Source organism: Momordica charantia (assembly GCF_013281855.1).
Source record: "Momordica charantia cultivar OHB3-1 chromosome 10 unlocalized genomic scaffold, Mcharantia_2.0 BLBB01000010.1, whole genome shotgun sequence".
Lineage (NCBI taxonomy): Eukaryota > Viridiplantae > Streptophyta > Magnoliopsida > Cucurbitales > Cucurbitaceae > Momordica > Momordica charantia.
Window position 1 is genome coordinate 7,270,226 of NW_028275158.1, and position 123,107 is coordinate 7,393,332.

Below are 123,107 nucleotides of genomic sequence, written 5' to 3' on the forward strand. Positions count from 1 at the left end.
TGATGGTTGATAACACAATTGAAAAATGATGAAACTTTTTTGAGGGAGATTTCCACTACACCATTCCTTAAGGAAAGCAATCATTCCAATTCCATGTACTTGTGAAGCAAACACAAAGGTCAAATCTCTTCCAAAACACACACAAAACTTATATTCTCATTATTCACTTAATATTCCTTTTCAAGCTTTTTGTTTTGTGTTAAGAGATCACAATGTAACCAAACATATATGATTTGAAAGCTTTATGTGAAAGTTAGCCTCCAAGCTCAATGCAAATTCCCTTTACTCAAAACCCCATTTCCCTATCCATTGCCCAAAAGGATCACCAATTTTTATAATCCCCAAATCCTTGAAATAATTGTGGCCAAGAATATAATAATGTAGACTTCCCCTCAAAAGCCTTCATTGTATTTGTCCCATGATTCTTGAATCCTTAGCACCATACCTTACCCTTTGGTGGTGCTTGTCCTTTGCACCAACAAGAAAGAAAAAGATAAAAAGAAAAGTAAGATCTCAGTGAGATTGCATATCTATCCCCATGTACTTGAATTCAATGTTCATTGAGGACTTTTCACAAACAGGTTGTGTTGTGGGTGTACAAGCACTTTTGAGCTTCGAGAGCCCTTCAAGCTGAGGCCAAATGAGAGTATTTTTTTTATGGGACATAGCCTCGTACGGCACCAATGTTCTTGCACCTTAAGGATGAGTGCTTTACATCATCAATTGCCTTTCCTACAAAGTACAAAGTTGTTGCACTATGGTAGGGAGGATGATTTTTGTGTTGAATCTTCTGCTTACGTGGAAAGTTATTGAGTAATATCTTAACTAATTGAATTATGTTTGGTTTGACCTTTATAACATCAATGGTTTATACTAATGTAAAAGTTGTATTTGACAATTTTTTTAAAGTGCAAAAATTTATGATAATTTCGTCTAGTTTGAACATAGTTCAGTGAATGAGGCATCAATTACCTTTCAATGAGTATTCGAGAGATCTCCCGAAAAAGATTTGATTGGTGTTGACTCACTATAGCTCAATAGCGAGAAAAAAGGGAAAAAAAAACATAACATCAAGGCCAACTAGTGAGAAAACTAAAACTAGGGAAAAGATTGCACAAACATTATATAGTTGGCCACCTTCCCATCCCAAATTTTATTCTATCCAGTGAGAACCCCATTTCCCCCAATTCTCCATAACACAATGCCTCTCACAATTCCAAGTGTTTTAGTGGCCAAAACAACACTTCTTCCAATGTGACATGTTGAAAAAATCTTGCTATCCTCATACTCCATTGAACCCAAAACCTAGGGTTTAAACTTATGGACCCTCCAAACCACCAACCCAACTTGGGGATCTATGTGGGGAGACATCTTTTCAATCTCGATCAAATAATGTTTCATTTTTGCGATATAGTATACATTTAAACCAACATGGATATATATATATATATATATTTGGGAGTGTCTAAGCCAGCTGCAACTCGACTAAAAAACAATAGGACTATTCACTCAATAGGTAAGTATATCTTTTTAATAAAAAAATATATTATTGTTCGAGACCGTAATGTAAGGAATTTAGGGTTAGTTGATTAATTAGATTTCACATAAATTTAAATTAAATAAAAATAATTAGTGACAATTTTTGTTTGTTATGATATTCTTAAATGTCTTTCCATATGATATTAATTGTTTCTCACTTTAATGTAATTCTACTAGACAATAGACATTAATTTGATTTGCTCATATAATAAATTTTCTTATACAATTTGCATGGAAAGAATATTCTTCCAATCCCATAATTAAAACTCCAATGGAAAAATAATGAAATAACTTTAGCAAAGTTGACTTTAAAAGCATGCAATTCTGCCCAATATAAAGATTAGACAACTTTTGGAGTCAAATCACCCTCAAGCAGTGGTTCAAAATATCTTATGCATTGTCTTAAATTTTTAAGGGCTTTGATTTTTTTTTTTTCAAATAATAAAGAAGCTATAATAATTGAAGTTATAAAGCTATAATAATTGAGGTTATGCGACCGATTCACTTATATATATTTAGTTTAAATAAAAAGATCGAGATTTTAACTTCCAACTTTAAAAAGGAGGTTATTAATTAGTATTTTATTGACTAGTTGAGAGTTATCATCAAACAATAATCAGTAACTTTTATATTTAATAAAGAAAATGTAGAAAATAGATATACATGCTTATTAAAAGTTTTATTGTTTTCCTATATAGGCTTAAATCATTGTTTCAAATAACATTTTGTCTTTTGTTTCACATTTATAAATAATTAAGCTTGAAAAATGTTTTTTTTATAATCATAGCCAGATTTTAAAAACTAAAAGAAGTTTTCAAAAATTTACTCATTGGTTTTTTTTTTTTTTTGAAAGGTAAAAAACAAAGCAAGGAATTGGATATAGTAAGCTTTAACTTCTGAAATTACAAAAAACATTAACATCATCAAATAATGGCTGGTTTAGTGGTTTTAGTAAAGTTGGGTGGAATTTTAATAATCTTAATTAGCATATAACACATAATAAAAGTTAGAAAAAAAAAAGAAAAACAAAACCAACCTTATTTTTCAAAAACAGAGAGTGAGAAAGAAAATAGTATATTTAGATGAGTTCATACATTTAAATTACATGAAATGGAATATTTTATTTCTTATTTTCATAATTGGAGTTGTATCAGCTTTGAGATTTATTATACAGACTATTAGTATATATAAAGGTACAAATAAATTGGAGGTAACTTAAAATCTCCAATCAATATTTTAACCAACTAAAATTTGTTAAGTTGCATTATTATTATTATTTTAGTTTATTTAGTCGGATTATTATTATTATTATTTTTGCATTCAATAGTATTTATCGGGTGACAGACCGAACCATTCAAACCTCTTGAATGATAATATTATCTATTAAGTTATGCTTGAATTGACAAATTGTCATTTTTATTCGATCCATCTAAGATATTTGTAAGAGAACGACAGATGAAAACTTGCCACAACCACTTGCACCTTTATATTTGAGTTGAAATTATGGATGAAAATTGATGACTCTTGGAAGATTCCACTATTTTTTTTCTTTCTTTTCAAAATAAATCATAATGCTTTTCCACTATTAAAAAAATGATGATTTATATTCAAATTTAGTTCACGTGGTAATTTTGTTATTTTTTTTAAACAGAATTTAATTCTAATTATTTGGCTGATTTGATATGTTCTTACATCATTTTACACATCAAATTAATGTATTCGTATGTGGTTATTATTGAACAATTGAGTTGTTTTGACTAAACATAGGTTGTTCTTGCATCACCCTTTTTTATTATTATTTTGTTTGTCGTTTTCCACATGATGGAACAATATGAACACTTTATTCAAAAAAAAAAAAAAAAAAAAAAGAAAACCAAAAAACAATATGAACACAACTTTAAAAAACAAAATATGTTTGGAGATTATTGGTCATTTGAGACTTAAAATACAAGTGGTCATATTTCACGGTTGTAAATGTATTTTTTTTAACATGTGTAACTTACGATTTAATCTAGTGTTTGATTGTTCAAAATAGTACTCGAGTGCAAAATAGTGGGCGTTAGCTCTTATTAGACCAAATAGTAGTTCTGGTCCTAATTAATATTTCAAAAATATTTTTTTGTTTGATTAAAAGTGTTTTTTAATGATTAATATTTACTTAAAATTATTGAGTTGAGAAATTAAGTTAAAAACACAATTTTGGTTCTAGTTAAAAATTTCTATTTCAATCCCTCGAATTTTAATAGAATAAGTATGAAATTTAGAGACCAAAGACAAAGATTTAGAAAAAATGTCATAGATATGTCTAATTGAAAATGAAGTTTGTATATATATAATATGAATACATCCCAATATTATTTTAGAGTGGTATTATATTAGTAACTATAATGATGAACTAAAAGAATGACGAAAAATACTAAAACATGGAGATTTTACATGAAAATAATCTTTTGGAAAAAGGAAAAAAAAACCTATGGAAAAAAAACTAAATTTGGTAAGAAAAGCTTTCCCCGATGAAACATCCCAAGAAAAAGTAATTACATCTGGAAAAGGGAAAAAAGAGCCCTAAACCACTAATTAAGTCACTAATTACGAACATTGTTTATGAAAGAAATGTCCTAACTTCACTAAGTGAGGCTAAAGAAGAGACTAAGTTAAATCACTCGGGTCAAGTCGACTAGGCCAAATCATCCAACCGGACCAAATTTAACCCAATCCATAATTCATTTGGGCCATCTCGAGAAGACTTCTCTATAATTAAATTAGAGGGAAAGATTTTGGACTTGAGGCATGTTTTACCGACAATTTTTTTTTTTTTGAGATAATATCTTGGGAGAGCTATTTTAAAATCTTAATTACATGAATGTCTTTAAGTTTCAAAATTTACACTTTTAGATATTTACCGTTAGGATTTTATTTTAATACCGTTTCTACCATTATTTATTGTTTTTTATTTTATTATAATTTTTGAATTTTAAAGATTTGAATCCTTAATTTGTAATTATATTCATTTAATTCTTGTGGGCCCCATTCAAAATTTCAAAATTCCTCAAATCTCCCTTTCAAAAAAGATTTTTTTTCCCATTAATTAACAACTTCCAATTTTGTTAAATGAATTAAATGCTGCCGATTCTCTTTCCTCGATTTTCTCCAGCCACCGTGCAAAGCTGATTTTCTTCACCGCTGTATTCATTTCCAAGGTGCAAAGACGTCGGCTGCCAGACCTTCATTTTCCATCTTCAGGGGTTTTATGAACAAGGTATTTATTTCTTTTGCACATTTCCAACGCCGTTCATTCCCGTTCATTCCCGTCGCCGTTCATTCCCGTCGACATCTTTGCAGGTTTCCAATGCCGTTCATTGTACACCAAATCAACGAGGTATTGATTTCTTCTCCCCCCAGACACGTCCAAACCTTCAATTCTCGTCGCTGAATAAACTTTCTGTCGATGTCTTTGGACGTTTCCGACGTCGTGCAGCGTGTTCCTCGTCTCCTGTCCCCTTCTGTGTATACCATGGGTAATTAATAGTCTTCCGTTAAGATTGGTATATATGAGGATATATTTTATGTATGTGTACAGAAAATGGAAGTTCTAAACGTCTCACAGTGTTAGTATTCCTGATTATATTCGTATATATAGGTATATATTGTATATGTGAATACATCTTATATGTGTATACATATATCTTATAGTTATGTAGAAATGATCCTCCATACCATATGTAATTATTAGTCTTCCGTTAAGATTGGTATATATGGGGATATATTTTGTTTATGTGTATGGAAAATTGAAGTTCTAAATGTTTCATATTCTTAGTATTCCCGATTATATTCGTATATATAGGTATATATTGTATATGTGTATATATCTTATAGTTGTATACAAGATATAAACGCATATATCCTATAGTAATGTAGAAAGGGTGCTCCAAAACTGAAGTTTTAAACGTTTGATGGATGAAGCGAAAAAAGTTCTTAGATTTCGAATTTGGGAGATTTTTGGACGGGATTTGGAGATATTTTGGGAGGTTATGATTTCAATTTTGGGGAATTTAGGGTTTTGTTTTTAATTTTTTGGTGTTTTAATTTGTTTTGGGAAGTATCGTTAACCTAAAATTATGGGATCTAAATTATAACCTTCCAATTAATCAATTTTGTATATTAAAATGAATTTAAAATGAATTTGTAAATACAAAGAGGCTATTTAAGTAATTTATATGATGGGTACCCTCTTAAATATAGGTTGATACATGACAAATGTGTAAATTCTATACATTCCCTCCTTTTATGTAATTAGGATATTTAAATAGTCCATCAATGTACTAATCCCATTTTTTTTTCTTTTTACTATCAACAAAATTTTAATTTTTTGTCTAACTCAAACATCAGAGCGTGCTCCGGTATGTATAAATATTTGTTGGAATATTTTACACTGGAATTTAGATCTAAATTTCGCATTAACAAACATGATAATTTTTGTCACTTTGAATCTTGCAGTAGATTTCTCTTACTCGATCCAAAGATCATATTTTATATAATCTATTATATATATAATTTGAAATAAAATTTGTTATATCTCCCAAATATCAATTATACTTATATATATCTACCCTTAAAAAGAAACTTTATTAATAGATGCTAATTTTGTAATAAAATAGAAGAAAATAAATGAAGGAATACTCAATATGACTAAGTATAAAATTTTTGGGGTGGTTGAATTATATATTTTATTATAGTTTTCAATTTAATCCTTCTCACTAATTATCCAGTCAAATACTAACAAGAAAAATTGAATTCGCATGGATGAATGTAAAAAGAAAAAAAAATTGACGTTGCTACAAACAAAATTATTATTATTATTATTTTTTTTGAGAAAGACAAACAAAATTATTTTTAATCAAAGTATCTGAACTTTATAATATCATTCAGTCTTTCTACTATTTTTTAGCAATTTAGCTTTTATATATACTTCAAAATTTTAAATTCTCATAGGTCAAAAATTACGTTGGTAATAAAAACATACAAATAAATAAATACTCGAAGCACCTTTTGAACGATAAGATGTTCATATTTTGTTTTTACGAGCCAAAATATATTTAATCCAGTATAACTTCGCTTGTCTTTATAATAGTCGAGTGGTCACTAACAGACATCAATTTGTCCCTTTCCAAAATATTGGATGAGAAGTTGGGAAGTATCAAATCCAAACTATATACTAAAAATTAAAATGTGCATTTTCTAAATAAAAACATATGAGAGAGAGAGAGAGGAAGAAGAAGAAGAGAACAAACATTTCACATCCTTTATATTAATTAAAAATACAATATTTACTTTCTTAAAAATTCAATAATTCACAAAATGAGTGAAAGAATAAGCAGAAACCAGCTGAGCTTCCATTCCTAATAACTAAACCTAATAAAGCTTCAAGCTTAGTTTCTCAAAACCCCTCACCTTTTTTTTACTTACATAATCACCCCAACAAAGTTCTTAATTATACTTTATACCCCAACTTTTACCAGCTGTAAAAACAAAAGAACAGAGAGCAAAGGAGATTCCGGGGACGTAAAAACCCTGCCATCCCACAGGTAAAAATCTCCTTTCTTTTAACTTTTATTATTATTTACCTCTTCTTTTTACCAGGTCTGCTTCTGCAAACCTTTGGAGCCTATGAAAGTGCCATGGAAGCCATAAGGAACTCGAGACGGAAGCTTTACAGAAGCTTCGAGCTTCAAAGTTATGGCGTTCACGATTTGGAGCTCCGATTTCCATTCCTTCTCGTCGTGAACGAAGGCCAAGATGTGGCCGTCGTCTTCCGCCTCCGCCCCTTCTCTCGGAAGAAACAGAGGTTCGCCGCCGTACCTCTGTTCGCCGTAGATGTACTTTCTGATTTCTCCGGTGGACAGATCCACCTTCGCGAATCCAGAAACCTTCGGCCATGGCTCCGCCAGAGCAAGATACGCGAACTGGGTTTTTCTCCCCAGTCGATTTCGGTTCACCATTCCGGCTTCTAAATTCACTTGCTCTGTTTCCGGGATGATCGGCCGACGCGTCGATTTTCCGGTGGTGAGGTTCAGGCGGATTTCCGACAAGACGGATTTCAGATTCTCCTCACATTCGTTGAAAATGGAGTCCGGCGGCGTCATGCAGGACCCGATCACGACGACTTCGTTGGTTTCCGGTTCTTCCCAGGCATTCCAGAGGTGGAAGCAGAAGCAATCGGGAGCTTCAATCCATTTAATGTCGCCGGCGCCGGTGGCATTTTTCGGCAAAATTCCGAATCGGGAGATTTTGTTTTTGTCGTAGATCACCGGAGATCCTCCGCGGATCATCTCCGGCAGCTTGAAGACCACCTGCTGGTCGGGAATTACGACGAATTTCTCTGTGATTGCGAAGTCGTGCATCATCGTCGGCTGAGGCAGGGGAATCTCGACGTCCGGCGATTTCTCCCCCTCCGGCGAGAATTTGAAGTATTTCAAATAGGGCTTTTGGATTACGTCGTAGCTTAGAGCGAACATCTCGCCGGAAACAGGGTCGAGTTTTGGGTGGGCAATCATTGTGGATTTCAGCTGGCCGTCAAAATCGAACCGGCCGATCGTTTTCAAATCCCCGGCCGGAGTCACCCTGATTTGGTAAGGCAAATCGTCCTCCGACATGGCGAGCAGCCGGCCGTTGAAGTAAACAAGCCCGGCGTTGGCAACACCGATGCCGTGGCTATGATCGACGAGCCCAAAGAGCCCCCGGGCGTAGAAGAGCAGCAGCCGCGCTATACCGGAGTGGCCGTGGAGTTCTCCGATGGCCTTGGGGAAAACCGGCCGCCCATGAGCCCGCTCCTGAACCAGCCGCTGCGTCTCAGTGAACCGGCAGGCGTAGCTGACGCCGCCGCCGTCGGAGAATTCCACAGCGTGGACCATCCCATCGCCGTCGAACAAGTGGTGGCCGGCGGCCGGTTCGTGGAGCGGGTTGGCGCCGTTCCGAACATAAACCCCCCGAATGCACTCCGGGATCCTCCCGGTCACCGGCAAAGCCTTCCGGACGGGCTGCTCCGGCACCGGAGCAAAATTGCCAGCAATTTGAACTTCTGGGTCGGCCGTCTTGGGCAGGGGACGCTTCCGCTCGGCCGAAAGCAGAGCATTCTCCACAGCGTCGATCGCCATGGACGCCGCCCGCTGCAAGAAATTCCAGTCCTCCGGCGCCGACGTGGACGGAGAAACGGGTTTCTCTACTGGGGTTTTGAGTGGCGGGGGGCGAAATGTCTGAGAATGCTTGGGAATTTGAACAATGGAGGGGGTGTGGAGAGAACAGGAAACCCTGTTCTTGACGTAATTTGAATTTACAGAGAGGAGTTCCGGCATTGAAGGGGAGAACCCAGATTTGAGCCATGGAGAAGAAGGAGCAGAAGCCATGATCGATGAATTGAAGGAAGAAAAACGGAGAATTTTAGAGAGAGAGTGGAGAATTTGAAAGTGTAGAGAGAGAGAGAGAGAGATGGGAATTTGCAGAGGAAAGTGAGAGTATGAGGGAGAAGGGAGAAGACAGGGGAATTATATATATATAAAGGGTAAGGGCAAAATGGTCAAAGTGAAAAATTGTTGGGGAAAACCACGTGTAGGATCAGAAAACAAAGTGAGACTGTTAAAATTGAAATACCTAACGTCACTCCAAAAAAGGTGGGACATTATGCCCTTTCTTATTCTCTCTCTCTAAAACTCCAAAATTCTATTTGCTCGTGAATTATTATGTTTTATGTTCAATTTTTTTCTTTTTCTTTTTTTCCTATTACAAAGAAGCTTCCTCTCGAGAGAGATGGTAAGTTTTGTAAATTTGACCAACACTCGTGTTTGATAGATTTATGTTCGATTTGAAGGTTTCTAATGGATTTTTGAGCTTTTTATCTTTTACTGTCTAATAGAGGTTCATGTTGTTATGTTAACTTTTTTGATTTAACATTGATGTATTGTATTATATTGCTGGTATTATTTAAGTGCTACATAGTGAGTTGGTTTAGAGTAGGTTCAAGATCTCAACGACCTGTTAGAAATCACTACCAGGAAAAGGATTTTTCTCCACGTTTTTGTTTCCAACGTAGAAAAAAACATCGGGAACAATCACTGCTCTCGATGCATATAAAAAGGTAGGGAAAAGTCAACTTATCCCGATATTTTATGAAATCCGTTGGGAAAACTCAACTTATCCAAACATTTTATGAAAATGGTCGAAAAAAGTTTCTCCGTCCTCGATAAAAACGTCGGAGAAGATTAAACTTTGGAAAACTATTGTTAGAATCTATGTAAATGAGTTAAATTTACTTTGGGTTGAGTGGTTGTTTATTCATCATTAACATGATAGATTATTTTTCGTTGAGAGGACTCATTCACAACGTTTTTTTTAGCGTCAAGAAAAGTCCTTTTTTCTTTTAGTGAACTTTTTGAATATTATCTCTCTCGCGGCTCTGATGAAAAACACTCTCTAAGTGCTTCCCACCAAGATTAGTTTTTTGACATTTTTTTTCCCTCGAAGTATTCGTTGATTCTTTCAAAACCTAATAAATTTGAAGGGGAAGTACCAAAAGCACTACCACACACATTGAATTCCAATATTTCAAAATTGATAAAGTTTGATTTCTAAATTGGTGTAAGAGTGGGTAATTGAAAGATAATTTCAGCACTTTTGGAAACATAACGGTAATAGAAAATGTGGAAGAATGACTATTTAGTTCATTGTTCACATTGCTGACAAGTGGCATGATGTAAGCCGCCATAGAAAATAAAATGTAGTAATAATAAACTAACAAAGATGATAAAAAGATGTTAATCCAATGTCCCTATTTTCAATATTGTTTTCTTTGTCATAATTCTCATTATACATATTTAATCATAATATTTTAACATTTCGTCAAAACTACTTATTAGTTTTAATTTTTATGGGCTTTGGATTAATTAAATTTATACCTCTATTTTGAGTCTCTGCTAATTTGATAATTTTAAATTACATATAATAGCTTAGACTTTTCAAACATGTTAACCAAAACTTCCTTAAGATCAAAATCAAGTAAAAATAATTAAGAAAAAAAGAAAATAGTGGTTCCAAAAGTAATATTAACAATTTTTTTAGTTGAAGAACTATAATGGTGAGAATTTTATAAATTCGTTTATCCATGTTAAAAAGTTTAAAGATAGGAAACTTAGACGTGGACGATTGATGTTATTAAACGAGAAGGTAATAATATTTACATGTATCCACTAAAATTTTTTGACTTCGACTTGGTATTAAATAAATCACATTTAAATTTTCTATACATTCTAAACGTTAAAAATAAAAAATAAAAATAGAAAAAACTTAAGATGATTGGATATATTTACCTCCTGAAAACTGGGATCAATTTATCCATTGCAAAATGATATTCTTAATTAATTAGCTCCCATATTCCAACCATGCACAATCAAGCATCCCTCCAAACAAGCAGCTCTCTAATCATTTATGAGTAATTTAGTGAGTCAAGTATAAAAACAAACCAATCTACATCTCTCTATTATTGTCTCATATTTTTTTTTTATTAATTTCACTCACATGATCTACTCTATTTCTCAATCCCAAATTCATAACTTTTTTTTACCAAAAGAATATAGGGTGGAATTAAAGCATGTCCTGACCCATCTCGCTTAGCTCGAACCTCATATCAGACAAGTCGAGTACGAGACGGGTCAAGCTAAGTCATCTTAGACTGACTCTGCAAAATCCCAACTAGAAACCAGCCTGGAAACACAGATGCCACTAGTGTAAAATTCGTTGAACACCAAGTACCGAAACACTCCAATAGTTGGGGCAACGTTTTTCAATGTCTAGAATCTCTGCATCACCAAACATACGGGAAAAAGAAATACTTCTCAAATCTTCTATTCCATCTTAAATAGAATTTTAACATAAATATAATATAATATAAGACAGATATAAATAAACAAGGTATATAAGGATAACATGAAATCTTCTTTTAATTTTTTTATAATTGTGATAATTGATTAAAATAAAACAAAACAAAACCCAATTTTTGACTCGGTCTAAATACCAAGAGAAAAAACAAAACAAAAAAAAGAAAAAAAAAGAGGAGAGAGAGAGAGAGAATGAACCTTAAAAAGAAGAGAGAGAGAGGAACGTGGTTTGTTGGTATTGGTCCGTTATAATGCGGTTGGTTACGACGCGGAAGAGGTTATTGGTCGCCGTTGTGCACGTTTACGTCTCTCTATAATCTATTTATTTATTAGAAACAAAATAAAACAATTTAAAGAAAAGAAAAAAAAAAACCCGCGTTATGGCCTCTATTAGAGTGTGAGAAACCGCACGCGTGGCAGTTGGTGGTTGGCGGTGACTGTTCCACTAAAAAGGTGAGAAATGTGTCACCGTCATACCAAAAAGGGTACCGGAGAACTCTCTAAAATATCCCACGCGCTTCCCTGCCGTCAGTCAATCCTTCTCCATTTGGTTCTTCATCTTTTAAATTTCTCCATTTTATCTCTATTAAAAATTTTCTACTGTTTCGTGGTTTAAATGCTACTTGACGAATGAAATAAAGTTGTCCATCATCGGAATCCCAAAATAATATTTTTTAATATATTAACATTTAAATTGATAGCACTAAAAAAAATGTTTTAATTTCCATCAATACACATAATCCACGATGATTTAATAATTCCACAAAAAAAACACACACACATATATTTCAACAAATAAAAGCAAGCTCTAATATTGTATTTCTCTAGATTGTATCAATTTTGTATCAAATAAATGTTTTATAATTCTTTAAATGCATATGAGAATTTTTCTTTCAATGATTTTTATGTATGAAAATCTATCCAAAAGGTAAAAATTGTAACACTCTTTAAGTTTAAGGTAAAGATTACAATACTTTTTCAAGTTCAAGGTGAAAGTTTAGGGTAAAGATCAAGTTCAAAATTGGGTTTTTCTATAAACATAATTTAAGTCAGTTTTTACTCCATCATCCCTAAAATAGTCAACTAAATATAAACAACGAAATAAAAAAATATCACTTTATTGTCTTGTAAATAATAATAAGAAAGGATGTCAATTTTTTAATATGGTAACGGTAAAGATGAACTAGTTTCGAAGATTATGTCTATTTAATATTTACATTTTATTACATTTTACCACATTTTACCATAATTTTAATAAGTTTCTAAACTTAAAAAAGTGATATATAGTTTTAAAAATTCCAAATAAATTATGGGTTCTCAATCTTGTATATGTAGATTGAAAGTAATAGGTTAATGTGGTTAACTCATTTCAAGAGCAACAAATAAATCTTTGAGACTTACCTTTTGTTAAATTATGACAAGATGAGTGTAAATATTAATATTATTGTGTATATTGAAATTATTATTAACAAGTTCATAATTTATATAAAAAACAATATATATCCAAACATCGGTTTAGTTGAAATTTTATTCAGGGAAAAAAAATATTTTGAAAACATTTTTCAACAAGCCTTAGTTTTTCAAAAATATTTTAATAAAAGATTTTTAAAAAATAGCAAACAAACTCAAGTTGGTTTCACTTAAGATTTTATTTGATGTCCAATAGATTTCTTCAAATAATACAGTTGGGTACAAAAAATTATTATGTTAAATTACATGAGAATGCTTTCAAATTTTCATGAAAGAAAATGAGATTTGTGCTTCGAAATTAATTTAAAGATTTTTATATAACTATTTTTTCTTTTTAAGATTATCTAACTATTATACATTATCTCTTCAAAGGAAATTATAATGCATTAATTAACGAACTAATCAAAATTAATGTCAAGAAGTAGATATATATTAATTGATTATAAGTGGTAATGAATAGTTAATTATAATGGTAGAAAAAAATGAATCTTCATATACGAAACTAATTTGAGTAATTAAAATTAATTAAACATATTAAATATATGATTAATTAAGTATTAATAATTAACTTTTTTTAGGAGGATTAATTTTTAACTTAATTAAATATAATTGATTAATTTAAAACAATTTACTTTATTGTTAACAAGAGGCTTTTATTATTTTTTTTAAGGAAATAATTTGTGTCATGTTATTTTTAATTTAGGCCTAGTTTACTTACCTAATCAAGAAATCGCCATGAAAACTTTTATTTCCTTGATGGTGTTTGGAATCAAATGTGGGACTCATTTCAAACTTTGTATCGCACGGTGTAATCTCATTACACTCCTACAATTCCATCAATTTCATTCTCTTTTCTTATTCGGTGGGCCCCACATATATATTATAATCAATTTACAACTTTCATAATTTTTCTCTCATCTATTAATTAGACCCATACAATTTTTAATTAATTTTTTATACTTTTATAATTTATTCTCCATTTATACTTCAATGTGATTTTATTATATAATATTATAAAGTTATATTAATTAATATCAATAAAATTTATAAAATAGAAATTATTATTTTTAAATATTTAGAATAATAAAATTTAATAATATGTTATATTAAATTATGGTTGTTCAAATAAATTTTTTTTATTTGATGTAATTTTATTTTCATTATTCACTATTTATTTGATGTAATTTTATTTTAATTATTTATGAATATTAAATAAATTGTTATAATAAAAAATATTTATTCTCAATAATATAGTAATAAATTAAATTAAAATTTATTATTATTGTAATTAAAAATGATTAGCAAAATAATGTATTTGTAATTAACTAAAAAAAGAAGAAAGGAGTCTCCAAGGGATTGGACACAACTTCCATAAAAAATGACTCATTCGCATTACGATTGTTGGTAAATAAACGGGATTTTATATGACTCGAAAGTGCGGAGGAAAAGTAGGTTCACTTTTATATCATATATATATTACCAAACTCTCTTTGTTGCAAAATTTTGGTTCTAAACTCGAAGAAACTCAAATCAACCAAAGAGGCTCCACTTTTTGATTCATACATTGCGCCAAATTCTCTTGAACCAAGCCAAATAAGGTTTACTTCTATTCATATACATCGAGCCAAACTCTCTTTGATGGTAAATTTTGATTCGAAACTCAAAAATACTCTAACCAAGCCAAATAAGGTCCACTTCTATTCAAATACATCACGTCAAACTCTCTTTATTGTAAACATTTGGTTCTAAACTAAAAGAAACTTGAACCAAAGGACGGTCCACTTTTGGTTCATACATCGCGCCAAAGTCTCTTTGATGTTTTTTCTTTCACACAAAAAAAAAACTCATTTTTTAATTTTAAAGATATCTCAAGCATACGATTTGTTATTTTCAGCTAGCACGAATTCAAACATATACTTTCGATCAAAATATTAAAAATCTGAATACTTCTTCTCACATGTTATTGAACTATATTCGATATTTCTGTAACTTCAGTTTTTAATCACAAAATTTATCAGGTCTCAACTTAAAGGTATATTTAAAACAACAATTAATTCAATAATGATTGTATTTTTTCCTCAATCAAAGGCTCACCTACCAAATCTTTTAATCCATGTTCCCACCATGTTAAATTAACATTGCTATCAGTGTTAGATTATTAGACTCCCCAATTGTCAAGGACCTAACCTTCTCAAAAGGTGGGATATTATATTTGTTAATTCAATTTAAAATAATGGAATGAAAATTAGGTTTTGATCATTTTAAAGATAAATTTAATCTTTTCAATACTACACTTGAGATTTGAGCTTGAATATTCAGATGATACAAAGTTTAGTGTATATATAACTTATTATACGATGTTGCAGAGATTTAAATTAAAAAATTCTTACTTTGATATTCCACACCGTCATGTAGATATCAAATTCAAAAATTGAAATAATTCGGTCATATTCTTCTCATGCAATCAAATTTGAACTTTTTCTTTTAACGAGGATTAGGATTAAAATTAATCATAATATTTTATTAAGTATATTTGATGGTAGATAACAAGTGATATACGAAAATGCATTTGTTTAAGATACTTTCAAATTAGTCATCCATCAAATCTACAAGAGTATCTTCACTATATCTTGAGTTCAAACAAATAAGTTAGATATCAACATAACTTTATGCATATAAAAAAATGACATGCATATGACTAAGTGGGATTGGTCAATTGACTCGATTCCCAATTTAATAATCAATGGATTAATTCTAAATTTTAACCCTTAATATATTTGGTTGTTAATATTAGTAAAAATAGAGTTAGGATTTAAAATCCAAATTAAAGAATGAGTAAATGTCTTACTTTCCTATGGATTTGGATCGTGGATATTGTGGGATGAATATGAATATTAAATATCGCAAAGTTAAATATCTGAAATAATAAATATTTCTGTTTGATTATAGAGGACAATTTAAATTTTGATCAATTGGTTCTATGGTGTAGTGGTTAGCACTCTCGACATTGAATCCAGTGACCTGGGTTCAACTCCTGGTAGGATCTGTTTTTAAAATAATTAATATCTAATTTTTTTTAGTTCAACAACATGTGGGAGTTTTTCTCGAGAAAAACCATTTAAATTGCTAAATTTAATTAAATATTTATGTTTGATAGTTAATTAACTAATAAATAGTAACTCAAAATTTCTCAAAAAAAAAAAAAAAAACTTATGAAGCAAACGGGGCCTTAGAACTCTAGGTTATTTTGGTTAATTATTTGAATCTTATTTTTCATTGCAGAATTTATTTTAGGTCTTATTTGGTAATGATCTATGTATTTTTTAGCGATTTTTAAAACTTCTAATGATTTACCGATAATTTTTGTTTGTTTTGTAATATATAGTTTTTGAAATTTGGCTAAAATTTTAATAGGGTTTTTAATAGACTTGTAAACTTTTTTTTAAATGTTTTTTATTCACTACCCAATTCCTTGCTTTGTGTGAGTTTTTTTTTAACATACTTTTGAAATCTTTGACAAGTTTTAGAGGGAGAGAGAGAAGATTTTTTAAAACTTTATATATTTTTTAGTTGTAATAATAATTTGGTTACGATTATTAAAACCTTTTTTAAGAATTGATTAGAAGACAAAGAAGTGAGTAGCAAACAAGATTAATTTTTTTAAATGGAAAATAAGAGAAAAATATATTAAATGAGGCATAAATAAATAAAATTGTTATCAATCAATTTTTAAAGACATAAAACTGAAAAAAGAATCCTCATCAAGTGACACCTCTTCAACAAACTAATAATTTATCGCTAAAACTCAACTTAAGCAACCAATTTATTTTTATTTTTTTTATGGCAAAAGATCTGCCAGCTAAATAGTCCTATATTTTTCTTTCGAAAATACTTAAATGTTTACCGATTAAAGCTCCTCTTTTGGACCGGCATTAAAATTTTCACAAATAAAAGAGAGAAACGTTAAAAGATAGATATTTTTTCTACTTTTCAAAAAACTAAAAAACGGTTAAATTTTTATTAGTAGTCGCCACGAAGATAAGTGCTCATTAGTAAATACTTAAGTTTTTTTTTCTGAGGCTTAAGTAAACATTCCAATAATAAAGAATTAGGGTTTCACACCCTCTCAAAGCACCCAAATTTAAGATTTTATCAAATTTTATGCTAGAAAAAAAAGGTATAGCCCTCAATGTCCATCAACTCATTGATATTCTTAATAAAGGGAAGAAACTGAAAACGATACAAAGAATTAATTAATATCAATATTTGAACTTAAACAAATATAATGATAATATTAAATTTAAAAAGAATGTCAACAAAATATCACCAACATGAGCATCGAACATGGCTTATTAATAGTAAAAAAAAATTTAACTCTAAAAATATGTGAAATATTATTTTTTATTACTTTATCGATTTTACAAATTTGGAACATGACACATCTATTGACATTGATGTTTGTCATTTGATGTTTAAGTTTCAAATAATAATTAAGAAGTCTTTGATAAACCTAAAATAATTATATTCTCTTAGATCCTTATATTAAATGTTGTTTGAGTTTCATTTGATCTCCCCATATGATTGTGGAAACAACCCAAGTGGATGTTCATCATGGAGGAAACAATTATTGTTGCAATTATATATATTCATCAACATAAAATCATACTCTAAACAATCTTATGCACGTGATGATGATAAATTAATTATGTCAATAATCTAATTAGGATATTTCAATATCCATTTCACACACCAAAAGAAAAAAAAAAGCATAGATATTTGAAATTTATTCAATTTGGATGATATAATTCAAAGTTTTTATATCATCAATTTTTGTTTGGCAGCATAAATTATGGGGCCAAAATGTGAAACCCCAAGTGGGGTTAGCCTTAATACAAGGGAAAACATGAGACCTCACATGATATTAGGACATGTTCCTCTCATCCCAAAAAAAACCTAAATTTACACAAAAAAAGAAAAAAAGAAAAATCAAATCATAGTCTTGTGGGTAGCATTTGAAAATTTAATAAATTAAGAGGAATTCTATGATGAGCGTTGAAATCCATCATTTTTTTAATAAGTTGGTTTTATATTTTAAAGATTAAATTATTGGACTAAAACTTATCTACTTTCTTAATAATTGAGACCTTGTTGAACAACTATTTTACTTAAAGAAATGTTACATTTTAAGTTAAATTTTCATTTTTAAAACTTTTGAAATCTTAATCAATTTCAAAAAATAAACATTTTTTTTAAAAGGACTCATTTTTAAGTTTTCAATGTTACTAAAATTTCAAATACACTTTTAAAAGTATATTACAATAATATTGAAAAATACGGTCAAATATTAATAATTTTTTAGAATACAAAATAAAAATTTTGTTTTTTTATTTCTCCAGAATTGATATCGTATGACTTACGCTATGGATTTCTATGAATGAGACTCATTGTTTAGGCTAAATGACATTGTAACTGATGTAGAGTTCGAACTCGAAACTTCAAGGTAGGTAGTACCACAAAGGTCGTTCCCAAACTCTTGCTACTACACCATCTTTGGAGGACTTAATAGAAAATAAAAATTATTATCAAACGTGTTTGTAATAATCTAATTAGTTGAAGTTTAAAATTTAGATAGACATGATATGTAGCTTGTCCATTTTTTTCGATTATTTGAACTATCAATATCTTCCACGTGTGCACATGCTTGCACATGCTTTATAAGTTATTTTCCCATCCCAAGATTGATCCTCAATTATTCGTGCAAGGAAAAAAATAAAGGAAAGAGAAAAATAACATAAAAACAAGTAAATATTGATTAGTGATGGAAGTAGTTCAACCACACATGATGATATATATCTATATAAAATGTACAAATTATTAATTCCAAGGTCAAAACATAATTTTAGTATTTTTTATATATATTTTATTTTTCAAAATTTTGAAATGATATTAATGAAATTCTTACTGATTTTCATTATATTTAGACTCATTATACATGTTTAGATTTTTGGATCACAAATAACTTAGATGTTTCATTTGCTTGACTCAATAACATTTTTAGGGTGTGTTTCTTAATGAGATTTTTAATGCTATTAATTTAATCATTACATTTATGAAAGTACAGACATTGTATTAGATAGGTGTATATTCAAATACAATACAAGGTCGAATTTATACTTTATTCAATATTTTGATATTCCAAAATTTTAAATTTTTTCTTTTTTCTCTTTTCTTTTTGAAAATCAAAATATTTTCTTTTAAAATTTATATATAATTTCCCCCTTTGAAAATGATGCATGTGAGAGATATGATGAATGAGTCCTTAATTTCTTCGTAGCATGCATATTTTAATGTCAACTCTTGAAGGATTATAATAATAATTCTATATTAGAAAATAGAAAAATAATCGTTTCCCAAAATAAAAAGAGATAGAATGGCACAAAATAAATGAATCTAAGTATTATGTAAATTTTTTTTGGTTACAATTTTTTTTATAGATAAACTATAGTGGTGGGGTCAATTCGAAAAAGAAATTTAAAAATAAAAATAAATGTCACTTATACGACGTTTCTGAAAAATAAATGATTAAATCTACATCAAAACCAACTTCTTGAGAAATTGAGCTGACTACCAATTATTTTTGTTTTGTACTCTAAATTAATTATGATCGAGTTTTTTTTTTTTTTTGTCATTTTCATGGATAAAACATCTATTACCATCTCGAATATCAATAATTAGATCCCACCCTACAATTGTTTATCTTAAAAAAAGGACTATTTTGACAAATATATATATTTTCCTGAGTGACCTACAATCTTTACCTAATTGAAATTATGGGAGTGACATGATCGAGCCACAAGTCAAATTACTCAAGTCAAACTACCTAATTAAACCATACTTAAGTCGATCGAATTTGGTCGAATCGGTTCACCCAAACCAACCTAAAACTCCCTCTGTAAAACAAGAGGAGCGAGTTGGAGGGCAAGATGTAGCCTCTCATAGCTTTACTCTTAGCTACTCTCAACAAAATTCTTGCTAACTTAAGCATGATCGGAGTGTGTTAGCACCACACGAGTAGGTGTAAGTAGTGTTCGTTGGAGCTTTCATCATCGGAGCATAGATCTAAATTTCTTCATCAACGATGCTAAAAAAAAAAGGCTATTTTGAAAGGGAAAGAGTAGCACTAAGGAGACATATAAATATATATATAAATAAATAAAGATAGCCAATAATGTAGATTATTGATATATAATATATTTTGTTCCCATCCCAAATAAAATAAAAATAAATCAAAACATAGCCAAAAGTGAGAGGACCAAATATTTGGTGCAGCCAGCGGTGAGAGAAAGATATTTCTCAAAGTATATCAAATAATTGAGGGATTCCGACAAACTAACTTTTACCAGAAAAACTGTCAACGGTTTGGCAACTAACTCACCACTCACAAAACTAATTAATTCAATTCAATAAATTAGATCAAGGCCTTAATTAATTAATTAACTAACTAATTAATTAACTAACTAATTAATTACTTCTCTGATCCCGTAATTTGGAAGGCTACGATTTTCAAGATTAAGCATTGGAAAACGCCTTTACATTACTTTACATTACATTATTAGATGATTCAATTAATTACTTTGGTACATTGCATTTTAACCTAAATTAAACCCAACAATATAACAAGAGAGACAGAGAAAAGCTTTGTCAAAAGAGAAAAAAAAAAAACAAGAGAGAGAATCTGTAATTTGGGACGAAAATGATTTTTTTTAGTACCAAAAAAATGATAAAAACGATAAACATGATGCTAACCTTGCATTAGACCTTACTTTTTTGTCGGATGAAGAGAGAGAGAGATTTTGGGAAAATGATAAAAACGATAAGAATGGTAATTTTTCAATTTTGGACTATATATAATTATATTATATTAAAAAAAAGTATTGGACCCTACTTTGAAGAAGTTTATTGCTTTTTTTTAATTTAAATCTTATTTAGTATCTAACATCAATATTTATTTTCTTTTAATCTCTAAATTTCCAAAAATTACATTTTAATTCATTAATTTTTAAATGTTTTTTTAGGTTTAATAAATGTAGAGGGGAGAATTAAAAACTTTTTTAGAATGGTAATAGGTGTCTTATCCCCTAAGTTAATGTTCTCATTCGATTGACTAAAATATTTTTCTGTTAGTGTCATTGTTAATTGATTCATTATTCCACAAAAATTCAAATTAAATATGTTTCAAAACATGACATATTTGACGAGTGAACATATACCTTTTCATCAAATAAATGAATAAAAAATATGTCTAATTAGTTAATGAGTGGTTTCTATCCAAAGTTCACGTAATAATGTATGATTTTATTTGGTGGGTCTTACACATTACACAACTTTAAACCCTAACGAGTTGAAAATTAGGGACAATGTATGGTAAAGAATGGAAAAGAATTTCATGCTTTTAGAAAAAAATAAAAACAAAACTTTTGGAAAGTTTGATCAAATTACACTCCTAAGAAAAGAGAGGGAAAAATACAATGCTTTTGCAAAGTCTCTCTCTTGAAATAGAAAAAAAATGTGAAACATGTTCATAATGAAAAGCCATGTATATCCATAAAGTAGGAGATATTGTAAATCGTACTCGATCCAATGGCCTTCTTTTGCAAGATCTAAGGCTTATTTTGTCTCCATTACAAGACATCGAAAAGTTCCAAAATTTCAACTTAGCTAGCTAGATTAAATGAACATATATGAAGCTTTCAAAAGATTTTCTAGTATATTTTTTCAAAATATATATCATATGTTCTGTGCTTTATATTTGCATTTCCGCACCGTCCAGACAACTTTTCCGTGTTCACATCTTATGACAAATATCATGTATTGATGTTAGGGTTAAATTCTTACAAAAAAAAATTGTTTTTTCTTTTAGTTAATGAAGTAATGATGTTATTATCAAATTTGATAGGGCCAGATTTACCACGATTTCAAACAATGGTATAGAAAGATAGATTTACTATCATTTAAGATCTATTTTCTATAATTCAAACCTTATAACTTCATTTATAGAAGAGAAAAAATATATGTTCTATTAGCAATGTAATTAAAATATTTTCTCTTTTAAAAAAACCTCTTTTCCAATATTGTCTTTCAACGATGTAAACTAATCCATTGATTTGTAGGAGGGGCTAGATTTATGAAATAATTCAAAGGGTAAACGTTATAATAAACTCAATAAAGTATGAGAAGGATCATTAGAAAATATAGGGAAAATTTTATTGTTTATTTTCGCATTTGCTTTGATTAACTACTTTTTAACCTTAAACTTTCAATTTCCATCGCATTAAACACTAAACTTGGACGTGTTAGTAAAATTAATACTCTTAGTTAAGTATTTATTTTTGTCTTTTTGAGAGCCCTATTATGGGTGGACAAGACTATTTTTGTAAGTATTTTTGTTGGATATACTTCTTAGCTAGCTAGGTTTAGTAATTTGATCGTCAAGAGCCTTTTTTACCTGTTCGGTTTTACGGTTATGTTTGGCTATTTTCATGGTTGGGTTTTAGAAATTTATAGGTTAATCAATAGATAATTGTTTAATTTAATTTTGAGAATAAATATAACAAATTTTACCACTTATTTAAGTTTAAAGGTTGAATTTGATAAAAATAAATAGTTTATGGTCAAATGAAATTCATTATTGAAAATTTCTTTAGAAGCCTTCTTCAATAATGTCTTTTAATCGCCTCATTGGGATGGTGCAGTGGAAAGCGTTTGGAGCCTTTGAGGTACCACTTACCTTGACGTCGTCTCAAATTCGAACCTTGTATTAGTCATAGTGTTGCTCGGCTCAGGCAGCGAGCCACGATTATAGTTATCCACTAGTATAAGTCATACGAAATTGATTTCGAAAAAAAAAAAGTCTTTTGCGGTTGGGATTAATTTATGTACTACTTTGATAATATGGTTTTTCTAATGATCCCTTAATTATAAGTCCATAGATATTGTATACGAAAATAAAACTCTTAATCATGTCAGGTGGCTTCCCAAGATTTATATTAACCAGAAAACCAATAGAAGCAACATAGAAAGGGCTAAATTTGTGAAAGAAATCCGAAGTTATTTTTATTAAAAAAAAAAAAACTCAAATTGTGATAAGACAGAGGGAGAGAGAACAAATTCAAAGATTTAGAAAAAACACTCAATTTGTGATTAATGGTCACCCTAAAATCTCCTTAGAAGTGCATTAGATCATCAAAACAATCTAAAAAGTAACTCAATTTGTGTTCTTGCAATAATAAACAAATTCAAAGTTTTTCTTTTGTTAAAACTCAAATTGTGATTAAGGGTCATCCTAAAATCTTCTTAGAACTTCATCACATTATCAAAACAAGCTAAAAAGTTTGATGTGCCATTGTTCCCATCACAAATAATCTCTCTCTCCTCTCTCTCTCTCTTACTCATCATTACTGTGAAAGAGAACCAAAAAGACCAAGACCAAGTCATTTGCATGAGCTGGAACATCAACAACTTACACTCAAAATTGAAAGAGAGAGAGAGAAAGATCAGAAACAGGACACCTCTTGCACCAAAACAACTCTCACTGAATCCCTCCAATAGGAAACTCTGTTGTAATCTTTAGGCCAAAACTCTCTTTTTTTTTTCTTTTTCTTAGCTCTATCTGAAAAGAAACCGACCCTTTCAATAAAGCAACAAAGAGAAGAATTTGGTTTCTGTTTTTATTCTTTGGCCGAAATAAACAAATTAAATTAAATTAAAATAATTAAAGCCGAATGAAATCCAAACAAGTCAGCACCGACATTGACACTTATGGTCGGGTAAAGACATTTCACAATCATCGTACCCTTTGATTCTTCTTTGAATTATTATTTATTTGTCTCTCCAATCCTTTGCCACTTGGCCCTCTCCTTTGCTTCCTCTATTTCTTACCTCTTTCCTTTGCTTTTCAACCCTAATTGGCCACCTCCCCAACCCTATAAATTTATTCTACAATTGTTACCAAAAAAAAAAAAAAAGACGACACTATTTGTGTATGGCTTTTAGTTATTTTAAAAATCGGTAAGATGATGTAAATGAAAATTTTGAAAGCTACTTTTAGTTGGCTAATACCACGTTCTCCATATTCTAAATTAGAATCGTACTCAAAACTCACTTTTTAGAGGTAAAACAACTTTAAAATTTTAATAAAAGCATGTCAATTATAAAAGATCAAGTCACTTATTTTAAGGTTGAGAAAGAATCTACCATATATTTTTTAAATGTTGTAGATTAGATAACTTTTGAAAAAGATCTTATTTTTTCAACTAACATGGATTTAGATACTTGTGCATATAGAAATCTAATCACTAGATAACTAAAATCGAAAACCCAAGATTTATGTTGGATTTTAATTGGACGAGGTTAAAAAAATAATAAAAAGAGTCAAAAAGATTTAAAATAGAATACGTGCATATGAAAAATTTTAGAGATTGAAATATGGTTTAGGCCTTTAAATTTTATGTTTGAAATTTTAAAGAATATCTTTTTCAAAAGTTATATAATCTATTATTTTGTACCGTTGAACTTAATATTTGAAAAAGTAAACGAACCACGACCAGAGACATCAATAGAATAAATCGAAAGGGACAAATAGACAAAAGAACGAGTGCAGAAGGTGAGTTGAACAAGTCACGAGTTGGGGGCTCCAAAAGAGACGAGTTAAAGAACGAGTCAAACAAGTGAGAGAGGAAGCAAAGTTTGAGACTTTGAAATAGTGACATGAGCTTGAGAGATGATAAAAGTTGTTCCCATATAATTGGGGGTTGAGGATAAGCCATTACAAAGATGGAAAGGATTTATGGGCCAAGTGGGCTTCAAATGAAATGGTGGGCCCATGATTATTTTTCCCACAAGGGCCCACCATACTTTATTTATTTATTTATTTTTCTCTTTGGTGGCATTATTCATGGTGAGAGGATAAAATTGTCTGAATGTGAAAGAAGATATAGGAATAATATGTTTAATTAAGGGAAGAAAGGGCAAATATGATAGTGTTATATAATGTGTGTTTGTTGGCCTTTGTTTGGGCATGGTCAAATCAATAGGCTTCTCTTTGGGGCATCACCCAACCCTAAATTTGCTTCCAAAAAATCCACTTTTCCATTTCTATCCCTTCAAACTTATCCAAACATCTCATCTCTCTCTTCCATGTACAACAAGAAATTTTAGGATCACGTGGGTTGAGGTGAACAATATTTATCTCTATCTCTGAAAAGAATGAAGAACGGAATATTTTAGTACTACATAACCTTATTTCTCTCCAATAATCATTTCAACCCCTTTACCTAACCCTTGAACTTATCCAATGAGTTATCTCTCTCAATTAAGACTCGAGGTATAAGTAGAGGACTTAGGGTAATGTATCTTCGAATGAATAATTATTTCAATATATCATCTACCTTTTCCTCATATTGTGTGTAGGGAGACATTTTTATAGATAAGACGTTTTAAATTCAGCACTATATGGTCAGTGGTTAGCAATTGTATGCATTTCTCTCCATATCTCTCAATGTGTTAAAGTATGTGTTGAAGTATATATATATTAGCTCTAGGTATGTATCTAATATGCATTCTCTTTTTCTCATTCTCTCAATACATTAACTAGAAATTTAGAATAACTTGTCTAATTTTAGTGCTACGTATTATGATTGGTAGCAATGTATTTCTCTCTCAGTGAGTAAGGAGTAAGGAGACGCGGGAGACACGTTATTTAAGATAATGTGTATCTTGCTCTTGAGATAAACAAATATTTATTTCAATATTATGTATTTAATAGGTAGTAGACGTACTTATCATTTTTTTTTTAAACAATGAGCTACTCAATTTTGGTTTTGAGTAGGATTAATAAAAATATGTTGACTAGATATCGAACCATCATAAATCTAATAGATCTGTTAGGTACATTTTTTAACCTTATTTTACCATGATTAAATTTAAATTAGTTTCGGTATTAAAATACTATCGTGACATTATTAGATACTTATCCCAATAATATATTTTCCTTATAACTAATAAGATAGAAAAAAATTAGTTCGTGATAAGCATTAACATTCAAAACATTACTTAGTTAGCCCACGTGAGTATAACATATTGTTCAAAAAATACGACACAACGGCTGTTTAGAATACAAATTCCTTCTCAGACAACAAGAATATATTAGGCTCTGAAAGATAGAAGCAAGTTTGAGAGCTACAGCATCTGAAAGTTTTCACACATGCAAAAATTGAATTTGAGATTTAAGTCTTAATTAATAATTAACTACTGACTAAAGTTAAATTATGTGCAAATAGCCGAGTCCAAGAGTTGACTAGTCAAAGGTTTCATGCCATCATGTCCAGACACGTGTCAAAAATAAGAGAGAGAAAGAAGAGAGAGAATAATTTGACCTAAAATCATGGATTGTTTGACCTCAAATTTGTTGGTGTGTGTTAGACCAAAAAATCTTTTTCACATGGATTGTTTGGCAAAACTTTTTATACAATGTTTGGAGCACCAATTTCTTGTCCACTTTATATCCCAAAAAAAAAATTAATAATAATGAGAAATATCCATCCTCACTATTATTTATTTTGTATTTTTTTAATTTTTGTTTCTAAATTTTACTTTAAAAAACCTATTTTAGTCATCGTTCTTAATTTTTTTTAATAATAATTATACGATAGAAATTGGATGTAGGATTTTTAATAATAATTATACTATAGAAATTTGAGGTAGGAACATGTTTTATTTATATATCTTGATCGATAAGTGTCTAAATTGTTAAGAAATAAATTTGAATTTATATGAAATAGGTAGTAAAAATTAAATGATGATAATTAAGATCTCTTCTATGCAAAATTTATGAACCAAAGCAAAATAAAGTATATAAAAGATTATAGAAAAAACAGATCATCTAAACCTAACTTTAAGAAAGTGGAAGATATTTTCAAATTTGTTGTTCGACTATAGAGTAATAATTATGAATCATACAAAAATATAATAATTATTATTATAATACATCGCACGTGTGGTTTGTTTATATTGTGAACCATGCCTTTATATTTTAAACATATGATTATGGTAGGAAGATTTTAAGAATTTCATCCCTTAAAATTTTAATTTGTGGTCAATCCAATATAGCTCAAAAGTTGATAATATATACTAATTGTTGCGATCTCAACGGGTCAATGATTCGATTTCTATTCCAACAATTATTAAATAAAAATAACAAACTTTACTTTATAGCTTATCAATTACGGTTAATTTATAATAGAGCATCATGTGTGTAAATTCAAAAACATGTTTGAAAACATTTTTAAAATACTTTTAGCCATGAACAAATATTATCCTTACATCACTTTTTTTTTTTAAATCATAAATTCTTTTACTTTAGAAAAGTAAACTTCTTTTTACCTTAAAAGTATATTTATATTTTTCTATTAATACTCGTGTCCAATTGTAAGTATTTGTATGCGAGTTGAGAGTTGAAGGGGGTAACTTTATGAAACCTACTCCTAATTTTTGTAAAAAAAAAAAAAAATTCATACAATCAGTTTTAGGATATTAATAAATGTTTTATCTCCTGAGTTATGTTTGGTTTAATAAATTTACATAAAAATTAACTCCAAAGTAAAATGTTTAATTTTAAATCTTTACGCAACAACTTACTTGAAATTATAAATAAAAGCTTATAAAAAATATCGTTTTTAAATGTTTTTTTTAATGCGTTTTCCTTTAGTATATATGGTTTTCATAACATTGTTTATTTCCAAAATATATTTGTTTTTTTTTATTTTAGAGAAAACTAACCCCAAAAGCAACCAAGACTCTTCAATCAAATAATAATAATAATAATAGAGTGATGAATAATTTAATTGAATTCCCATTTCAAATTTCAAATTCACTTTTCTCCATTTAAAAAATCCCCTCACAATTTCCACACCCATCATTCAAAATTAATAATTTAATACTTTAATTTCAAAGCTTTTACACACATTTTGGTGTGTATAAATTTCGCACTAATTTTTTGGCACCCTTTTCACAAGGCCCCTTTCGTAATCCATGATGAAATTTAATTGGTAAAATTTTCAAGTTTTGGATTAACAAGCAAACATGCTATCTTCCTTCTTTTTACCTAACTACAATAATTTCTTTATTTTAAGACATGTTTGAATTCAAACATTTTCTCTCTTTGATGGGTTTGGTCGTTTTAAAATTGATAAAATATAAGAAAATAGATAATTACTTAAAAAAAGACCTCGAGACAAGCACGATCAAGACAATTGCCAACCATATTATATTTAGTTGTTCAAGAAATTAAAGGCCTAAAATTTGAGTTTGAACTCATTTGTAACTAAAATAGAAATAATATAAAAAAGACTCAAATCCACTGTTACAGAACGAGATTTATTGCACGACTAAACTCTAATACATAATCATATATAATTTGAGCAAATACGAATGTTACTTTATAAATAAGGGGAAGAAATAAAATTTGCAACTAGGAAGTACACATGCTAACTTCCTCAAATAATAATAGAGATCATATAATTTTGGCAATTTATTTTTTTTCACTCAATTATATATTCTTTACCATTTATTTGAATCAAAATTGAAGAGACAACAAGCGTATAATTTTGTTTCATTTAATAATAAATTAATTTAAGATTGACCATTAAAGTTTCCATGGTAAACATATGGTGAATAATCTAATAATATCTACAAGGTTTTCACATTATTGCTTATCCATATTTAACCCCAAAAAAAAGTATCAAATCTTATAAATAAAATAACCCTAAATTTGATTCTAAAGTTATTGACTATACCTAAAAGAAATCTCTTTCAACTTATTAAATTTTGTAGGGGGAGAAGAAAGGATTGGAGAATTATATGCCAACCAAATAAATTATTGGTGAGAATGAGTAGGAAAAATTATCATCCTTCCCTATATTTTATTTTCTTTTTCTAGCATGCTTTCTAGGCTACCAAACATGCAAAGGTATCATGCCATAAAATATAAGTTTTTTAATATATAATAAAAGAAAGTAGAGAGATTAATAGATAGTTAATTTTTTTTACTACCAATCCAAAAGAATATAAGAGTTTGTTTTGAAAATAATTTCTAATTTTGTTTTCCAAAAATTATAATTGAATGATTGTTAATGATATTTACTAAAATCATTATTTTAAAATCTCTTATTTTTTTAAATAAAATCTTCGTTTTTGTTTTTGTTTTTATTTTTTTTTAATTCGAGGGGGGAGGGGTCTCCGAAATGGAAGAAAAAAGAACACAAGGAAGGTCAAGAGGCCACGCCTTGGCTAACATGAGTACTTTGCCTTCCAAAAAAGGCGACGACTAATTAATTGATACTAATGTTAATGAAAAAAGGACTTCGGAGACCGCAATCGAATTTCGGCATAATTACTTCATAATTAAATTATAAATTTTAATGCAAAAACTTTTAATTAGGTGTCTAATAAATTTTTGAACTTTAAAAAGTATCAATAGGACGTCTAAGCTAAACTTTCAATTTTGTATCTAATACATCCTAATTTATTCAATATTATTAAAAATTAATGGATCGATCTATTTAACATAAAATTGAATTTTGTATTTAATAAAACCTAACTTTCAGTATTATTCTAATAACTATGTGGATTTCAAAAAAATGTTGAATATATCAAGAACTATCAGATACTAAAACGAACATAGCTAAGTGGTAATTGACATATATCTAAAAAAAACTATTAGAAACAAAATTGAAAGTTTATAAATATATAATACACCAAATAAAAATTCAATATCTATTAGACACTTTTTAAGATGCGTAGATTTACTCAATATTAATTTAATAAGTTTAGTACCTGAACTTTAATTTCGTCTAACTTTATTTACTCAAACTCTTAAAGTCAAGTCCTATGGACCCGACTCTAAATGAGGTGGGAAATCCTAGTTAAAGTCGAGTCATAGTCGGACGAAAAGAGAAAATTTTGGTTTGATTTTTTATAGATGGGAAATGCATCTCCAACCTATCTACTCACTTCGTTGTCATCTTTAAATATCGTTATTGTAAATTTTTACATTAAAAACAAATGAAAAAAATGGGAAAAAGACAATAGAGAGAGAGAGATTGCTTTTTCTCTCTCTAACCATTTTACGTTAACAGCCCAACGGCAAAAACTGCCGCCACGACCAAACACCGTTAAAATCACGTGTCCCCTTAAGATTTTCGACACCTGATGACGTGTCCATTTAAAATATTCTCGCTCCCGCAATCGCTCTCCGACACGTGTCCCCAACGCCGCGTTTCAAAAATTGGAGATTGAAGACGACAGTAAAAGTGAAAACTATATATATATATATTTTCTTTCTTTCTTTTTCCCCAGCAAGAAATTCTAATTATTGACTTTAGGGTTTGCTTTGCTTTGAGATTACGTCTAAAAGGAGTTTAGTTCATTTAATGATGACATTTGTCGGTGTTTCAATTGTGATTCCTTTGTTAAGTATGATGATCTTTGTCGATATCTCAATTGGACTGAGTGCTAGTTTATTTATTATTATTATGATATCAGACGTCTTGTGTTTGAATCGTCCATGCATTATCATTTCCTCCCTATTTATATTTGTTTTTACTGGTGGGATATTTTACAAATTTTTTAACCCACGAGTGAAAGAGAGTGTCAAGACGTCCAATAAGTGAATTAAATTTACTTAACTCATCAATTTAAGCTTTTGAGTTTGATAGTTTATTCCTCTTTAACTTATCAAAATCGCAGGTCCTGTGTTCGAATCCTTTTCTTAAGATCCTTATCAATAAGTAGGGTGACTTGCAAGAAAAAAATAACTTGACTAAAAAATTCAACTAATATTATGCTGTCACTTTTAGAATTTTGGGAAGCGACCAAGGTGGACCTTACTCGTGTGTTAAGCATAAGAAAAGAAAAGAACAATGTGAAGAATTTTTGAAAAATTAGGATCTCATTTGGTAAATTTTCTGTTTCTTATTTCTCGTTCCAATTTCATTAAGAAATTTAAGCATTTAAGAACTATTTATATTTTTAGTTTCTCATTTTTTAGAAATATTCTTAAAATTGTATAGAAATTTTGTTAAAGAACAAAAACTTGTTTTTTATTCCTTGTTTTCGTTCCCATTTACTCCACATAAATAAAAATTTTGCTTTATCATTCTTGAATCCATGGGTATTAGAGGTCATGCAATTCTATTTTTCATTATTTAAAATGAGGAAACAGAAATTAAAAATGGGAACGTTACTAAATAAGCCCTTAATAAACAAAATCGTGTAAAAAAAAATTAGACCTTGATCATTTCTTTGCCTTTTGTTTTTTGTTTTTTTTATAATTTTTTTTTTGAGCTCAATAATTGTGAGGTAGGAAATAATCTGATAATAATAAGTAACTTATCCACTAAATGTAATTTTTTTTATTCATTTAGCTATAACAATAGAAATTCATAAATTGTAATGGCTTATGTTCTTTAATTTTACAATTTTTAATTTCAGCTCTCGTTATATATATGAAAATACTCTCTCTCTCTCTCTCTCTCTCTCTCTCTCTCTCTTCAGATAGAGAAGCCTTCATCATGCTAATGTAAGCCCATTTGAGGTTTATATGTATATGGTAAAGCCCATTTGAGGCCCATCAATATATGATTTTTATGGTATATGTGAATGTCCTCTTCCCATAGGTAAATTTTAATATTCACCCCCAAATATAAATATTTTCAAAAGTCAAAACGGCCTTTTTCATTTGTGATGATTGTAGCTATGTAAAAAACAAATGGTGGTGAATTGAGCTTTTAGAAAATTAAAAATCAATTGTAATCATGTGAAGTAAATTAGTGGTGGGGGGGGGGGGGGGGGGGGGGGGGGTAAATTTCAATTTTAAACTTGAAAAAATAAGTTACAATGTTTAATAAATATGTTAGTACTAAGTTACTTTGAATTGGCTATAACGAACAAAGTAGGCATAATATTTCAACTACATTTACTGCTATGATTTGAATTAGCTATAATATTTAAAATTCTACAAGATTTTTTTATTTTATATGATTTGAATTATAAACTATATTATGTTTACTTGATAAAATATTAGGAAATAATATTATAAAGAATTGTGTACAAAATGTTACTTTAATTTAAATAAAAAAGAAGGTAAGAAAAATACAATTTATTGAATTAAATAAGATGAGAGAACCAACAAATTAAATTTAAGTTTAAAAAAACTACCTAAACGAGTTAATAATGAATTAGCGGAATGAAAAAATGGAAATTTTAAGAAAATTGTTTGTAGATACACCGGATATTTTGAGGAACTATTGCTAATCAATATAATTATTAGGAAAAAAAAAGTAATTTTATTTAAAGTAATATACAATCAATTTTATCAAACACTCAAATGATTAAAAATTAAAATTTTCCCAAAATCACTTTAAAAGCATTCAAAATCAATGCCAAAGGAGATGTAGCATCCCTAATTTTACAATAATTTCTATGTCATCTGAACATATCTCATGGTTAATTAAAAAAGTTTTTAAGATTTAAAATCCCACTTGCACTAAAAACATATTACAAATAATTTTTTCTTTTATATATTTATTTTGGGACTTTTTTCTCTTCTAATTTGGCATTGTTAGATTCATTTGAGGCCCATTTGGACCATGGGTTATGGGTTATGGCCGAAAACAAATTGGCCCATACCCTTGAATTCTAATTAATATATATATATATATATATAATTGTTTTCATATCTAATTAAATAACAAATTGTCTGTATTCAGGCTGGTTGTCTAGGCTGAACAACACTATGATTAGCGAAGGATTCAAACTTAAAACGTTAATTAGGTTTTAAGTGCTTGTCACTGTGTCATTCCTAAGTAATAATAAAGGGTCTATATCCTCATGTTTTTGTTCTCCTTAAAACTGATATTGATTAAATATTTTTTTTAAAGGTAACATATTACAAATAAGAGAGAAAAAATTTAAAATCCAGAAATGGTATAGATGCCTAACAATTTAACCTATGTTTAAGTTAGAATTTTTTTAAAATAGTTATTCAATTAAATAATCTAAATTTTTAAAAATACACTAGTTCAAGTTTTAGGACCAAAATAAAACATCAGAATTTAAGTTATAATACTATATTAAGTTGGCCAATTCACTCGTTTTCAAACAATTGAGATCTTACCAAAATTTCAATTTGCTTTAGAACCTAAAGATATTTATTCTCTGTAATTTAGGTAGACACTAATTTGGGAGGACTATTTTCTAGGCTTTTCATTTCCGGGACCATATATATAAATTTTTCATTCAAATAATAATAGTGTAGTATGGGTTGATCTTTTTCATATATTAAAATTTGATATTCATAGTTGAATATAATATGTACTTTTTTAAGATATCGACAATAAGAATATAAATGCTAATCATAATGATATTTGACCTTTTTTCGTGAGTTCAACCAATGTGAGGACGAAAAATTGATATATATTTTTTATATAATAAGAAGAGATTGAATCTTTGATTTAAAGGAAGATAATTATCTATTTACTAGGTTGGAATTGAGGTAATAACTTTTATATGATTGAGAAGTGTAATTTTTTTCTTTCATTAATGCAAATAAACTTTTTACTAGTTTCTACAATTTTTTGACTTTTTTTTTTCAAGTATATTCATGGACATTCATATTTTATTGATATTTTCAATATCAACTCGAGCTCGACATTTTATGCGGAAATTGTTATCTTTGTTATAATATCATCTTAGATAAAATATTTAATAACTCTAGTTTTAAATCATAGGATAAGATTCTGATTTTAAAGTAAATTTGATGGGAAAATTACGTGGGGTGGCATTTTCTTTTTCTTTTTTCTTTTTAATATTTTGTAGGTGGGATTAGAATAAACACTTTTATTGACATGCCCAAGTACAAAGAATAAAAAAAAAAATAAAAAGGAAAAACAAATATATCATGTTTTTAAATTCTAATTATATAATAAATAGTGTTAAATAATTTTTCATATATAATGTGATTTTTAGTAATTTGGTGATTCTAAAATCACTTTTAAAGCCACACACTAATAATTCAAAATCTCACCTATAAAGTGTGTAACCAAACCTTAAAATAATTTCATGAAAATTATTTTTACAAAATCAACTGTAACTAAATTTTTAGAAAGAAAAATCATTTATTTTAAAATCACTCCTCAGCGTGTCCCTAACTAGAGGAATAATTAGGCTACATAGGGAGAAAAATTTCCATTTCGTTCCTCAAATTCCTGACACTTTTTTTTTTCTTCCTCTCGATAACATTTTCTCTGTAGACTTACTAAATATTATGTCATATAAATTATCAATTATCACACTGATAAACGTAAAAAGGTATAATGAAAAAATGTTAAAATATAAGATATTAAATTAAAACTTTTTAACAACAACTATAATTAAAAAATAAAACTCAAACATTAGAGCAAACAATTAAAATTCAAACCCAGCCTAAAATAAATGTATATAACTAGCCACTAATGTTATCATAAAAAAATAACTCAACTATTAGAATTTATAAATTTCACAAACTCACCAAATTTGGGATTCAATTTTTACTTAGGTACGTGAGTCGTCTCTATTTTTAAAAACTACTCTTTTTTTAAGTGCAACCGCTAGGTTCGTTTTAGCAAAACTACATTTTTTTAATTTACTTAAATTTAAAAATTTTAAATAAAAAAAATTGAATTTGTTATCAATTTTAAAAATTAAAAACAGAAAATAAAATGATTATCAATGGTCCCTTTTCTCAAAAAAAGAAAAAAAAAAACAAATGGTCCCTTCATTTTTCTTTATAAATATAGAAAAATATAATACTTTGAAATAATAAACATTTTTCCCTTTTATAAGAATTATAATTTCGTGGTTATGTGATTATTTTTTTAAAATAATTTACTAAAAAATGAAAAATATTTTTGTTCACTTCTGTTTATATTTTATATCAAGAAAAAAGAATTAATGTAGAGAAAAATTAAAACAAAAGTTAAATACTTTATAAATATAATAATTTAAAGAAAATATGGTTTACCATGTAATTTACAATTTACATTTACAAATATATAAATTAGTGAATTTTTAACTTGGCCTGAGAGGTAAAGATCAGATGGGCACATGCCACCAAGCAAGAGGCATGACTTAAACAAATGATTTTACTAATGATAAGGAAATTCTCAAAGTTGAGGGTCTTCGAGCCTTATCAACTCTATTTATAATGTTATGTTTACCAATATAGAAAAAAATATATGAAATTTTACAAATAAATAAAGCAAAATACACTTTTGATTTGGGCCGGGATTTATGTCTATTTAGTTTTTTTGTCTTTTAAAAGAGACATCTTAACGTACCTAAAATTTAAAAAATAGTTCTAAATGGTTATCGGATTCATTTGATCACTAATTGACCAGCTAACAGAAAAATGATGTGACAGTGAAGTTGCTAATTGTATTTTGCAATATTAATTTGATAATACTTTTTCTGGTGTATTGACTCCTCTTTTCTTCTCCTTCATGAACTAACGGTCAACTTCGCTCATTTGATAGATGAAGGAGAGTAGTGTATGTCGATTGGGGCAGTGGGGAGTGACGACGACTGGGGCAGTGGAGAGTGACGGTGGTTGACGAGAGAATTTTATTCACCTTTGGACACGAACACTATTCCATTCTCAACGAAAATCCGTCTCAAAGACGATTGGAGGAGGAGAGATGGAGGAAGAGAAAAAGTCCGATCATCATAAAAGGAATTATTAAATTAATATTTTAGCAAATTAAGTATCTAAGTAACTTGCTGCCACATCATTTTTCATTTTTTTTTTTTTGCTTTTCTTAGTACAATCATTTTTCATTTTTGTGTAAGCCAATTAATGGTTAAACAAATGCAAAGACTATTTAAAATTGTTTCTCAAATTCATGATTAAACTAAGGATTAAATAGATAGTGAATGAATGAAGATAAATATTAAAGTATATTTTGCCCAAAGAAATATTAAAAAAGTAATTGGAAAATCCCAACAAATTAAATGCATGTAATTTACAGCCATCCATATGCAGTTCCTATTTAACCCCTTTCTCTAGTCGGTGAATTACAAATATTTTGTTTTCCTTTTTTCCCATTTTTCTTTTTAAGTATAACTATTTCTTGTATGTCGAAAATATATTTTAATAAAATAAATTGTATTTTGGTGTTTACAATGTTTCCAAAAATTTAGGTTTTTTTTTTTCTTCTTGACAGTTAAAACTCTATACGATTATCTTGTAAATATTTTAAATTAATAGATATTCTAATTTAGGGTTCATTGTATATATACTTTTTTAAAATTATGTTTTTTTATTACCATTTTATTTTGTATTCTAATATATTATTTAGCTCATTTTTAAATCACGACCAAAACTTTAAAATCAGAAAAAAGTGGTTTCTCTTTTACTTTCTTTCTATAAAATTTGGGTAAATTTAAAAGTATTTTCAAATTTTGAAAAGTTAAACAAAGACAACATACAAATATGTAATACAAAAACACATGTAATTTTCATTTGTTTAATTTTCAAGAGAAAAGAAAGGGAGCAAAATTGTTGTGAAACAACTTTCAAAATTTCAATTTCATACAAAAAAAATTAATTTAATCACGTCAAAAGTTTTATCAAACCATTTAATAAAAATTGACTTGACACATAAAAATATTTTATATCGTATTTCTTATTATTTTTGCTGGCAAATCTTATTCTGAGTATTATTTAAAAATTTCGTAACTTTTTAAAAATTTTCAATCAAGTCAATAAAATCATAGACCTTTTCAAATTAATTTGACAAATTGATAAGGTGATGCTCTATATTTCAATTCTATGATTTAAATCCCACTATCATCTTTGAAATTATTCTATTTCAATTCTTTATTTCTTTTTTAACACATGCATTTTAAGAAAGTAATAATTATAGTCATTGTTATTACTTCATCACCTAATATTTATCACGCTATCTACTCGCCTCAACTAGTCTATATAGTTTCAATGCTCATGTTATCAGGCTAATACACATATATTCGAAACTACATTTGTGCCAGTTGAATAATAATAAGAATCGATGCAATTATTATTTAAAAAAGTATAAAAGACTAAAATAAATATTTTGAAATTTCCAACTAAAATAGAATAAACAAAATTAAAAATAAATATTTTAAAAAATTGAAACATTAAAATTATTTTTTTAATATAATAAGATGTAGGATGTAGATTTGAACTCGCTATCTTTATATTGAAAATAGCTCAACTGATTAATGTGTTTATATTGGATGAAAAACGTTGGAATGAAATGACAAAAGAAAAAGGGAAACAAAAGAATTGGAACAAAATTATATATTTAACCAAAGCTAGGAAGATAAGAAGTCAAATCAAACTCCAAAAAGGTGAAAAATTTTTATTTTTATTTTCTCTAGAAACGGACGAAGAAGAGCCTAATGTCATCATTTTACGTTTGTTTTTATTTTGTCCATCTTGTATTGTGTAAACGAAAACGCCCCCACACTCTTCACTCACTTTAAGGCGAATTCCCTCTCTCTCTCCTCTGTTTCTCTCTCCTCTCTCTCGGAGGAATAAACCCCATGAGAGTTTGGTATTTGTAGGCCAAGGCCAAACCCAAACCTAGACCCAAATTCCCTCCTTTCTCTCTCTCTTTTGATCATTCTCTCAAGAACCCTAAATCACACTTCTCTGTTTTTTTTTTTTTTTAAGAAGAAATTCCTCTCCTTTCTCTTCACCATCTTTCCATTTCTGGCCTCTCTCAAATGGGTTCTATTTATTGTACCTTCTTTTAATGCTCCCCTGTGGAATCCCAATTGGAGTTTATCCGAGTGGTGGGAATTCCCAGATGGACTGAGAGACTCTGTGTCCAACAACTTCAATTTTGTTTTGCTAATTTGACTTTATATTTTTGTATATTATATAATACTATACATATATATTTATTTTTTACCTTTCCAATTCTGTTTTTTGGCACCTGGGTTCTGATTCTATGGCCGCGGTTGCTGAGGATATCGGTGAGGCAGCGGCTGCCAAGAATTTTGATCCGAACATGAAACCCAAATCAGAATTTGATGCTCATAAGCTTGCTGAAATGTTCAGCAATTTGAACCCTTTGGCCAAGGAGTTTTTTCCTTCCTCTTACTCTCATCATGATCGCCAAGAATTTCAGTTTTATTATCAAAACAATAATCGATCGTCGACGAAAAACTTCCAGGTCGCCGATCAACTGTTGCACAGTGATAACAATCGAAGGGTATTCTTTTTTTCCCTTTCAATTCTTCAATCTGATCTGCTTTGGCTGTTCTTGTTTTGATTTTCGGATGATAAAATTCAATCCATAATTCAAGTGCTGGAATTGGATTGAATTGTACTTTATTGGACTGAATTGTACTTTCTGTTTGATTTGGCCATTTGGGATTGTTTATTCTTATTATAATGATTTCAAGTTGATGTGAATTTGTTAATGTGATGTAATTTACTCTTGGGCGTGTCGATCAGTGGTACTTGTCGTGGGAATTTTTCCCACAGTGAGTTCCTGGGATTGTTCAGTATGTTATTGGTATTATTTACTGTACTTGACACTGGAAATTATTTTAGCAGTCTCTGTGTATTGGTTACTTCCCATATCAAGTGAATCTTCTGCAACCTTGAGCAATCGTATCATGTCATTGAATGCTATAATTGTCCATCAAAATCGAGCTCAATTTGAAAATCCAAGCGAGAATTTTATGAGGGTCTGAGTTTTTTATTATGTTGGCTGTTTTTGTTGTCATTTGTTCAACTCTCCTCTAAAATTTCCCATTTCCCATGCTATTTGGGAGAACTTCTGTTGCTTAAACTGAAAGGCTTTTGTTCACGTTCCCATTCGTTTTTAGATCACCTGAGATCTGTTAGCTTCAATGATAATTCTTCATTATCTGTTTAGGTTGCTGCAAGTCTTTTATTATTGCTGATATGTAGATTCTTACTTCTTTTCCCTTAAATTTTTATTGATCATGAGTGCATTTTCTCAAAGTATGAATTATCTTTTGAAGAATTTATCATCAAGAGATCCATGTACTTATATGCTACTTTCAGCTTTTCACTGATACACTCTGTTTTGCTCTTAAAATGAAGAGCATTTCCTTGCAAATTTTCTAGAACAATAATATTTTCTTAATACATGGAATTGAATAAATTGATGCAAAATAATCGATGAAAATATGTTTTTATTTATTACTTTAGATTTGCACTTCCACTGTCATGAGCTTGCTTGTGTAAATATCTTTTTTATTTCCAGCTCAATATAAAAAGCCTCGATTTCCTAAGAAATAATCAACATAGATGGTTAATATTGCCTTAAGTTCTTACCTATGCGTCAGATGTTTACCTTGTTTCAGTTTTATTGTGTCTGGTATTGGGATCTTAAGTAGTATAATTATCACTTGAGGCTTGGTGTTGAACACTTGATCTAGGATTAGCCTATCTTATGTTTTATATGTTAGATTAGTTTGATGATCCAGTCTCTACTATACAACTGTTACCATTATTCGAAGAATAAAGCAGAATTGCCAATCTTAGTATCCCGACATAATTTTGTTTCTTTGAATTATTGATAGTAAGTCTAAGTACCAAATAGTATAAAATTGCTTCTCTAGATTGTGGCTCGTTGTTAAATAGAACTAAATAAAATGAATCAATCACCATGATTGCAAAATGGGTGATATTGAAATTTGTTCTGTGTCTTATGTTTACACTCCCCTCTCTCTCCCCTCTCTTTCAGAGAAGGCAAGACTTTAATAACCAGGGGAGAAGAAGATTGAATAGTAGGTCTGTCAGAGCTCAACAAGAGGAAAGTATAAGGAGGACTGTTTATGTTTCTGATATTGATAAGGATGTGAGTATCATATCTTTACAAGCTTAAATTCTTATTATAATGCATTGAGATCATTTTGGAATGAGAAGCTTGTTTCTAATCTAGGTCTCTGAAGAGGAGCTTGCCAAGGTATTCAGGGAGTTTTGTGGATATGTAAGTATACTCAATTACAATCTGTCTTCTAAGAAGATATTTTATGTTTGCAGTAAAAAAACGTATTTTCTGTGTACTTTGATGAGTATGTACTTGGGTCCACTGAAAAATTTCCTCCAACTTTCCCCTTCCCCCTGCCCCACAAACAACAAGAATACACACACTAAAAGGAGGGACAAGGTTTTTATTCTAAAATGATAGGAGTCGATTATAATTCATCAAAAACATTACAATAAAAGAAGAGGGAAGCAAGAAATCAACCAACACCCAAGACCAAAGGGAGACGAGATGATGAATAAAGAGCAGCCTGGTGACCAAGCTTTTTAAAGAACAAGTAATGGTTGACTTTTTCCTCTTTGCCATCCCTTGTTGTCATGTACGTCATATCGAATAAGTTAATACTGTGCTGCCCCATCAACATTGAAGCGAATTAATTCAGTGAACTTTTTGTTTTTATATTGGCTAAATGTATTGATCAAGATGAGGTCCACCTACGTGTGTCTTATCCCCAGCAGATTTATTATTTGTGAGATGTAAGGAGAGAGTACCAGTCACCTCTTATCTGTTGCCCTTTTTGCAAGGAGGGTCATGGATAATCTCTGGAGCATTTTCAGTTCTCCTGGGTCCTCCCTCTTTCAGTTGAAGATCTTTCGCATTATTATGCCATTCTCATTCTTGCAAACCAAACATAACCTAAGGTCCAATGGAGAAATGGGTGCTGTCATTTTGTGGGGAGGGTGGAAGTCTAGAGTGGATGTATTTGATGTTATTAAAGGGAGATTTCAAGGTGGGTTGTTACAGGACTGGGTTCTGGCTTTCAACTCTAACATATTCTGTAATTATCCTCTTATTGTTATTCTTATTATGAAAAGACATGGTTTGGTTTGTTTTAAACTGGCAATTGAATAATAGTTCAACTTGCATGATAGCAATTTTTTCAAGTAGGTGTGTGTCTTCACATGATATAATGATTAGTCCTTCCTTTTATTGGAATAGTGAACATTTAAGGTTCCAGGATGTTAATAAGAAAATTATCTTGATAGTTGTGGTACAATTATCAAAATGTTTGGTAATATCTCACAACATTAGGGTAGTTCAAGCTGACTGATGGATGCTTTTAATGCTAGATTTTTTTTGTGGATCTTGGTGCTGAAAGGAAGAAATGTTGGTGAACGTGAAAAGTAATGCCTTTTACATGATAGAAATATATTGAAAAGATAAATATTAAACTTAAACTCAATGTCATATCATGCAGGTGAAATTTGTGATCATTTGTATAGTTAATATCTAAGAAATCTACGTTGTTTATGAATAAAAGGCATGCTTCTCTTTTCAACCACTGGAACCAATCTTTTTTTAAGTTTATTTAAATTCCACCGAAATAAAAACAAGTTATATGCCTTTATGTCACTAGTTAATTAAGTTTTTAGATTTAAGAAGCGAGATTTTTTACTATGGACATTTCTTGTTATTAGGCCATGCCAGCATTTCCATTATGAAGAGAATGGATAATAACTAACGGCACACAATGAAATTGTAAATACAAAATTATCTGGAAAGCTATATTTCCTTTCCATACAGTATTGGGTTTACATACCTAAATATTATGGTTGAATGAAGAGATTATTTTGTTCGGATAGCTGAACATTCTTCAAATTGTCTTTCTGCTTCAAAAGTTTATAGAAGACCTTGATTATGGGTAAATTTTATATTTTTGAAGGTTAATGATTGCCGAATTTGTGGTGATCCCCATTCAGTTCTTCGTTTTGCTTTTGTGGAGTTCGCTAATGAGCGTAAGTTAATCTTCACACCCTGAATTTCTTTTCAAACATTTTTGTGAAAAGAAATATATTATTTGATCTTACATGCCATCTGGAATGTTTTGGAAACAGATAGTGCTAGAGCAGCCTTAAACCTTGGTGGCACAATGGTAGGGTCTTATCCAATTAAGGTATTGCCTTCAAAAACTGCCATCCTTCCTGTGAATCCTACCTTTCTCCCCAAGGTATGTTGTCGCCTTATTCCCTATATGGGTACACTTATATATTTCACACAAGTGTTCTCTTATAACCTGATTTAGTCTTCTGTTCTTTTATGATTTTATTACAGTCAAATGATGAATGGGATATGTGTACCAGGACTATCTACTGCACAAATATTGATAAGAAGGTATCATTACTTTCTTTAATTGAATCATACGAAAATTATTAGTGTGAATCTTGACGTATTTGAAATGGAAGAGAACAATGTGACATGCAGAAAGGAAGTAATAGTTTGTTCCTTTCAGTTTTATCCTTTGAATTTCCCATTATTCTTTATTTGGAATATCAGGATGCTCTAGATCACCAGATCTTGGAATTTGAGGCTCCCCTATTTTACTGTTGGGATATTTCTAGAAATATTGTAACAAATTAAATCAAAGAAATCATCAAATCTCTATGAGAATTGTTGGAAGTTCTTCTGTTGGACTCCTTCCTTACCTTCCAAAAACCAACCACGGCAGCATTTTCCCACAGGATCTTTCCCTTGAAAAAACATGGCCACAGAGAATTTTCTAAATAAATTCTAGAATAGTCCATGGCTCACTTTAACTAAGACCAAACTTCTGAAAGAGTCTTTCTCATATTTTTAACATAACTACAGCGATTGAAGAGGTTGGCTCAGCTTTCCTCACTATCCTTACCCAAAATGTACCAACTAGGAAGGACAGAATTTTGAAATTTCTTCTCCAAAACATCAAGGGAGTTAAGTTTCCTCAAGTCCAGAAAAACACTTTTACTTTTATTGAGATTGTTCTCCCTCAAATACCATTCATTAACTGTTTGGGAAGAAGATGCATTGAATTTTAATTGACAGACCTGTTAACTTTACCTAGACCACCTTAAGTCATACTCTTTTGGCTCGTTACCCTCGAAAATATCTAAACACCACCCCTTCTTCTCCTGCTTCTTTATCTATCTATCCATCTATGTTGTTAATTGTGACTAGTTTTCTGAACTAGATACTGTAAATGTTTGACTTGATTCTATTCATAACATTTCAGGCACATTCTTCATCTGCTTGTACTTCTTAAAAATATTCTATTATTTATTCACATTTGCCCTAACTAAGAAGAAAAGTCAGCGTAATAAGTGAAAAATAAAGGACCAGAACTTGCATGGATTCCAATGAATCCAACATGTTTGTTTCTTATTCAATTCCATCCTGCTATGATTTGTCCCAATTGGGGTCCATTTTTATAACTTAATTGACATGTACTAGCCTTGTGCATATCATCATTTATTCAGTGAAATTTTGTTTGTTATATATATATATATATATATAAATTCAACTCTGTTGATTTTTCTTCATATCTTCTGCTCTGGTTCTGGACATTTGCTCCGAGATTTATCTAATTTTAAAAAATCAATATCAGAAAGAGAAATGTAATGGGTGGAAAGACACAACATAGTTTCTGAGGAGTATTGTTCTACTCTTGTGTTGTTTTGTTGTTTTGCCCCTATTTTTGCTTGTTTGTTTTACTTTTTTTTTTCTTTAATCAGAAAAGTGGTTGTGGAAAACATTAAAAAGGAAAAGACTTAGATTATGCTGTTGCATACAATATATTGATCTTAATTCTGATGACACGATGGCACAAATGTTTCCTAATTTTTATCAAGTAATAGTCTTCTTGCCCGTCCATACTCATTAATCTCCTTCAATCTCAATCTGAACTGCACAACTCCCTGTTTTCCCGATTTGACTCCCTATTCGTGCTTCTCGGTATTCCATCAGAGCGTCTTCAAATGAATATCATTAGAAATACGAGGAAGAAATCTTGAAGAATATAAAAAAGGAAACAAAAATTCTATGAAAATGTTGGCCTGATGTGGCTCTATAGTAGGACTTATAGGATATTGTATGACAAACGTGATGCTTTAACTTCAACTTGTGCAAAAGAAAGTGATGCTTGTGAATTTTGTTTTTTTTTTTTTTCTTACAATGGAGAAAACAAGCCTTCATTTTGACAAATGAAAGAATACAAGAAGGCTCACCAAAGGGCCAGAAAAAAACAAACTGACAAATATGACATCCCAAGAAGGAGCCCAACATCTAACGAATTTTAAGGATATTGGGATTTTAAAATACTTTTTATTTATTATATTTTCTGTTTACAGGTATCTCAGGCTGAAGTTAAGAGTTTCTTTGAAACATCTTGTGGTGAGGTAAGATATAAGCAGATGGCATATTTTCATTGGTGGTGTGTTTCGAAGATTTAGACCGACTGTTAACTTAAAATCTTCTTTTGAATGTAGGTAACTCGCTTGAGGTTGCTGGGCGATCAGTTGCATTCAACCCGTATAGCTTTTGTTGAGTTTGCTCTGGTAAGCTTTTTCTCTACAGCATTACACTAGTTAATCATATGGTTTTAAATTTTGTTGAGTTCGCTCCAGTATGCTTTTTCTTATCTGTTTGACTTGGTATATCTTTCCATCAAAAAGTATGACCAACCATCAATATCATTATATTATATACTTAATATTGATTACAATCTCTCAAGGATCTTTTCTATTTCTTATACTCTAATTTTTAAAAATGACTCAATCATGAAGAAAAGAATCATCAGTAAAAAAATTTGGGCTACAACTCTCAACACAATTCTGAAACTCAATAAAGAACACCCTCTGTACTCAGATAGTGCTTCAATTTGGGCTACAACTCTCAACACGATTCTGAAACTCAATAAAGAACACCTTCTGTAGTCAGATAGTGCTTCATCCCACCGATTCCATTGTAATGTTCTTAAATGGCTTCCTGAATGCAGAGTCACGTTGTCCTTTTGTTTTTTTGGAATGAAATGAAAGTTGATGTTTTAATCTTGTGTTATTCATCTGGGGTCCTTGCTAATTTGTAATGATAGAGAGAGCCATCAGAAAATTGTACTCTGCAAATTATCTACTCTTAGGTAGCTGGAATTTTTTTGCTTACTGTCAGAGATATCTTTTAGCTTTCTTTGACGAGTACATATTCTTTTGTTTGCATTTCTTAGATCATTGAACTCACATTTTTCTGTCATTAGTTTAGCTTATGAACTTAGCCTGAATGCAAAGAAATTTGGGTGCTTCTCCTAGACAGTTTTTTGTAAAGGAGAATCTGTCACGAAGGAGGTTTTAGCAACTTTAAGAGTGTCGAAACTTGTGAGTGAGTCGATCACGGACAGGCCTAATGATCAACTGGAAGAATGAAGGGTGTTGAAGCATCTAAATTTTGTAATTTGTAGACTGCACCATCTGATGTGTATGTGGATAAAATGCTTCGTTGTCTCGATCTCTTCTCTGTTTGATATTCAGGTGTACGTTTTACTGCTTAATGTAAATTTTTATTCATCACTCACATTGCGGAACATATTACACTGGGAGCAACTCATAGGCGTCTGTTTTCATTGCTTACGACTTTTCCAAATTTTATCTCAAATTTCATCAAATATTCGAGTGAGATGTATTTTTTGGCGCAGAAGCGTCTGTTTTTGCCTTTTGTAAGAATAGTTCTGTTTGTTTCCATGATCAGGCAGAGACTGCTCTTCAAGCGCTCAATTGTAGTGGCATGATCTTGGGTTCTCAGCCAATCAGGTCTGGTTTCTTCACCGTCCTCTATTTTGTTTCATACATTTGTTTATTTACATTTTTTCCCCAATTTTTTCTTCTTTTTTCTGGCAGGGTAAGTCCTTCGAAGACGCCTGTTAGGCCGCGAGTTACTCGCCCGGGATGCCTGAAGGCATCTTAGAAGCAAACTCTCTCCAATATCAGTGGATGAAATTCAGACAAATGTGTATGAATTGTCCCGAATGTTGGTGAAACACTTTTATTGCAACTGTTGGTTGGACAAGTGAAATTCAGACAACTTGTGAATTGTTGAAGGTGTTGGTGAAACAAACTTTTATGTCACAGAAGTCGAGCTAGTTTCTTTGTGGCTGAACCATGTTCATAACTCTTCTTCAATTGAAGTTCATCTGATTTAGTTTCAATCTTTGACAATTTGTTTCCTCCCCCACTGAGAAAGTCCTTAGTTTTTCCTCTATCACTAACTAGTTTTATGTTTTTATTTCTATTGTTGGAGTTCATTTTATGGTTACTTTTCTCTATCACTTACTTTTTGTGTGTGCTATTTTAGTATTTTGCTTGCAATTTTTCTTTAAAACGAATCTTAGCTCAAATGGTTAAGGCATCTCGACTCAGAGGTTGAAGATTCGAATCTGACTCGTTGTTTAACTAAAAAATAAGAGTCTTGATTTGAAAATTCAATGAAAGAGAAAAAAGAAAACAGATGATCACGCCTCATATGATGAGTTCTTCTTTAACCTTTGGAAATGTTATTGGACATCTGTTTACTAGCGATGTTCGTGTTTTTCTTGTTACCAAATATATTTTCTTGAAGGTTCTCTCTTTAAGATCTATAGGATATTTCGGAAACGACTCCATGGTCATTTAAACTCTTTAACACGTCAATTGAAATGAGTTGACACGATAACAAAGTTGGAACATGTAAAAGAAAAGTAATTGTCACACAAGCTAAAGCTAATTGTGTAGATTTCTACAAGCAAGGAGTGGGATTTTGATAGCCATAAGAGAAGCCGGTGACAGAAAAACAAGAAGAAAAAAGCTTTCCATTGTCAGAGCTGATGAGATTGATGTCTTCAAGCACAATGTTCTTGCATGGCCTGCTTTTGCTGCATCTCAATGTCTCTGCCGTGACTGAACTGCTGCTTCCCCATATGTTCTTGAATCTCACATTGCTTATTTGCACCCCTGAAGATACCTACTCCATCCAAACTAACCCGACTCGATCAATTATGTTTTCTACGACACCCTCGAAATCTAACTAAACCCAACCGAACCGAACCAATTTCACACCAGAAAAAATACTTCACTTAAAAACATTTACCTGTTGATTGCATGGAGGAATGGGGCAATATTGTTGATCAATGATGATGGGATTCCTAACATTGTCCATGAAAATATCCTCATAGTGAATATTGTAAGCATCCGCAGTTGAAGATGAAGCCCACGTCTTGATTCTCACACCATCAGTTGTGTTCCTGAAAGTGCAATTCTTCACTGTAATCCCCATCACATCCTCTTCATTCTCGTACTTCCCTAAGCTTCCTATACTGATACCATGTCCCGGGCCGCAAACCACGTTCGAGACGTGGATGTTCTTGCTCCCGGACAGCATCGAAATGCAATCGTCTCCAGTGCCGATGATCGAGTTTGTTATGTTGATGCTGTCGGAGTTTCCAATTTTTATTCCATCGGTGTTGGGGCTGTCCCCGGGGGCGGAGATATGGATGTTGGTGATGTTTATCTTGCTGCATCCGAAAAGCATGAAATGGTTGTTCTTGCTGTTGATCGATCGCAAGTTATGAACTTTTCCATTCGTGACAAAATCAAATTTCATTGTCTGAAAAAATCATAGAAATCACAAAAACGTTTATAGCAAAATTTTAAGATTGTATCTAATAAGTCTCTAAACTTTCAATTTTGTATCTTTTAGATCCTTAAACTTTAAAAGGTATTAAAACACGACATTGAAAGTTTAGAGATCTATCAAAAGAGACGAGAAATGAAAATAGGAAAACTTACGGTAGGAAGGGAGAGGCAAGTAGGGGTTTTTTTGCACTCATTTCTTGGCCAAGCAATAGCACCTTGACCATCCAAGGAGCCACCTCCACAAACAGTCAAGCGATCGACATATCGGAAGTTGATCCAACTATCAGCAGATAGAGACGACATGTCGGTAGGAGCCTTTAGAATCCCCTTTATCACAAAAGCAGTTTGGCCCTCACATGGACCCAAGAAAAGCACTTTTCTCAACTTGAATGTTCCTTTTGGGATATAAACCCTACCCCTCCCCTTCCATCCACATGCATCCCTCCATGCCTCCAAAAATGCCTAAAATTCCCAAAAAAAGAAAAAAAAAACCCATTTTAGTTTTCTCGCGATAGATCGAGTTCGAAATAATCATTCGAGAGTTATTCTCCGAAACAACTTTTAAGTATATTTATCTGGGATCAAGATACAATATCATCTCGTGATTCTAAAAGTAAAATAACTACAAAGTCTTCATATATGAGTAAGAAAAACAGTTATCTAAACCTGCCTTAATTTTTCATTCATTTTCTTAACATGCCTCTACAAAAATTCTTGAAAAGCTCATTTCAATTTTTGCTCAATGAAATTGGGAACAGTTCACAACTTTAGAGTATAATTTTTGGATCGTTACTTAATCTCGTGATTCTATCCAAAAAATAATTATAACCCTAATTGAGCAAGAAAAAACGGTTATCTAAACATGTCATAAATTTTCATTCGTTCTAAACACGCTTCAAAGATGCCTAAAAATCCCATTTCAACTTTGCTCTAGTTCAAGATTTATTCCAAGAAACAACTTTCAAGTGCAATTTTTTGGGTTGTCGCTTGGAAAAACAAAGACATGCGATTCTACTAGAAAAATAACTATAACCCTAATTACGAGTAAGAAAAAACAGTTATCTAAACATGTTTTTTCATTCTTTTAGTATATTTACCTTACTGTTATCTGTTTTTCCATCTGGGATTGCTCCATAGTTGACAACATTGAAGAATTTGGCCTTACCACCATGAGCTTCTATGATGGAAAACAAGAAAAAACCAACCAAAAAAACCCTAAAAACACCACATTTCTTCAGACCCATTTCTTCTTTCTTCTTCTTCTTCTTCTCTCTGGTTCTGAAATGGGATTGATTGGCTTTGGCTTTATAAATACATGATAATGATTAATAGAGTTTCTAAAAATGAAATTCAGGTTGATATTTTGATACCAAATTGTTAGATAATTGTTTTTGGTATGTTTTTTTCATCTTCTTACTGCATTTGGTCTGGTCAATAAATATTATATAGAAATAATCTCTTTATTAAAAGAAAGGATCACAAATCTTAATTAATAAGGAAGAAAATTAAGGGTTTTTAGTCTTAATTTTCTTCATAATTATCATCCAAACTTGGAAATGTGTGTATGCATACATAGAAGAAGTTTAAAAGAGGGCTTTAGTTTCTCTGGTTGATTCGGGACTGAAAATTTCTGTAGTAATTATCCTGTGAGGTAGGGTCTATGGTAATCAAAATTATGGACCATTCGATTCATGAGGGCCCACTGGGGATGAGAGAATCCGACGGTGAATGGAGAGTGAATATTGGGAATTGCTGTGAGTTGTGCCGTACTGGATCCATGGGAGGGGGAAATATAATAATTAAGGCCGAAATTAATCCCTATTTTCTTGATATGTCATAACTTTTATTATTATTGTTATTTATTTTTTATTTTTTATTATTTTTTTGGTTGAGGATTTGATCTGCGGTAATTAAGATAAGATATTTCATACCATTTAAGGCAAATCCATTTTTTATTATTTGCTAGCAAGTTTTTTCTTATACCAATAAGAAAATAGCTTAATAATTGAATAAATAGAAAATGCTTTGTAGGAATAAAAAGAAACTGATATGAAATGCAAGAATTTCGTGAGAATTATTTTTTATTTTTTTTATTTTTGAAGCAAATGAAAATGCAAAAAAACCATTACACAGAAGATGAAAGACGAAAACAATCTTCCTCCACGCAAAGAGACACAGTCGATGGACACGTTTCCACCCAGACATGCAGATCGGACGAATCTAAAGCCAGACGCGTCAGTCGATAAGTAGTCGTATTATCTTCCTGATTCACAAAACTGAAGAAAATTTGAACACCTGCCAAAGCCCCCAACTCGTGAGAATTATTTTGATAGTCCGATATCATTGAAATGGAAGAAGCTTTATCGAATAATTTATGTAAATTATATTCACAAAAATTGATCAAAATTTGATCCATCCCTTATTCTTTGTTTAGTCGTCATTGTGTGAGACCTTTTTTTATTTTATTTTTTTAAACTAAAGTATAAGAGCATAAAAGTATTCAAACGTAGGAAAAGGAAGTAATGGAGATGGAACTCTTATGAAGAAATTTAAGATCATATGAAATTCTTTAGGGACGATTAGGGTTTTGAAGTTTGATTTGGATGCTTTGAAAATAAAATGTATGTTGGGAGATGTATGATAGTTAGGCTTGGCAATTCACATTCACTTTCTTGTTTGTAGAATCAGGATTCAATGAATATGCGTATTTGTTTTTTAAAACTGTTTTCGAATTTTGTGATCCAAAAAGTAAAAATTCTAAAAACAACTTTTTATGTTTTCTGTATTTTCAACTTTGGAATTTTAAACTTTATATTAAAAAGGATAAAAAAAATTTATGAATATATTATTTCATGTTATAAACTCATTTCATTGTTGTTAAAATTAAACCATGTAAAATACAATAGATTATAAATTATAAAACATTTTAAAATAATAATTATACAAAATTTATAATAAATTAATTAATATTATTTTACATTAAACTAAATATTTAGTTGATAACTACTACTAGTTTACAAATATATTGCTAAACACAGATTGAACAGTTTTTGAAATTGACATTCAATTTTTAAATCCACCATCAAACGCATAAAAATACAATTCTGTTTTTTTATAGAAAATATACAATTCTGTTTTTTTTATTGAATCTCTTATTTTCTGATCACTAAAAAAAATTATTGTATCTGATTTTGTATGAAAATATTATCAACATTACATGAGAATAAATTGTGTTTGTATTTATTTATTTATTTTGAGCAAGTATGTTCCTTATAATTAATAGGAGTAATCTTTTTTTTTCGAGATATAATAGGAGTAATCTTAGAAATGTAATATAATTATGATATATTAATTAATTAACTAAACAATTCGAAGTCATTAATTTAAATTAACTAATTAGAAATCAGTGAATAGTTTGAATCGAGTAATTAATTATAAACTTTCAATGAATTCTTTCACTAAAATTAGTTTTAAACGATTGAAATTAATAATTAATAATATTATTAGTTAACTAACTATTCAATAAAAATCAACTGCATTGGCTTGATATATTTTCCCATAAAAATAAATTAAATACATATTTAAATCAATTTATTAATTATTATCAATTTATAATTATCGAACAATTAATTAATTTAAATTACAATATAATATTATAAATTATAAGCTTAATTTAAACATACTAATTAATTTATATGAATTAATTTTAATTAAATATTGAGAATCTATATAAATAAATTAAATTTATCAACCCATCCGCTTAAATTTTTTGTTGAGTGATAGTTTATTCATCCTTAATGTAAATAAATATTTTTTTTTCTTTTTTCTAAATACGAAGATATGGAAAAAGAAGATTAAAAAGGAGAAAAGGGAGATGGAAAAAAGAAAACCCATAAAATTGGGTATAAATTATGTCAAAGAATAAATTATTCTATTATCCAACCCCATAAAAACTTGCTCCAAACAAAGAAATACCAATCTCATACTTATTTCTATCGATCAAAATTCTGAGTTGATGGACAAGATGCATAGACAATATGACAATGTTTGAGAAATTTTAATATTATCCCCAATTTTTTTTTTTAAATTTATCGTTCTGTCATGTATATAAACTTAATTTACATATAATAGTGGGTATCGTACGATACCATTTTAAAGGTTAATAGTTTAAATTCTCACTCTACAATATTTGAATTTAAAACGTACAATTTTAATTTTTTGTTTTTATTCCATAACTTTTTAGATTTATTTTCATTTTAATTCTATCTCATCTATATTTGTCGTTAATTTAATTGATTAGCTTTTTTTAACAAAAAAAATGAATATAATCATTAAACCATCTAGGAACACAATTATTTTTTTGTGATTATTCGAAATATTTTAGTTTTGAAGATGGTATCCCAAAAAAAATTAATTTCTTGGTTTTATTCCAAATTCTTTTTTTTTTCTTTAAAAACCTTCCTGTCTTAATCGTTGGACCATCTCGAACTATACCGACTAAGTTGTCAATATTTATTCAAAAAAATTATTTTTTCAAAAAATAAGCATTGAAATAGCACAAATGCTTGACCATCTAAATTAGTATAAATCAAACATCTTTCCCATCACATTTCAAACCAAGTTAAAATATTTATATTTCCTTTTGAAAATGTAGCTTCAAAGTCAAGTGTCAAGTATTAAATCTAATCAATATTTAAAACCACTTCTTGAATTGAAAGCATTAAATTAATAATTGCAAACAAAAAAGTCAAAAAATAGCATAGTAAATATATTACTTTTTGCATTTTTTTCTAAGCATCTATATCTCCTCATCATAAGTTTGAATGTTCCATCCTCTTTTCTTTTTCTTCTTTTTTTCATATTTTCAATTTGATTTTCTAATATATATAAATTCTCATAAGTAAATTAAAAAAGTGGAAATTAAAGTCAATTACATGTCAACTTTTTCTTTTTCTCCAAAGTGTGTTTCTTAAGCAAATTATATAACACGTCATAAGAGGATAAAAAAATTATTATTATTATTATAGAATAGAGTAAATTAATTATTAAATATAATATTTTTTAGGTTCAAATTTTATTTTAATTTTATGAACTTTCGTAATTAACTATTTTGTTGTAGTTTTTAAAATTTTAAATGTTCATTGTTCATCTCCATTTTTAAATATTCTGCTTTAACCTTTAAACTTTGCAAAAAATTACTTTAATCGTCCTTAACGTTAATTTTATCAATCATTCAACAAAGACTTGAACTTGTTTGTAATAATTTTTATGCTTTTCAAGGATTGAGATAAAATACTAATTAAAATTTTAGAGACCAAAAATAGAAATTATGACAAGAACTGAGACATAATTTAAACCTAATTTTTAATAATTATTGTCCGACAACAAACCAAGGAAAATAATCACTCTAGGATACAAAGAATTATATTGATAATTAAAATATGAAGTATTTCAAATCCAAACATATATTAAAATGAATAAATAAAAAGAAAAGGGAGAATCCAAAAATACTACTCAATTATTTCTTATCTAAGTTATGTATAAATAAATTATTTTCAATTATTTGTACGATATTTGACACATTAATTACCTAATATTTTTAAATAATTTTGTTTCGTCCAAAGTTATTTTACGAATTCTTCAATATGACATTTATTAGTACTATTTATACTCAATTTTTCCCCTATTCCATTTCAAACACATGAAAAGAAAAAAAAAGTTGAAGGATCTTTGTGTGTTTGTTTATTTATTTATTTATTTAAGGTGTTGCGACATTTGAAACGTAGAAATTAATTTGAAAATAGGAGGGAGTAATTTTTAAGTCTAAAAATAAAAAATTAGTGCATTTTAAGTACAAGAATAAAATTTTTATTATTAGCCGTGGCAAATCTAATAATATTGTACTTGACTATCAAAATTTGTTATATTTGATATTAGTTTGTTTAATAGGAAAAATTACTTCATTTGATATTAATTTGTTCAATAGCATGACTACAAAAATAGATAGAAAGAAAGAAATCGTATTTTGAAATTGGGAATATTTAGGGAAGTTTTTTTCATTAAAATTAAAGTTTCTTTCAAATAGTTAAAATTTCTAACGAATGACTAAATTATTATTAATTTGAAAATTCGAGGACCAAATCGTTACTTTTAAAAATCTATGAACTAAATAGAACTAAATCATTACTTTAATGAAAATATAGGGATCAAATCTGTATTTTAACCAATTTTAAATAATTTATAGGAGAGAAATTTATCAATTTTCTTCGAAAAAATAAAATATCAGATTTTAAAAAGAAACTAAAATAAAAACTATAAAACTAAGAACTATTTTGTCGGGATCAAATAATTAAAGATTAAAATTTTGTTGTTATTATTATTATTATTATTTATCTTTAAACACTTTATGGACAAACTTAAAATTCAATAAATGACATATGATTTTAATTCATTTTAAAAGATAGTGCATATATATGTAGCTGATAAGTTAAATTATTTTCGAAGACAAACGTTCTCTTAGTAAGTTAATGTTAAAGATAAATAAACCACCATTAAGGAGGAAACAACAAGGTTCGAACATAAGATCTCCGGCTCTAATATCATGTTAATGATAAATAAACCACCACATTCAACCCAAAAGCTTAACCTTATAAGTTGGATAAATTTAATTTATATATATAGATTCTCAACCGCTAAGAACATATATAAGAATGTATAGAAAAAAACATATATAAGAATATTATATAATTTCAAAGATACTATTATATTAATATGAAATTTACGTCGTACCACTATATGACTATAATTTGGGTACGAGAGCGCATTGTCTCAAATGCACGTGTACACATGCACGACTCATGGTTAGTTCAAGACGCTTTAGTTCTATCGAATCACGATGACATGCATCTATACCTCATAATATAGTTTCCTAAATTCAAAAATCACACAATGTTATGGTACAACCCCACGGTTTTATTGAATAAAACTTTACAAAGAATTCTTCCTAGGCAAAAATAATATAAATAATATGAACAATTCAATAAATGAAAGAGAAAATTAAAGAGAAAATTTGAAAATTTCAAGTATTTTTCTTTTCTTAATTTCCCATTTAGGACCGCAACTATTGATTTTGCCTTGGTCAGCTAGCTTGGATTTCTTCTCTCATCAAATTTAAAACCCTAGATAGATAGCTAGATGGGAAAATATTTCACTATTCAAAAACTATTTTTTGCCCAAAAAAAAATCATATTATACAAAAGGTATTTGGAAAATCATACACACAATTATATATAATACGTACGATGAGAAGGGGATTTTTCTTTTCTCACCAAATTATCAAAAGGATAATTATGAATTGAATATTTCTATACAATTATGTGAAAGAGATTTCCAACTTAATAGGTCTCGTGTAAATTTAAATACATTTATATTATTCTATTAAAATGAAATGATTGTTAAATATGCTTTAACTTTATTTTTTATTTTTTAGCATTACTTTATAAATTATATTTGGTTAATTGTCATAAGATTAGTCCTACAAAATTTGAGTAACATAGGTTGCTGAATTGGCATGATGAGACCAACAATAGATAAACAATGAGTATATGTCACATCAATATTTCGTTAATTCATGTTAACTATATACCGACTAAATAAAAATATGATTTAAAGTTTAGAGACTAAATTGATGATTTAAGTTAGAAATGAGGATCCAAAGAAAAATAGAAAAAAAAAAAGTCTAGAAGATGAAGAATATTTTCCTTTTGAGAATATTACTATTTCAAATAATCCTTTGAAGAGAATTAAGGCAAGGCAATTGTAAAAACATTGATTCCATGAGTTGACAAATTCAAAAAGTCATGTGGATGTTTCTAAACCAAGGTTGTAAAAGGGTCTCTCTACATTATTGTTCCTTTTCAAACCAAAAAGTCCATATTTATTAGGTATTCTCATCATCACTTTTTCAAAGAGATTTAATTTATATACATGTTGATCCTCCAAAAACCCAAAATGTCTGTCTCAAAAGTTCAAGATTTCAACGGCAAGAAAAACCCATTCTTTTTTGTCAAGTGAATAGTTTGACAATATTTATTAAACACATGTCCTTTTTTTATAATATGGAATCGATAGCTATTTACTTTTTTCACCTTTATAATTGGAACACCCACATTCGTCCTGAGGTCCGAACCTGAGAGAAATCAATATTTAATTTATAGGTAGGTGATACCACAAGGTATCATGTCTTTGTTGATGGACCGTATCTTGAGATAAATATAAACACATTTTATTTTAAAATAACTATTTTTCTTTTGACAAACTAAAAGAGTTTAAACCCATTGATATTGTTGGTTGTTCTAGATCAACTAGCGAAGTTGATATATTCTCTTGTATTAGTTGGTAAGAAGTTGGCAAGTTAGACAATTTTTTTATTGAAATATGTGATATATTTGTTCAAGGAAAAAAAATAATATTAAAGTATTGTAGTAGTTCAAATGGATAGATAATATTTTATATGGATAGTATATTTGTTTGTTTATTTATTTATTATTATTATTATATTTTTTTGTCTTTTGAAATTTAAACATGTTGAAAACCAAATAGAGGGAAAATGAGAAAAAAAGAAAAGACAAGTAGAAGAAGAAAGACGATAAGTCAACAAAACTTATAAATGATATAACTTTTTTTAAAGAAAATTTATAGCTTATGTTGATTTTGGTAGTATTATCCTTTATCATTTATCATTTTTTTATTTATCATTTTTCTTCTTTTAGAAAAAAATTACTCGGTGATAATACATACTATTGAGATGAGTAAAGTTAAAAAAAAAGTTAGTTATAATAATAATAATGGCTCGAGCATCTACAATCAATATATTTTGTTAAAACGATCATAGATAAGCCGTAATTGACATATATTTTCAACTAAGAGAATGTGAATTCGATCTCTCTCCACCTGATCTCCAGTTGTATACTAAAAAAAGAAAAATCAATAAATAAATAAATATATATATATGGGAAAGCATATATAATCAATAGTTATTAAATATCTTAATAAACATTTATAGCTATAAAAACGTAATATCTACAACAAATACAACCCTACCAAAATATCTTGTACTACCCTACAAATGATGGGAGAAAATGAGTGGTCCAAAATAACTTGAAAGAGATATTACCTAAGGTTAATTATTGAGCCACGTATATCAATTTTCAATATTACAAATATAATTAATATCTCATTTAACATACAATTTAATTAATAGATAAAGTATCTAATTTACCTCTTCTTTTTTAATCTATTTATACATTTTCTAAAGTTGAAGAAATTCAACTTTTTTTTAACTCATTTATGTCAACCAGTGACGAGTTTGGATATTCACCCCATAAGTTGTATTGAAAAAAATTAACTCGCATGAAATTTAGTTATAATTTTGAAATAGAGAAAATATATATGATAAAAGAAAAAAAAGTATACTTTATGAGTCATCAAACTTCGATAATTTTCATTTTATCTCATTAAACAATAGCTTAAATAAGTTCATTAATATATATTATTGCCCTCAAAACTAAAATAAGCTAAAATGTTGTTCGTCAACAAATAATTAACTCGAAATCTAGCTTAACAAAAGCACCTAAAATCCAACTAAACTCACTAAAGAACTAAAACTTGGCCCATAAACAAATAGGGGAAAAAATCAAATTTAACACCAAAATATACATAAATTCCAATCAAAACAAAAGCTAGAACACGACCACAAAATTAGCATCTATATAAATATAGTTTTGCCTCGTTATTCAAGAAAACGCTTGTACTCAATCACAAATTTTCTAAGAATAACACGTGAACTAAATGTATGGTCACAGTGTTAAGGATCTCACATTGAAAAGATAAAACAATATCTAACAATATTAATTAAATGTATGAGTTACTTCTCTCACTGTCAATTGATTTTAAGATGGAACAACTCTATAAATCTCGATAAAAATATATTAATTTTGACTTATTTTATTAAATATAAAGACAAAAATGTGTTAAAGCAACATGTATAGAAATTAAGACGAAATTGAACAATCCAAACCCAATAGCAGTATTGTCTTTTGAGACAATTTTGTTTCCTCTATGGTGGTTAACCACACGAAGAATTGTCTCTAAAGATAAGACAGATTATCAATCTGTGAGTGTAGCACTCCAATCATAGGACTTAACGAACATCAATATTTAAGTAATCGTTCAGAGAGAAACGAGGATAAGAATTTTGAGGGAAGAATTTTTCTATACTTCAAAACAAAAATACATATAGACTATTTGTAGTCATTCAAATAATAGAGTATCTTTTGTTTAAAAATACGCTCTCTCATGAAAAGTTGGGGTTCTGATTTAATATTCAAAATAATTATTTCATAAAATGAGACAAAATGAACTTTTTTTTTTTGCATATAATATAATATAAGAGTAATTCTTTGTTTAAAATATATATATATATATATATATATATATATATATAAAAGAGTAATTCTTATGAAAGTGAGACCTGATTAAATATTATATAATTTGTTGTCAATTTGTTGGCAATAAATTAGGGTTTTAAAGTCAAAGATACAGCATCTTCTTTCTACTTGAAATGATATTATTAATTATAATTTTTCTACAATGGGTTGCTCTGACCCAATCCAATCCACACAACACAACGGTCAACTTCCTTCATCTCCAAAAAAACTAAAACTCTCTGTCTCTCTCTCCATCTTTCTTCTATAATTATAAAAATCATTCATCCCTTTCATTAAAACCCCAAACCCCATCAAAACCCACTTCTAAAAATTTCTCCTTTTTGCTCTGATTTTGTTCTTCAGAGCCCCCAAAAGCCTCCATTAATGGCAGGAGGAGAAGCTCCTTCCACTAGGGTTGTGATTATTGACACCAAATATGTGCACACCGATGCCAAGAGCTTCAAGACGGTGGTGCAGAAGCTGACCGGGAAGGATCCGGCAGCAGCAGCGGAGGAGGACAGACGTAGCGGCGGTGGCGGGAGCGGGAGCTCGAGTCTTACGAGAGACTCGTCGTTTAAGGAGTTCCAGAGAGTGCTGCGAGAGATGGCCAAGAGTTGATGAGCTAATTTTTATTCTGATTGAATTGAATATATATACTAATTGAGCTCTTCAGATGAACTTTGTTTGCTTAGAATTATTTATATTTTAATGATAGATAATTCTTTTATTTTTTGTTTGTTTGTTTGTTTTTTACCCTTTTTTGTTTTGTTTATGTACATGTGTGATTAATTAATACATCTGTTGTCTATGAACATCAATAACCCTAATTGATTTTTGTTTTGGGAAAATACAATGGTTGAGTGTAATTAGTTGGTGTCTTTTTTTGCTTGATTATGGCCTTTTAAAAGTCTAAAATCTTCCTGAAGTATTTTAGAGAGAGGGGGGAAAAGTGCTTTTAACTGCAACAGTGTTTCAATTTAATGATTTACAAAGTTTAGGATAATAATTTGATGAAAAATTTGGATTCTATAATGTTCTCTATGAGCCTAGTTCAAATATATAAAACAGATATATCATCCTAAAAGTTAATAGTTTGATCCCTCGATAAATTAGAAAAGAAAGAAAGAAGGGAAGAGAGGGAGAGGGAGAGTTCCATTCAAGTTGATTTGGCCATTAAAATTAGGGGTCCTGTCTGTTTTCTAGAAGGGAAGAGGAGGGAGAGCGCTCTAATTAATTGCATTGCGCTTTTCTTTTCTTTTGATAATTGAGAGTCGAGTTTTGCTCTTTTATACCTAAGACTGCGGCACCATTAAGTTCACTAGGAAGTACAAACTTAGACCTCTAAGTCGATATGACTAAGGAAATTTCAAATCTTTGCCAACTAGTTTTGTCCCTTCCGCCCTAATTGGATTGCTCTTTTCAAGCCCTTTTTTTTTCCTCTTAGAACTTTTCAAGCTGATTTAGCCAAGACAAAAAAAAGTAATAATAAATAGGTCCCTATCATGTTTAATGAAGGAGAGGAGAGACAGAGCTCTTAATTGAAGATTTTAGGGAAAAAAAAAAAGAAAAAAAGAGGACCAATGAAGGAGGAGGAGAAGGGAAAGAAAATGAGAGGAAATCATAAAAGTAAAATCCAATATGGTCTTTTTCTTTTCTTTTTTTTTTCTTTTTTTCCCTCCAAGGTTGGAAACCAGAATTATTTTTAGGAAAGTGACCATTATTTGATACTTGAATAAAGGAAAAAAATGCATTGGAAGAAGATATATGCACCCCAATTTGCATCAACATCACTGAAAATGAAAATAGTGTTGGAAGTGTCCTTTATATGAAAATTTTGATTAAAAAAAATATCCATGAAAAATATCAATTGAATGAATATTCTTTACCAGTGCATAGTACAATGAATTTAAGTACCTATGTCCGATTAAAAGGTCGTGAGTTCATATCTTCATCCCACGTATTATAATAAAAAAAATAATCTTAATGAATAGGTATTTTCACTTTTTCTTATTATTGGTATTTATAATCATATATTTTGTTATCATGTATCTTAACAATGAATAAACTACCACTGATCAACTCAAAAGTTTAAACTGATGAGTTTGATAAATTTAACTCATTTATGGATATCTAACCAAGTATTATATTTCACAATATTTTTATAATATAATGAAAATATTGATGAAACTACTTGTGCCACTATTGAAAGCTTAGATATATATATGAAAATATCAATGAAAATATCAACATGTCAACGTCATTTAATTTCCCATGAAGCAAGACAGTTAGTTGTATGTGTTTGAGAAGGGGAACAAAATATTTACAATGTGTAGTCGAAAAGTTTTAAATTTATATAACTAATATATAGTGATTAAGGTGTTTGGTTAAATTTTATGAGGTTGTGATTTGTAAATAAAAAAAAAGTTTTAAAAGTCTCTGTAGCTTAATTATGAATTATACAGCAAGCTCTTAGTTTGACCTTTCAACCCAATATTATATAAAAATCTTAACTATATTTATCCCCTCCAAATCTTTTCTTAAACCATCGTTAAAAAATTTGTATGGTAGATATTAAAACTTTAATTCAACTATTTGTTTGATTGTGATGTGTATTATTTCTCACATTAAAAATTGTGATATATATGTATTCTGTACGTGTGTGGGAAAAATAAAAGAAAAATAAGGACAACTTGATATGGGGCGTCCCGCTAAAATAAAGATGTCAAGGATCCCACATTTTATTTAAATGGATCTTACAAAAGTTTATAATAAGCAGCTAATTCTCTGATTGCCGATTGATTTTGAGATTGAATAATCTTATGAATATTGATAAAGGAAGATAGAAAAGCCACTAATAAGAGAGTTTGACTAATTTTATCTCACTTATGTAACTAGATTTTTCTTTGTTTTTATTATTATTTTTTTCAATCTAAGCTTAGTTAGCGGTAAATGACATCATTTTCTTCGAAGTTAGAGGTTTAAATTCTCGTACTCGACTTGTTGTACTAAAAGCTAAACTTTCCACTTCAAAAAAAGTAGCGAACGTCCTATCCACTGGGTTATATTCGGATTTGACTCGTTTTAAGTATTTAATATTTTCTGTGTTATTTTAACTAAAACTAAGATAAATGATATAATTATATATAAGTTTTGGTATATATGAGTAATTATAAAAGTACAATAAAAAAAATTAATGACATAGAAGATTAAAAATATAGTATTATTTGTAATAACATTTTGGGCACAGATTAATTACTATGCTCTGCCAAAATGTTGTAATGCTAAAAGTAGAGGCAAATTCTCAACAGTGAAAACTTTTTTATCTTCCTCCCAATTAATTTTGTGTGTGAAAATTGCAATAAAATAGTGATATAAATATTCCTTGCTTGAGTTTTGTGGAACTTTACCCAATCATATTGATCCAATCAAAGTTAAGGATTTAAAGTAAAGGAAGAAAAGAATGTCACAACACACTACGGCACGTATTTTGTTTAGAGAGAATAATTATATACTCTTAATCTTAAATTATAAGTTATTAAATATATATAGATTGGGCTACGCTGAAAGATATTAAGGAACACGATGATGACTTTTAAAAGTTTAGAATTTAATTTTGAGTAGGTCAAATTGAAATTAGTAGCGTAAGATCGAGAGGTTGAAGATGTAAATATTCACGAACCAAATACTATATGATATTCCTACAGTATTAGAAAGGAGCCATCGAGGAAAATTTGTGTTCCATAAGATAGAGAAACAAAAAGAAATGATTCCTCTTGCAAACTTATTCTAGTCGCGTTTACGGCTTTGCTTTTGGTTTTATTTAAAATGTCTCGTATATGACGAACAAGAGGATTAAAGATTCTCGAAGGATGATATTGAAATCTTACTAGAAAAAGAAAGACGGAAAAAAAAATTTAATTTAATTTTGCAGTGAAAGTTGCGGATCTCTTCGCCCCCCTCTCCCGACTCAGTCACATGCAACCAGGCTTGAAACCCGGCCCACTCTCCCTTCTGTGCCCCCAGACCAAAAAAAAGTATGGTCTTTCTGAGAAGAAAGAAGAGCATATCTACCTTGAAGACCTTCTGGAAAGTCGCCTATGGAAAGAGCATACCCAACCAATATGAGCCTGTCCGAGACTGGTCATTCCCATGGAAGAGAGTTTCCCTGCGTATTAATCAATAACATTTCATTTGGCATTAGTTTAATTAAAGAATTAGTTTGTATCAATAATCCCGGAGTTTCATCTCAAAATCAATTCTCTACAAGAGAAGTAGCCCACTTATATAATAAATGTGGAATCATTGACATGCCCCATCAAAATTGATGCCTCTTTTGGGTTCACTAATCTTGACCAGATTCTATTTTTTGAGTGGATGTTCGTTTGAGCTTTTGGATTATGATACCATATCAATATTCGTGGGTTACATCTCAAAACTAATTGACTATGAATGGAGTAGCCCACTTATATTATAAACATAGGATCCTTAACAATTTGATCGTAAACGATCATACTAAGTAAACACATACAAAATTTACTTACAAAGTATTAAAAATAGGTTTTTTATTTGTTAGAAATAAAATACACTTTAAAAGGCAAAAAAAAAAAAGTTTGATTAAGTTCAGTAACTACCGTTTTGAAGTTATTATCTCCTCTCTTTTTTTAATTCGTTTTTATGTATGTTAGGTCAATTGTCATTTTCAGAAATCTAAATAATTCTAAAAAAAATTCTCTCTTAAGGTAGATGAGGACGTTCTCTCCTAAGTACAAAAAAGTATCGTTGAATAAATATACCATAGTTGGTATAGAATCAGTGGCCAACATAATTTCAATATCGACAGAAAGAGATTAAGAATCAAACAAGATTAGTGTTAAAATAATTTTACAAGTACTTAAACAACCCTATATTATTATGATTAGGTTTGATTAGGAAATGGCATTATGCACACACATAATTGCCTAAATTTGACTCCTTCCATCATACAGTGGGTGAACCAAACACCCTAACACTTCTTAACATTTTCCCTAGAAACAAACAGAAAATAACTATATTAAAATAAATCTAAATAAAATTTTTCTTTTCTTTGGGAGCTCTATCATGTGTTTGGCTGTATCTGGATTGTTGGACTGACTTTGACATGGGCCATTAAACTTCAAAAAAAAAATATTTTTTAAAAGAAAAAAGAAAATTTTAATATCGTAGTTTCAAAAGGTAACCTTCATATATTAAGAAGAAAAATAAAATACACAATTTGGTCCCTATTATTTTTCAGCTTTGTCTTTATTGTTATCTTCAAAACGATTTAAAAAGAAAAGGACTATTTAATTTCTACTAAAAAAAAGTTGTTGAATTCGAATAAATAAATGGTAGTGGAATAATTAAAATTATTACGCTGTTTATGATTTTAATCTATTGAATGTTAAATATCTTGTCTTATCCGGTTAAAATTTTCTAAGATTTAAATTTCTTTTTGGTATATTAACTTTGGACGTTAAATATTCAAGATTCAAATATTTAATTTTTATGTTAAATGCAATTGAACTATAGACTAACAAAATTTAATATTGTTTTCAACAATTATAAAAATGAATCAACCATTAATATTTAGACTGATTATCGATGGAACTATGTTCGGATGGACAATTTAAATTATTATTATTATTATTTTGAGAAAAACAGTTTAAATTATTTTCAATCAAACAGAATAAGTTAGATTTTTTTAATGGAATGAAGCAAGAAGGATGTTATGTTATCACGTGATTTGGCTGTATTCGAAATCGTTGGACCGACTTTGACATGCGGCATTAAACAAAATTAAATTTTATAAATTTAAAAAAAAAAACAGAAAAAGAAGAAGAAGTCTAATATGGTAATAGATGACACGTCATATATTTTTATTTTATTATTATTTTTTTAATTTTTTAGAAGGGGTGTTTGGTGAATGATGTGGGCGACAGGAGTCAGAAAATCTGGGATTTTTGGTCAACAAATTTAACGGTATGATGCGCAAGACAACTATTTTGTGGGCCCCCCTCTCGCTTTGCTTTAATTTCATTGTAATACGCCCATTTGCATAGCTCGGCGCGTGTTCTACACTCTCCAACAATGTATTTGCCAATCTGGATAAGTACGTGTTCAAATTTCTGACCTCTTAATCGATGATATGTATTTTAATTAATTGAATTATATTTGACATTTGGTTAATCTAGAAACTATAGTATCAATAGAGCATAATAGAGATAAAAAAGTGTTTCGTCCCACCTTAAAATTTAGGGGTTTGGGAACGAGTCCAAAGATTATCGATCGGGATTAGATTCTCCATGGAAAAAATGTATTGGTATTTATTTTTTTTAAACTAAATATTAAATAATTAAATAAAACATACATTAAAAATTAGAAAATTTTACTAACTTATTTATTGCTGTTAATCATCCATTTTATACAAATAATTAATCATTTTTAGTAATTTATTAAAATAATTATAAAATAAATTACTTCGAGGATGAAAATAGGAGGAACGCCTAAAGGCAAGGAATACATTTTCTATCCCTTAAATTAGATGGAGAAAAAGATTTCCAATTTATCTTTGTAAAGAAAACTAACAACTGAGATTAATTTACTAATTTAGTTACCGCTAATGTTTAAAAGTTCTATAAAATTTAAAAAGATATTTAATAAAGTTTATTAAATATATATACACATTTCAATTCGCTAACCGATTAATACCAAATTTTAATTTTAGGTCTAATTTGACGTCTTTCAATTTTGTGTCTATTATGTCCCTTGGAGTTTAATAACCTTGAGTAATTAAACTTGTAGATTAACCTTAACTTTGTGATTTAATGTTACATGATTTTTGTTTTATTTGTGTAATACTTCAAGTTATATGATAAAAGATTTTTTTTAATATATATTATGTTTTATATTTGGATCTTTTTAAGAACAAATAGTATTGTTGAGTTGCTATTTACTACTTGAATCTATATGATTATTTAATCTCTAAATTTTCTATTTTCAAAAATAATTTTACGACATTAATTAACCAAATCAACTCGAGCATAACCCCTTAATAGTAGGGCTAGTTCAAATTTAAAAGGAAAAAAAAGGTTGGTTCAATTTTTTTTCATTAATTCAAAGAAAATCATGCATGTCACAAAAGGAAAAAAAAAATCCAAATATGAAAGTAAGACACACATATTTGCTCTTAAAATATCGACCTATATTTTAAGATGATGGTAAAGAAATACAGTTCCAACGAAAGTAAGACAACAAATAGTCACTAAGATCCAATTTGGTTACGTTACTCTTAGAAATTTGAACATTTTGCAAATTTTATTTATTGTTTCTCCTTTTTTTGGAACATTCTCACCGTTGTATAGAAAGTTTGGAAACAACCAAAACAAGCTTCTTCCTTCTTGTTCTCATTTCTAATGTGTTGTCCAAAACATAAATAAAAAGATTGTTTATCATATTTGAACTTTTGGCTATTTGAGTCGTGCAATTCATTTTTCTTCATTAAAAATGAAAAAATAGAATAATCGAAACGTTACGTTGACAACCAAACATGCAAGCATATTTTTTCTTAGTACAACATATTTGAGTGGGATTCGAACTTATGACCTTACATTTGAAACTTAGGCATAAGGGAAAAAAACATTAAATGCCGGAAAATAAATTAGTTAGACAAAAAAAAAACCCAAGAATTAAGAAAGGAAAGGAGGTGAGAGAAAGAAAGTGGGGTAATTGTGATTATTTTTTCTTCTACCTTCTTATTTCTCTAGCTTTTTTTTTTTTTCCTTTCCTCTTATTTCTCTAGCCTTTTTTTGTTCTCCTTTCCTCTGTTTTCAATTTTTATTTTCAAATCTAATAAAATCTGTCAAAATTTTTGAAACTTATAAAAGAAAAATTACAAGAGAATTAATGAGAATCTCTTGATTTTTGTTTTCGATTAGTCTAATATGTAAAACATTTAACTTTTTTATTGTATAAATGCCCAAATCTAATTTTAAAAAAAAACCAAGATTTGATCAATCTCGGACTAAGATTACATAAATACTCGAGATTTAATCAACAAAAGAGAAAATAAATGCTCAAATCTTAAAAAGAAAAAAGAAAAAAACTTGGAATTGCATGAATCCGGGCCCAAGATAGCACAATTCGGACCGGGATTTCATTTTTATACTATCTCGGTCCGGGATTGTGCAATCCCGACCCAGCATAGCATGCGATTCTTTTTTTTTTTTTTAATATTTGGCAATGTAATCTTTGTTCTCGATCATTTATGCAATTTTGGTTCCAAAATTCATGAAATCTTGATTTTTTAGTTAAATTTCGGACATTTATGTAATCTTGGTTTATCCAAATTTGATTTTCAACCTTTGAAATTAAAAGGTTAGATTTTTTTCTATTAGATTCGTAATCAATTTTTCAAATTAAAAAGTTAAGATTATTTTCCAATTCCTAATTGATTTTTATAATTTTTATAATTTTGATTTTTTAGATTTCTCATTGATTCTTTAAATTAAAAATTTGAGATCTTTTCTAGATTCAAATTGGGATGAGAGTGTGAGGTTAATGGAAGAAAGAAGATCAGAGAGAATTTTAATTTTTTGAAAATGAAGATATTTTAATAATTTTACATAGGACAGAGTAAAAATGGATAAAAAAAATTAGATAAATAAGAATCAAAAGTTACATTTCTTTCTCTCACATAAAATTAGTTAGACAGCAAAAAAGGGAAGTGGAGGACACGGCAAAGAAAAGCGCGTGATTGGAGGAAAAGAAAGGCGGTCGGGTGACTCAGCTCCTCCTTTCGGCTTTAGAGTAATGAACGATGATGATGATGTTGATGATGGCATGCATGTATGTTACATCTATGTGTGTATGACGATGGAGAATATTTAATTAATTAATTAATTATTATTATTTATTTTTTGGCAAAGGTGAATATTGAATTATTCTTTCCTTGCTTCGTCACTCCACCGCCCCTTCCTTCCCTAAATACTCATCCCCACCGAAACAAATCTTTTCTTTTAAAATTAACAAATTTATTAAATACAAAATACAAAGTTTTTTACAATATGGTCTAAACTTGGAATTTAGCATTAATTTTAATTTAAAGTTCCCCCATTTTCTGGCGTTTTTATTTTTCGCTGGTACGAATTTGCAAAATCCGAAGCTAAATAAGAAGGAAGAGAAGCCATAATCTGTCTGAGAGAAAAGAAGGTTCTGATCGTGTTCCTGGTCTTGATAGCAAACCAAATCTTTCTGTCTTCATTCTCTCCTTACACATTTTGTCTTCCTTTACTCTTCCAACAATTGAATTCCAGGTGCCAATTCCCCTCTCGTTCTTTCTTCTCTTTGATTCTTTTCAATTCCGTGTTTGTTTGTTGCTTTTCTTGCCTCTTCCTTTGCTGGGTGTTCTGTAACTGCTTCGGTTTTGTGTGATTTTGTGTGGAACTGTGTGTAGTGAAGTGGGTCGGTTTGGTTTGGTTTGCTTCTGTGTCTTTCTCTTCTGATGAGAATTTGTCTCTGCCTTGAATGATTGTTTTGTTGTTCGGTTCTGCCGCGTAATCCGTCTGCCGCTAGAATTTAGGGTTCGTCCCCGATTGGGTGGCATTGGGTATTAGTGAATTCTCTTGTTTCTATGTTTTCGTGCTGCAGATTCTTTTTTGTTTCTTTGCTTCTGGCATCTTTTGGGTGTTGATTGTAGTTTTTTTTTTTTTGGGGTTATGTATGTTGATTGTAGTTGGGTATATAACTTGTAGGAAAGGCAAATTAGGGTTCTGAACGTTATGTGAAATGAATTCGTCCGGATTGTGTTCTTTATTATGTGCTGATTGCTGAAGCATATTTTCTTTTAGGGCTTCATTTTGCCCGTTGCGAATTCAAGCTCAGAGAATGCATGTAATAACACTTTAACTGGTGGTGCCATGGTAAAACAGGTATGGGGTGATCTTAATTCTTCAAGCTTTTAACCAGAGGGATAAAATTGGACAATTGGATGACGAGTGCTTGATTCTTTTGAAAATAATAGTTCTGGCACTCAGCTTTCTGTTATTATTGTTTTAAACTTTGCTTTCGTGTTATGCAGTATTGTGGGAATTTCTCTTTGCCATGGACATTGCGAATTGACAGAAATGTATCAGATGGCAACTGTACTGTAGCATGAGGGCAGTTTATGATATTATAATTCCAAGGTTTTACATGTTAAAACAAGGAACTAGTATAACTCATGTGGTTCCTTGTTTATAGAAGCAAAGAAATTGCTAGAAAATTGTAGCTAATGCCGCTGTTGGCTTAGTTTGGCTCAAGATTTGGAATAATAATTGAATTCAGGGAAATTCATTTACATGGGTAATAAGCTTGGAAGAAGGAGACAGATGGTTGATGAGAAGTACACAAGGCCTCAGGGGCTTTACAACCATAAAGAAGTGGATCATAAGAAACTTAGAAAACTCATACTTGAATCAAAGCTGGCTCCATGTTATCCTGGAGATGAGGAATGCGCCTCTGATCTCGAAGAATGCCCCATTTGCTTTCTGGTTTGTCATCACTCTTGGATCTTGAAAGGCTCTGTCTTTTCCTATATATTGATGGTTTTGTCTTATTCATATTTTTCCTTGTTGCTTCATTGGTTGTAGTGGATTAAAATATTAAATGTCTACAAAGTGTTAGGACATATCTTCTGTTTTCACTCTTTGTTAATATCTATCATTTTTCTTATTTTCATCTATATTTTTTTATGTGTAACCTTTTCTTCTTCTCCCCTCTGTTTCAGTATTATCCAAGTCTCAATCGATCAAGATGTTGCATGAAAAGCATTTGTACAGGTACATATAATCGGATGAATTTATAAATGATTTATGTTATAATTTTATCTAGTCTGATTTTCCTTCTTTTCCAGAGTGTTTTCTACAGATGAAAGTTCCAAATTCTACCCGGCCTACACAGTATCCTTCACCACGGATGTCAAGCCTTCTTATTTCTTAATAACGCTCCTTTTAATTTTAAAGATTTACCTCATCACTAGCGTGCATGTATACCTTAACGTGAGGAGATGTCCTTTTTGCAAAACTTCAAATTATGCTGTGGAGTATCGAGGTGTGAAATCAAAAGAAGAGAAGAGTTTGGAGCAAATTGTAAGACTTGATAATGTCATATTTGGTATTGTGTTTTACTGGAACTGGGCATCTTGTGCTGCTGTCCACAATTGAATGCCATTCATTAAACAACATTTATTAAAATTTACTAGGAAGAACAGCGTGTTATAGAAGCAAAAATTAGAATGCGGCAGCAGGAACTTCAGGATGATGAGGAGAGAATGCAGAAAAGACATGAATTAAGCACCTCTAATGCAGATATGACTGTGGAAGATGTTGAATACAGCTCTGCAGCTGGTAGGATTTTACTGATTCAGGTGTTTTTTTTATTTTGAATTTTTTCTTTCTGGCTGTTGAACAATATTTATCATCATTTTGTGTGCTTCGTTTTGGCAGTTCCATCTTCTCAGTCACCTGCCGAAGATGAGGAAATAGTTGGCTTGCCAGATTCTTGTATGACCCCGATCAGACCGCCTCCACCTCCTATACCTATTAGGAGCAACAGGTTCTTTTCGTTCTGACTGTGCTTCTGTTCATTAATGTACAGGTTTGCCAGGGTTACCTTTCATTGGTACTTGTTCTGCTATCGATGTTCTTCACTAATACAAATTGAATTATCAGGCTAGCGAGGGAATCCTTTATATATATATATATATTCTCGTTCTTTGCCATTAATTGTGCATACATGAGCACACGTCGGTTTGTTTTGCTTCAAAAAAGTTTCTGCAAATATTCAATGTCTTTCTCTCTCTCAAAATTAAAAGTCATTTTGAATGATCTTCATTGTTTAATTTAACTAGTTTGAACTCTTCTGATTAATTTTCTACCGAACATTGATCTCCTATGAATTGCAACAAATACTTGGTGGATAATTTCCTTACCTACTTTTTGGACACAGAACAAATTATATAGCTCAGAGTGATGTAAAAAATTCTCCACATGTTCAAGGTATTAACTTGTAATGACCACTTGTTGCTCCACCTCTCTCTCACATGTGGGAAGGGAGTCTAGATATCCACCCAGGCATCCACCCAGGCAACTGGGAGAATTACAAAGAAAGCTCTCCAATTTTTACTGGAGTAAAAAAAAGGAATGATAGTAAGTGATACCTACCTCGCCCTTATTACCCCCAGATCTTACAAAAGCTTATTTTTCATTTCAAACTTCCCCAAATGTTAACAAAGGAGAGAAGTTCCATAAAGTTTTGGCCTTTTTCTTGAAAGGGTGGCCAAGGGCCAGGATTTAAGAGAAGTAGTCGTAGACCATAGACTGCCCAATGTTGAAAAGATGAAGAATTTCATATGTGAGCTACTTTCTTCTGGGGAAGGAGCTCTGTGTTGGATAAGGAGATAGAAGAGATTGTTTCATTTTTGCAAAGCTCTGTGCCAATAGTGGAGGGCTTTTGAGTGGTAAGAACAAATGCAATATCAATCACTTGCAATTTGCAAATAACCTGACCGTTTAGTGCTGATGGTGGGGAAAAACAACAGAATTCAAAGGATATTCTGAGATTTTTGAAAGGCTTTGAGCATCGGGATCAACGTGACTAAATCTATGCTAGTAGCAATTATTACTGATTAGTGGGACTTGCATGACCTAGTTACTAGACTCTTGCTCTTGGGGTTCCTGGCTAGTTATCTATTTTGGTGTTTCTTTGGAAGGAAACGTCACCGCCAAACAGTTCTGGAGTCTAGTAAAAGAAAGGACTTTGGCAAACTTTATTAGGCCAGTAGGTGCACAGTTGATTCTAGTTCAATCTATTCTATTCGCCTTCCTTATTTCCTTTCATTTTCAATTGTCTGGTTAACTTTTTGAACTAGAATCAACTAGATAGAGAAAGGATTATCTTTTAGCTAGTTTGGTTAAATTTCATTTTCAATAGTGTGGCTGATGATCCCACTCTTATTCATGAGCATTCTGAATTGATCCATCTTCACAATTATATTTGACCAATGTATCTCTTCTCTCCTTTGAAGAAATCTCCAAATCCATTTCAAGAAAAGGTGTGCTTCCAAAGTTTACAACGCCAAGACCACCATTATAAGGGGAAAGGTAATGATACTTCAATTAACAAGATCGTATATTCTGACCACTAAGAAAATTTCCCAGAGTATCATTTCCCTTCCCCTAATAATGGTGGTCTTGGCCCTGTAAACTTTGGAAGCACACCGTTTCTTGAAATGGATTTTTGGTGATTTCTTTGAAGGAGAGAAGAGATGCCTTGGTGAAACTGAAATATAATTGTGAGGGTCGGTCAATTCAGAATGTTCATGAATAAGAGTTGTCTCATTAGCGGAAGAAATCCCTGGGGTTCCATAGGAAAGCAGAAGCAGCAAGTTGAGCGGTTTTCTTCTTTTGAGACTGGCTGCAGCGACAAGATTGTCAGAGGGCTCCTGGATTAGTAAGGAGCCGCTGAGGAAGTTTTTCTAAGATATAAGTGGTGGCTGGAATGATGCAGAAAGTACGGGGAACTCCCTATTAGGAAAATTTTGATCGATCAAGAGGCTTTCGAGTGGGCTGACTGTATGAATTTCCTTCAGATTTTCCAACTGAAATAACCAAGGGATTTTAGAAGATGCAGTCTTCAGAACTCTAGCCTATACACAGTGCAAGTGTATGTCATACCAGTTGACAGGTACACGTATTGTTTCACATAACAATCTGATTAAAGCTGTTTGGAAGTATAAATGTCCAAAGAATGATAAAATTATTCATGTCGAAAAACTTAAAAGGATGTATCGTTTCTCTTATTTGTTTCTTAGTTGATGCATTCTGCGTAGGAGGAAGCAGATGACCAGGCCCACATCCATTCTGTGCCCCTACTCTAATTATTATTGGAGGAATATTTTGGCTTTTTGTGGAATGCGCTGATGCTTCCATAAACAAATTCAACAAGGTCTGCCTTCTGGTCACAGGTTTGAAGGAAAAGCCATGGTTCTGCAGTCCAATGCAGTGAAAGCATTGTTGTGATAGAGCAGTCCCATCCTCGTTACTGTTAATACTTTTTTTTATAGGAAACAATTTTATTGATGTATGAAATTTAACAAAAGCTAAACGACTATCCAACGAAGTTACAAGAAGCTTCTCCAATTGGATATAAGAGTGTTCAAGTTATAACTGTTGAAAGGAGCAACATTTTTACACCAAGTAGTAGCCAAAAAAGATATAGACTCGATCAAGTGTTGTTGAGAGTGTCGTTCTCCTCAAAAAAGCCTTGAATTTCTCTCTCCAAATGGCCCAGATGAAAGCTATGCTGATTTGCAGCCAAAGGGTAGCCTTTTCACACTTGAAGAGATGATAAATGAGTGTTGATGTTAACCAGTCCCTTATATTGTTCAGAGTGATGAGATTCCATCCAAAGATAGACAAAAAATGCTTCCAAACCTTGGTGGAGAAGGGACAAACTAGGAAGATATATGAATTTGCGTTTTACAGTCCATCTTACATAAGCAGCACCATGAGGGGGATAAAGGCCACCATGGGGATCTTCTTTGCAGCTTGTCGAAAGAGTTGTGCCACGAGTGGCTTAGTTCCCAAATAAGAAATTTGAGCTTTATTGGCAGGATGCTTTCCAAATAGCTTTGTACATCTGATGTGGGGAGAATCAGATTTGTTGTTGATGATGAAGTCCGTCACTTAACAGAAAAGTTCCCATGTTTCTCTAGGTTCCAAAGCCAAATATCATCAGAGTTTGATGGGTAGAATGGGGATAATAAAGATGATAATGATGTTGATGCCCATTCTTGAATTTCCTCCTCCTTGAGGTTTCTTCTGAAGTTCATGTTCCACACCCTTGAATGGTCGTGCCATAAATCAGCCACAGTAGCTTTTTCTACTTTTTGCCAGAGAGAAAAGAAGGGGGTATACTCTCATCAACAGTCTTCTGTCCATTCCACGAATCAGTCCAGAAAAGAGTTGTTTGTCTATTTCCAACTTTGCATGAATGTTAGAATAAATGAATTCTTCCTGTCAGTGGATAAACTTCCACGGATCCCTTGCTGTTTGTAGAGATACATCATCCGGTTTTAGGTTGAAGTGCTTTATTCTGTATTTGGCAGCAATCGTCTTCCTCCATAAAGCCTCTTTTTTGTTATGGAAACGCCATATCTATTTTGCAAGAAGAGCTTGTTTCTAATTTTCAAGTCGGTGATGCCTAAACCCCCTTCAAGAAGAGGGAGTTTAATCAAGTCCAATTAGTACTTTTCTTTATTACCAGCCCATAGGTATTTCGGAAAGAGTCTTGGGTGGCTGCCACCTGGTTGGTAAGTGGAAAAGAGATATATAGTGTATATCGGAAGATTTGCAAGGGTGAATAAGAGTATGCCTACCTCCTTTGGAAATGTGTGAATGGCCCCAACTCTGTAATCTTCTCTATTTTTTGGATAATAGGCCCCAGCTTTGTCACCATTAATACTTCATTGGGAGATTTGTTCTTTATTCGGATGTTTTGTTTTCTTTTCACTCCTTCAGAAGTTTGTATTTCTAAACATTTTATATCTTCTCATCTATCAATGAAAATCCTGTTTCTGGTTTTAAAAAATTATTAAAATTTTGTTGTTTTAGCTAATAACAAGCCTCTTTTTTTTATTTTTTATTTTTTTTATTGGAATTGAAAAAAGTCACTTCGAGAATAGTTTGATTTTGACCTATAACCAGACTCAATCGTTGCAGTACTTTCGAATCAAGATCAATTATTATTATTATTTGGTTGTAGAACAGATGATTTCGAAAAATTTTCATTAACGCTTTTGGAAGACATTCTCTTTTGGGCATACGAGGGTATGTGAGATGAGAGTACCTATGCCCCAAGTCAGATTTTTAAATCCTAATTTTTTATTTATTTCCAGATGAATTTGATTTTTGGTGTTCTGTTGGTATATTGTGATCGATTGAGTTTTTTAGTGTATAATTTGATAGACATCATTATATGGTACATTATGAGATGGTTTTTCACACAGGCAGCTAATAAATGTCCCATTTAGAAATTTCAGGGATGATGAATTTGACCTGGATCTTGAGGACATAATGGTCATGGAAGCAATCTGGCTCTCGATTCAGGTAAATAGCTCATTAACGTATGGTAGAAAAACTATTCTTCTTTTTTTCTTTCCCCTGATGTGGAAATCTACTTGGTGAAAGATATCCTAAACCTTTGGTAGCATTCTCATCCCCAGTGTTTTTAATGGCATGAGTGACCTTATAATACAATAAGGATTCTTTTAAAAATGGGGTTTCGATTTTCACCAATGATCAACAGTTATAACTGAAGATGATTCATAGCTCTCTTTAGGTCTGCATCCAAGGAGTTTTGTGACTATCCCTTCTGTTATGCTCAACAACTTATACCTCATTTTGTAATCCCTAGTTTGCTTCCGATGTACGGGAGCCTTTTCGAGTACACTGTTCTTTTGTATTGAAGTTTGTATTCTTTCATATTTTGGCAATACAAAAAATTAAAAAACCCACTATCTATTAGAGGAACCTATACAAAAAAATAGGATGGCCACCATGAAAGTAGCTGCTTCCACACATTCTTTGTATTTTTTCGTTCGGTTTTCTTATAAAAAAATGTCCGAGGATGATTCATGATGAACTTTGGGACACTAACTTTCCACAATGATGTCTTGATGAATTTTAACATCTATTATAGTCTGTTGAATCTGAAAATTTATGACATTCTCCAGTCAGTCTAGGTTTTTTTTTGGAATTGGATGGTTCACTATAATTGCAAAATACACCATCAAAGTTCCCCAGCTTTGACAAAATTCAAAGATGATTCCTCCTCCTCCCGCCTCCCTCCTCCCTCCCTGACCCATTCCTTGGATTCATCTACAATGATCGTCTTTTTTTTTCCTCTTTTTATATCTTTAGTGTGGGGGAAAAGCTTTCGTGTGCATTTACCTAATTACATAGAGCATCTACTTAAGCCTACGACATCTGAATTTTAAAAAGTCGTAATATATATATTTGTTGTAATTAATTGCAGAACCCCCATAAAGAGACTATCATAACGATAATATACCAAATCCCTCACCATCCCTACATGCATTGAGGACTATTTTCTCTCACGCTTGACTTCCAAAGGATTGATCATATAGCATTTCACCGAAGAGCTTTTGATTTTCCTTATATGCTAATATCCATCCCACACCAATCCAAGCCCCTTTGATTCAGCAACAAGATATGGTTATGAAATAGTCTTTTGTTCAGCTTTCCTGATCTTGATGGTTGTTAGGCTTTATAGCAGACTTGCCTTGTGAAGATAGGTAGCAGAGAGGAGACTTTAAGGTTGGCTTAACATGTTCAACCAGATTTGAGAAGGGAAGGGGCCATCCAAGGTGGGACGCATTTTCATTCGACATGCAGAGAAACTTACCCATGTGTTGTAGAGAATGGTTTTGATTTCCGTGTTGGATTTTATCATTCATGCTGATTCCACCAAGTTAAAGATCCAAAAGGAACACCTTAACTTAATTATCTAGACTACCAAAGTGCTTTGAAAATCTCTCTAGAAAAGGTTTCTTCGAAATACTCTGCGAGCTATATTTTGTCGACTAACTGCCAGATTATCTCTTTCCAGTTCTTTAAATCTTCTCTTTCTGAAAAATGGTCTTCCAACCTAACCTATTCATGAGTTGAGCCACGTGTACAATTCCACATCGTTGAAGTTTCTTCGAAAATTTAGCTTGACCAACCCAGCACAATTACTATGAAGTTCTTGTTCTTTGTAGTTTGGAATGACCTTGGCAGAAAAGATGGCAGCCAAGGGAGAATTAGCAAACCAAATATCACTTCTTAATTCTACCATCAAGATTTTCGATTTGTCTTTTTCATCAGTTGGCTGGATTATAGTTTTTATTAATTTTTATTATTTTTTTGTGGGGGTGGGATAGATTGCTGAACATTTCTATTGCTGCTCTAATTATTACATTGCATTTTATGTACATTTTTTCGTTTCCTAGTGTTTTTTTGTGCTTGATGTTCTTCCTCCTACTTTCACATTTGATTTGGCTGTTGGATGGTTCTGTTCATTATTACTCCTTTAAACAGAATAAAAATTGATATTTTCAGGAGAAAGGGAGGCACAAAGATCCAGTTTACACCGATGCTGCCTCGTCTGATCGATATGCTGCAACCGAAGGTCGATATGTCTCTCCAGCCACCATTCCATTAGCTGGAACATCATCGTCATCACCATCTGGTGGTCTGGCTTGTGCCATAGCTGCTCTTGCAGAGCAACAGCAGATGGGTAGGGGACCATCATCCGTTTGTGCAAATGGAGATTCATCAGTCTTCAATATGCTTCCTGGAACCACAGAATTCTACAACCGGATGAACACTGAAGTAGAAAATTATCCCACCGCACAAGTCCCGATTGACACGGAAAATTATCCAACTGCACAAGTCCCGATCGACACGGTACCGGATTGTAGGATGATCTTAACGCGAAATAATGGAGAGTGGAATATGGACAATCAATCAGAAGAAGCTGAAGCTGGGACAAGCTACCCGACCTCTGACTCGACTGAAAATGGTACCGAATGTGCTTTACCCACAACCAACGCAATTGAGGGTGGAAACCAAGCAGCATTACCCATTGTTCCTCAGAATTTTGAGGAGCAGATAATGCTGGCCATGGCTGTTTCGCTGGCTGAGGCTCGGGAAGTGTCTACTGGACCCGGGCATCCCTGGCAGCCGTGATTGTGATCATACTGAAACTCGAACATTATGTTTTAGCCAATAGCAAAGTAGCTGGCGGAGCATCGGTGGCGTAGCCAAGCTCTGAGCTAGGGATGCACACAAGGAGTGGCTTGGTGTCTGTTCAAAGGTGAAGGTAGCGACTTCCTCTCCCCGGATCCTCGGGCTGAAAAGGGGGAAAAGAAAAGAGGAAAAATGGAATACAAATTCTTTTAGTGAATTAAAATTTGCTGGTTCATTCAAGTTCTTGGTTGGCTATATTTCTTTTTTCCTCTTTATTATTGAAATCTTGTCTCATCATGTTTACCTCGTGGAAGTTTATAATCCTTTTAGTGCATCCTGTAATGTATGGTCTATATGTAAAGTATTTCTCTCTCGTTAGTCTTTACCACTCAATTAATGGAATTTCCATATCCATTATTCTTATAATCTCAAAGTTTATATTTTGTTTAATACAGTACGTGGGATGTGGGATGCATGCAGATTCGAACTCATGACTTTTCGTGAACGAACTTCATGATTTTCCACCGTACTTTCTCTATTTTCTCCTTGTTCTAACTCGTCACTGCATAAGAAACATGAACCAAATTAAAACTAAATTTAAATAATTAAAACTTTTTTCTAAAAAAAAATCATAATTTTAAATTTTGGAAAGAATATATGGTTTTGATTAAAAGGAAAATAGGATATTTATCCATTCAGTTGGTTTTAAAAAAGGAGTGGAGGAGGGTTCTTCATTGTGTCACTCAACTCAACTTTGTGCGAGTTTCGGCCATGGAAATGGTGAAGCTGTGGCTTCTATTGGCTCTCCTGATCGCTCCGAAGAAATCGGCCGGCGCCGAGTTTCCCCCAACCTGCAATCGTATCGAGTGCCCTAGCTTCGACGTCATCGAGACCGGCGATGGCTACGAGATTCGCCGCTACGATTCCGCGGTCTGGGCCTCCACCGCCCCCATTCAGGACATCTCTCTGCACGAGGCCACCAGACGAGGATTTCTGCAGTAAGAACTATCTTCATCTTCATCTTCCAAATTTCATTTCATGAATTTGTTCTACTGCGAATGCCATACTTGTAATTCTGATTGCATCTCTCATCTGTTCGGCTGGCTGTGGCTGGTGTGATAGATTAGATTTCTATAACTTCGAATAAGGCTATAGTAATTATTAAACCTTGCATTGCATCCGATTTGTTCTTGCTAACCTAATCCTAGTGTGAAACTAATTTTTCATTCAATCAGAGAATTGAAGAACACAGATTTGGTTAAATCAATCAAACTTAGGTGTTGTGGACTTTCTTGTACCTTTATTAATCTCCCAGACTCAATATAATCCTTGAAGCCTTTGATGCTACGGCTAACAAACTTACAAATTAAGCACACATTTGATTATTACTTGAAATGCAAACTTTTGTAACTCATTAAACTCTACGAGTTATGCCGCCAAGTTGAGCATATATCATATATTAAAAGATTGAAATCCCCACCTGATGTTTAACTAAAAAAAATTGGTTTAAAATACTATTGTGATCTTTTGGTTTATTTTGGTCCAACATACTATTTTGATCATTTTAAGTTTCGTTCATTTTGGTTTGAAAAAAATGTCTAACATACTATTTTGGTCATTTTAAGGTTCGTTCATTTTGGTTTGAAAATGTTTATTTTAGTCCATTGTTTTCAATTTTAATTCATTTCAATTTCTATCATTTTAAAATGTTTGTATGGGTTCATATTTTAAAACAATGACTATTTGTCTTAATTTACAAAAAAAAAAAAAAAGCAAAAATTCTACCCATAATGAAATTTATTTAATATAAAATTATGGTTATTGTATTATAAAAAATGTATTGAAATTAGTGTTGTGCTAAAATTGTGATAGAAAAATGAGATTAAATAAAATTAATGGGCCAAAATAGGTAACCTTTAGAGTATAATGGGAACCAAATAAACAACTGGGCTTGAGTTTGGGCTTTAATGAATTTAAACTTGGGACCTGGGCTTGGGTTTTGGAGTTTTAACAAAATGAATTTAAGCCTCTTGACTCTCTTAATGGAATTCCAAACGAACTTGCTTCTGGGCCTGGCTGGGGTTTTAGGTTTGGGGCTTTAACAAAGTGAAATTCAACTTCTACGTTTGGGCTTGGGCTACTGGTTTTAACATAACAACGAGTGATTTTGTACCCATTACTGGATAAATATTTACAGATATGAACCAAAGATATTACAAAACTAGTCTATCTTCTTCCAGCCTAGTTTACTATTTTCACCCTCATTTTTTGCTCCAAATTGTAAAGATGCATCATATAAAAGTTTAGTTCGGGATTGATGTCTACTGTGTTTTTAGGGGGAAAAAAATTCTGTTGTAATATTAAGTAATTAGTGTTTGGTAAATTTCAATTTTTAACCCAAAAAAAAGTAGGTCACAGTGTTGAGGTTTTTCACAGAAGAGTAAATCATAAAGTGATTTATATAAATTAAAAAATAATCAAGTACCAAACATGTACGTATACAGTTAAAATTCTCTCGTAATTACTTTTAACCCGGCCGGGTGTAACTTATTAGCTGTTTGCACTCGAAAAAACATATTAGCTAGGTGTTAAGTATAATTGTTCCTGAGTCCCCGAGGTATTGGGACTTCAAGGAATATTTTTGAAGTCTTGGGTTTAAGTCACATAGAACGTAACTCCACCAAGCAATAACCTCTTGGGTATATACGAGTATGGGAACAGTGCGCATACCCCCGGGACGTCCATTAGGTAATTAAAAAAAAAAAAGAAAAAAGTATAATTGTTCCCGTTTACTTATGACTTTGATATTCACCTTACATTAAATGTATGATGCCTTCTTTTGTTTTCTTATTCTTTTTACACTTTATTTGACACATTACTTGCCATAAATGCTTAACATGTGTATTATACCTGCTACAATTGTTTGAGAAAAGATGGGATTTTTGTTGAACAACATTACATTACTTGTCCTAGATTATTCGATTACATTCAAGGAAAGAACAAGTACAATGAAAAGATAGAGATGACTGCTCCAGTGATTTCTGAGGTTTCTCCCAGTGATGGACCATTCTGTGCATCATCCTTTGTGGTTAGTTTCTATGTCCCCAAACTGAACCAAGCAGATCCACCTCCAGCCAAAGGGCTTCATGTTCAGCGATGGAAACCAACATATGTTGCAGTCAGACAGTTTAGCGGCTTCGTCGTCGATGCCAACATCGGAGCCGAGGCTGCTGCATTGGATGCCAGTCTCGTCGACACCAAGTGGGCTGCAGCCATCGCTAAGAGTCGCCGCGTCGAACATGCTTCAATTTATACTGTGGCTCAGTACAATTCTCCTTTTGAGTTCGACCATCGGGTGAATGAGATATGGTTCTTGTTTGACATTGAAGACATTGCTCAGGTTTAGAGATCATGTCATAGAATCTAGTGTTTAATACAAATTAAGGTTATGTATGTTGGTCGAACTTCCAAAGCTTTTGAATCGCTTGAATAAAATGTGCTACATGCATCCTCTTGTTATAAAGATAAATGTCTTTTTCTTTTTTAAGCATTAATTGACTCGATCTTTTAATTATTTATATTAACTATTACATTAATTGTTCAAACTAGTAAATAATACCGTTACTAATTTTGCCATATACAAGCATGTATAAAGAAGAATTCATAGTCGGAAATCTCTGATACCAACTTTGATTTTTAAAATCTAATAAAAAATCATAAGGGGTCGAAAACGAGGCCACGAGGGTGTATCTCTATCTTTACTCTTCCCCACTCCGTTGGCATCTCTGCTCTAAATACATTTGGAAAAAGAAATAAGAAAGAAGAAGAAGGCAACACGTTTTTGCGGCCGAAAATGAGGAGAAGAGAAGACCAAAGAAAATGAAGAAACAACGCGGAAACCTTTTTTACGCGGTTTGCGACCTCACCGTCTGTTTCCCTGGTCACTCCCTCCCTTGATTTTCCCCCCAAATTCCCTTCTCTCTCCTCTCTCCTCTCTCATAATAATTTGTTCATTATTCCTACAATCTACCATCATCCTCATCTTCTTATTTTTATCATCTTGTCATCCCATTGTCTCATACTATTTTTTCTTCTTTTCGAGGGTGTCAGGCTGCATTTCGACTAATCTTACGAGACAATCGTCCGATCCTATAATGTTGGAAAATGCATAAAAATTAATTCTTAAGATAGGTGGCCATCATGGAATTTGAACATATTCCCTTAGATTTTTTATTCACGCAACTCATCAATTTTTCGATCCAAAATGAAGAAAAGGAAAAAGAAAATAAAGAGAACTTCCTTTCGATTTACCCTAGCCCTTTTGGACTAATGAGCCACAATCCTCAAGATGATTTATTTAAAACTATTTTCAAGCTTATTGAATTAAAATGTCCCATTCAAACCTTGAAGTGCAAACTAGGAATCAAGTCCAAACTTTATCAATGCTATAAAATTAAAAAATGAACTAAGAAAAAGCATGGTCAAAGTTTTGAAGTACTAAAAAAAAGAGACTTTGAACACAACAAATCATTTGGTACAAGATTTAGGATTAAGATATAAAGATATTGTAGATGGAAAGTATATTTGTTTAAGTGGTTTGTGTTTAAGCACTTAATTGGTCACGTGAATAATGGATAGAGCCCCATGTTTTCATAGTTATCTCAAAGTATTAAAAATGCACTACGTTTTTTGGTTGACCAAAGTAGGCTTTTGGGGGGAAACCCCAAAACAAAGTCAAATTTGAGCTATGCCCCTAAAAAAATGCAAAGAGAGGAAGTTAGCTTTTTGACCCAAACCCAACTGCCAAAATCTTAAAAGAGAGAGAGACATTATATAAAATGAATATTGGACCACTCCAATGTCAATGTATGATACAAAGTTGAGAAAGTACATATAATTTAGACAATCTTGCGACCCCTTTACTATTGTTCGGACATCTCTATTTCTAAAATAGACATCTCGAGATACAAGAACAACGCTTCTTTTTTCAAAATAGGTAGATATCTCCAGCCACCAACAATGCTTCTTTTCAAACAATTCAACACGCTTAAAATAGACACCAGCAAGTTGTATATATTATTTCCACAACGCGTATTGAAAAGGTGAAAAAAAGAAATCCATTTTATTTTTTTTAATAGTAGAGACTTATTTCAACCCTTGTACATGATGCCCCTCTTGCAATTATAATATTACTCAAAAAAGTATCAAAACAATGGGTACACTTTTTGTATTATGAGGAAAGATAAAGAGTGTAATTACAAGGAAAGAGAAACTATGGTAAACAAGAGAGAGAGAGAAGAAAATCAAAGAACAAACCCACCTATCCAAACACCTAACCCCTAAGTTTGGAAGCTAAAAGAAAAGAGGGGGAAAAAACCCATTTTGGTAAAGAGAGATCAAAAAGAAGAAAGGAGTTGGAGCTCATGAAGAGAGAGTATCCATGATATTGTCGATATTTCCACCGATATTTCTATGAAATTGAGATATCGATATTTCCATCGACATCGATGTTTACAATCTGGAGGGTATATTTGAAAATAGAAAGAAAGGGAGGATTATGAGGCTGCAATTCTTTCAAAGTGCACAAGCCTGTTATCTGCCAACCTGGAATTGTAAGCTGATCTTTTGTACTCAAACCAAGTGAACTCTTTGTACAAACTTTCTTCTCCTTTCATAAGTGAAGGCAAAGGGGCTATCTTCTCACTCAATGGTGGCCCACCAAAGTATATCATTGAAATTCTTGACTTCAAGCTGTTTGTCAATACCCTATGCTTCACACTTTTGAATCTTCCATTAGTCATCACCTTCAAAAAACCAAAAAAGGTTCAATTTTTTTAGTATATATGAACAAAAAAAAAACCCTATATTTAAAATCAATAAAGTATGTGTTTTTAGATTAAACAATAATAGGGGACATCCAAGTTCATGTTATTGTGTGTACTTTTCAGTCTGATTCAAACATGTCTCGAAAATTGGCTGTATGAATAACCCTTTTGTTTCTTTGAATATCAGTCAATGTTTTAGTGTGGAAAATGCAAGTGTACATAGAAATAAATTTGTTCTTTTTAACCCACTTTTGACATAGGGCAAAAGTAAAACCCCAATGGAAAGAAACTGAAAATTTTTCTTGCCATTAAAAGAAAAAATGAAAAAACCCAAATTTTAGAAATTTTGATATTAGTCTAATGAAAGAGTGGGCTTTGTGGGAGATTTATCTAAACAGGAAGCCAGCTGACAGACATAAATCATGATTAAGATCATGTCTTGTCTATGGAGTTTTTAATAAATAAAAAACAGTACAAAGATTGGCAAACCAAGAGAGAGAGACATAAACAAACACACACAAAAAAGAAGTTTTTTTTTTTTTTTTTTTGTAGAAACTGTCTTGTGTTCTTTTTTTTTTCTATACCTGTAAAGAGTCACCAACATTGATGAAGAAGGAGTTCTGATCAGGAGGAACCGAAATCCAATTTCCATCAGCCAAAGAAATCTGAAGTCCAGAAGTATTGTTGGATCTCAAAACCGAAATGATCTGTGGGTCTGTGTGTTCTCCAAATCCAATCATGTTCTTCCCTTCCACAGCAGCAGCTTGGTGAAGCTCCAGCCATGGCGGATAATGGTTCAGCCTGAAAACAGAGTCGCTCTCTTCGTCCATTAACAGCTTACTGAACACATTCCTCTGCTGAATCTTCAGCCCCTCCGCCATCAGTTCCAGGATTTCACACGCCATGTTCCTCACGGCCGAGATGTAATCGTTCACAGCAGAGCTAAAACAGAGCAAAAACAGAGTCAGGAAAAACAGGGGAAAACAGAGTAAAGAGAAAAAACGGAGCATTTTGAGAGGTGGGGGCTTGGTGGGGTACCGGAGTTTTTGTGGGTTTTGGCCAAATTGGGAGAGGAACCCATCGGAGTTGGACTGGAAGTGGGTGGCTAGGAGGAGGTATTCGACCCGACCGACATCGCCATTGCTGCCGATTTGCTTGTTACCATAGCCGAAAGGCGACGGAGGGCCGGCCTTCTGCTTCTCGGAGAGGGGGAGGGAGAAGAATTTGGTGGATTCCGATTCGAGAGTGGAGATGAATTCCATGGGGACGCCATGGTTGACGACCTTGAAGAACCCAAGCTCTTCGCACGCCGTGACGATGCGCTGCTTGGCGTCGGGTTCCGAGAGGTCTATCAATGGAACTCCGGAGAAAAATGCAGGAGAAGGAGAAGAAGAAGAAGAAGGAGTAACCATGGAGTTTCTCATCATCAAAGAAGAAGAAGACTGTTTGATTGCTGGCTTGGACAAAACCACCATTGATTTGGGTCTCAACAAAGAAAGAATGAAACTTGCCCAATTGAAACAAATGGGTGTTTGGGATTTTGAGGAAAAAGAAGAAAGCTTGAAGCTTTAGAGCGAAAAAAGAAGAAAAAGGTGAAGCTTTAAGGAGAGAGGGAGGAGAGGGAGGTATTTATAAGAGAGGAGGGGAAATGGGATTTTTGAAAGAGAAGAGGAAATGGGAGATTTCTTTTTTCTTTTTTCTTTTTCTTTTTTCTTTTTTCTTTTTCTTTTTTTTACACTATTGTTTTACACATTGGAAGATGGGCTTTTACATTGTATTGGGATGATATATAAACAAAGTTTGGAAAGCAGAGTGGTCATGATCTTAGCAGCAAGGAGTGATAACTCAGATTTTCTGCCACTAAAAATAGACATGACAAGTTTATTGCATTAAAAGTAATGGGTCACATCAACTAGATTCCTTGGATAGTTATCCATTGTTTTCTTTCCCTTTCAATAATCTCTCACTCCCTCCTCTCTAGCAACCAATTATATCAACAAAAACAAACCACACCCAAAACCCAAGTTTACTTTTTTTTCTTTTCTTTTCATCTTTTTACCCTTTTTCCAATGATTCTTCCCTTGATCACCAAGTTGGGGGAAAGGGGTTAATTATGAGTGATTTGAGTTCACTTTCAACAACATAGTGGTGCTATGTTGATGAGTGTGATTGAGTAAGCTTTGTGGAAATCATTGGTCTCCTCCACTAATTTTTTATTTGTAGTTTGGAAAAGATGTGTGATTTTGCTTTAATGCTCTCTCTTATGTGTGTTGTCAATTTTAGGTTTTGATTATGTAGCCTATTAAATATGGAAAAAGGGAAACTTTTTATTGGGAGATTGAATTCTACTCTTAGAAAGTAGTGGGTAAGAGTTGGTAAATAGAAGCGATGCAGAGAAATTATGTATTTGCATATAATTTTGAGTCAATTCTAAAAGCATATAGATGAGTTGAAAGATTTTGAAAAGATAAACATGTGAAGTGTTTTCTCAATTAAAGAGAGAGAAAACTTTGGTTATAGAATGAAAAGAGATAAGGATGGATTGAAATCTCTTCAATTAGAGAGACAGAGAGGTAGGGAGTAAAACGTAACATCTTCAACTTGAGAAAGATAGAGAATGGTTTGAAAATCTTTGATTAGATAAATCTAGAAAATGAGAGAAATAGAAAGTAAGACAAAGAGGGATCAGAATCTCATCAATTAAATTAGAGAGATAAATAGAGACAGGATTACAACCTCTTCAGTGAGAGGAAACGCGAAAGATAGGGAGTGATTAAAACATCTTCAATAGGAGAGATCTAAAAAGGGAGACAAAGAATAACCACAACCTTCACAATTAGAGACGAGACAGATAGAGAGTGAGAGAAAGAGAAAGAGAGATAACGACTGATTGATTTATCTCTTTCTTTCATTCACACCATATGTTCCTTTGCTAATCCATATAATAATTTAGTAATTCATCATTTTAAACTCGTAAATGATGTGACATAAAACCCACACAATTGTTGAAATTTGGATAAAATATGAGTGAGAAAGCAAAATTATTAAAGGCAAAGGCAACAATGACTCATTGTTTACAAGTTTGGCCAACTTTTTTGCATCCCACTCAAAGCAACTAATCAAAAAGTTCCATATATGTTTCCTATGACTATACTAGGAATAATTTTCACAAGATATATCATTCTAAGTCAAGCACTTATCCATCCCATTGAGTAGCCTCTCTTTGTGGTATCATATCAATTAAAAGGTTGATTAATAATGAACAAATACCACACAAAAATAGAAACCTCTAAGATATTTCACACAAGTATAGAAAGGGGATCTCTCCCCTTTTGGCACCCCAATTTTGAATACTTTTAAAAAAAATCAACTTGTTGAATCAATGAGTGATCTTATGGACCAGCTTTGTCCAACCAAAAAGATTCTTAATTAAGATTTCTTGTACGTGATTGAATAATTAAATCGTCCCTAAATTAATTTTCGATGTTAACAAAGTTACTCTCAAAGTCTAAAGTTGTATTAATTTTAGACGAATTTGAGCCTGAAACTATTAAAGTTAAAATTTACATTAAGAATATAAGTTAATTTATTTAATTTCTAATAATTTGTACACTCTTTTTGTATTTAATTTAGTGAGTCAATTTTAATCTTAAACTTTCAATTTCATCCAACTCAATCTTAAACTCAATATGCCTCGATTGATATCAAGGCATAACAGTGCCTAAAATACAATAACCAAGTCATGACATCAACAATAAAGCAAAAAGAATATCCAACGACACACGACTTCAGAACAACGGATACCTCCGCAGAAATATATAAGTTGTTGTTCAGGCGCAAAAACACTCGCAACAACAACTAAGTATATCTTTACTTGACTTAAAAAAAAGTATATCTTCACTTAAACTCTGCTTACGACTCAATTCTCTAGAATTATAAATTAGAGCGACAGGTCCAAGTAAAAGTGTAAGGATAAAAGAAGTGGGATATATATATGTCCCATGCGTATGTTTTACCGATTCCTTTTAACAGAAAAGGTGTACGAGCGAGTTGAACAATGAAGTCAGATAAAGTGAAATGGTCGTTCGAGTGGAGAGGAGAAGTTACTGGGAGGCATAAAGGAGGGCAATAAATGAGAAATAGGAGGAATTGGTGGGGGCAAGCAATGAAGGAGGAGGAGGTTGATATAGAGAGACCCATCTAAGATCCTTTTCGTACCAAAACCAAAACCCTACCCTTTTAGAGAACTCAATTTTGGGACCACAAAAACAAATCCCCACCACCTCTCTTTTTAAAAAAAATATAAAAAAAACGAAAAAAAAATAATAATTAATAAATAATAATTTCCATTTTAATGTAGGTGAGAAAAAGAAAAAAGGAAAAAAAGAGATGGGGAGAGAATGCACACGTGTTCAAAATGCGGGGCCCACATTAATAAATAATCAGATGTCAACTGGGAAATGTGGATTCTCACTGTGCAATGACGTGGCCGTCTGCCATTCGCAGCTTTCTCTGTCGGTCAAGAGAGAGAGAGAGAGAATTATGGGTTTCAATTGCCAGGTTGGCCAACCGCATCCACAGTGTTCTTCAATGATTCTCTTTTTATTCCAAACCCCAAATCTCTTTCTCTCTCTCATCCCGTGGTTCGATGTTAATATCTTTTAACGGGATGGATCCTACGTCATTCTTAAATGATGTTAACGTGGTTTCAAAGAAATAGAATGGGAGGCGTATCTATACTCTTGATGCTGGAAATTTTCTAGTTCACTATGTCAATTTTGGATGGGTTGGCATATTGTGTCAAGGATGTAACAGACTCGTTGTTGATTAATAACCATTAATAGAGAGTGCTAGCATTCCATTTGAGTCAATTTTGAATGATTCGTCATATGTATGATGTAACAAATTTTTACTTAGTATAATATATAAGAGGGTACAGGATAATACGAACATGATCGGTAAGAACATAAAGTAATATCTTTAACTAGTTGAACTATACTCATGTTGGTAACATACGACTAAATAAACTAACAATTATTTTGTTACTGGTGTTAATGATTGAAACTTTAGATAGAAACATAATCTAAAATTTTGGTGAGTTTTGAGAACTTTTGTATGGGAAAAGTGCTAAATTTAGCCCATTAAAAATAATTAAAAAAAAAGTTATATATAGTGTGGTTAGGTTATGATAAATGATTTAGAAAATTCTAAAACTATCAAAAAATATATTTCATTAGTATTTTCTTATCTATAAAATTATTTAACTTATAAAAAAATACTCTCACTTAAACAATTTTTTTCCGATCATCCCAAACTCATTTAAACAAAATACGATACTAAAAATTTATGGACTAAATTTATAATATAACCAATTTTGTATTATAATATAGAAAGTTCGAGTCTAATATATCAATGATAACAACAATAATATATATGTGCAAACACTTGGATACTAACCCTCTAATTGTCTTTTTAATATATATATATATATATATATATATATATATATATATATATATATATATATATTACTTGAATATATTATTTATTTGAAAAAAAAACCATGATTCTAGATGACCCTTATTATTATTGTATGGTTTTTTATTGTAAATATCACAATATATTTTATAACATCAACATTGATAGATCGGACATAAATTCAATATTTAATTAATAATTACAATTGAAGAGTCTCGATTGGCTACCTACAATACAACCCAACGTCTATATTTCTGTCCAAAATAAAATAATTAAAATTTTATATCAATATTTTCTCCTTTCAAAAAAAAAAAGAAAAAAAAAAGTTGGGTTTTTAATTCTTTTTGGGGTAACACATGGTTTGGTATGATTGGATGCTAGGAAAATGCAAAATAAAATGTAAGGAGAAAAAAAAAGCCACATTAAACCTAAAAAAGCATCCAACTATATTGAGGTAGTTTGGTGTTTTTGGTATGCATGAACCTAGCCATGGGACAATTTTATGCCCTTAAAAAAAAAAAAATATATATATATATATATATATATATATATATATAATACACATCAAAAGTTAGGATTTCTTTTCCTTTTTTTTCTTTTTTTTTTCCTTTTCATTTTGGTATAGATCTTAGATGGAGCTGAGTCAACTTCATAGTCCTTCACTAAATTATCTATTTGGTAATCATTATTACAATTATTTTGTTTTGAGAATAGAATTTTTACTCTATTATTGACCATTTTTATGTGTGCATGAACCTACCCATTTGCCCCCTCAATATATTAATTCTAACAAACTCTATTGACATTTTAGGGTATGGGCTCTCTTTTCCTTTTTTCCCCTAAAGGAAAAAATAAATAAATTGGTCTTAAATTTTAGAAATATGTGAGTAATTATTTATTTATTTTTTTACGTTTTCGTTTGAAAATATAACACATTTAGAGATGCAATGACTTATAAAACACCCCAATAAACACATGAAAACAATGTACTAAAAAAACATATGAAAAGAACAAAATGGTATTCCTCTATGTTATCTGGTGTTTATTTTCTTTTTAAATTTGGAAATTATTTTTTAAAATGTTATCCTACCAAATAAAATTTCTACATCAAATAATTGTTTTAGACCCTACTTCCAAATAATCCCATAAATTTCTCGCCTGCCCTTGTTGGTCAAATGTGTGTTTCCATTAATTAATTTGTGATTAGTTTAATTATTGGGTTGTTGGAGAATGGAGAGGGAATTTTAAATTTGGATTAATGTGTTCAAATAATGTGATGATTTATATATGATTTTTTAAAAATATTTTTTGTAGTGAACTTGACCAATAATTGTCATTTTAGATTAATAAATTTATTGGAGAGATTGTCTCCATGTCTAGAAGGTAGGGTTTTGTACATTATTATTATTATTATTATTTCATGATTAGGTATAATCATTTGGATGAGGAGAATTTTTTTTTAATCATTGATATAATAATGTTTCCATTTCATATAAGATGTCTTGTTGTCTATTTCACTCTTTATCAACAAAAATAATTTTGATACTTTGATATTATAAAATATTCAAATATGGAAAGAAATAGGGAGAGAGTTTTTTCTTTTCTCATTGTATAATGAAATACTTTTAGAATTTGAAATGATTTAGAGAATAAATGCAACAAAATTAAATAAAATAGTTTATGACAGAGAAATAATAATATAAGTCAACAAAAATAAAATAGATTCTGGCATAGTTTATTAAAGAGATTTGATACATTGCTTCAAAGAGAGTATATGTCGTGCATGCTTCATTATTTTGTCCAACAACTGTATACTTGTCACCGTTTCACCATGTTTTGTCTTCACTCGCATGCTTCCTATGAATATTTTCATAGGAAGTCACATAATCCAAGATTGTTCCAAATCAAGCACGCTTACCTTTGGAGTACTTATGATTGAGCAACCCAAAAAGAATTAGGTGTACATTGTTAGTATAAGTAGTGATTATCAATTCTTTTAAGTCTTTCTTAATCATGCTTCCATGATCTCAAGACCCCTCTTATTCAGATGTGATACCGGTTCATCTATGTACTCCTCCTCCTTATTCAAGTGTCACATGTCTACCAGCTTGCGCTTGATTCGTCTCAAACCACATCGTACTGGGCAAAACCTCGCTCCGATACCATTTGCAACGACCTAGGCTAGAATCTTGGTCTAAATCTTGGGCCTAGGCCAATTCATAATGTTTGTCGAAAATTTATACGCGTAGTTAATTTGAATAGATAGAAAATATAAAAAGAGAAAGGTCCATTTTTAGATATGACCTTTTTTTTTTCCAAAGAGAAACATGTTGGCATTAAATTGTGAAATTGAATATATGCAGAGATCAAGCCAATTTTTGTGTTCCAAAAATGACCAAGTAGATAGTACGATAACAACTAAAAAGCATTGAAAGTTTGGTAAACATCATAAATATTGTAAGGATGGCAAAATTCTAAGTAGGGATCAACTCGATCCTGCCCAAACAAAAAATCTAAGTATATGATAGAGGACATGTCAAGGACAGAGAAAAGATTTTTCTTTTATCCTCAATTAATTGATTATCTATTTATAAAATAAATGTAATTTTAAGGTTGAAACGACGACGAAGAAGTTTCACGTGCAGTGAATTTCACCTCGAACCTATCCTATTTTATGAGGAGAAGAATATAACAAGTAGGAAGATTCAAAATTGGAGACGGGGAAATGTCCACGAATCCGCCCCAACAATATTATCCCTACATAAATATTGTAAACACAACTCACACATTCACACCCAGCTCATTGATATGATTTTCATATACATCTTTCATCTTCATTTGATGCGACTTATCCCAGAAAAATAATATGAATGCCAATTAAGCTTCAATTGAAAAATGTGCCTTAGACTTCATGAAAAAAACAATTAATTAGAATAAAGTATATACTTTATTTAATTTTGTTCTAACACTTTTTCGATTTTACACGTACAAATCAAAGTGTGACAAGTTAATATGTCCAAAAAGAAACCAAATACAACAATTATTTTTCAAAATCAACATTTAAAAAAAAACCACAAATTTAATGTCAAGAATAGTTAATCTATCCTATCATAAGAAAAAAACATAAGACAATCGTAATTTATGTTTGTCTTACGCGTATAATAAATTGCACCAAACGTCTTGTTGGTTCAAAATCGAACATTAATGATTTTCATACTGTAAGGTCCAATTGTCCCGTATTACAAGTTATCAAAATAAATTTATGTTTGAATTTAATGATAGAATTTTATTCATGTCTCTAATTGAGTGAAGGGAAGTGTCATATTTCTAAATCGAATGGGTAAGTTTTATGTGTGATCGAGAATGAGACATGTTATCAAGAATGAGACATGTTGATGTGACAATAATTCAAATAGGTCAAATACATTATATTGGTTAGTATTAGTATATATCTCTTCTATTATTTCTCTATTATTTCTAATATAAATTTTTTTAAAAAAATTGACATGAATTTTAAATTCTTTTTTAAAAAATGAAAATGCAGAGAGTAAAATTTAATATGTTGTTTAAATTAAATATGTTTTCTTGATGAAAGATTGTTTTAAAGATATCATCCACTTTAACTTTTTTAATGAATAAAAAATGTTCTAGTTTTTTTAGTACAATAAATAGGGGTGGGAGATCGTAATCACAAAAAAAAAAAGAAGGAAATCTCTAGTTTTATCTTCCGTAACCTATTTTCTTACATGAACTAAAGAAAGGTTATTATTCTCATTTTAGCATATGGAATAATAGACATTATGTTTCCTCTCATATCACTAAAGAGAGCATATTCTTAAACCATGGAGAGAATATTTACTATTCTGATATCGATAGGTTTTTATGTTGACGATGATGTCACATAAAAATAGCAACTCTTGAGTGTTGAGTTTACACCGCTAGAGTTATAGAAGCAAACTCAAATATTGAAGAGCAAGGTTTCGCAGACATTTATAAGAGAGGTTTTAGAATTCTTCAATAAATGATGTTGGTTAATATTAGCTTAGCTCATGATCCTATTTATATTGAAAAGATGAAAAATTTAGGTTTAGTTTCCTTTTATTGAGAAAATCTCTAGTACTGTATGAATATTACAGCTCTCTTTCATTGTTAGTCATGTCAACATCATTTAAGAAGTATGCAGGTCCAACAGGCAACAGGTTAAAGAATTGTTAAAATTAAATATCCTATTCGTTACTCTCGTCGGGAGAAAAAATGAAAATAAATATTTCAAATTAGATACGAAAATGTCATATAAACAAAACAAAGAAAGAATAGTTGAATAAAGTTGGATTGAAGAAAAGCTTGGCCTACAAATCTTTTCAAAATGTATGACTATTATTTAGACACGTGTGTTTTTTTAGGTGTGTTGACCAAATGGAAAGTGGAGGGCATCTCTCATTCACATTAATTAAGCTCTTGGAAGGTTAATGCCTAATTTCTAGCCAACCCACCTAATTAAAGGGCAATATATGTTTGAAAAAGTCCAACTTTATACTTTTATTGGATTTTTTTTATGACTTAAAAGTAAGTTTATTATGCCTCTAAAATGATTTTTTACCCTCCCAATTTAATATTGAAAAAAAAAACACAGTTATCTAAACATGTTTTTACTCAATTTTTGTTCCAAAAGATATATAGAATGATTTTAGAAATGGTCGTTTAAAAAAAAATCATTAATAAGAAGTCTATATCAATCCAATGTCAAAGAGACTACACTCTTTAATATAAAATTTCTTTGCAAAATTAATCTGACAGCTATTACTTTAGTTCAAATTTCACTCCTCGATTTAACGTAACAATATAATTATTATCTTTTTTTTAATATAATATAAATACCACCCATTCATAATTTACATCTAAGATTTATATTTCATTTTAATTACTAATTAACTAAAAATTATGCTAATTTGAAATTTAACTAGATAAATTCTTATATGTACATTGTTGCTATATAAAATTTTGAGTTGTTTGATTTTTGTACACTTTGAATTCAAAAGGTGGTTGTGGAAGAAAACTATATATATTTATGATGATGCTACCAAACAAAATCTTAAAAGAATCAAACATGTTGTGACCTTAATTACACTAGATTTTTCTAGAACCAAATCATGACCTATGTTGACAAATCTAATGGTGTGATTATTTTTAGAAATTAATATATCTTTCAACAAACCTATAAAAATCAAAATCAAAATATCGTTCTATATAAAAGAGAAAATTGAAATTTTTAATAATTATTTTGACCTTATGGACTTGGACATCTAGATATGCATGCTTCAATAGCATTTTTTTTTAAGTCAAATTGCAAGTACAAGGATTTTTTATGATAAGAAAAGATATAATATTGAATGGTATAAGTTTGTGGGCACAATTATTTCAGACCTTTTTTTACACCACATTTATTATTTTTTATTATTATTATTATTTTTCAAAATAACACTACATTTATTGTAAGATAAATATCACATCTTGAGGTCGTGACATGAATATTCTAATATCGAAAAAGAGAAAAGAGGCAAAAATATATAGGAAAAAATCTAGAAAATGCGAAAAAAAAAAAGTTCAAAATAAAAAACTAAAACTAAAACTTAGATATCACGTGATGTTACCAATAATAGACCTTCAGCTATATATTTTCCCATGTGAAAAAAAAAAAAAAGACCGACATCAACTATCACATGATGTTACCCTGAAAAAGAAAGTTAAACTGCTGTGTTTCCAAAAAGAAAAAAAAAATTATATGTGAGTTAAATGATTTTGATTTCAATCCAAAGAACAAGTTAGAACCGGTTTAACTTGAAGATCTAGATAAAAGAATCTCTTCCGTTTCATCGATTTTGTCCGGGTCCTCCAAATAAAGCGATTGTTTCTAAATTCAAGATTCGAATTATTTCACAGATTAACTTGATCAAAGATTAACTTGATCAAAGCTACTTGAATGATTCTGGCATATGTTGTTGTAAATACACAAAAATACAAGAACAAGTTACGGTGTGTTTGGTGGGTAATCAGAAAACAAGAAACTCAATAAAAACTATGGTTTTATTTTTTGTTTTCAATGTTTTCAAATATATGTTTGGTAGTAGATTTGGTAATTGAATCTCAATTTAAAAAATTGTTCGATGTGTGTTTAGTAATGCAATTAATTTATTAAATTTTTTTATGAATTTTGTATAATTATTATTTTAGAGCATTATATAATTTAGAACACATTATATTTCACATGTTTTAATTTTAAGTAATATATTTATCAAAGTTTTTATCTTTATTTAATGTAATTCTGCATCTTAAAAATTTCAAATTCGAAAATATTGATAACATAAAAAGTCATATTAAGAATTTCTACTTTTTTATCACTGAATCTGAAACCAGTTTTTAAAAAAGAATCTCTCAAACCATGTCAAACGTGTATTCACCGAATTCATTTGATTCAATGAATCGGAAAACAATAAACATAATCCGAATTTCCAACCAAATGATTCAATAAAAAACCAAACAAACAAAAAGACTAAAACTAAAACTTAAATTTTATTCAAAAAGAACTCTCAAAATCTCAAATTTTGCTTTTGCAATACATCTCACAAGGCTTTATATACCCTTTAGAAATATAACCTAAAAAATGATTATCCTGGTTTTATGTCATAATGGACCATTAGCTTTAAATAATCTAAAAAGTAATGGAGAAGTCTTGAAGTTGAAAATTACAATAAATATACACCACAAATTCAAGAATTAAACTTTCAATCAACAGATTAAAAGTTTGTAAGCCCCAAGAGTAAACAAATTAAGCTTTCAATCAACCAATTAATAGTTTGCAACTCTCCGAGAGTAAACGAATTAAACTTTCAATCAACAGATTAAGAGTTTGTAACCCTCCAAGGAGTAAACGACGAAGTGAAGAGCGCTTGAACTAGTTTTAAGTACTTTGAAGTCTTATTTCATTAAATGAAGTGCTAGTTGGACTTGACTTGCTTTCCAATGGTATTGAAGTTCATTTAAGGCATCTTGAGTTCAATTTCGAGCTTCACTAACGAGTTCAACTTTAATTTGTCATAAATAAAGTTAGAAATGTTCTTGACTTCTTTCCATGCAACTTGAGTTCGTCATAAATGACATTAGAGTGCATCTAATGCAACTCCATATCGAAGATGATCATCTTCCCTTAAAGTGAGTGAAATGAATTCTTTATTCACTCATGAAATATACTCCTTAAATGATACAAAGCACATAAGTTATTACAAGAATCAAAACATATATTATATTATATTACAAGATGAGAGTCTCAATTGTTGATCTTCACCTAATTCAAGATTTTGACTCAGCTTTATAAACTTGAATTAAAAAACATAACACAATATGTAATCCCGTAAAAATACAAAAGAGTTCAATATTTTAAAAAATAAGTTATTTTAAAAAATTGTAATATTGTGATAAATTAATGGTATATATATTACAATAAGTTCTTATTAATAATATTATATTACAATAGAAGAAATTTTAAAAATAAAATCTACAACTTTCTAAAAAAACCTATAAACAATAAATGAGATACTAATGTCTAATTAGTTTAACTATACTAAAGAAAGACAGTTAGTAAATATGTATTTTAAAATACATAAAGTACTATAAAATCTTTTAAGAAAATAACAGAGTTTAAAGTAAAATTAAATTCAAATGTAATATAAAATATATCAATAAAGTCAAATTTATGTTATGTTACGTTTTTTTGCAAATGCATATGAAATTTATGGTAGGACTAAACTGATCCAATAATTTTTCACATTTTATAATCTAAATTTAGTAAAATATTAACTCTATTTCTCTATTAATTATTAATAAATAAATAATCTAGGAAAATATCCAGAAAAAAGGATACGATCATTTGAAACGAGTCAAAGAAATAGAAATCTTAAAAAAAAAAATTAAGATAGAGAATATTATCGTATAAATAAATAAAAATTAAATGATGGAATTAAAGATGGATGAAGAAGGGGGCAGCTGATCAGGGCCGCGTGAGCCGACAATGGAGAGGGGAAAATGGGAATAACAAAAGTTAGACAAAAACTGTTCTTATCTTATCCCTCTGAAACATCGAAAAATTATTCAATGTCATCGGTACAATATTTTAACAAAAAAGGTCGAAAAATAGATGGAAGATATGAAAAAACACACGAATTTATGTGAAAAATCCTATCCTAAAAAACTATAGATAAAATGGTAGAAGACGACGTTATGGTCAGATAATTGATGCAATACAATGATGTTCACAAAAATTATATATACAATGAAAGATTATGTGCCCGTTAAAGAAAAAAGTTTCAAATAATTGATATATAAACCTATCTATACTTAGAAAAGTGCACATTTCCTTTTCACTCGTTGGATTAGAATGGTAGGGTAAGCTTTTGAAAAAAATTTCTACCATGTATGAGAATAAAATGTTTAAGTGGGGATGGGTTGAATAAAAAATGCCGAGGCCACCCAATATCATATTTGTAATTAATTGAGTGTACACATGCAATATATATGTTATTTCTTTACTATTTTATAAAGTAGTCTACATGTTCGATATTGAGATTATTCATTAATATCCTAACGCGTAAGAAAAAGTGTCACAATCATATAATAGATTTAGGTTTCTAGCACTCATCAACCTAAATATTTAGGTGTAAGAGTGATTTCATTATTCTCTTTCAAGATTATTTATGTAATTTAATTTTATAATTAATTATCCCTATAGATTGAAGATAACAAAAAAATTGAAGTGATGTTACGTTCGATAGCATGTTTTTCTGTGTTTCTCTTCCAAGTTCGAAATTATTTATTAATATCTCTGTTTTGGGGAAGGGAATACCCTGGACACGTGGAGGACCCCCATTGGTGCTCCAAGATGGCTCATGAGTCATCTCAGCTCGGATAGCCGAGACGGCTGCCACCAACACCGAAGAAAGCTAAGTATGAGGGCCGAGGTGAACCTGGCCCAGGTCCGACCTACCGGGGAGCTCGGTAGGGGCCGATGTGAGCAACTGTCTGCGGCGTGATTATCGGGCGTAACCGTCGGTCCCGAGATCACCGAGTGTAACCGACGGTCCCGAGATTACCGGGTGTAACCGTCGCGAGATTAGCGGGACTACCACCCATAAGTAGAGGACCTCACCCCACGATCAGGTACGATGATTTCTGGCTTCGAACTAGACTTGGAATCCGACCTATACTGACTTGATCGTCGGAGTGCTCACCTTTTTGTGCAGGTCCGCCCAAGTGGTCAGGTCGGTCCGGAGGCCGAGTTCGAGCTACAACCAGGAACACACTGTTGTGCAAATCTTTGCACAAACAACCTCTTAAAAGTACTCATCTAATGGTTTTCTCTTCGTTGAATTGAAATGTGAGCTAAAAGAAATGGAAATTTGTAATATTATGTAGAACAAATTTTTAATTTACAAAAGTTTGTTTGTCTGATTTTATTTAGTAACTTAATTAAATGGAGAGTTCATATTGCTGCTAAAATATTAATTTATTGTTATTGTGGTCATTTTTTAACAATTATATTTTTGTTACAGAAAAGCAATTATTGTTTTATTTTGGATAATCATTGAATAATAATAGGCAGTATAGCGCACCATCAATTACTGTCTCCTTTATATTTAAAATTATAAATAAATAAATAAACTAATGTCTCCTGTTACTAATTTTTATATTAAATTTAAATCTGACTTCTTCAAAGTTCAAACCCAAATACTAGATTCATTTCCGTCTTTAAATTTGTAAATATTATAATTTAGTATCTAAACTTCAGAGAAAATTTGATTTTAAATGCAAATTTCAAAAAATAAAACATTTAAAATTAAAAAAAAAAAGTGAAACATCAATATAAGACGAAGTATTATGATTAAATTGTTGATTTCTTTTATGTGTCCAGCGAATTTCATATTTAATTAGACAATTAAATACGAGTTGGCAAATGTAAATTGATTAATTGACTAGATACAATATTTAAAGGACGAGGCGGAGTAAAAATATAATTTAGGTTTAAATACTATTTTGGTAATTATATTTTCGACTTTTATTTATTTTCGTTCTTATACTTTCAAAACATCTTTGGTCATTTTAGTGTCATATACTATTAATTTTTGTTCATTTAATCTACGTATATTCAAAACGTCTATTTCAGTCCATCTATTTTTTAAAAAACAACTATTTTTGCCCTTTTTCATGTGTATCTCATTTCTTTTGGATAACAATTTTAACATAACACTCCAATTACTATTCTTGAAACGAAGCCGTAAATCTATATTTAAGGGATTTTCATTAGGTTAAAATTTTGCAAATAGAAATTAAAATAGTCACTTTTTAAAAGTACATCGACTAAAATGAACAAAAGTCGAAAGTACAAATATCAATGTTTGTTCAGAAAAAGGACCAACTATGCGAACCTCAGCTGGACTGAAAGCTACTCGAAAGATGAACTGGACGGGTAACCTGCAAGACATAACACACTCCGATGCTAAAGTCAGTAGTTGCCGAACTAAACTCGAAAGAGAATTTAGTATTCACGTACCTTTGAGCGGAGTAAAAGGATCCTATTTATAGGCAGAATCTCCGACCATGTCCCGACAAGGCCTCAACGGCTTTTTAAGGTTGCTGTGAAATACGGTGTATTGTCGTGGAGTCTGTCGGAAAAAAGTCTAAGCCGAAGTGAGGTAAGCGGTTCAACCAATGACTTGGAGAACGATACTTAATACAGATTGGTCTGCTCGACCGTTCAAAGGATCGGCTCGACCAAAGGAATCATGGCCGAGGTGATGAAACTTGTGTTTTGGCAACATAAGACACATACACCTCATATGACCCAATTACCTCATGCCACGTGTGAACTGAAGAATCACCTCCAACAATCAAAATAAACGTTTCAAAGGTACAACAAATCAAATCAAAACCAAAACTATGCAGAAGAAAATAATATTTAAATATATAATTTACATCAAATAATGTTTTGACCAGATTAAATTATGATATTTAGATTGTACAAAAAAAGTAAGCTTTTTGCAAATAAAAAAAAAAAGTGATAATAGACTGCAATTCTGAATCTCTTCTCTCTGTCACTGTCTCTATCTCTCTCGCCTCTTGTCTCTCTCACAAAGAAAGAGGGTAGGTGGGAGTGGGCAGCTACATACTGCCTTTTCTAGCCAACTGTTTTTCTGATTGATTCAGATTAATTTTCTCTTTGAAAAAAAAATTAAATTTATTTTGCCTTTCAATTATCCCTTATCCACAATTAACTAAGGTTCATGAACTTCTCTCTCTCTTTTGCAAGAGAAGTCTCATTAGAATTCTAAGCCATGCAATTTGTTCCTCTAAGATGAGATAAGATTCTGTGGGACAGCGTAAAACGACTCTCCACGTGGCAAGAGAAGAGATGGGTACTCAAAGATTGAGGTGTAATAACATCTCATACCTCGAGTCGAGGTATTAATGAAACCGCTCTCGATCGCTTACATATTATTGCGTGTCTTCTGTCGAGAATCTGATCACGATTGTGCTTAGTAATCCCATGTGTCAATGTCAATGAATATATAATTAGACTTATGTACTCAAGTGGGCAGATTCACGATGGAATATACTTTAGATTCTAACTTTGCACGTTAGAGTTCTTTTCTTTATTTGTGTAAGTCTCCATCCCACTTCTATTTACTTTGTAATTTGGTTCTCAGCAATTGAATTTCAAGTATAGATATATTTGGTTCACAATTTATCAAAGTGGTTAAAAATATAATTATTTAGAATATATTTTAGGGGAACGTTTTCACTATTTTTTTATTATTATTTATACAAGGTTAGCAAGTCAATTTTAAATTTTAAAATTCTTCAATTTAAGCCATAAACTTGAATGATCAGTTCGTTGCAATTAATATCTTCTGAAAATTGATGAATTTGAAAATTGTCTATCAGCCCAATAAAATTGTACAAAACTAAACTAACAAGGCTCCCCAAATACATGTTTAAAAGAAATTGCCTAAAACCAATCAAGAAAACATAAAATGCTCAACCTTTAGCAACTTAAGCCTAAATTATAAATCCAATTAATTAAAGGCATCATAACATAGAAGAACAAATACACATGAAAAACAGTCTCATCCAATTATAAAAATATCCCTAGCTAATCACAAATCTTTAAGAAAACTAAAGTAATTCATTCAGGGTATTAATAACGTCACGTATGTATCTATGTCCAAATGTAGAGCTTAAATTGAAAATTTTGAACGTTTAAATTTAAAATTGACTCACACAGCGGAGTATAAAAAAAGTAAAAGTTAATTGAACTATTTCCTATATATTTTAATATGTGTACGTAGATTGCAGATGTTTTTGAAGAATATAATAGATTAACTTCCATATAATGTACTATTTACAAGTTGCAAAAAAACACATTCGTATCTAGATTGAAGGCTTTGATGGAGTTGATTTCAAATCATATTTTTGTGACATATCAATTAAAACATGTTGTGAAAAAGCATATAATCAATGATTGATATATATGGTTTAAATTCTAGTGGGAGGGAGAGTTCCAATGTTTTAAATGCCCCTTTCAACATAATCTTTGGTTGATGAATCTATAAAAAGAAAAAAAAAACACACATTTTGATTCCATGAGATCTACAAATCTAATCCTATCTTACCTATCTTCCCATGTCTTCCTATCCACGCAAATAATAATAATATTATTATTATTAAACTTGAGAAATTTTCAAACATCTTTTAAATTGAAAGGAAAAAATAATAATAAGATCTCATGACCCAAAATCCAAGCTCAACAGTAATTATATATTTCCAATAAAGATCCTCCGTAGAAAAGATAGAGGAAAAAAAGTCAATAGCTCTCGAGCAAAGCTAACAAAAAAGAATAATATTAACTACAAAAGAGATAAAAGGTATTCTGTCGCCCCTTCCGACTAGTTTAAACTCTGTAAATTTCCATTTCATCGGCTCAAAATTGGAATATTTCTTCTACTTAATAAGTTCTCATATATAGATATTCATTAAAACCTTATAAGTTTTGAATTTATACTTATTTTTTCAGACACACTTAAGTATTGTAGATCATAGTAAGACTATAAGCTTCATTTACTCGCTAATATTGAATTAAAGGGATAAATTATTCTAAAATACGTTTAAGATTTCAATTTTAGGTTGTGAAAATCATTTCAAATTAGGTCTTCTTTCTTGAAATTATAAAGAAAAAGTATCCCAAAAATATTAAATTATATTATAGATATTCGTGTCTTCGAAACTATTGGTTCTGAACATTCTCTTTTTAATAAATAAAAAAAAAAGAAAAAAAAAGTTTCATCGCCCATAGAATTTTTTATTATTTTATTTATCAATTTTTTATTTATAAAAAATAGGCTCCCTTTCCCAGTTTCCATAGCCCATAGAAATCTTGTTCCGTACGGATATCTCTGTCTCATTTCCTTCACGAGAAGGAATCTTTTCCATGGGAGAGAGAAGTACAATTAACGGTATAAACTATTTCCAAAAAAAGAAATTAACGGAATAAAAAAATTTAACTCATTAAATATATTTTTTTTGTAACCGATTAAAATATATATTTTATTTTTTAATTAAGCAGTAATTAGTATACATTACTTAATGAAAAATTATGAGTTGGAATCCTCCCTACTTGATAAACTAAATATAAAAATATATATGTAAGTATTTAATATTTTAATATTTTTCTAATTTAGTTCCTATTATTTAAAAGTCTCAATTTAATTCAATATATTTTAATATTTATTTGATTTAGTCTCTCAATATTAGTGAAGAATGTTTAAATTAACTGATGATAAAATTATATGACATATAGGTCATTCTTTTTCATCAAAATCCGACAAATTCTAACTATAAGAAGTAAAGCTAATTCATAGACTAGACGGAGTGAATTAACATCAATTTAGAAAAGTCGAGATGTCATCCAGAGAAGAAAATTTAAAATTTATATCAATTTCTTAGAAATTTGAAAGAATTAGCAATTTCCTCTTTTTATGTAGCTTTTTTTTTCTTTTTATTAACCAACTTTAAAATTTACCAATTAAAAATGATAAAATATTAGGGATAAAATTGAAAAATTTTAAACAATATATCTTACCTTCTTTATGTTAAGTGGAAAATTTGAGGTTTTTTTTTCTTTTTAAGATTTGTATGATATTTGGTTATATAGATAAGAGTATTTTCGAATTACTCAAAATACTTGACAACACTTCAACTATCTTCAAAAATGGTTAGACACCCACGAGATATATTATACAAATTATTCAATTTCAGAGGGAAAATAATTAAAAAAAACAATTGGATAATACTTGGAAAGAAATAGTAAAAAAAAATAATGAAAAAGAAAAAGATAATTACAGAAAATAAAATCTAAAAGTTGACATAAGGGGTGGGATTTGTTGTTTTAGATAAGAATTGAAGAATATCAAAACATGAAGGACTTTTCATGTTTGGTACAACACAACACACCCATTTGCTTCCTTTTAAATTCACCATTTATGAAATTATATATAACCCATAACTCAAGAAAAAAATTGAGAAAAAAAAACATTTTTTTACAAATATACTAGATTTTTCTATTAATTTAATAAAGCTAGATTTTTTTAAACTCATTTAACCTAAATGCAGACCACCAATTCAAGCCTATTACCTCATAAAAGTTTTTCTTTTACCCAATTAATTTAAGTAAATGAATAAAATAATTAAATAAATGATAGATTTAGTCTCTAAATTTTAAAGATTGTTGTCGAGTAAGTTTATAAACTTTCAATTGCGTGCCTATTAGATTCCTAAACTTTTAATTTTATGTTTAATAAGTTCTTGACCTTTCCTATTAGACACAAAGTTGAAAGTTTAGAAACTTATTAGACACAATATTAAAAGTTCAGAGACTTATTTATTAGACACAATATTAAGTTCGGAGACTTATTAGATACAATATTAAAAGTTCATAGACTTTTTTTTTTTGTCGAGGAAATTAAAAGTTCATAGACTTGTTAATTAGACACAATATTAAAAGTTCATAAACTTGATAGATGTACACAATATATAAAAAGTTCATAGACTTGCTAGACACGATAATATATTAAAAGTTCAGAGACTTATTAGATACAATATTGAAAGTTCAGAGTCTTGTTAATTAGACACAATATTAAAAGTTCAACAAGTCATTCCCGAAATACGGTAAAAAAAGAATATAAAGCAAAAACAAGGAAAAAGTTTTTCGTAATTTTTTTATCATGGATCATTAAATTATAGAATTGCCAACAAGAACTTGGTTTTGTTTACGAACTTGATGTTGATGTTGATAAATTTGCATAATTCATTTTGGACAATTGAACCTTCTCAAACTGTACTTTCTTTTTAAGAACCAAAAGATTTGTGTCAAATTAACCTAGGCAAAAAAGAACAAAAGACCCTGGATACAATATTAAAATTTCAGAGATTTATTAGATACAATATTAAAAGTTCATAGACTTGTTAGGTACAATATTAAACATTTAGAAACTTGTTAGACAATGAAAATTATAGACAATTCTAAAAGTGACCACAAGGACTAAACTTGTAATTTAACCGGAAAAAGCTATGGAAAGTGAAGGGGAAAAAATGGGATTGGGAGAAAAGTGAGTGGGAAAAGCATGTGAAAGCTGGGAGAAATGGAAGCATCTTTCACTGTTGTCATCTCAGTAAGGAAAGAAAATGAAAGTGAAAAAAGGGAGATTTGAGGCAGCAGCCAGCAGCCAGCAGGTGTCAAAACAGAGCCTGGGTTTGGCAATTGGCCTCTCTTTTTTCTTCTTTCTTTTTAAGCTTTCAACTGATTCAAACAAGCCATTGTCATGTCCACCTAGTTATCCACTGCCAAGATACTCTGCATTAGGCCACACCACACACTTCCCAAATTGTACACTACACATCCCTCTTCTTTCCCCTCTCCACACAACCAAATTTCAGTTTTCATTAGGATGATGGTCCATGTGAGGAATTCACTTTCGGGTGTGGTTGGGTTTGACATCTCGGGAATAGGGTGTATTTCAGAAGTCTGGGTCGAGGAAAACTTGATGGGAAAAAATCTTCTACTTTTACTGCAAGAATAAGTAGAAAATAACCTCTGAGTTAACTAGAGCTTGTATACCAGTCTGTATGTTCATAAGCTCCTTTTATAGTAGTTGGAAACATCTCCTCCTTATACTTTTCCGATGTGAGATAACTTCTACTATTTGATGAACACACTCTCTCATTGCATCTTTTCGATGTGGGACAAAGTTCAATTCTAATATTTTGTCAAAACCTAACAAAACTGTGTTTGGAGGGTTTGAAAATTCTAACCTGTTGTTCAAGCATGTTGGTTTGTTCAATGAAACTACACATGTTGCCCTTTCGTTTCACTTTCAATTTGTGGTTCTCTGTAAGAATGCACGACATAGTTAGCATTCATTGGCACAGTTATGAGTGTGGAATTTTGACCCTGATCGCATGCATAAATTGTGGTACCAATAGAGATAAAGTTGTGTGGACAATCTTTATATAGTGTGATAAGATAGGACGGACACTCCAAACCCAAGAAGGTGGATGTTGCACACTCTAAAAGAGTAGGGCAGGATGAGCCTATCAAACCCAGCAAAGTAGTCAGATTGCAAAGAGTTCATCTCAAGTCAGATGCTATATATTTTTGTGACAAGATGTAAAACTAGTAGTTTAACCCATTAAAGTACCTACACAGACTCACGCGTGATCAAAATGAGAGAAATTTCTTATTTCCGATCGACGAATTATATAGATGAAACTTTTTTTTCTTTTTTGGCATTAGGATAACTTGTCCTACTAACTAGGTATTATAACTATAATGAATTAATCATTACTTCTCTTGTATAAATACAAATCATGATGTCAATTGTTGATGTATACTGTACATTTTCAAAGGTCTAGCTTTCATTCTTTCTTTGACCAAACTATCCTTTGGTCTAATTTCTCTTCTCTTCTCTTCTCCAATAATTCTAGTCAGGAAGCCAAGTAATTGTTGATGTGGACATTGTAGAAGAAGTCACATCATGCAAACTTTTCAACCCTTAAAAAATTTTAATAGTTTTTCTAATGATTCGAGCATATCTTGTAAATAAAAAAAAAAATACTTATTATCTCTCACCTAAATATTTGTTGAGTTTATCTCCATTCTGATGCTATCTATATAACACAATGATCAAAATAGTAGCTAAACCACTAAAGAACCTACATAGAATCACTCATTATCAAAATGATAGATATTCTTTATTTCTTACCGATCAATAGATGACTTATTTTTGTCGCTCTTCCTATTAACTAGCTATTATAGCTATAATGAATTAATTTTTACTTATATTCTATAAATACAAGTCTGGAGGTGAATGTTGATGTATACTATTTTTCGAAAGTTGAGTTAAGCATTGAAAAGTATTTGGCCATTCTTTCTTTGACCAAAGTATTTCTATCATTCAATAATTATGTTCATGAAGTGCAAGTATTGTTGATGTTGACATTGTAGAGCAAGTCACATCATGCAGCTTTCCAACCCAACTTTAAAAATTAAAAATTAAAAATTAAAAAAGCTTTTCTGGTTTGAGAACATCTGCCTGACATTAATTATTTCTCAGGTTAAAATACTAATTTAGTTCATGTACTTTCAATTCAGTCGAAATGTGTGTAAGTTGGTCTGGACACTTATAGATATTGAAAAAAAAAATTATTTTTGTCACTGTACTCTCAACTTTGTTCATTTTAGTTCGTGTACTTTCAAAATATTCATTTTGGTCTCTATACTTTAAAAATGTTACTATTTTAGTCGCTTAATTTTATTCTTAATCTCATTTTTTCTATCACAATTTGAACATGACACTACAATCGATATGTTTTTTAAAATGTAAACATTATTAGTCTATTAGTGTACTTATCCTTACTTTATACTAAAGAGTTTCCGTTATGTATAAAATTTGTGTTAAAATTTTGCAGACTAAAATGATCAGTTTTTAAAAAATACAGAGACCAAAATGAACATTTTCAAAGTACACGGACTAAAATGAACCAAAATTAAAATACGGAGACAAAGTACAGGAGCCAAAATAATATTTTAACCTACGTTTTAGGCTGAAGGATTGATATCCCACCCTGTGTTTATTAAACTAAGAAAAAGATTTTAAAAAAAGAAAAAAAAAAGTAGAATGGTTTTTGAAATTAGGTTCTTTTATTTTATTTTATCTTGAGTTCAATTTTAGTCCTTTTTTTTTTACTGAGTACCACAAATGGGCTTGGGGAATTTGAACGGTATCTTTGAAAATTTTCATTTATAAATATATATTTATTTTATGCTATTGATATAAACGTCTCTTATATTTATACATACTCCAAACAGGTCATCTAACAATTTTTTTTTTAAGAAAAAAATTACAATTAAATTTAGTTTGACTGCAAAATGAGAACAAAATCTTTAATAAAAATAAATATGGCTAAAAAGGATCAGATTCACTTTTTTTTTTTTCATATTACAGCTAAATTGTAAATATTTAGTGTAAATGAGTCGTATGAATATATGATGATTTCTGTCCAATAATATTTAATCTAAAATAAATAAAGCAAACTGAGAGCCAAAATAAACAATTTGTATGCATGCATGGATCCATAAATTATTATTAATTCTCGGGCAAATTTTAAGAATAAATGTTATTTTAAAAAACGAATTACCAAATAATGTAGACTTTAAAGTAAAATGAAAAAAAATGTAAATTAAATAAAAACTATCAAAATTAAGGTAACTATAAAAATTATTGATAAAAATAGAGTGCGGATCGCATACTGTAGAGTGTAGAGACTGCCACGTCATATTGAAAATCACGTACGTGTGGAAATTGCTATGTTGCCCGCGATTTTAGGTATGCGATTTTCCTTTTTATTTTTTTTATTCAAATTAATATTTATTATGGAAACCACGGATATATCCCTTATTCAGGTAGAGAGCCCTTAGGAGCAAATTTCGTATTTTGAAAATTTATCTAAAATAAATCAACTAAATATTTGTTTTGAAGTTATCTAAAGTAATCGTTTAGTTCAAACCAAATCAAATTATTAACTAATTAAATCGGAATTAAATCTGATTACATTTGAAAGATTTTCTCTCAATATAGTAAAAAAGTAAGAATTTAATTAAATAAATATTCTTAAATCAACAATTAGGTAAAAAGACAAATTTTAAATTTTGTTGATCTTGCTTGGATCACTTTTATTTGATAATTAGATTTAGTGTAACGTTAAATTAAAAGATTACCTCTACATAAATTACATTCCAAAATTACATTCCAAAGATTTCTAAAATAATTTCGAAAACAAATCTTACTAAATTTTTTAAAATAAATTTACTTATATAAAAAATTGAATTTTTAAACTCTAAATAGAAAATAGGTTTAAAAAATACATTATTAAAAAAACCATAAACTTTTAAACTCTAAATTAAAAATTCTAAAAATGAAAATGATATATTTGAGCTTGTATAACTATAAAGGATAAAAGTTAAAAAACTTTAAATAATCTAAAAAAATGCATAGCTAGGGAGAAGGGAGTAATTAATATTTCTTGGCTGCAATTTTATTATCCTATTTTTGAAAATATTTCTACACTAACATTATTTATCATTATTTTTAAAAAAAATCCTTAATTCTCTCGATAAAGATCTAACGATTAAACATTTTTGTTTTTAATTGAGATTTGCATATTTTTAGTTTTGTAATTATCATTACATTTTTACCTAATTCAATAAGAAAATGTTATTTTGAAATTATAATGAAGTGGAAGGGTTTAAAATAAAAAATATAAACTCTTGTTCTGACTAATCGAGCCATCATTAGGGTCAATTTTTCACAGTAAAACCATTCTTATAAAATATATTTTTTTTCTTCAATGACATGATAGAATAATGCACTTTCAAATACAATAGCAATTTTATATTATGTCAATATATTTTTGGGAAAAAAAACTGGAAACATGAAAAGAAAAAAATAATAACAACAACAACGAAAACAAAGAAATTTGGTTTGGTTGTTTTTGAAACTTTTATTTAAAAACAAGAAATATAAACAAATGTTTCTTTTTTAGTACAACAAATGGAAGCAAAGAGATTCAAATTCATGACCATCTTGGTCAGAGATTCAAATTCATGACCCTCTTGGTGAAAAAAATTTTATGGTAGCAACTAACAAGAGAAAAATAAAAATGACAATACATCTAGAAGCTTCCAGAGAAGCAAGTTTACGAGTACTATATAGCATAAAATTTGGTTAAATTCTTATTTTGGTACGTGAACTTTCATACTTATTCTATTTTGGTTCTTAAAAATTTCAAATATTCTATTCTAATCACTCAACTTTCAAATGTCTTGTTTTACTCTTTTAAACAAATTTCACGATCTTCCGCCACTCTGTCTTTGTTTTCTCCTTCCTGTCGGTTAATTATGTAACATAAACTAAACCTGTTTTGAAACCAGAGAAAAATGAACAAACTGCATGAAACTCCAGAACCAAAAGAGGATTTAAACTAAGTTTTCTTATGAACAAACACAGTTTAACTACACCTTCTAACTTTAATTCAAATATCATCATAAGCTTCTCAAATCCCTTTTCTTGACAACTATAATCGTCCCTAATCGGCATTATGAAAAGATAACTGACTCCCTACCGACTATATATGGATGAACCACGTAGAACAGACCATATCGACATATAAAGCATGTTTTCACGTTCAACATTGTCAATAAACAGCAGCAGTTAAGAAGGTAACCCGTACTCAAAATGCCTACTTTTTCTGTTTAAAATGAAAGCCAAGAGCAGAAAAGTATACCTGATCCTTGTAAGCGTGGTTTCGCCTCGGACTGATGATGAGGCAGTAGAGATACAGCTACAGAGTACAGTCTATGTAGTTAAAACAGTTACTCGAAATTCATTCTTATTTCATATCCACCGTGTTCGGAAAAAATGATATAGATCATCTTTTCATTGAACTCTTCATCACATGGTGATGTCAATACATCGCTGCAATATATGGTTAGAGAAAACAAAAGCCTGCATAAAGAGCTAAGTAAAAGAATAACTAACACATCATATTCAAATTTAAATGATTTCACTAATAATATTTTTATAAGCAATTTTAAGAGCCCGGTTGAATTGCAAAGACAGGGAACGGTGGTAACTGTACCAATTACTAGCTATATTCACATAAGGGATGCAATGATACAAGTCTTCAATTGTTGAAATTAGCAATTTAAGAAAACAAGACACCTCAAATTGAGTACATAAATTCTCAAAAAAATGACTATTCAAACCAGAGAGCCAGAAACTTAGATTATTGTACGGCTGTGTGAACAAAAAATATTGTGATATCATCAGAGAAATGTATTTAATATGATGATATCTCCATGTCTTCTCAACTGACAGCTTAATTGATAACCAACAGAAGAACATAGTTGATGAAAAACCGACAATTGACATCTTAGCACTCCAGAACCAGAAAGCTATTTACAGATGAATATAATGCAACATCTATCATATTCCCCTACTGACATTCTCTTTTCTCTCCTCGTTTTGGGAATCTATGTCATCTTGATGAGCTATATCATATGTGGCATGAAGACCAACAAAAAGATAATACAGAAGCATTACTGCACTGCAAATGAAGAACCTTAAGAATGCCGCAATACCCAAAGATCCAATGAGAAGGAGATTCATCCCTATAGACAGTGATGGGAACCAAGGAACAAGAGGAACACCCCAAACCTTGGGGAATCGATACTTGGGAAGCAACGACATGGCCAGCGTGCTAAAAAACCAAAATGTGGCTGGCACGACATATACAATCCATCCTTGCATATTCAAATTCCAAACTACTGCCAATGCTACACAAGAACCCAAAATGATAAACAAGCACACTAGAAACTTGACATATTCGCTTCTTGGTGTCGTGTCCTTAACATAATATCGTCTCACGAGCAACGCAACAGCCATAAGCATAAATATCATTAGTGTGCTGAATGAAAAAACACTTGATAAGACATCCAAACTAGTGAATAGTGCAACAATTGCGCTAGTTAAGGTCGTCAAAAGAGTAGCATAAACAGGGGTTCCGGTTCTCGGGTGAACTAGGGCGAAGAGGGGAGGAATCAGATGGGCTCTAGCAATCTGTGTAGTGTAGCGAGCTTGCCCCATAGATCCCACCAACAAACTTGTAGTCATTCCCTTGATAGCAACTATGCTAACTAAGTATTTAGCCCAAGTCATCCCAATTCTGTCAAATGCAACAGAATAGGCTGCATTTCTATCTATCTCGGTATATTTTTGCAGCATTGTTAATGACAAGGCCATCAAGCAATAGATCACAGAGATCATAGACATAGATCCAATCAAACCCACCGGTATATCCCTTGAAGGTCTCTTGGTTTCCTCAGCCATGGTGGCCACCATATCAAAACCGGTATAAGACCAGTAAACAACTGCTGCAGCTCGGAAAGCACCCTTTGCACCATAAGGAAAAAAGGGCACCAAATTTGCAGAGCTCCCGCGCACAAATCCAACCACAATTACGAACACAATTATGAAACTACTGATCACAGAAGTTATCCATGTCAAGAGAGATGTCCTCCTTGTTCCACTCATTGCAATACCATTAGCAACAAGAAGCACCACAACAGCAATTGGGTCCAAAAGATTAAACCCATCTGAAAAGACACTAACCTTAATCCGAAGAAAATCGGAGTCATTAGTGTTGATCATACTCGCAAAATAGGAAGACCAAGACCGGCCGAGTCCGGCCGCACCAACAATCGCCTCCAAGAAAATATTCCCCGCAGCGATGAACGCAATAAAATCCCCCAATTCGATGCGGAGAAAAGAGAACGAGCCTCCGGCGACGGGAACTTCGACGGCAAATTCAGTGTAACAGAAGACAGAGAGCAATGCGGAGAATCCAGAAATTGCGTAAGAGAGCACAATCGCAGGTCCAGCATGATCGTGGGCTTCTTGGCCGGTGATCGTGAAAATGCCGGAACCAACTACAGAGCCGAAAGCGAGCCAGATCAAATCCCACCAAGTAAGGCATTTCTTCATCCCGATTTCACTGGCCTTGGGAAGTTCGAAGAGCTCATAGGCGTCGGAGGAGCGATCCAAGAGACGGTCCTTGAGGCGAGAACATGTTTGCGAGAGAGCAGATTTGTACGAAGAACAGTTCCGGAATGACTCTTCTGGGAAAAGGTTTTGCTTGCTCCACCTCCGCCAGTAGCTTCTCTGCACCGGCGGCGGCGGCCCTTGTGGCTCCGTCGTGGGAACGTCCATTCCGGCGAGGGTTTGAAGTTTGGTTTGACTGATTGGAAGAGTGTGATTCACTGATTGATGAACAAAAATATCTGATACATATACTACCACATATTGAAATGAAATAATATGATTTTTTTTTTATTTGATTTACCCACCCTATATAGGACGATTCTATTCTTATTTTCAGATTTATCGAATTTATTTGATTCAGTGCGTTATTAAATTTATTTCTAAGAATTGTTTTTGAATTCTATAATTGGTAGAAATTTTGAGAATATGTTTGTAGTGTTTTCAAATTATTAAAAAAAATAAAATATTTGATAAATATATATATATTATTATAAATACAAATAAGTCTCCATCACCCGATTCACCGAATCGCCACATTATTTTGTAGGCCAATTATGTCACATAAATTTCACCCACATGTCATAAATGTGACCTAATTTTTGGTTAAAAACTTTAAGTTCATAAGTAAGGAAGGTCAATAATTAGGAAGGTAATGTAGGGACATTTTTTTTCAATAATGTTTTTCTTTTTAGAACTTTTTCCACCCAACTATTTCCAAGAATAATGTTTAGGAAGAGTTTATATATATGTATAGATAATTTTTTTTTCCACTAAGTCTCAATATGTTGTACAGTGAAGAGACGATCATCCCTGTTAGCCACGTATGGCACGTTTTGTAACTATTTTTGTTTCCAAAATCTTCTTTAAACTCATGCGTGGCACCCAAGATTTTATTATTTAAATTTAACTCTAACAAAATCTTAAAACAACCCCGTTGTTAAAAAAAATCTATTTTAAAACCAAACTTTAAATAAACTAAACTAACAAAATTTAGCAAAATCTTGAAATAAATCAATTTTAAAAATTAATTTAACTAATCAAGCCTTCAAAATATAAATTAAATCTATCACAAAACAAATTATATCAAATGATGTTTCTCATAAATACTAATGAATAAGCAGAACAATGATGAAAAATTGTTATGTAGAGAGAACTCAAACCTGAATGTCATAAACAGAATATGAAATTTCACCAGAGTGGTGAAAGGAAAACGAGCAGTAAATGATTGATCAGTTGAAAATCGATGACTCAACCTTTTATTGGGTTGAATAAGCTATAATCAAACATCTTATTGGGTTGAATAAGCTATAATCCAAGATACCATATGGTATAATCTTTTTTTAATTAGATTTAAGATTTAAAATTTTTAATAATAATTAAATAAATTAGTTTTTTATTGATCGGTTTTTTGAGATTTTGTTAAATTTTTTTAGTTAAATTTAATTTAAGGTATTTTTTTTTAATCGACATGATCGATTTCTTTTAAGATTTGTTAGATTTTTTAGTTAGATTCAATTTAACATTTGTTTTGAAAATTAAATTTCTTAATAATTGGTTTGTTAAAATTTTGTTAGATTTTTTAGTACATCAGTTAAATAGATTTTGAAAAAGAAAAAAAAAACAAGTAGCATATTGAAAGAGACGACATATAAGACGTGGCTAAAATGTAGAGATAGTCTGTCCCATCACGAGATTGTCTAGGTAAGAAACAACAAACTATTTCCAAGCATTATTCTTGGAATATATTATATGCTATACTCGCTTTAGCTTTTTTTTTTTTTCTCTCTTTGTGATCGAGTTTAGGTATTTCCATGACAATATTTTGAAATGATTTGTACGTTCAATTATGTATGTTTTTTTATTACAAAATATGTGGGGCAGGAATTTGAATCCAAGATTTTCTGGTTAGGGATATATGTCTTAACTAGCTGAACTATTCTCAAGTCCTAGTTAGTTATAGACAATTTTCTATTTTAGTTTTTAGAGAGTATTAATTGCAACACATATTCAAGTTTGAGATCTAATAGGATGAAATTAATAGTTTAATTTTAAAATGGCTAAATATATCTTCTAAGACCATGATGTTTGGGTTTTTATTCAATTTAATTATGAGATAAAGTAGCTATTTTGGAAACTTATTTTCACAAATGTCAAGTATTTACCAATTTTACGGTCTTAGATTGATGGATATAAAACTTTTTTCAAATACCTATCCTTATTCATGACATTTATATTTATTATAATTAGTTTTTAATTTCAATATAAAAAATTAATATTTCAAATTTGATTTTGTAAACATTAAATTATCATGGACCTAAATCAATCATTCACATAATCCACTAATTTACTCTTTAATATATTCTAGTGAAGAATGAAATTTATTACAAAATATTCAATTATTCTCATAATCCCCAAATTTACTCCTTAATATATTATCCTAAATAATGAAATTTATTACAAAATATTTTTTCATTTTTGGTCAAATTTCAATACTATAGCCACTATAATATACACTAATACAAATATAATATATATATATATGTATATATATATATATAAACTATATTCGACTACCTTTTCATTTATATGAAAATATAAACTATATCTGACTATAACCTTAAGCAACGTACACTTAACAATTGTGACATAAACTATACTCATTATAACACACGCTTATACGGAGAAAATAAAAATCACATTCACGGCCGTAGTAGAATGTGCAATCAGCAATGCGTGGGAAAGAGAAAAATGAGAGTCTAAATAAGAGGATTGAAAAAATAAAATAAATAAATAAATATGGAAAGTGCGGTCGTCACTGCTAACGTGCGCGTGTGTGAGGCGGTGAGACAATACTTTTTTTAAAAATAATAACAATGAATAGAAATTAATCTTTTTTACTACGTTAACTTGATTTTGTCAATCTAAAGTCATACTACATATTATTGTATTAAAAAATGCTCGTAGATTTTAACAAAAAAATGCAACGCCAAAATTTCAAAATTCATTAGACCTTACTTAAAATTGAGATTAATGCACATGTTTGATTATTAAATAAAATTAAAAAAAATTGTAACACTTATTTTGAAAATTTATGATAAAAACTCATACACCTGACTATTATAAAGATAAAAAATGAATTTCTCCTAAAATTTATAATTAAATTATGGTAGGTTGGGTTAGATAACTTGAGTCCACTTTTTAATTCATTCTATTTCCATCCGTAAAATTTTAAAGTGTCTATTTTAATTATAAAATATTTTAAAAAATAACTATTTTGGTTCTTAAATTTTAATATTGGTCTATTTCAACCATTAAATTAGAAAAAAAAAACTAACAATTTTAGTCATTGTTATATTATTTTGTCATCTAACATCCCTTACCTAATTCTTATCTTGACCTACATAGTTCGAATGAACGCTTACATTAAACATAGTTGTTAAAATAATAATTAAAAAAAGTAAGAATATAAGTGATTAATTAATTTTTTTTATATAGTTCAAAGATTTATATAGATATCTTGAAAGTTTAGAAATTAAAATAAAACAAACTTAAAATTCAAAGAACAAAAATTAAAATAGAATTATATTTAAATTTCAAGGACCAAAATCTAACTCAATCTAATTTCATTTCAAGATAGTTCAAATGAAAAAAAAATACTTATTATCATCGCTAATATCAATAATTGATCCTCACTCAAACTCAAAAAAAAAAAAAAAAAAAAGACACCCAATGATCAATATAACTCAAATTAATTTTAAATTCAATGTGAAATGAATTAGGTTGAGCTGTACGTGTTGTTCAAGTAGTCGATTTTTGGGAACACCCATTTTGACAAATCTAAGGGCATTCGGCCCAATTTTCTCCATTCAATTCGGCTATAAAAGGGATTAAAACCTCAGTAGATCGTTGGGTCTCGTCGCGCCGCCGCCACTTCTTCATCTCTTCTCTCCGTCGCGCATTCGGTGGTACGAAAGCTACTTTCTGTCTTTGCTACGTAATCTTCATTTTGATGGCAATTTCGATTTTTGTTGGTTTTTGAACGCAAAACTAACCATTATTTGTGCTCATGTTGCCCCTTGGGAAAATCGTAGATTAGTTTTGAGCAAAGAAAGATTCATGGGTTGGGTTGAGGTATAAGGTTCCATTTGATGTGGAGCATTTTCGGGTAATCTGTACTGTAAGATTAATGAAGATGGTAGTGGGGAAATTAATCAAACGTTTTGTTCTTAAAGTGATAAAGAGGATGTGGGAAAAGAATTTGTATGATGGCATTTACTTTGGCCTCTGTTTCGTAAATTGAAGGGAGGACCGTGAAGAATCAAATTGGCTGATCTGGTGCAACTCATGACTGCCCAGATTTATACTGCAGGTGGTCTATAATCACCTGGACATGATGTTTGCCTTACTCATCTGAGTTTCTTCCCAAGACGACAATAAACTTGATAGTTGATGCTTTTATATATATGTGGGTTTTAGCTTTAGCCAACCGAATTTCTTCATATATGCTCCTTGACCTTAACACGGGGATTTGAATTATGATGCACTATAGAGTTAACTTAGAACTGAATCAGGGCATCATATTAAGATAGTAAAGGTTGGCTGGTGAGTTGATTTTGTTGTGAGTTTGGGGCTCTATTCGACTCCGTTAAGTGTCAATCATGTGTCAAAATAGTTGCAATAGTGTTATTTTGGTTGCGTCTGTGTCATGAAATTAAGGACAGAGTAAAAGATGATGATTAAAGCAGGTACTTATGATAATCTGACGTATCTTACTGTTCTCCTGGTGCTGCTCAGTGTAGTTGTGCCGAGTTTCAAGGATACGTCTGTATGATTTACAAGACTGCTGTCTGATTCATTCTCTGTTCATTATATCTTATGATTAATGGCCTTTGTCAACCAAATGTAGTAGGGTCAGGCGGTTGGCTTGTGAATAGTCGAGGTGCGCGCAAGCTGGCCCGAACACACGGACATAAAAAAAAAATATATATATATATATATCTTATGGTTAATGGCAGAGAAACTGGCCTGCCGCTTTCTATACAATTTTGGTTGATAATAGCTTTAATGACCCAACATGAAAAGTTTAGTTGATTCTAAGTTACATCTAGATCAAAATTCCCAAGCTGGATTTTGTGTTCACCTCTTATCTAAGTAATGAGGTTATAGTAGATGCAGTATTTTGATGTTCATGAGATTTAGGAGCAATTTAATTTTGTCATCTACTTTTGGGCATTTGCCAGTGAACCTTTTTGTGATATTGTTTCATCTTTTTACAACCACACAGGTCAAGTTCAGTTCAAGCGCACTCACAATGGGGAGAAGACCTGCTAGGTGTTACCGACAAATTAAAAACAAACCATACCCTAAGTCACGATTTTGTCGTGGTGTCCCCGATCCTAAGATCAGGATCTATGATGTTGGAATGAAAAAGAAAGGAGTTGATGAATTTCCATTCTGCGTCCACCTCGTGAGTTGGGAGAAAGAAAATGTGTCAAGTGAGGCTTTGGAAGCAGCCAGGATTGCCTGCAATAAGTATATGGCTAAGTTTGCTGGGAAGGATGCGTTCCATTTGAGGGTCAGGGTGCACCCCTTCCATGTTCTGCGAATTAACAAGATGCTGTCATGTGCTGGGGCTGATAGGCTCCAAACTGGCATGAGAGGTGCATTCGGCAAACCACAAGGAACCTGCGCGAGAGTGGCCATCGGTCAGGTGCTCCTCTCAGTTCGCTGCAAGGACAGCAACAGTCAGCATGCTCAGGAGGCCCTCCGCCGGGCTAAGTTCAAGTTCCCTGGTCGTCAGAAGATCATTGTTAGCAGGAAGTGGGGATTCACGAAATTCAGCCGAGCTGATTATCTGAATTACAAGGCAGAGAACAAGATTCTTCCCGATGGTGTTAACGCGAAACTTCTTGGATGCCATGGGCCTCTAGCAAACCGGCAGCCTGGAAGAGCTTTTCTACCTCAAACTGCCTAAAGACAGTTGTTTTCTTGTTTAATTCAACTCGGAATCAATGCTGACAGTATTACCATTGATCTGTTTGAACTTCTGTGAAATTTCCCCATTTGATACTCTTTTATTTTTTACTATAGAAGATTGGAGTTTGCTTTTGAAATCTCTCTATCTAGTCTCCAATGATTATACTGGGGAAATATAGTTCTCCTTTATTGTTTTTCTTATCTCTTTTATTGTCATGATATAACTGGTTGTTGCTGGAAGAGAAGGTGGATTTTGTGTAAAAAATGTCAGATAATCTATTCAACTGGACCAACCGGTAGTTCCTCAACAACAACTTAACTTGGTTGATATTTTACGAGAAATTAAGTGGGAAGAAGTAATATTGTGAAGATTTTCAGATTCGAAGTAACTTCTTCGGGAGAAAGTTCTTCTTGAATTCTTGCGTGGTCAAATGTTATATAGATAAGTGTTTTTACCTACGAATTTAGGAGGAACTTCTTCCTCAATTTTTAAGAAGAAAGTTTATCCAGATTCGGAATTTGAAGAACTGATTTTATATGCTGATTTTGCAATTTGTCTTTCATGATGTTGTGCCTGTGTTGGGTTTGTGGCTATTGTAATTATATCTTCTTTGAGAAGAGCTTATTCTAATTTTCCAGAAAAGATAGTTGACGTAGCCATGCAACCATGGGACGTCGAATGAAATCTCTACGTGTTTCGAGTCTAAGCTAAAAAGATTATTTTTTCTTTTCCTCTCTTTTACAAACATGTATTTTTTATCACAATTCAGGTTAGATTTTCTATTTTGCTTTGTGTGTCTTGCTTATTAGTTTTTTCTTACCTTTTTTTTATATTTCAATTTCGATAAAAAGATCCACAAAATTAATTGTTTGGTGGTTTGACACATTTAAATCTCTTTTTATTTTATTGTGTTTTAGTATGATATTTGTTTAGTTTAATTCCTTTTAATGGGCTATTAGAAGGTAGTGGCAGTGGCGCAATAATAAGAAATAAAATAAATGGACAAATTATAAGAAAATTTTAGCTAATTACAAATACAAGATACATCATTGTGCTAATCCTTTTTCAATTTCAAAAATGATAAATTTTAATTTATTAAAAAAAATTCGGTCCCTGGCCGCTCTCCTCCATCTATTTTAAGTTCAAGGCCTGTTACCCTTTCAATGACAAACCCTAGCCGCTCCCCATCTCTCCGGCGCCGCCGCCGCCCCGCTCTCGCCCTTAGTACCGCCGCCACTCCCTCCCTCTACTCCCCCTTCCTGCCCTATATATTGCGCCGCCGCATCGTTGTTCTTCTTCCTCTCTCGATCTGAGGTACTGTTCTCAAGCTATATCTTTGTCTTTCAAGTTTCGGACGTCATTGTTGTATGATTATATCTTCTAAATCGATGGGATTAGAATCGAGAATGCCTACATTTTCATTATTCTCTCGCTTCTAAAACATCGAGATTCGTCCGTAATCGAACAGGCATCAATCTTTGAACTTTCATGGCTTCCGTTGTGGATCTAAGCCCTAACCGCTCACCACTCGAAACCATATCCGTCTGAAATCTTCCCTCCCTTTCTGTTTCCCGCTTTATATTTCCTCACCAACTCCCCTCGCTTCAACCTTCCCCCCGATCAATGCCGGTGTCACTCGAAACAATCCGGGTTAGATCTCGTGTGCCCTAACCCTAATCTTGAACCACGTCCAAATCTGCAGTCCTTTGGGTTAAATGTTATCTCCTCCTAACATTGTATCTTAGGGCTTCCCGATTTTTCAATCATGACTATCTTCTTCAATTTTTGTTCGATTTAGGTAAGTTATTGAAAACAGAACAATATATTATTCCGTTTTCAATAACTGTACCCCACAATGAACCCCGAGTCCCCTGTATCTAGGTAGTCATGATGGAAACATTCTAAGATTGTGTAAATTGACGTCTTCATATATTATTACCCCTTGAGCGAACGTTTATGCATTGTTACATTTTTTTAACAATTATGCATTTCTGACAATTTATGCATTGCTGCATTTTTGTAATGGCTGCTGTCGCTGCTCATTTGTTGATTTGACTGTGTTTGTCCAATCAATGAATTAAATCGCATTGGGACGGTTCTCCCTCATGTATCGGTCATGTTAGGTTCTAATAATCCATGAAATCAAACTGATCGCTTCGGTTAATTTGGCTAAATTTTTATTTTTTTTTTTGAATACAAATTTGGCTAAAATTAAAAATGAATCAAACTGATTCATTCACTTATCAACAATCTCCTCTAAAAATTCGTTGCCCTGATGTAAAAGAGTTGCCTTTGAATGGTAATTGCCTCATTATAACAGTCTCTTTTGAAACATTTATTAACTTTATATAATGGTTGGTTGTCTGGATATAATAGTTGCGCATTTTGTTTCCTTGCATGGAAATGTATTGGGTTTCACTTGGAAAATATTTTTTTGTTCTTATTTACAAATGTAGGTAAATTTTACTAATTTTGTTTTCTATTTTGTTACATTTTTATTTTTAACCTTTTCATTTATTCTTCTTTTAGTATTTTTTGTTTACTTTGCTTTCTCGTATAGTCTCTAGCATTGGCCATTTCTTTTCCTTTTAATTATTTATTTATTTTCTTTTGATTAATTGTTTCCCCCAAAATATCAGTTGGCTTGATGTAATGGATGGTTGCCTTAGGTAAATTGGTGTAAGAATTGCCTGTGAGAGAACAAAGCGTCTCCAAAAAAAGTGGCGTTGTTGTTCCGTTGCGGGCATAGAACAAATTTTCGATTCCTTCCTCTAATTTTGATTTGTAAGTTTGATTCTTTGTCAAACAATTTGCAGTTTCGAGGAGGAAGGATTACATTCATTTCTAAAATGATGCCTCAAGATAGTAGTGTCTTGAATTATTGGTTGTCTTGGTATAGTGGTTGCCTCGATACGATGGTTGGTTGGCTTGGTAAATTGATGCCCTTGTACAAGTTGTTTGCCTTGGAAAATTTTTTGCCTAGATATCAAAGATACCTCAATATATTACTGTTGCTTCCATGTAATAGATATGGTTGCCTTGGTTTAATAATTGCCCCGATGTAGAAGACACTTCGTTTTCTTTTTCTTTTAAATTTTTATGATTTTTTTTTAAATTGTTGCCTCGAAATAACAAGGTTGCCTTAGCTAAAATGATGTAAGAATTGCCAATGAGAGACAAAGCGTCACAAACAAAAAAATGGCGTTGTTGTTCCGTTGCGGGCATAGAACAATTCTTTGATTCTTTCCTCTAATTTTCGATTTGTATGTTTGATTCTTTGTCAAACAATTTGCAGTTTTAAGGAGGAAGGATTACATTCATTTCTAAAATGATGAGATAATAGTTGTCTTGCTATAGTGGTTGCCTCAGTACGATGGTTGGTTGGTTTGGTAAAATTGATGCCCCGGTACAAGTTGTTTGCCATGAAAAAATTGTTGCCTAGATATGAAAGATACCTCAAATTATTATTGTTGCCTCCATGTAATAGATATGGTTGCCTGGGTTAAATAATTGCCCCGATATAGAAGACGCTTTGTTCCATTTTCTTTTAAAATTTTATGATTGTTTTTTAATTGTTGCCTCAAAATATCAGCTGGCTTGATGTAATGGATGGCCTTGGGTAAAATGATGTTTAAGAATAGCCTATGTGGAAACAGCAATTGTTCTGTTGCGCCCATATAACTATTTTCGATTCCTTCCTCTAATATTTGATTTGTAAGTTAGATTCTCTGTCAAACGACTTGCAGTTTCGATGAGAAAGGATTACATTTGTTTCTAAAATGTTGCCGTTATCTCCAGATATTGATTTGATTGTAATGGTTGCCTCAGTATGATGATTGGGTTGTCTTGTTAAAATCGATGCCTCGGTACAAGATTGTCCTGAAACAATTGTTACCTTGATATAATAGATGCCTTAAAGTATTGGGTTTCCTCGATGCAATAGATAGTTGCATTTGTAAAATAATTGACCCCCATGGAGCTTCTTCAAATTAGTGGGTTCGGCCGATTTGCCATAATTGACAACTTTTGAGGATTATTTGCCACGCCTCCACTCGACACACAATATGGCTCAGGTATTCGATTTGTGGTAGTTCGAATTGGCAATGCTTAGCAATGGCCACAACTGATGCTCATCGAGAGCTTGTAAAACAGTAGCCAAATGGTCCCATCATCATGGAGAGAAGAAGAGAAGTCCATAACACGTTATTCATCCATGATTGGAAGGTTGAAGGAGCACTGCGAAAGGCAAATGGCACCAGTAAGAACTTGTAGTGCCCTTCATGAGTTTGAGAAAAACGTGGTTCTACATAATTTGTAAAAAACTCTTCAACAACAGGGGACAGGAAATTGATCAGGTACTGCACCCATAGGTAATTGCTTCTAAATATTTTTTATCTCGAAATGATGATTGTTTCAAAATATTAGGTAATCCCAATATAACAATTGTCTTCGAATCTTTGTTCACAAAATAACACATGTTTTTTATATATTACATGTTTTGAATATGTTGGTAAATATTTGTTGGCTTGATGTTATATGGCTGGTTCGAAATCATATTCTTTTCTTTCTATTTGAATACATTGGTGTCATAATTGATGGGATTGAGGGTGTTGTGATCTTGGTGAAGGTGTTTAGTAGGCTAAAATTTGTTCATATTCATAGTTGTTCATTTTGAATTGGCAACCCTTTTTAATCGGTCAATTGTACAATTTTTTATCATTTTTCTATTCTTTGGAACATTTGTTTTCCTTCGTGGATTGTGATGGTGGCGTGCGGTCACCATTCTTCTAATATAACTTTTAGTGATCCTATTTCTTTTTAGTGTAGTATTTATTTGTTTAATAGAAATCATTTTCTCTATAGATGTGGTGATGAGATTAGATTTTTTACCAGGGGAAGAGTAAGATTTTTTAACCATTGAATTATACTCAAATGGCCTATCTCCAATTATTATTGGTTGTACTTAATTTAATTGATTATCTTAAATGTTAAATCCTTCGTCTTGACATAACATTTATTTTTAAATAACTTTTTATTCGATATATTGATTGCTTAAAAATATTGATACTTTCAATTTAATATGCTTCTGAAATTTTAGTATCCTTTGATCGATGTCTTGGTATACTTGTTGTTTTTACTAAATATTAATGGTATATTTGTTGCCTTTACTAAATATTAATTTTCTTGTCTCAAAATATTTGTTACCTTAATATAAGAGTTTCCTTAAATATTGAGTGCTTCAACTTAGAAGTTGCCTCAATATGGGATGTTTGATACATTAGAATATAGTTTAATGGATAAGATATTTATTACCATTCTAAAGGTTGATGGTTTGATCTCTGAACTCGCAAGTATTACATGAAAAACAAAATATAGTTGCTTTAAAATGTTGATTTATGCTATACGATGATTTTTTTAGCCAACTTGAACTTAACTAGTAAGATACTTATCTTTGACTAATGTATATCATGCTATATTCTATTATTCTTTAGTAGGTTTAAATATCTTCTTTGCCAACCTATGGATGTCTATCACGATGGGCTTGGGCTTGGTGGCCATTGGGTTTGGATAATTTTGAGCCAAGCCCAATTATTTAAATACCAAGCTCAATTATTTAAATAAGTTTAAATTTAAATATTAATTCACCTGGTCTCATGGTAAATTAGGTTTTAGGTAGTTTGTAAACCAAATTGATTCTAAGCCCAGTTGACCCAATTACATATTTTAAATGTCAATTTATCTTTAATTTTAATTTATGATATATATATAATTAA

General features: G+C 30.9%; 8 protein-coding genes and 1 long non-coding RNA gene across 14 annotated transcripts; 5 read left to right on the plus strand and 4 right to left on the minus strand.

Moving 5' to 3' along the window:
* Nucleotides 1–6,821: 6,821 nt before the first annotated feature.
* On the minus strand, nt 6,822–9,062 carry NCED3 (nine-cis-epoxycarotenoid dioxygenase 3). The gene has a single exon (XM_022287180.2). It carries the CDS (start codon nt 8,940–8,942, stop codon nt 7,173–7,175), a length of 1,770 nt encoding a protein of 589 aa, XP_022142872.2. The 5' UTR covers nt 8,943–9,062; the 3' UTR covers nt 6,822–7,172.
* Nucleotides 9,063–37,516: 28,454 nt separating this feature from the next.
* Nucleotides 37,517–46,150, plus strand: CID9 (CTC-interacting domain 9). Its single transcript, XM_022287248.2, has 10 exons — nt 37,517–38,284; nt 39,794–39,907; nt 39,992–40,039; nt 41,760–41,832; nt 41,932–42,044; nt 42,149–42,208; nt 44,197–44,244; nt 44,335–44,403; nt 45,587–45,648; nt 45,736–46,150. The coding sequence occupies exons 1-10, from the start codon at nt 38,021–38,023 to the stop codon at nt 45,800–45,802; spliced, it is 918 nt and encodes a 305-aa protein (XP_022142940.1). The 5' UTR covers nt 37,517–38,020; the 3' UTR covers nt 45,803–46,150.
* A 297-nt stretch (nt 46,151–46,447) lies between these two features.
* Nucleotides 46,448–48,749, minus strand: LOC111012904 (exopolygalacturonase-like). The gene is made up of 4 exons (XM_022287210.2): nt 48,603–48,749; nt 47,659–47,967; nt 46,961–47,476; nt 46,448–46,834 (listed from the first exon to the last, which is right to left on the minus strand). Exons 1-4 carry the CDS (start codon nt 48,747–48,749, stop codon nt 46,610–46,612), a joined length of 1,197 nt encoding a protein of 398 aa, XP_022142902.2. The 3' UTR covers nt 46,448–46,609.
* An 18,323-nt stretch (nt 48,750–67,072) lies between these two features.
* On the plus strand, nt 67,073–77,221 carry LOC111012833 (E3 ubiquitin-protein ligase DA2L). Of its 4 annotated transcripts, none has more exons than XM_022287105.2 (10): nt 67,073–67,321; nt 67,856–67,936; nt 68,086–68,536; nt 68,773–68,824; nt 68,899–68,944; nt 69,052–69,133; nt 69,247–69,391; nt 69,491–69,599; nt 74,077–74,152; nt 76,166–77,221. In XM_022287105.2, the coding sequence occupies exons 3-10, from the start codon at nt 68,345–68,347 to the stop codon at nt 76,793–76,795; spliced, it is 1,332 nt and encodes a 443-aa protein (XP_022142797.1). In that variant the 5' UTR covers nt 67,073–67,321; nt 67,856–67,936; nt 68,086–68,344; the 3' UTR covers nt 76,796–77,221. The 4 variants fall into 4 exon arrangements, with proteins under 4 accessions (XP_022142797.1, XP_087974630.1, XP_022142798.1 ...); XM_022287106.2 differs by having other exon boundaries at nt 67,077–67,321; nt 74,086–74,152; XM_088118503.1 differs by lacking the exon at nt 67,073–67,321 and adding an exon at nt 67,383–67,614.
* Nucleotides 69,606–73,198, plus strand: LOC148208470 (uncharacterized). Of its 2 annotated transcripts, none has more exons than XR_015788176.1 (2): nt 69,606–71,729; nt 71,857–73,198. It is a non-coding gene; the product is annotated as an uncharacterized LOC148208470 (long non-coding RNA). The 2 variants fall into 2 exon arrangements; XR_015788177.1 differs by having other exon boundaries at nt 71,875–73,198.
* Nucleotides 77,222–77,493: 272 nt separating the features above from the next.
* HBP1 (SOUL heme-binding family protein) lies at nt 77,494–80,342 on the plus strand. The gene is made up of 2 exons (XM_022287237.2): nt 77,494–77,793; nt 79,769–80,342. The coding sequence occupies exons 1-2, from the start codon at nt 77,567–77,569 to the stop codon at nt 80,199–80,201; spliced, it is 660 nt and encodes a 219-aa protein (XP_022142929.1). The 5' UTR covers nt 77,494–77,566; the 3' UTR covers nt 80,202–80,342.
* A 1,655-nt stretch (nt 80,343–81,997) lies between these two features.
* LOC111012876 (gibberellin 2-beta-dioxygenase 1) lies at nt 81,998–84,348 on the minus strand. The gene is made up of 3 exons (XM_088119078.1): nt 83,659–84,348; nt 83,205–83,562; nt 81,998–82,599 (listed from the first exon to the last, which is right to left on the minus strand). Exons 1-3 carry the CDS (start codon nt 84,093–84,095, stop codon nt 82,351–82,353), a joined length of 1,044 nt encoding a protein of 347 aa, XP_087975204.1. The 5' UTR covers nt 84,096–84,348; the 3' UTR covers nt 81,998–82,350.
* Nucleotides 84,349–109,386: 25,038 nt separating this feature from the next.
* Nucleotides 109,387–111,628, minus strand: CAT8 (cationic amino acid transporter 8). The gene has a single exon (XM_022287030.2). It carries the CDS (start codon nt 111,522–111,524, stop codon nt 109,743–109,745), a length of 1,782 nt encoding a protein of 593 aa, XP_022142722.1. The 5' UTR covers nt 111,525–111,628; the 3' UTR covers nt 109,387–109,742.
* Nucleotides 111,629–115,162: 3,534 nt separating this feature from the next.
* Nucleotides 115,163–117,469, plus strand: LOC111012895 (large ribosomal subunit protein uL16). 2 transcript variants are annotated; one of them, XM_088118832.1, is made up of 3 exons: nt 115,166–115,321; nt 115,659–115,725; nt 116,641–117,469. In XM_088118832.1, exon 3 carries the CDS (start codon nt 116,668–116,670, stop codon nt 117,328–117,330), a length of 663 nt encoding a protein of 220 aa, XP_087974958.1. In that variant the 5' UTR covers nt 115,166–115,321; nt 115,659–115,725; nt 116,641–116,667; the 3' UTR covers nt 117,331–117,469. The 2 variants fall into 2 exon arrangements, with proteins under 2 accessions (XP_022142890.1, XP_087974958.1); XM_022287198.2 differs by lacking the exon at nt 115,659–115,725 and having other exon boundaries at nt 115,163–115,321.
* The last annotated feature ends 5,638 nt before the right edge of the window (nt 117,470–123,107 follow it).

Excerpts from the sequence above, each read along its gene's own strand:
- NCED3 (XM_022287180.2), bottom strand. The coding sequence starts at position 8,942 with ATGGCTTCTGCTCCTTCTTCTCCATGGCTCAAATCTGGGTTCTCCCCT.
- CID9 (XM_022287248.2), top strand. The coding sequence starts at position 38,021 with ATGGCCGCGGTTGCTGAGGATATCGGTGAGGCAGCGGCTGCCAAGAAT. Across the intron at positions 42,209-44,196 it reads GCACAAATATTGATAAGAAG|GTATCTCAGGCTGAAGTTAA; the intron begins GTATCATTACTT and ends TTCTGTTTACAG. Across the intron at positions 45,649-45,735 it reads TTGGGTTCTCAGCCAATCAG|GGTAAGTCCTTCGAAGACGC; the intron begins GTCTGGTTTCTT and ends TTTTTCTGGCAG.
- LOC111012904 (XM_022287210.2), bottom strand. The coding sequence starts at position 48,749 with ATGGGTCTGAAGAAATGTGGTGTTTTTAGGGTTTTTTTGGTTGGTTTT. Across the intron at positions 47,968-48,602 it reads GAAAAACAGATAACAGTAAG|GCATTTTTGGAGGCATGGAG; the intron begins GTAAATATACTA and ends TGGGAATTTTAG. Across the intron at positions 47,477-47,658 it reads CTTGCCTCTCCCTTCCTACC|ACAATGAAATTTGATTTTGT; the intron begins GTAAGTTTTCCT and ends TGATTTTTTCAG.
- LOC111012833 (XM_022287105.2), top strand. The coding sequence starts at position 68,345 with ATGGGTAATAAGCTTGGAAGAAGGAGACAGATGGTTGATGAGAAGTAC. Across the intron at positions 68,945-69,051 it reads AATTCTACCCGGCCTACACA|ATGTCCTTTTTGCAAAACTT; the intron begins GTATCCTTCACC and ends TAACGTGAGGAG. Across the intron at positions 74,153-76,165 it reads CAATCTGGCTCTCGATTCAG|GAGAAAGGGAGGCACAAAGA; the intron begins GTAAATAGCTCA and ends TGATATTTTCAG.
- HBP1 (XM_022287237.2), top strand. The coding sequence starts at position 77,567 with ATGGAAATGGTGAAGCTGTGGCTTCTATTGGCTCTCCTGATCGCTCCG. Across the intron at positions 77,794-79,768 it reads ACCAGACGAGGATTTCTGCA|ATTATTCGATTACATTCAAG; the intron begins GTAAGAACTATC and ends TACTTGTCCTAG.
- LOC111012876 (XM_088119078.1), bottom strand. The coding sequence starts at position 84,095 with ATGGTGGTTTTGTCCAAGCCAGCAATCAAACAGTCTTCTTCTTCTTTG. Across the intron at positions 83,563-83,658 it reads CAAAACCCACAAAAACTCCG|CTCTGCTGTGAACGATTACA; the intron begins GTACCCCACCAA and ends GCTCTGTTTTAG. Across the intron at positions 82,600-83,204 it reads ATGTTGGTGACTCTTTACAG|GTGATGACTAATGGAAGATT; the intron begins GTATAGAAAAAA and ends GGTTTTTTGAAG.
- CAT8 (XM_022287030.2), bottom strand. The coding sequence starts at position 111,524 with ATGGACGTTCCCACGACGGAGCCACAAGGGCCGCCGCCGCCGGTGCAG.
- LOC111012895 (XM_022287198.2), top strand. The coding sequence starts at position 116,668 with ATGGGGAGAAGACCTGCTAGGTGTTACCGACAAATTAAAAACAAACCA.